This window comes from Macrotis lagotis, chromosome X (assembly GCF_037893015.1).
Source record: "Macrotis lagotis isolate mMagLag1 chromosome X, bilby.v1.9.chrom.fasta, whole genome shotgun sequence".
NCBI lineage: Eukaryota > Metazoa > Chordata > Mammalia > Peramelemorphia > Peramelidae > Macrotis > Macrotis lagotis.
This window is the reverse complement of record NC_133666.1, coordinates 49,611,220-49,755,398: the sequence shown is the minus strand read 5'-3', so window position 1 is coordinate 49,755,398 and position 144,179 is coordinate 49,611,220. Positions and strand designations below refer to the sequence as shown.

General features: G+C 39.4%; 1 protein-coding gene across 10 annotated transcripts; it reads right to left on the bottom strand.

Annotated features, from left to right (window-relative positions):
• Positions 1-30,570: 30,570 nt before the first annotated feature.
• On the bottom strand, positions 30,571-97,713 carry LOC141503366 (putative P2Y purinoceptor 10). Of its 10 annotated transcripts, XM_074208603.1 has the most exons (4): positions 56,571-56,729; positions 40,168-40,382; positions 35,184-35,439; positions 30,571-34,670 (listed from the first exon to the last, which is right to left on the bottom strand). In XM_074208603.1, the coding sequence occupies exons 3-4, from the start codon at positions 35,252-35,254 to the stop codon at positions 33,641-33,643; spliced, it is 1,101 nt and encodes a 366-aa protein (XP_074064704.1). In that variant the 5' UTR covers positions 35,255-35,439; positions 40,168-40,382; positions 56,571-56,729; the 3' UTR covers positions 30,571-33,640. The 10 variants fall into 10 exon arrangements, with proteins under 10 accessions (XP_074064704.1, XP_074064703.1, XP_074064710.1 ...); XM_074208602.1 differs by lacking the exon at positions 40,168-40,382; XM_074208607.1 differs by lacking the exons at positions 35,184-35,439; positions 40,168-40,382 and adding an exon at positions 46,722-46,774 and having other exon boundaries at positions 30,572-34,670.
• Between the last annotated feature and the right edge of the window lie 46,466 nt (positions 97,714-144,179).

The window sequence follows — 144,179 nt, the reverse complement described above, 5'->3', positions numbered from 1 at the left end:
CTGGCTAAATCCTTCACAGTGAACTGCAGTCAATTTTTAGGTCATTGTGAGGTTTCCAGTATAAAACAGGATACACCTGAAGGCTGGAAGACAAACTATGAACTTTTCCAAAGAAAACTTTAGTCTTGTGCTAGGCTACAAATGGGACCTGCTGACGTTTTTTCAGCCTTTGGTCTAGTTATAAAGAGGAAACCTCAGTTTCCTCCTTGACTACACCTCTCCTGATAAGAATGGAACTTACCCAAAGAACTGCCTTAGTGACCCTTGAGATCTCTTGCACTGTTGGTAAATGGTTGTGTTTCATTTTATTTTGTTTTTCAGTTTTCCCTGTGGTAGGGGAGGAAGCAATTGTGACTGTCACTCAGTTGGGGGGAAGGGAGGAAGGAAAAGAAAGGATGTAGGACTTTTTCCAGACTGTTAGATAGAGTCATCTTAATATATAGAGTACTGGACTTGGAATCAGGAAGACTTGTGTTGGAGAATTCCTAGCTAAGTGACCTTGGCTAAATGGCCTAACTTCTATGGGCCTCAATTTCATCATCTATAAAATAAGGCTAATAATAGAACCTACCACACAGAGTTGTTATAAAGATCAGTGGGATAGTATATTTAAAATGCTTTGTTAGCCTAATAATAATGATGATGATGATGATGATAATAATAATAAACTAGTTTGTATTTTATATAAATTTAAACAAATTAAATTTAAATAAATACATTTTATATAAATACAAACTAGTATGGTTTTTATTATTAATAATAATAACAATAATGCTGTGCTTTGGTCTAGTCCTATCCCAAGGAGATTAGTGAAAAGAGAATTGGATTTGAATTCAGAAGACCTGAGTTTGAATATTAGTTTTCTAATTATTTACTATTTCTTCTCTAGTTGAAGTCAATCAATCCCTAGCTGAAGTTCCAACTGAAGAGGAGGTTTTGGATGCCCTTAGGCTTCTTTCAAGTGGCAAAGCACCTGGTACTGATTCTATTCCAGCTGAGATTTACAAAGTGGGGGTCCATGGCTCATACAAAAGCTGGCTGAAATTTTCCAGGTTATATGGTTTGAAGAGGTTATTCCCCAAGAATTCAAGGATGCCTCCATCGTCCATCTCTATAAAGGTAAAGGGAATAGATTGTCCTGTGACAATCAGAGGTGTTTCTCTTTTAGTCATTGTTGGTAGGATTCTTGCCAGAGTTCCCCTCAATAGACTAATCCTCCATCTGAAAGATAATCACCTTCCTGAGAGCCAGTGTGGCTTCGTAACAGGCAATTTGGTATTTGCTGCTCAATAGCACCAGGAACAGAACAGAGATCTGTATACATTTGTAGATCTGACCAAGGCCTTTGATACTATCAGTCATCAGAGTTTATGGAAAATTATGTCAAAATTTGGTTGCCCAAAGAAGTTCATTAGTATTGTACATCAATCTCCTAACGGCATGATGCCCAGGTTCTGGATACTGGATGGTGCTCTCGAGATTTCTTGATCACCAATGGAGTGAAACAAGGATGTGTCCTAGCTCCCATGTTTTTTAGCATGATGTTTTCAGCCTTGTTATCAAATGCCTTCAATGGGGATGAACACAGCCTGAAGGTTAAATACTGCACTGATGGCAAATTCTTCAAATTGTTCAACTTGAAATGGCTATAGGGGCAGCTAGATGGTGCAGTGATTAGAGCAGGAGTACCTGAGTTCAAATGCAGCCTCAGACACATAATAGTTACTTAGCTGTGTGACCCTGGGCCAGTCACTTAACCCCATTGCCTTGTGAAAACCAAAAAAAAAAAAAAAAGACCACAAGCCAAGACCAAAGTGGAAGGTGTGTTGGTGCATGATCTTCTGTTTGCAGATGATTGTGCCTCAATGCAACCTCTGAAGCTGAGATGCAACAAAGGATAGATTGATTCTCTACTGCTTGTGCTCATTTTGGTCTAACAATGAACACCAAGAAAACCCAGGTGCTCCATCAGCTAGCACCACATCATCCATATGGGGAACCATCGGTTACAGCAAATGGAGAAGTTTTGAGTCCTGCAGACAAGTTCACTTACCTTGGCAGTGTCCTTTCCAAGGAGGTACACATTGACAATGAGGTTGACACACACATTGCCAGAGCTAGCTCAGTATTTGGGAGGCTCCAAAAGAAAGTATGAGAGAGAAGAGGTATTAGACTGACTACCAAACTGAAGGTCTACAGAGCCACTGAGTTGACATCCATTGCTCTATGCCTGTGAAAACCTGGACAGTCTACCAGCACCATGTCAGGAAACTGAATTGCTTCTATTTGACTTGTCTTAGGAAGGTTCTGAAAATCATCTGGCAGAAAAAGATACCAGAAAAAGGACCCTGAGGTCCTTTTTCAAGTTAGACTGCCAAGTATTCCAACATGATTTCAGAGAGTGCACCTTGGACGGGTTGAGCACGTTGTTAGAATGCCAGAAGTATGCTTGCCAAAGAGGCTATTTTACGGAGAACTCCCACAGGACAAGTGCTCACAGAGGGGTCAGAAGAAGTAAGAATGCGATACCCTGAAGGTCTTTCTTAAGAACTTTAGAATTGACTGTGCAGAATGGGAGACATTGGCACAGGACCGCTCAGCATGGTGTGCCCTCATCAGAAAGGGTGCTATGCTCTTTGCAGAAGGCAGAATAGAAGCAGTGCAGAGGAAACATGACATATGTAAGTTTAAAGTAAGCATCCCAGGAGTTCACATGAACTATTAGTGCCTGACCTATGGTGGAGCATTCTGAGATCATATTATCTGATTAACTACAGTTGGACACACTATAACTTGTCTCTAATATAGTGATGTCATTTTGATCTACTTTGATAACAAAGGACAAGAAGTAACCAATATGATTTCAGGCAAGTCACTCCTCTCTCTAATAATAATAATAATGCCTAGTTTTTATGAATCACTTTGTCATTTGTACAGTGCCGCATAACTTTGATCTCATTTGAACTTCAGAATACATCTGGGAGGTCGGCGCTGTTACTATTTCAGTTTTACAGATGAAGAAACTGAGGCTAGGAGGTCATCTAGCCATAGAGTAAACGATTCCTTTATCTTTGGGTTAGTCACTTTACTCTTCTAGGTCTCGGCTTTGTCCTCTGTAAAATGAAAGAGTTGGCTTCCAGAACCTCTAGAGTATTGCCTGCCTCTGTGATCCTGTTGAGACTGCGGGACTTTAGTCCATGACATGACCTCCAAAGGAGCAGGTCCCCAGAGTTCAAAGGTTCAAGAGGGCTGGAGAGCATGTAGGCAAAATGCCATACAAATTGCATCGTATACTAGTATACTACCCTATGATCAGGTAGGATTTATACTAGGTAGGCAGGGATGGTTCTAGATTAGGAAAATAACTGATATAATTGACCATTTCAAAAACACAACTGAGAGAAATCATCTGATTACCTCAGGAGATGCTAAAAAAGCCTTTGATGAAACACAGCATCCGTTCCTATTAAAAACACTAGATAGCATAGGAATATAAATGGAGTTTTCTTAAAATGATAAGCAGTATCTATCTAAAACCATCAGCAAACATTATATGTAATGGAAATAAGCTAGAAGCATTCCCAGTAAGATTAGGGATGAAACAAGGATGCCTATTATCACCATTATTTTTTAATATTGTATTAGAAATGCTAGCTTTATCAATAAAAGAAAAACAAGGGGTGGCTAGGTGTCGTAGTAGGTAAAGCACCGGCCCTGGAGTCAGGAGTACCTGGGTTCAAATCCCGTCCCAGACACTTAATAATGACCTAGCTGTGTGGTCTTGGGCAAGCCACTTAACCCTGTTTGCCTTGCAAAAACCTAAAACACAAAAACACAAACAAACAAACAAAAAACAAATTGAAGGAATTAGAATAGGCCACGAGGAAATGTGACTCTCAGTCTTTGTTGATGATATAATAATATATGCTTAGAGAACCCTAGAAAATCAACTAAAAACTATTTGAAACAATTAGCAACTTTAGCAGAGCAGCAGAATATAAAATAAACTTACACAAATCATCAGCATTTCTATATATCCCCAACAAAATCCAACAGCAAAGGATAGAAAGAGGAAATCCACTTAAAGTAACTGCAGACAACATGAAATCATTGGGAACTTATCTCCCAAGACAAATCCAGAAACTATATGAACACAATTACAAAACACTTTTCACACCAATAAAATCATGTCTAAAATTATTAAGAATGTCAGTTGTTTATGGGTAGATCAAGCTAACCTAATAAAAATGACAATTCTACCTAAATTAAATTATTTATTCAGCGCCATATGAATCAAACTACCAAAAATTATTTTACAGTTAGGAAAAATAGTAACAAAAGAACAAAAGGCCAAGAATATCAAGGGAATTAATGAAAAAAAATGCAAAGGGAAGTGGTCTAATGGTACCAGATCTGAAACAATATTATGAAATGGCAGTCATCAAAACTGTCTGGTACTAGCTGAGAAATAGAGAAGTAGATCAGTGGAATAGATTAGGTTCAAAAGAAACAGTAGTAAATGACTATGGTAATTTATTGTTTGATAAATTCAAAGACTCCAGCTTCTGAAATAAGAACTCATTTTCTGACTAAAACTGCTGGGAAACTAGAAAATAGTATGACAGAAACTAGGTATAGCCCAACATCTCATACCCAATACCAAGATAAAGTCTAAATGGATATAGGATTTAGACATAAAGAGTGATACCATAAGCCAGATCTATGGACAAGGACGCAGTTTATGACCAAACAAAGGATAGAGAACATCTTAAATTGCAAAACAGATAATTTTGAATCCATTAAATTTAAAAGATTTTGCACAAATAAAGCCAAGGCAATCAAGATTAGAAGGAACACTAGCAAACAATTTTCACAACTAGTGTTTCTTGATAACAAATTCATTTCTAAAATATATAGAATTGAGTCAAATTTATAACAATACAAATTATTCTCCAAATGATAGTCAAAGAATTTGAACAAGCAGCTTTCAGATGAAGAAAGTAAAGTTATCTATAATCATATGAAAAAATTCTCCCAATCATTATTGATTAGAGAAATGAAAATTAAAACAACTCTGAGGTACTACTTCATACCTATCAGATTGGTGAAAATGACCAATTGGAGAGGATGTGGGAAAACTGGAACACTAGTGCACTGTTGGTGGAGTTGTGAACTGATCCAATCTTTCTGGAGAGCAATTTGGAATTATGCCCAAAGGGCAATAAAAATGTGCATATCCTTTGATCTAGCAATACCACTACTAGGTCTGTATCCCAAAGAGAGCATTAAAAAAGAGAAAAAGACCCACATGTGCAAAAATGTTTATCACAGTGCTTTTTTGTAATGGCAAAGAATTGGAAATTGAGGGTCTATTCATCTATTGGGAAATGGTTGACAAGTTATAGTATATGAATGTTCTATAAGAAATCATGAATGAACAGACTTTAGAAAAGCCTGGAAAGACTTACATAAACTGATGTTAAGTGAAATGAGCAGAACAAGGAAAACGTACACATTAATGGCAACAATGTGAGATGGATCAACTATGATGGATGCAGCTACTCTCAGCAGTTCAATGATCAAGCACAATGCTGAGAGACCCGTTATGGAAAAAGTCATTCACATCCAGAGGAAAAACTTGGGAGTCTGAATGCAGAGTAAAATATAGTTTTCACTTTTTTGAAACTTCTTTTATGTTTTTTATTTCTTTCTCATGTTTTTTTCACCTTAGCTCTAATTCTTCTTTTACAACATGACTAATGTGGAAGTATATTAAATATGATGGTATAATGTGCAACTTTTAATGGATTTCTTGCTGCTAAGGGAGGGAGGATGGAAGGGAGGATGGTAGAAAAATGTGGAACTCAAAAGCTTGCAAAAGGATGAATGTTGAAAACTACCTTTGCATGTATAGAAAATTACTGATCTTGGAAAAGGTTGTCTTTAGACTTGGAATAAGGAGAGGTTTGATTCAAATCTTAACTCCTGCTGTGTGATCATGGGCAGGTAACTTAAAGACTCTGAGTTTCAGTTTCCTCACATGTCAAATATGGATAATGATCTTTGTGCTGCCCATCTGAAGGGCAGCTAGGTGGTACAGTGGGTAGAGCGCTGGATCTGGAGTCAGCAAGACTTGTTCAAATTTGGCCTCAGACACTTACTAGTTTTGTAATTCCAAGCAAGTCAGTTCACTTCTGCCTCAGTTTTCTCATTTGTAAAATGAAGATAATAATTGCAGCCACTTTGCATGGTTGTAGTAAGGATCAAATGAGATAATATTTGCAAAAAGTTTAGTACAGGGTCAGGCACACAGTTGGCACTTAATAAATACTTCTTACCTCTTGGAGTTCTTATGCAGTGAGGTCCTTAGTGGCATTCACCCCTTCAGCAGAAAGGGTGAATGAGAACAGTTTGTTCCAACATCTATGAAGGTGACTGAAGCAAGTGCTGTAGAGTACTTAGAGCTTGGTAAGACATGGAAGATGCCAAGGTCATCCATCACATCCTGGGCCATCACTAGTCCTGATGTTTTGTCCTGCCACTGGACTCTGATGACTCTTAGAGAGTGAAGCTGATGACTGTGCAATTTGGCCTCATTTTAATCCAATTCATGAACAAGTCAAGCCATCACCCCATGATGTCACTGGTCCTCCTTGAAAATGAAGAACAACAAAAACAATAGATATGTGAACCATTATATCAGTCCAGGGCTTTGATTACTCTTCAAATGACTCTCTAAAATATTACAATATCTTCCTAGAGGGGCAGTGAGTATCGTTCAGGGGAAGAAGCATTGGCCTTGGAGTTAGCAACAACATGGCTATAAATTCTGACTCATTCCCCTCCTAGTCCTGTTTATGACTTTCCAGACTTCAGACTTATGCCTCAGCTGCTTTCAAATGCCAGAACTTCCTTCAGTGCTTTGGGTCTCCTCACCCTGGAATATCTATTAATTGACATCTTCTTACTCTGCAATAGCCTTCTGCAAGGCCCATATTTTTCTTTCACTGGTGAGTTCCTCCTTGGGCTTTTATTTTGTTGAGGGGTCTAGGACAGTTACCCTTCATTTTTCTCCCGACCTTGTTACTGACTTTTAGGATTTCTAAACTATGCTTTGGCTCCAGGTGCCTTCATTTCCCTACCTCTCTTTCAGTTTCCTTTTGTGTACTATCTTCACCTCTTAGAATGTAAACCCCTTGAGGGGACGGCTTGTCTTTTTTTAAGGCTTATATTTTTATCCCTCCCACTTAGTTCAGGGTTTGGCACAGAGTTCATGCTGAATAAATGATTTTCATCTTTCCTCCTTCCCTCCCTCCTGCGTTCCTTCCTTTCTTCTTTTTTCTTCTAGTACTTACCGGTTAGTGACCATGGGATTGTCACTAAAGCACCCTTTGTGCCAGATTTCTCATCTATAAAATGGGGGAAGGAGGTAAACTCTGAGGTACCTTCCCAGGTCTAGATAAATGATTCTATGTGTGACCTTGGGAAAGAAAATTCACCTCTTTGAGTCTCAGTATCCTCCTCTATAAAACAAGGGGATTTGACTTGATGACCTCTAGGTTTACTTTCAGCTCTATGATTCTGTGACTACTGAAAAATGTACCACATTCTGGTAACTGGTAAGTTCATCAGAGCCCAGTCTATCATCTGTACTTAGTCAATACCCGCCCCCCCCAGGGAAAATAAAGAGAACTAAAAAAGGGGGGGAAAACCCTCATCCTTCCTGATGGATTCAGATGAGAACTCTATCAAACTTTAAAATAATTTATTTTAGTAAATAGAATTTTGTTTCTTTCCAATTATAAGTAAAAAAAGGTGTTTTTAAATTTTTATAAATTTATTCTACAATTTTATAAAATTATATTTTATAATTTGTTATTTTTATAAGATTACTTTAAATATATATAAATATAAATATAATAATATATAAATATATATTATTATATATTAGATTATATAAATGTATGTTATTTATTATTTTATAAGATTATAATTATATTTTATAATTTTTAATAAGATTTTGAGTTATATTTTTTTGTCCTTCCCTTGCTTCCTCCCTGCCTCCCTCAAAACAGCAAGCAATCTGCATTGGTTATACATGAGCAATTATGTTGTTACAGATAGAATTTTAAGGGTCACCAAATAAGCATAGGGGGGCTACTGAAAAGCAAAAGAATTTGTATGCTCTCTGGGATGTTAAAATTGCTCAGGATTTTATTATAGCAAATTATTAAAAATATACAGGTTAAAACTCCTAGAAAAGCAGTGACCACTTTAAGAATAGGCTAGGTGAAGTTTCAAGTGAGAGTGAGAGAGAAAAGAAAGAGGGAAAGAGAGCGAGCCCTGGCCACATGGCATGGCGGTCCATGGTGAACCATCGGGGCCTAGCATGGGAACACATGACCTAGGGAGGAAGACATAAAGATATCCTGCAGGATCAGAAGACAGAATCAAGACGATCAGAAGGGGTGGTGCTTCTTGCTAAATACTCTTCCGTGGTAGGTTGGGCAAGGGGTGGCGCTTGGGGAGTGGTCCTACACCTTGGGCCAGGTATCTTTTGATAGCAAGCTACATACAGGTCCCTTCTTATCCCAAGGTGTATGACCCCTAAGCTCAACATGTCATTTCCCAGCATGCCAGCGTTATACCAAGGTTAAGTGGAGGAGAAAACAACGGGGGACAAGATACAAAACAACAGAGTCAAGGGGAGACAGGATATAATCAGCAGGGGGCCAGTTTACATCTCTGGAGCAAACAGCCCTTCACAATTAACAAGATTTTAACAGCATTAAAGCTATATTTATAATTCTCTGTAACAATGTTAAACATAATTTCAACATTAATCATGCTGTGAAAGAAGAGAAAGAAGAAATGGAACATAACACACAAAAAAATAAAAAAATAAAAAGTGGAAAATAATATATGCTTCTATCTCCATTCAGACTCTGTAATTCTTTCTCTATCAAATTTTTAAAGAGCAACTAATACCCATGCTGCCCAAATTATTCTCAGCAACTGAGAAAAGAAAGCATTCAGCCAGATATTTTATGTAAGGTAACTATAATACTGATAATTCATATAAACTTTCTCATTTATTAGGCAGAAGTATATATAGAGAGGGCAGAGGTAGGAGTTGAATATGAAAGGATAGTGTTCATTTGTTGAATTTCTATTTCTCAAATGCACATTTGCTTTATTAATCTTCTCTTCTTTTTTGTTCATGCATGTTTGAAAAGATATGACTTCCCCCTCTAGGGATTGCCTTAGCTATACCCTTGAAATGGTATGTTGTTTCATCATTATAATTTTTTACATAGTTATTGATTCTGTGTGATTTGCTTTTGATCCACTCATTATTTAGGATTTCATTGGTAAGTCTTCATTTGGATCAGTAGCTTTTTTGAGGTCTCTGAATTTATTTCTATCTATCACATTATAGTCTACAAAGGATGTATTAACTATTTCTGCCTTTTTATATTGCTTGCAATTGTGGAATTAGTTTATGCATACCTTTGTCTTTTAAATGTGTTTTTTACAAGCAACAGATTGCAAGGTTTTATTTTCTTATCCAATGTGTCACCCTTTCATTTTATTGGATTGTTTAATTCATTCAAAATTTAGGTTAAAAGAATTAGGATTTTCTTCCTTTATCTAATTTTTTTCTAATATTTTTTGAAGTTATGAGTTTTCCCTTCTGTAAACACAGTGTCATGCTCCTTAAGTTACTTTACTTTAAACTTTTTTTAAAGTTACTCTCTTCCCTTCACTTCTGATCTCTTATTTTTTTTACCCCTTTCCCTTTGGGGTTTTGTTTGGGGAGTGGTCCTAAACCTTGGGCCAGGTATCTTTTGATGGCAAGCTACATACAGGTCCCTTCTTATCCCAAGGTGTGAGACCCCTAAGCTCAACATTTTTAATCCATTGCCTATTTCTAGTTATATAATTCTTCTCCTCTCCCTTTTTCCCCTTTAGTCAAATAGATTCCCCTATCTTATTCTCCTCCCTTTCAACTAGGACTATTCATTAGTTGTTTTTTTATTTTATTTTTATATTGCTTTCCAAAAAGGATTTCTATCATTCTCTTCATTCTCTATCTGTTCTTTCTGTCTATTCTAGACTTTCATTTTCTGATTTATGACCCACCCCCATAATTATTCGGTCTCTCTCTTTTCCCTGTTTTCCACATATAATCAAAGGTCCAACATATTCATTCCAAGGCTCTCCCCTCTAGGCAGTTTCTTCAATTGCCTGGGGTAGCTAAGTGGTCCTGTGGATAGAGCACTGGCCTGAAGAGTCAGGAGGATGGGAGTTCAAATCCAGTCTCAGACACTTGACACTAGTGAGACCTTGGGTGAGTCACTTAACTTGGATTGCCTTGCACCCAGGACCATCTCTAGCTGTCCTGGCTCCTATCTGGTCACTGGGCCCAGATAGCTCTGGAGGGGAAACTGAGGCTGGTGATTTAGCCCAACACACCCTCACTCAAATATAATTCATGTGCTTGTCATGGCATCACTTGCCTGATATCATGATCTTCTTTGAGAATGAAGGACAAACATCATCATCATCATCAGCCTCTGCCTTATAGAGCCTGCCTGCTGGATTACCCCTTTCCATGGAGCCTCTCTTTCAGAACAAAGTCAACCACTGCAGACATCAGAGAGGAGACTGTCATGGGAGGGTCCCTCTTCTTCCCTGGTTATACAGCTCACCACTAATCTGGTTAACTTTCCCCCCACATTTGCCTCAAAAGCCCCTCCCTGAAGGGACAGCAGTGAATACAGCACTGACCCTGGAGTCAGTTCAAATCCATAATAATCACCTAGTTTGACCTTGGGCAAATGACTTAATCCAATTGCCTTGCAAAAAAAAAAAAAGTTCCTCCCTGGGTTCATGCTCTCGCTGTCCCCCAGGTGTCAGTTGCCCTTAAGTGGCCCAACATATCCCCTCCTGATGAAGGATGGGCAGACTTTTCAAGCACCCCATCCCTCAAGTCATATTCAGGATATGGGCCCCATCTCCTTCACAGCTGATTTCTCTTCTTCAATAATCCCAGCTTCTGGCCCTCTCTGTTCTCCTACTTCCCCACACCTCTTCCTTCCACAGTGTAATGGATAGTTTCACAAAACCAAGAAAGAAAAAGCAGATTGAACTCCAGGTGTTCCTGCCCACTTGTTCACTACGAGCTCCACCAGATTTCCACCTTCAGCCCGGCATCCATGTGTGCATTTAGAAAGGAGTCTCTTACTGGGTGTTTTCTTGCTGGTGCTGCCCTTGTCCTCCACTAGCATTTCTACTGTTTGGGTGGCTCGAGAAGCATGCCATGTCTTCAGGTCCATTTTGTTTGTCCAACGTCCATCTTGAAGCTCAGATTTGCTGGGTGGGGGTGGGCTTGGGGCCTCTGGGCTGCCTCCTCAGCACCACTGCTCTAGAGAACAAATTATTCTGGGGTGCAGCCTGGAAAGGCGGGGACAACATCACCCCACCCAGTTTTCCCCCAAACCCCTTCCAATAATGGATTTCATCAAATTCCTGCGCGGCAGAACCCACAAAAAGAAGGAGGGAAACAAGACAATTTAGAAAATGTGGGGGAGGGCGCGGAGAAGTTGCAGGCCCTGGGGTGAGAGAGGAGCCGCAGGGAAGCCCAGGCTGCGCAGGCCACACAGCCGCAGATGCCCCTGCCCCAGTTGCAGGCTCAGATAGTTGGAAAGCACAGCTGGCCTCCCTCGGCCCAGATAGTCCCCTCTTCCCCAGCAGGCCGCAGGAGGCCTGAGGCAGTGGGGAGGCCATGCAGGCCTCTCCACCCGAACACCTCCGAGGACTCGTCTGAGAGTCACTGGGAAAGCCCTGCTGCACTGGGAGGAGAGGAGCCCCGTCCAGGGCAGGCCTCTACAGAGCACACCAGGCCCCTTGCGGGAGGGGCAGTCTTTGGAAGCCATTAAATTAGGGGAGGCAGCAGCTGCTTCAGGGGCTCTCAGCCCAGGATGGTAAGGGGATCAGAAAGACCTTACAGGAGACTCTTTGATATCACTGAGGCAGTTTTCTTTCTTCTTTCCTTTGCCCATATTCAGACCTGGGTTCCAGTCCAGAAAGAGGAGAAGGAGCACAGCAAAGCTTGTTGCCTCAGTGGAGCAGAGACACCCTTCACAGTTCCAGGACAGAAAAGACAATTTGTGGTCACACTAGAGCACAGGCCAGGGGAGTTGGCAAAATCTCTCCTTAGATTGTGCCACCTTGGAAAAACTGAAAACTTGCAGATACCTAGAAGCATCTCTGAAAACAGCTGCAAAAAAGCCCAAAAGGTTGGGACAGTGTGACACCCCACACACACACACTCCCTGGAAGCAGAGCCCTACTTTAACAAAGAATTAAAAGCAAATCACAGGCTGGAAAAATGAGAAACAAAAAAATCTAACCGTAGAAAGTTTCTGTGATAATAGGAAAGATCAAAACATACATACAGAAGATAACAAAGTCTAAACTTCTACAATCAAAGCCTCCAAGAAAAATATGAGCTGGTCTCAGGCCATGATAGAAATCAAACATGATTTTGAAAATCAAGTAACAAAGGTAAAGGAAAATTGGAAAAGAAAAATGAAAATGATGTGGGAAAATCATGAAAAACAAGGCAGCATCTTGGTAAAGAAGGCACAAAAATAATTTTTTTTGTTTTTTTGTATGAAAGTGAGGTTAAGTGACTTGGCCAAAGTCACACAGCTAGGCAATTTTTTTGCGTGTCTGAGGTCACATTTGAACACAGGTCCTCCTGACTCCAGGGCCAGTGCTCTTCCAATGTGCCACCTAGCTGCCCCCCCCACACACACAAAATACACTGAAGAAAATAAAATCTTAAAAACCAGATTAGGCCAAATGGAAAAAGAAGTACAAAAACTCAATGAGGAAAAGAAAACCTTATATGACAGAAAAAGGAGGCACAAAAGCTCAATGAAGGAAATAACTTCTTAGAATATAGAATTAAACAAAGGAAGTTGATAACTTTGTGGGAAGCCAAGAAACAATAACACAAAACCAAAAGATTGAAAAACTAGAAAAAAATGTGAAATAACTCATTGGAAAGACAACTGACCTGGAAAATAGATACAGAAGAGATAATTTAAAAATTATTGGACTACCCTAAAGGACATTTAAAAAAAGACTATAGTCATCATCTGTCAAGAAATTTTCAAAAAAATAAATTACCCTAATATTCTAAAAGCAGATGGTAAAATAGAAATTGAAAAAATCCCTCAATCACCTCCTGAAAGACATCTCAAAATGTAAATTGCCAGGAATATTAGAGCCAAATTTCAGAGCTCCCAAGTCAAAAAGAAAATATTGCAAGCAGCCAGAAATAATTTAAATATGGTGGAAGACTTAACAGCTTCTATATTAAAGGAGCATTGGGTTTAAAATATGATGTTCCAGAAGACAAAGAAACTTGGATTACAACCAAGAATCAACTACCCAGAAAAACTGAGGGTACTCTTTCAGTGAAAAGATGGACATTCAGTGAAATAAAGGACTTTCAAACTTTCCTGATGAAAAGACTACAGCTGAACAGAAAATTTGATCTTCAGATATGCGAATCAAGTGAAGAATAAAAAGTTAAATAGGAAAAGGAAATCATAAGGGACTTAATGATGTTGAACTATTTTTATTTTTGCATAGGAAGATGATACTGATAACCCATACAAACTTTCTCATTTATTAGGCAGGACTGTTTATATATATATTATACAGGGCACAGGTGGGAGTTGAATATGAAACAACAATATGGAAAAGATGGAGCTAAGATGAGAGAAATTTACTTGGACAAAGGGAAAGATGCATATAGAATAGGGTGGGTTATTTCATATAAAGGAGGCAAGAAAAACCTTTTGCAGTGGAGTGGAAGACAGGGAAGGTGGAGGGAGGGGCACTGAGTGAGCCTTACTCACATCAGAATTGACTCAGAGACAGAATAACATACATACTCAATTGGGTGTAGAAATCTCTTACCCTACAGGAAGGTAGGTGTGCAAGGGGGATGGGAGAAAGAGGGTGCTAAAGGAGAGGTCAGATTGTGGGAGGAGGTAGTCAGAAGCAAAACACTTTTGAGGAGGAACAGGGTGAAAAGAGAGAGAGAATAGAATGAACAGGAGTGAAGGGGAATAGGATGAAGGGAAATACAATTCTCAGTAATAATTGTGAGTTAAAAATGTTGAAACAAGTTTCTCTGATAAAGGCTTCATTTCTCAATCATAGAGATCTGAATAAAATTTATAAAAATAAGGGCCATTTCCACAATAGATAAGTAATCAAAAGAAATAAACAGTTTTTGGATAAAGTTATCAATGCCAAAAATTCTAAGTCACTATTGATTGGAGAAATGAAAATTAGAACAATTCTGAGGTACTATGTTAGACCTATTGGATTGACTAATAAGACAAAAAAAGGAAAATGGCAAACGTTTGAGAGAATGTAAGGAAAATGAGATATTAATGCATTGTTGGAGGAGTTGTGAAATGATTCAACCATACTTTAGAGCAATTTGGAACTAAGCCCAAAGGGCTATAAAACCATGCATACTCTTTGACCTAACCATGCCACTTCTAGGTCTGTATTCTCAAAGAGATGAAAAATGGGATAGAAAAAGCTCTATATAAACAAGGATATTTATAGCATATCTATTTTTGTGACAAAGAATTGGAAATTCAGGGAATACATCAGTTGGAGAAAGGTTGAACAAGTTGGGTTTGTTATTGTGTTAGAATTCAATTATTCTATAAGAAATGATGAGCACAGGGCGGCTGGGTGGCATAGTGTATAAAGCACCGACCCAGGAGTCAGGAATACCTGAGTTCAAATCTGGCATCAGACACTTAATTATCTAGCTGTGTGGCCTTGGGCAAGCCACTTAACCCCATTGCCTTACAAAAAACTAAAAAAAGAAAGAAAGAAAGAAAGAAAGAAAGAAAGAAAGAAAGAAAGAAAGAAAGAAAGAAAGAAAGAAATGATAAGCATGATGCTCTCAGAAAAACCTAGAAAGATTTACATGAGCTGTTGCAATGTAAAACGAACTGTATGAATGCTTATTTTAATCAATAGCAATATTGTAGGATGATCAGTTATGAATGACTTAGCTTTGCTCAGCAACACTGTAAAACCTAAGACAGTTCTGAAGAATTTAGAATAAAGAATGCTAGGGGGCAGCTAGGTGGCACAATGGATAAGAGCACCAGCCCTGGAGTCAAGAGAACCTGAGTTCAAATCTTATCTCAGACACTTATTAATTGCCCAGCTGTGTGACCTTGGGCAAGTCACTTAACCCCATTGCCTTAAATAAATAAAAATTTTTTAAAAAAAGAATACTATCCATCCCCAAGAAAAAAAAGAACATATTATTCCATTACTTCCCACATTTTCTAGTGAGTTCAGAATACTCTTGGATTATTCTTTTTTTTAGGCTTTTGCAAGGCAAATGGGGTTAAGTGGCTTGCCCAAGGCCACACAGCTAGGTTAAGTGTCTGAGGCCAGATTTGAACTCAGGTACTCCTGACTCCAGGGCCTGTGCTCTATCCACTGTACCACCTAGCCACCCCATCTTGTATTATTCTTATTTCCTTTTTTCTTTATATACTAAACTCCTTCCCTTGATGGCTTACAGAATTAGTTATTCCTGAATTGAATTATTAATCACTATGTGTCTTGGATTTGTAGCCTTTTTTCCCTGGAGATGATCTGTGAATTCTTCAGTTGATTTTTCATTTACTATATGTAGAATTTCTGGGCAGTTCTCTTCAATTATGGTGTTAAGTATTTCTGTCCTGTTGTTTTCTTCTGGGAAACCTATTATCCATTGATTGCCTTCACACAGCCTATTTTTGAGGTCAGTATGTTTTACTTTCTTAAGTGAGAATATTTTCTTTTAATGTCATGGTTTCTTCATTCTTTTCTTCTAGATTATTCTTTACTTATTGTCTTTGTTGTGTATTTCATTCCCAATCTACTATTCCCTTTTTTGCTTCTTTGGTGGGGCTTGGCATTGCAGATTCCAGTTTTTCTATTCTTTTCATTATTTTCACTCTGTAGGCCATAAACTCTGTTCTCATAATTCTCATTTTTCTTTTAAATTCTCAGAAGTATATTGGGATTCCATGTTCTCCACAAAATCCTCTGTCTCATCAGGTATTGGATCATTTTCCTTTGTTTTGTAGTTTTTACTCATAGATGCCTAAACTCATTTATTAGATCTTTAGGGCCTAGTTCCTTCTATTTTTACTGGGGTTTTTTTGTTGATTTATCTGTTTATGTTAAAAGTTTTTGATTTTTCTTCCTCCTGAAGTCTTTGCTAATTTCAGTCTATTTTCCCCTCTTATTTCCCTTATCACTACTTTCTGACTCCCTCCCCTCTGCTTCTGGTTTCCTTGTGGGTTGGATCACAAAGTGTCTCAGCCCCCTTCCATTTTGCAATTTATAATTCACCAGTATAAATCTCTCACCTAATAGCTGTCTCTCTCTCTCTCTCTCTCTCTCTCTCTCTCTCTCTCTCTCTCTCTCTCTCCCTCTCTCTCTCTCTCGCTCTCGCTCTCGCTCTCACTCTCGCTCTCTCACTCTCTAGTTCTCGCTCTCTAGATATTTGTCCCTCTCGGGGTAAATTTCTGTAGCCTGGAATTGAGGTCTCCATGACACTGGAAAGGGAAGGGGAAATGAGGATACAGGTGTGGCTATTGTCTTAAGGAGTCTGATAATGTGACTTTGCTGCTGGTGGCATGGAAAGTGGGGGAGGGTGGTAAGTGAGTTCAGAATCAGTAAGAGATAGTTCATGGAATTGTTTTTTCTTTTTTTTGGAGGGTGGGAGATTTGTGGGGCAATGGAATTAAGTGAGTTGCCTAAGCTCAATAGCTAGTAAGTTTCAAGTGTCTGAGGCTGGATTTGAACTCAAGTACTTCTGGACTTCAGGGCCAGTGCTCTGTCCACTGTACCACCTAACTGCTCCCACGGTGCGTTTCTTTTTTAAATCCTTCTTTTGGATTCTGCATGAACTAGATTATAAAGATGATTGAAGCTGCTTTATCTTTGGTGCTTTAGCTTTTGTTTTGGATAGGTCTGAAAGGTTATGAAGATCAGAGAAATGCCTAATCCTCCATCTTATTATTCATGTGACCCCAAAATCTGCATTTGAATAGTCATAAAGATTTGATTGCTCTGAAAACTGGTTAAGTGACTGGCCCAGGATCATAGATGAACCTGAATCCAAGTTTTCCTGCCTGGAAGGCCGACTCTCTGGCTGCCTTTCCATTTTAAGGTCTGAAAGTCATTTTCCATACATATTCAGATTAAGTCAATAAATACTGGAAGAAATTAAGTGACTGGTCCAGGGTTGTACCACTAGAAAATAGCAAAATCAGAACTAGAACCCTGAGGTCCTCCCATTAATTCTGGAACTTTTGTTTTTTGCTGCTCATCACACTTTCTCCTGGCTATACATATAATGATTATACCTCTACAAGATTATTACTTTATCTTAATATTAGCTAAAATTATATGACACTTTCAAGTTTGCAAAAAGTTTTATGTTATCTCATTTAATCCTTATAGCAATCTTATGAAGTAGGTGCTAGTATTAATGTCATTTTACATATGAGAAAGCTAAGATTCAGAAAAGTTAAGTAACTTGCCCAAGGTCACATAGAAGGATGTGAACTCAGGTCTTCCTGACCCTAAGACCAGAACCTACTATGTAGCCATGTCACCTGTGGACTTTTTGGCTCTGTTCATCTTCATCCCTAGACTTTCTTTTAGTCGAAGCATAAGGAAATTGTGTCAGGTGAACCCTAGATGTAAAGTAGCTCTGCCTCCAACATTGGGGCTATGCAGATAGAGCATTACAGTTGGAACCAATACAGCCTTAGTACAGCTTTGGACCCTGTCAAGAGAAACTAAGTATTGCCTTGCTGCAGTCTAGTGCCATGGCCTTACATTCAGGAGACAGGGATTTGAGTCAGGTCAAATGATCTCTCTTGGGAAAAAAATTCACATAGGACATACTTTTAAGTTTAATCTACATTATTAACATATTCTCCATTACTCTTTTAAGTCTCAACAATCACCAAAACAATGAATCAAGCCCTGGTTTGTAACATTTGCTGATTTCCAGTGTAAATTCTAACCATGAAAATTTATCAATTGACTGTCAAGAGCTCTCACAACCAGGCTTGAGCTGGCTCCAACACACTCCTAGTTCTAATGCTGACTCTGATATTCATGACCTGGGTGGCCATGGAAAAGTTATACTGTCCCTTTCTGAGCTTGTTTCTTCTACTGTAAAAAATGAAGGGGCAGGTGAATTTGAAACTCTCTAAACTTTCTTCTAGCTTAAATAGCCTATAGTTTTAGAATAAATTTTTTTGTGGTTTTCTCAGGACTCCCTGTATTGCTGCATCCCTGGAAACAACAAAGCAGCCTAAAAACAGTAGTCAAATGAAGCAGCTGTGACATAGTGAAGAAACATACCTCCTCTGAGGTCATAAGCCCTGGGTTTGAATCCTGACTGACACTTTTAGCTGCACATTCCTGGTCAGTCATTTCCCCACTCTGGGTTTCTGTTGTTCTCTCTTTAAAATGAAAAGTTTGGACTAGGTTTCTGCCTAGCTCCAAATCCTTTTTCCATTCTAAGAACTGGAAGGGACCATTTGAATACAGACCAATCAGAATTTACTTTGAATTCTTCCCTGTCTCTCCAGCTTTTTCTTCATTCTTCTTTCCTCTGGTACAGCATCTTTCTTTTGGTGTGAATGAGACAGAAAGGGGAAAAGAAAGAGAAGCAGAAATGGAGGTTCTCTCTCTCTCTCTCTCTCTCTCTCTCTCTCTCTCTCTGTGTGTGTGTGTGTGTGTGTGTGTGTGTGTGTGTGTGTGTGTGTGTGTTTTCTACTACTTGGAGAGCTTAACTGCCTGAACCTCTTTGAGTTGGGATGGAAAAGCATCGAGGCATCATTAGAAAGGCCACCAATAATCCAAGCCTAACCACATTGACGATCAGGAGTTAGTGACTCATCTCTGTGGTGTGTAAATGATATCTAGGAAGAGGCACAGCATTGCTTGTTTTCAGTAAGCCTTATTTTCCAAAAAAAATACCAAACAAAACTCCTATCCATTCTACACGAAAGTCCTCATTTCAAAGCCAAGAAAAAGGAGATTCTGAGAAATTTCAATTTGTAGTTTTCAGTGGCACTCATGCTAAGTTCTATAAGAATTATAAAACTCCTTACTAAAATTCTTCCATAATATTCAGCTCTTAGGTTTGGATTTACCATGTTTCTGAAAGCATTGGGTTGGCTCACATTTTAGTACCTTTTCTTATTTTTTACTATATCTGGATACATAGTATTGCCATCCAGGGGTACCACTTAGATCGTTGGCACATGATTACTCTGTATTCTCCAAATTCCAATCTAGCAACCACACTTTGCTTATTAGGTTGTGTATCCATTTGATGCTGAAAGATATATCCCAAAGCTCAGATAATCTGTTGCCTCAATGACCAAACCATTCCACTATAGAATTCTAGATTCTGATAAAAATGGTGCTAACCAAATAAAGGCATGTAATGATCATGCATTTAGGACAGTTAATTGGGTCAATCCATTTGGGTCTTGCACAAGTGTCTCTTTGAGCTATTTATAACTAAGGGACAAGGGATTGGTAGATAGAAGTTTATTAACCTGAGGTTTTACAGGGAAATAAGTAATTGTTTTTTTTAAATCAACCTCAAGAAGATTTCTTCACTTTATTTCTTTTGATTTTAAAGTTATTAACAATTATTTCTTTTTACTCCTAATGGAACTATTAATTCCAATGTGACATGTGTATATGGGAGTACCCATACCATGTTTTTTCCTGCCATCTTAGTAGGCATAAAATGAGAGATCCAAACTTCCAGATGATTGACAAATGGGAGAAGCCAGTAGACTATAGTGGACGAAATTTGAAATAAGAGGATCTGAGTTAAACTTCTAAGCCTAATAAGAGCTGTGAGACTTAGGACAAGTTCCTCACTAGGTTTCTATCTCCTCTTAAGCAAAATGAAGAGTTTGGATGAGATCAATAGTTCTTAACCTTTTGGGGTCATGAACACTTTTGGTAGTTGGTGAATCTCATGGACTCCTTTTAAATAATGTTTTTAAAAACATAGTTGAAGGAAATATTAAATTTTACTAAAGAGGTCAGTAAAAATAAAGGTGCACTTTTTTCTTATTCAAATTCAAAGACTCCACGAAATCTCTTCATGGATTTCTAAAGTCCCCATAAGAATGCCTAGACTAGAGGAGCACTAAAACCTCTTCCAACCCTAAATCCCCTGTCTCTTCAATGACATAGAATTGAGAGTTGGGGGAAATTGGGGAATTAAGGAGAGAAGACAAGACACAACCATTTGGGCTAAGTTGGCAACTTTGTGCAAGGGGGAATAATTCCTACAAACTTGAACATACCCTATGAACAAAGTATATTCTAGTACAGATGAGATGAAAATTAAAATTGAGGTTTGTTAAGGGCAGTGCTATACAGTAGAAAGAGCACTGAACTTGGAAGTAGGACACATTAAATTTTTTTTGGAAGGCAATGGCTTTTAGTGACTTGCCTGAGATCACATAACCAGTAAGTAGTATTTGAGGCCAGATTTGAACTTACGTCCTCCTGTCTCTCAGTGCTCTGTCCATTGTACCATCTAGTTTCCCCCATTGTGTTGTTTGTTTGTGGGGCCATGGGGTTAAGTGACTTGGCCAAGGTCACACAGCTAGCAAGTATCAGGTATCTGAAGCTGCATTTGAACTCAGATCCTCTATACTTCAGGGTCGGGGGCACCTTAAATTAAATGTCAACTCTACTACCCACCTAGTTGTCAGATTGTGGAAGAGATCACTTCATTTTTCTGGACCTTGGTCTCTCCGTAAAATAAGGGAACTCAGAATCAATAACTAAGAAGTTCCTACTATATGAAAGACAGTGTTAGGTGCCACAGATTCAATGGAAAAATGAAAAATAATCTTCATCTTCAAGGAGCTTGAATTCTAGAGGATGCAATATATACACAGAAAAATAAACACAAGATCATGAAAGGAGAAAAAAAGAGATCAAAATGGAATGAGCTCTCCCATAAAACATAAATGAATAGCAAAGTAGATTAAAAACCAGAATCCTACAATATGCTTCTTACAAGAAACTCATTTGAAGCAGAGAGATACATACAGAGTAAAGGTAAAAGGTTGGAGCAAAATATATTTTGCTTCAGCTGAAGTGAAAAAAAGCAGAGATAGCAATCCTTATCTCAGACAAAGCAGTTGCAAAAGTAGATCTCATTAAAAGAGATAAGGGAGGAGACTATATCCTCCTAAAAGGTATCATAGACAATGAAGCAATTTCAATATTAAATATGTATGCACCAAATGGTATAGCATCCAAATTCTTAGAGTAGAAATTAAATGAGTTATAGGAAGATAAAGATAGCAAAACTCTATTGGTGGGAGACTTCAACCTCCCACACTCAGATTGTGATAAATCTAACCATAAAATAAACAAAAAGGAAGTGAAGGAGGTAAATAGAATGTCAGAAAACCTAGACATGCTAGACCTTTGGAGAAATTTGAATGGGAATAGAAAGGAATATACTGTTTCCCCCACAGTACATGGCACTTACATAAAAATTGACCATGTACTAGGGCATAAAAACCTAATAATCAAATGCAGAAAGGCAGAAATAGTGAACACATCCTTCTCAGATCATAATGCAATAAAAATTACATGCAATAATGGACCAGTGAGAGATAGACCTAAAACTAATTAGAAATTAAATAACTTCATTTTAAAGAATGAGTGGATCAAACAATAGAAAGAATTAATGATTGCATCCTAGATAATGACAATAATGAGACAACATACCAAAACTTACAGGATACAGCCAAGGCAGTTTTCAGGGGATACATTATATCATTAAATGCATACATGAATAAAAGAGGAAATCAATGAACTAAACATGCAACTAAAAAATTAGAGTAAGAACAAATTAAATATCTCCAATTAAATACCAAATTAGAAATTCTAAAAATTAAAGTAGAAATTAATAAAAATTTAAAGCAAGAAAACTATTGAACTAATAAATAAAACCAAGAGTTGGTTTTTATGAAAAAACCAATAAGAATGACAAACCTCTGGTTAATTTGATTTTAAAAAAGAAAGTAGAATATCCAAATTGCCAGTATGATAAATGAAAAAGTTGAACTCACCACCAATGAAGAAGAAATTAAAGTAACAATTTGGAATTATTTTGCCCAACTTTATGCTAATATATTTGATAATCTAAGTGAAATGGATGAATGTTTGCAAAAATACATAAGTTGCCCAAGTTAAATGAAGAGGAAATTAAATACCTAAATAACCCTATCTCAGAAAAGTAAATTCAACAAGCCATTATTGAACTCCCTAAGAAAAAATCTCCAGGGCCAGACAGATTCACAAGGGAATTCTATCAAATATTTAAGGAACAATTGGTTCCAATTCTATATAAACTCTTTGGCAAAGTCGGTGAGGATGGAACTCTACCTAACTCTATGACACCAATATGGTTCTGATACCTAAACGAGGAAGAGTCAAAACAGAGAAAGAAAATTGTAGACCTATCTCCCTAAAGAATACAGATGCAAAATTCCTAAGTAAAATCTTAGCAAAGCAATTACAGTAAGTTATCAATGGGATAATATACTATGACCAAGCAGTATTTATCCGAGGATTGCAGGGTTGGTTCAATATTAGGAAAATTGTTAGTTTAATTAACTATATCAATAACAATACTATCAGAAATCATGATTATATCAATAGAATCTGAAAAAGCTTTTGACAAAATACAGCACCCATTCCTACTAAAAACACTAGAGAGTGTAGGAATAAATGAATTGTTCCTTAGAATAATGAGCAGACTCTATCTGAAACCATCACCAAGCATTTTATGCAATGGGGATAAGCTAGAGGCATTCCTAATAAGATCAGAGGTAAATCAAGGATGCCCATTATCACCACTACTATTCGATGTTGTGTTAGAAATGTTAACTTCAGCAATAAGAGAAGAAAAAGAAGTTGAAGTAATTAGAATTGGGAAGGAAGAAACAAAACTTTCACTCTTTGCAGATGACATGATGGTATACCTAGAGAATCCTAAAAAAAATCATCTAAAAACTACTAGAAACAATTAGCAACTTTAACAAAGTCACAAGACATAAAATAAACCCTTACAAACCTTCAGCATTTCTATATATTACTAGCAAGATACAGCAGCAAGAGCTAAAAAGAGAAATCCCATTCAAAGTAACTTTAGATAATATAAAATACTAGGGAGTCTACCCGCCAAGGCAGATTCAGAAACTATGAAAACAACTATAAAACACTTCTCACACAAATAAAATCAGATTTAAATATCTGGGCAAATGTCAACTGTTCATAGATAGGCCAAGCTAATATAATAAAAATGACAATTCTACCAAAACTAAACTAAACTACCTGTTTAGTGCCCTACCAATCAAAATTCAAAAAAATTACTTTAATAAGTTAGAAAAAGTTGTATGTAAAATCATATGGAGAAATAAAAAGTCAAGAATTTCCAGGGATTTAATGAAAAAAAGTGCAAAAGAAGGGGCCTTAGCCCTACCTGATCTAAAATTATATTATAAAGCATCAGTCATCAAAACTATTTGGTATTGGCTAAGAAATTAATCTACTATTTGCTAAACCCAAAGAGTCCAACTTCTGGGATAAAACTCTCTCTTTGATAAAAACTGTTGGGAAAATTGGAAGTTACTATGGAAGAAACTTGGATTAGACCAACATCTCACACTGTATACCAAGATAAGATCAAAATGGGTACAGGATCTAGACATAAAAGACAATTTTACAAAGCAAACTAGGAGATCAAGGAATAGTTTACCTGTCAGATCTATTGAAAGGGAAGCAGTTTATAACCAAGGAAGAGATGGAGAACATCATTAAAAACAATCTATATAATTTTGCTTTCACTAAATTAAAAAACTTTTGCACAAACAGAACCACTCTAACCAAGATCAAAAGAAAAGTGGTAAATTGGGAAACAATTTTTATAACTAGTGTTTCTGACAAAGGACTCATTTCTGAAATATATAGAGAACTTAGTCAAAATTATCAAAATCAAACCATTCCCCAATTAACAAATGGACCAAGGATATGCAGAGGCAATTTGCAAATGAGGAACTCAAAGCAATCCATAGTCAGATGAAAAATTGCTCTAAATCGTTACTGATTAGAGATATGCAACTTAAAGCACCTCTGAGGTACCACCTCACACCTCTCAGACTGACCAATATGACTAGGAAGGAAAATGATCAATGTTGGAAGGGATGTGGGAAATCTGGGAAACTAATGCATTGTTGGTGGAGCTGTGAACTCATCCAATCTTCTGGAGAGCAATTTTGAATTACGCCCATTTGATCCAGCAATACCACTACTGGGTCTATACCCTGAAGAGATTATGAAAAAAGGGTAAAAAGATCACTTGTACAAAAATATTCATAGCAGCCATGTTTGTGGTGGCAAAGAACTGGAAATTGAGCGAATATCCATCAATTGGGGAATGACTGAACAAATTGTGGTATATGTATGTTATGGAACACTGTTGTTCTATTAGAACCCAGGAGGGATGGAAATTCAGAGAAGCCTGGAAGGATTTGCATGAACTGATGCTGAGTGAGATGAGCAGAACCAAAAGAACACTGTCCACCCTAAAAACAACATGGAGGTGATAATGAACCTTGATGGACTTGCTCATTTCATCAGTGCCACAATCAGGGACAATTTTAGGAGATCTGCAATGGAGAATACCATCTGTATCCAAAGAAAGAATTGTGGAGTTTAAACAATGACCAAAGACTATTACTTTTAATTTTTTTTTAAATTATGTAATTTTGCTATCTCTTATATTTTATTTTTTCCTTAAGGATATGATTTCTCTCTCAATACATTCAATTAAGATCAATGTGGAAACAATGTAAAGACTATCAGACTGCCTTCTGTGGGGAGTGTGGGGGGGAAGCAAAATTGGGGGAAACTGTAAAATTCCAAAAAAAATCTTATAAAGAATAAACAGAACTACACAAGAAAGATGTTAGCATCACCAATAACCATGATGGTGTGGTTACTGATCTAGAGTCACACATTCTTGAGAATGAATTTGAGTGGGCCTTACTTAGGAAGCAGTACTAATAATAAGGCTGATAGACGTGAAGGAATTCCAGCTGAGCTATTTAAAACCTGCAAAGACTCAACAGTAGTCACTGGATTGGAAAATATCAGTTTATGTCTGAATACTAAAGAAGGACAATGCCATGGAATGTTCAAAATACCTAACAATTACAATAATTTCACATGACAGCATGGTTTTGCTTAAGTTGTTACAACCTGTGAACCAAGAATTGTCAGAAATACAGGCTGGTTTTTGAAGAGGAAGAGGAACTAAAGATCAAAATGCCAACAATCACTGGATAATGGAGAAAGCAAGAGAGTTCCATAAAAACATCTACTCCTGCATCACTGTCCACATTAAAGCCTTTAACTGTAGATCACAATGAAATGTGGCAAGTTCCCAATGAGATTGGAGTACTATATCATCTTACTTGTTGTCTCTGAAGGAACCTATATGGAGACCAAGAAGAAATAGTTAAAACCAAATATGGAATAACAGATTGACTTAAAATTGGAAAAGAAATATGACAAGGCTATATGTGTAGATGTATAGATATAGATATAGATATAGATATAGATATAGATATAGATATAGATATAGATATAGATATAGATATAGATATAGATATAGATATAGATATAGATATAGATAAGGATATAGATAAGGATAAGGATATAGATATAGATAAGGATATAGATATAGATATAGATATAGATATAGATATAGATATAGATATAGATAGATTTATTGTCATCTTATTTATTTAATTGATATGTAGAATACATCATGTACTGTGTCTCATGTACTAGGTTGGGTGAATCAAAAACTGGGTTACTAGGAGAAACATCAATAATCTCAGATATGCACTCCAATGGCATAAAGTGAAGAGGAATTGAAAAACCTCTTGATGTGGGTAAAAGAGAAGAGAAGCTTAAACATCAGAAAAACTAATATCTTGCAAAGTGATACCATCGCTTCCTGGTTCACAGAAGGAGAACAAATGGAAGTAGTGTTACATTTCATATTCTTGGGCTCAAAAATCCCTGCAGATGATGACTGCAGTCATGAAACTAAAAGATGCTGACTCTTTGGAAGGAAATCTGTGGCAAATCTGGACAGTAGAGTAAAAAGCAGAAACATCACTTTGCTGACAAAGGTCTGTAGAGTCAAAACTATGTTTTTTCCAGTAGCAATGTATGGCTATGAGAGTTGGGTTATAAGGAAAGCTGAGTGTCACAGTATCAAATTATGGTGCTGGAGAAAACTTTTGAGAATTCCTTGGATAGCAAGATCAAATTAATCAATACTTAAAGATGTTAATTCAGGCTATTTACTAAAAGGTTGAAAAACTGAAGCTGAAACTTAACTATGGCCACATAATGAAAAGATTGTAGTCATTGAAAAAGCTCCTGATGTTGGGGAAGATAGAAGGCAAAAGTAAAAGGGGATGAAAGAGGATGAGCTAGACTCATGGAATCAATGGACATGAACTTGGACAGTCTTTGAGAGATAGTAGAGGATAGAAGGACCTGATGTGCTGTGATCTATGGGTGTCACAAAGAGTTGCGACATGACTGAACAACTGAATACCAATAATACTCATGAGCAATTACTATTTCTCTAAATATTTAAATCTGACTTTATCTGTGTGAAAAGTGTTTTGCAATTGTTTTCATTTAGTTCCTGAATTTATCTTGGCAGGTAGATTCCCAAGTATTTTATATTGTCAGCAGTTATTTTAAATGATATTTTTTTCTATCTCTTACTACTGGACTTTGTTGGTAATATATAGAAATGCTGATGATTTATATTGGCTTATTTTATATCCTGTAACTTTATTGAAGTTGTAAATTATTTCAACTAATTTTTTGTTGATTCTCTAAGTATACTGTCATATCATCTGCAAAGCATGATAGTTTTGTTTCCTATTGCCTATTCTAATTTATTCAATTTCTTTGTCTTCTCTTATTTCTATAGCTAACATTTCTAGTACAGTATTGAATAATAGTGGTGATAATGGGCATCCTTGCTTCACCTATGGCCATACTGGACAGGCTTCTAACTTATCCCCATTAAAGATAATGCTTGGAATGGTTTTAGATAGACATTGCTAATCATGTTAAGGAAAGTTCCATTTATTCCTATGCTTTCCAGTGTTTCTAATAGGCATGAGTGTTGCATTTTATCTAAAGCTTTTTCTGCATTGAGATCATCATATGATTTTTTGTTGTTTTATTATTTAATGATATGATAAATTATGTGGATAGTTTTCCTAATACTGAACCAGCTCTGCATTCCTAGTATAAATCCCACCTGGTCATAACGTATGATCTTTGTAATATATTGCTGCAATCTCCTTGCAAGTATTTTATTTACAATTTTTATATCAATATTCAATAGAGAAATTGGTTTGTAGTCTTCTCTGTTTTTGCTCTTCCTGGTTTAAGGTATTAGCATGATATTTACATCATAAAAGGAATTTTTATAGGACTTCTTTGCCTATTTTTCCAAATAATTTATATAGTATTCAAAGTAATTATTCTTTAAATATTTGGTATAATTCTCTTGTGAATCCTTCTTCTTATGAATTTTTTTCCTTGGGGAGTTCATTGATCACTTATTCAATTTATTTTTCTAAGATAGGGTAATTTAAGTATTTTATTTCCTCTTCTGCTAATCTGGGCAGTTTATATTTTTGTAAATATCCATCCATTTAACTTAGATTTATTGGCATAGCCCCTAATAATGGTTTAATTTCATCTTTATCGGGAGTGAATTCATCCTTTTCATTTTTCATACTGCTAATTTGGTTTCTCTTTTCTTTTTCTAAATCAAATCAACCAATGATATATCTTTTTTATATAAAAATAGCTCCGAGTTTTATTAGTTCAATGATTTTCTTACTTTTAATGTTATTAATCTCTCCTTTGATTTTTCAATATTTCCAATTTGTTTTTGTTTTCTGTCTTAGTCTATGGTTTTCTAGTAGAATGCCAAATTCATTGATCTGCTCTTTCTCTATTTTATTAATATAAGTTTTTAGAAATATAGAATTTCCCATAAGTACGTACTCTGGCTGCATTCCATAAATTTTGGTATGTTGTCTCATTTATTGTCATTCTTTTAGATGAAATTACTGGTTAATGCAATGATTTATTCTTTGATCCACTTGTTATTTACATTTAGGTTATCTATTTTCCACTTAATTTTCAATCTATTTTTCCAAAGGTTTTTATTAAATATAGTTTTATTGCATTATGATCTGAAAAAGGATGCATTTAATATTTCTGTTTTTCTGCATTTGGTTGTGAGGTTTTTATGCCCTAATACATGGTCGATTTTTGTGAAGAAGTCATATACTACTGCAAATATATACATATATATATATATATATATATATATATATATATATATATATTCCTTTCTATTCCCATTCAGTTTTTTTCCAGAGTTCTATCTTTCTAACATTTCTAAAATTCTATTTATCTCCTTAACATCTTTCTTATTTTGGGTTTATGTAGTCCTGAGAGGGGAAAGTTGAAGTCTCTAACTAGTATAGTTTTACTATTTCCTCCTGTAATTTATTGAAATTTTCCTTTAAGAATTTGGGGCATATATATTTAGTATTGATACTACTTTGCTGTCTATGGAAACTAGAAGCAAAATGTAATTTCCCTACTTATCTCTTCTAATTAGACCTATTTTTTTTCTTTTGCTTTGTTTGAGATTGTGATTACTACCCCTGCCTTTTTTATGTTAGATGAAGCATAATAGATTCTGCTCCAGTTCCTTACCTTTATTCTGGCTGTATCTCTCTGCTTCGAGTGCTTTTCTTGTAAACAACATATTGTTGGATTCTTATTTTTAATCCACCGTGCTATCTGCTTCTGTTTTCTTGGATGAGTTCATCCCATTCACATTCAGAGTTATGCTTATTAATTTTGTATGCATCTCTTTGGGGCACAGTGAATAGAGTGCCAGGTCTGAAATCAGGAAGACTCTGCCAAGAAAACTCCAAATGGGGTCAAGTTGGTCGTGAATGAAAAATGACTGAACAACAAGTAATCAACAAATGAAGGTGCTAGCATGAAGGGAGATTGGGAAAGGCTTGTGGAAAGTGATATTTTAATTAATACATATATTTATTTATTTATTTATTTATTTATGTATTTATGTATTTGGTTGGTTGGTTGGTTTTTTGCAAGGCAAGGGGGTTAAATGACTTGACAGGTCACACAGCTAGGCAATTATTAAGTGTCTGAGGCCAAATTTGAACTCAGGTACTCCTGACTCCAGGGCCAGTGCTCTATCTACTGTGCCACCTAGCCTCCCCCTGGAAAGTGATATTTTACCTGGGACTTTACCTGAGACTTGAAGAAAGTCAGAGAAGTCAGGAGGGAAAGATGACAGTATTTTTACTGGTTGTCTCTCATGCCTATAAGTCTCTCCTTGTCTCTGGTTCTTAGTTTCATTCAAGTCTTAGCTAAACTTGAATTTTCTGCAAGAAACTTTTTCTGATCCCTCTTCTTGTTAAAGTTACCTCCAAGTTACCCTGTTTATATATTTATTGTACAAAGTTGTTTTCATGTTGTCTTCCCCATTAGACAGTGAAATCTGAAAGCAAGGACTGTCTTTTGTGATCTTCCTTACTTAGCTCATTTAAAGGGGGTTGCTTTGGATGATGATCCAACAAAGTAAGACTAAGAATGAGGAGTCAGTTGGATGGGAGAACTAGGAGAAAGCAGGATCACCAAAGTGGAGGGTAGAAGAAATCAGTGTCCAAAGCATCAGAGAGGTCAAGAGGGAATTTGAGGCCTGTGAGTCTACAAATTGATATATTTCTGTTTGTGTGTGTGTGTGTGTGTGTGTAAAAGCACTTGCATAAAAAAGGAACTATTGTACATTTACACATGCTTTCTTTTACCTAACCCATGCCTCTAGTGACTAGTGATGACTAGTTTGGGGGGAACCACACCACCCTTTTGTGAAATGATTTGCATGATCTCTGTCCTAATTCCTGATTCCTTCAAAGGACTATGTGGCTAAAGGTAAACACTGTTGAAATCATATTAACACTAATGAGAATGATGATAATACTAATAGTGATAATAATGTCCCTTGTATTTAACAATGTATGTTGAATGCAATTGACTTGACTTAAAAAATAAGTGTATTGAGGAAGTATTTTGGCATTCTTGTGAGTGAATTTAGCAGGATTCTGAGGGGTTACACCAAACTGTTTAGTCATAGAAATAGTATTTTAAAAGGGAGATTATGCTCCTGACCAAAAGCTGGCTTTATGCCCAACATTTACAAGCATGACTACAAACACTATGTTTAAGCAACTGTTTAATGAAATAGATATCATGTTATAACTTGACACTAAACATTAAAAAACTTTATAAAATGTGTATAAACCAAACAAAACAAATTGAATATAATACACCATAGCACAAAATTCTTATTATACTTCTTCACAACTTCTGCCTTGTTATTCTGACCAGTCGAAAGGTATGAACATCACAACAGGGAATTCTGGAAGAGCTTCTTAGGGGTGATGTTGACAGGCATCTTTGAGAAGACATTTGGGATGACTTCTGGAGAAACGATTTCAGGAATGATTGTCTTGTTGTCCTCACTTTTTATTACAACTTTTCTTTTACACTCACAGGCCTCAGACACCTAGTCGTTCATTTTACTGCCCTGAAACACATAGTATTCCTGTTTTCTTGAGTTGTTATTTTAGTCTTTCTAGCATAGTCATTATGTTATGCAAGGTACACATCTCTAAAATGTACGTATTCATTTCTTTATGTACTGCATTATGTCACAGAGTTTAAAAAACCCCTAAAAACTTTGCCTTGATTTATGGGCAAACTCAAAGGCTGTAACCACAAAATCTAAAGTGTTTTCATTATAATCATAAGTCCTCCATGTTGTTCTTTGCAATTTCAAAGGAGTTTCAAAATGGATTAAGATATCAGGCCTGTAGAATCATAGATTTACAAATGGAAACAACCTTAGAAATCATCTAGTCCAAAAAATAAAAGTCATCTATTCCTCCAACAGCTTCACTTTATTTGAGGAAGCTGAGACCCAGAGAGGCTGTGACCAGCCCAAGGTCCCATGATATATTTATAAACCTATTAGAACTTATAAATCAAAATGATAACCACCTTACAAAGCAGTTGCTTTGTTAAGTCACTTCTGAAGCTTCTTTATAGGAATTCACCAGTCACACCATAAAATCAATCCCTCCTTCTAGAGGCAGGTAAATTATAAATGAGAAATGTTGCATATTCTGATATACATGATCAATGGCTTTGCCTTTTTCTTCTTAACAAGAAGAATACTACCAGGGGAAGGATAGTATACAAATGAATGCATGAAGAAACATTTATTAAGTGTGCATTATATACAACATAGAGGCAGCTGGGTGGTTCAGTGGATAAAATAGCGAGTCTAGAGTTAGAAAGATCTGAGTTCAGACATTCAGTAGCTATGTGAACCTGGGCAAGTCATTTAATTTGCCTTAATCCCCTAGAGAAGGAAATGGTAAACAATTCCATATCCTTGCCAGGAACATTCATTACATGGACAGAATTGGCATACCATAGTCTACAGCAGCGCTGTCCAACCTTACTTTTAAAAGTTTTTATCAAAGCAATAGACAATACATTTTTATTAGCCATTTTTAGTGGTTGCTTGGCTTTGTTTACCAAAGCACTTAGTAACTCACAGGAGGCCGCATAAAATCACACTGTGATCCACATGCAACTTGGACAGTCCTGATCCACATGGTCACGAAGAATCAGACATGACTTGAACGACAATGATATGTACAGTACACTTTACATATTAGGAAATTTTATTTTTTTAAAGAGACATCAATAACATTATTTTGTTTTAGGTTTTTGTAAGGCAAATGGGGTTAAGTGGCTTGCCCAAGGTCATACAGCTAGGTAATTATTAAGTGTCTGAGACTGCATTTGAACCCAGGTACTCCTGACTCCAAGGCCGGTGCTTTATCCACTACACCACCTAGCTACCCCAATAACATTATTTTTAAAAAGTGAAATCACATTTTTATAGTCATATCATTGTTCCCATTGGTCAGAAGCTAGTTTGTCTATACCGCTCTCCTTGGTCTTCTTTTGCTGTTATCAGTATACTTGAGCTAAAAGCTCTTCTGTGTGGGGCCCTTCACTGGTGGGTAATGCAAATAAACAGTCTGCCCATATTGAAATCCTCTTTAATGGTCTTGGAATTGTAGTAACATCTTCCCAGCAATTACCCTTTCTCCCTTTCCCACAGAATGTGATAAAGTTCTAAATTCATTATACTATAGCATGAGTTATTGGACTTAATAGTCATAGAATTTTGGCATCATCAAGTTTCCTCATGCCAAATTTATCTACATCTGAGTCAAATAGCAGGAGTGTCCATCTGAGTACTGGAATTCCAGACATGTAGCAGTAGTACAATAAATCCCCTATAGAAATTTGTTAGTTTGTAAGGATATGTGTGTTTAGGGTGACATGGTTAAGTTTGAAACTTATCTAATTGACTTAAAATTCTCTGTTTATCTTTTTAATTTTTCCTATGACAGCTTAATAGGCTTGACCCCTTGGGCCTTACCTAAATGAGATATCCTTTTTGATGGAATGGATTGTTTGAACCTTTATGATAGAAATCTGTGAGCACTACAGAATGGGACATTATCAAAAAATCCTCTAGGAAACTAAGTACCAAGTCAACCTCATTAGGATGAGTGTGATGACCCCAGGCAAATTAGGCTACCCCACCCTAGTCATGCTTACATATGATGACGCAGTTTGCGTCTATGTCTTCATGGGTAAAGTGAAAAGAAGAACTGGGTCCTCATCTCAGAACTATATCAGCACTGGCAACTAAGAAAAGGAATGAGAGATCAAATTCTATCTATTGTTTTTCCCTTTGCTTTTGCATTCCTCACAGCTAAGAGACTGGCTTTTTTCATCCACATTATATAAAAAAGAAGGGAAAGGAAATTGGTTTCTGAATAGTAATTCAAGATATGCTTTTTGGGTTTTTTTTTCTACAGAAAAAAAATATGTACATTGAAAAAATATTTTAAAAAAGAAATATACACATTGGATGAAATTACCACAATTTGCTGAGAATATTTTTAATGAAATGAAATCTGAAACATCTGTGAGGCTTTAATCTTGTTCTCTTTTGTTTGAGTCCTCAATTTTAGAACAACAAAAATAGTTCAAACAAATTCAACCTCTACCTCCTTCTATTCCCATTGCCCCATACTAAGTGTCCAGTAACTCCATTTATAGTTTGGCAATTTTTCTGGATTTAGAAACAGTCAAAGAATATGAGAGGAAAGCAAGTCTTTGGGGATGGGCTTATTTAGCTGACCATTGAAGAACCACTCTCCCTGCTCATAAGCCGGGATCGGATCACTGAGCTACCATGGCGGGAAAGTTGGTCACGGAACTCAGACGTCGTGAAATAATAAAGGATTGGATCTAAGCAACAACACAGACTTGCAAGGCACAAGGAGAAGGGGTGGAAATAGACTGCACTTTGAATGATGGGGCAGCTAGTGATGAAATTTTCTTTCACCAATACATAAAAAAGGAAATTTATATGGTAGGGTGTGAAGCAGATGAAGAAGACTCCAGCACACATGAGGACCATCCGAAGAGCCTTCTGTTTCTCAGTGTCCCCTTCACAGGCCACATGTGGGTGCCACAAAGAGATCACCATCTTCCAGGTGCACCAGGCAATGGTGACAACAGGAAGCACAAAACCTGTCAGCTCAGCCAAGGTGATCATTGTCACTAAGTTTGCCACACTCATCTTCTTGTATCCCAGGTCAGCAAAGCATTGGAAGTTGTTATTCAAGCTAGCATTTCTCAGAATAGGAAAAAGAGAGCAGGCAGACCCAACAACAACCCAGATGATGGCACTGATGGCCATATCATACCTACGCTTCCAGTTTCGGGCCTTGAAGGGCTTGAGAAGGAAGAAGCACCGTTGCAGACTAATGCATGTCAGGAAACAGATACTCGCATACATGTTGAGATACTTCAGGTAGAAGCAGAGAAGGCACATGAACTTCTGGAAGGGCCAATGGTGGTTAATGTAGTAATATATTCGTAATGGCAGAGAGAGAACATGAGCAAGGTCAGCTACAGCCAGATTGATCATAAAGATAATGGCCTTGTTTTTCTTGCTGATGAAACTGCACAAGACCCATAGAGCTACACTATTGGCCAGAAGGCCAGGGATGAAGATCACAATATATGTGGCTGCATAAAGAGAGTACTGAAATGTTACTTCTGTGTTATCACAGCTGCTGGTTGTATTGATTGTGTCATTGCTGCCCATGTTGACCATTGATGTGTCTTCATTAAGGAGAGGCTGGGTATGATTCCTGCAGAGACCAGAGAAATATATGTGAGGGTATTCATTCCACATCCATTCAAGAAAAACTGCTTAGGTGTCTACTGTGCACAATTACTCGATTAGTACAAAACAAAAAAAAATGACATCCAAGTAAGAAGAGTCTTGCTGACAAGGAAAATGGGGGAAGGTTTCATAGTTTCAAGTTGAGTTTTAAGAGTTAAGTAGGAATCAACAAGCAAAGAAGGGACCCAAGGAAATGGGGTAATCAAGCACATGGAAGTGGAAGAGTACAAAACAAAGTCCATAACCAACACACTGAACTCAACTCTACTCTTGAAACTTAGAATTATTTGCATACGACCTTATAGAGATCATATGATTAACTTAAGGTCAGACACTTATTTGATAGAACATCTGGGATTTAAAGCAGATCTCTTGATTTCTGTTCTAGTACTGTTCCTCTGAGACAGTTGCATCACTCTATCCTCTTTCCAAGTTCAGCAGATCAGGTAACCTGACAGAATTTCTTGCATCAACCCACCTCCAACTCTGGTTCTCAGGAACTACCAGGTATAATGATTTTCTGGGATAAAGTAGCTCTGGTATGTCCATAATCCCCTCCTCCAGTTTCTCATTGTGATGCGACGATGAACCCTAGGTTCTTGGAGGCCATGGAGCTCTGATAGATTCTACCAGATGGGAGAGGCCATGAACATGGTATCAGAAATAGATGGTACCTTCTGTCTGATGATGTGCTTAGCTAAGTCCAGAGAGGTTCATCATTATCATATTGGCACCTGGTAATGAGTCATTTAGTAATGAAACAAATAAAAATACAAAATGAATCTCAGTCCTGTGTGTTCCCCTCCAATTTCCTTAGTCATAATGGCAAGGTGATGGAAAAGGAGTCAAAGGGTACTAGGAATCACATAAGTTTTAAAGCACATATAAATATTAATCATTATTAGTTCTCTAACTATGAAAAGAACAAAGTCACAACAATATTTCTATACTTACTCTCAATGGAACCCGAAGATGCAAGTAAATTGCTAGTTAAATAGAAAGATGACCCACAGGTTCACCTTTCAAAAAATTGAGGCGCTGCTAGATAAGAGTTAATTCCTTCATGAGCAAGCAAGAGGCCCACCTCAAATATAATTCTTTGTAGTGCACGCACCAATATCTCTTGGACAAGATGGAGAAATAAAGAAAACTTTTGGAGCATTTGACAAAAACTCCAAATTAAAGCAACACACTTTGATACTGAATAACTTCAACATGAATCTGAATAGAGGGAGACAGTAACAAATAGACTGAAAAATAACATTCAGGATTAGGAAATAAAAGAAGTCAAAAATTTAAAGATTATATATGTATCTCTCTTCTATGAATACTTTAAGAGAACAAAATAAACCCCAAACAATATCAAAAAAAAAGAATGAAATTAACTACATCTTTCAAAGAGGAAATAATAGGTTTTTGTCACAGGAGTGATTTCTGAATCAGGTGCCTATGTTGATACTGGTTAGAGATAAGGTCTATCTTTATATTAAACTAAAAGAAGGGATAAAGATGAGATGATAATACTTTTAAAAATGCCCCCAACTTAGAAACTTTTGATTGAAAAATATGAAATGGAAAAATAAAGACATTAACTTTGATTATCAGCATTTCCTAGAAAAGGTTTGACTGATATAAAACAATAGCTACAGTGAAGAGAACAGGCATTATAAAGCTGCTCATCTAGAGCAACATTTAATTTCCTTGAGAAACATAAAGTTTCTAAGGATAACACTGATTTAGTTTGCAAACTCATTTGTAAAAATATTACAGAGGAAGTTGGTAAAGATTCAAGCTGTATCAGCTCTCAAATAGTATGAAGTGATAGAGGGAAAGATGGGCTTGCAGAAAGCTTGGTGTAAAACTATTAAATCAAGTCATCCCAGTATCATTTCTGGGTGAAAATGGAGAGATAACAAATAGCTAAAAATGGAGGAATGAAAACTGCCTTCCAGCATTTCTACAGCTCTTACTCAATTAAACTGCATTGAATCAATTCTCATCAACCTTCTGAGTGTCCATTTTACTACATGAGGCAATGAAAACAGCACTTAAGAAGTTAAAACTGGAAAGAGTAGCTAGAACTGAATAAACAAAACTCAGAAGAAATCTGTGGTGAAGGTGTCACATTTTCAGGGCCCTCAGGATTGATTTATTTTTAGAAAGATTTTATTTATTTTAAATTTTACAGGTTTTCCCCTAATCTCACTTCCCTCCCTCTACCCCCACAGAAGGCATTCTGTTAGACTTTACATTGTTTCCATGGTATACATTGATCTTAGTTGAATGTGATGAGAGAAAAATCATATCCTTAAGGAAGAAACATAAAGTATGAGATAGCAAAATTACATAATAAGATAACAGGTTTTTTTTTTTAATTGAAGGTAATAGTCTTTGTTTAAACTCTACACTCCATTCTCTGGATACACATGATATTCTCCATAGCAGATAGCCCAAAATTTTCCCTGGTTGTTGCACTGAAGGAATGAGCCAGTCCATCAAGGTTGATCATTGCCCCCTTGTTGCTGTTAGGGTGTACAATGTTTTTCTGGTTCTGCTCATCTCTCTCAGCATTAGTTCATGCAAATTCCTCCAGGCTTCCCTGAATTCCCATCCCTCCTGGTTTCTAATAGAACAATAGTGTTCCATGACATGCATAGACCACAGTTTGTAAAGCCATTCCCTAATTGAAGTACGTTCACTTAATTTTCAGTTCTTTGCCACCACAAACAGGGCTGCTGTGAATATTTTTGTGCAAGTGATGTTTTTATCCTTTTTCATCATTTCTTCAGGGTATAGACCCAGTAGTGGTATTGCTGGATCAAAGGGTATGCACATTTTGTTGCCCTTTGAGCATAATTACACATTGCTCTCCAGAAAGGTTGGATCAGTTCATAGTTCTACCAACAATGTATATTAATGTCCCAGATTTCCCACATCCCTTCCAACATTGATCATTGTCCTTTCTGGACATATTGGCCAGTCTGAGAGGTGTGAAGTGGTATTTCAGAGATGCTTTAATTTGCATTTCTCTAATAATTAGTGATTTAGAGCAATTTTTCATATGACTATGGATTGCTTTGATCTCCTCATCTGTAAATTGCCTTTGCATATCCTTTGACCATTTGTCAATTAGGGAATGGCTTGTTTTTTAATTATTTTTTTTATATATTTTTAGGATGGTTTGTTTTTTAACAATTTGACTCAGTGCTCTAGCCTTACCAGATCTAAACTTATATTATAAATCATCAGTCATCAAAACTGTCTGGTATTGGCTAAGAAATAGAGTGATGGATCAGTGGAATAGCCTAGGTACAATAGGAGGAATTGATTACAGTAATCTCCTGTTTGATAAACCCAAAGCGTCCAGCTATTTGGATAAAAACTCTCTTTGGTAAAAACCGCTGGGAAAATTGGAAGTTAGTATGGAAGAAACTTAGATTAGACCAACACCTCACACCCTATACCAAGATAAGATCCAAATGGATACAGGACTTAGACATAAAAAACCATATGATAAGCAAACTAGAAGATTAAGGAGTAGTTTAGCTGGAAGATCTATGGAAAGGGAAGCAGTTTATGACCAAGGAAGAGATGGAGAACACCATTAAAAACAAACTAAATAATTTTGATTACATTAAATTAAAAAGCTTTTGCACAGACAAAACCACTGTAACCAATATTAAAAGAAATGTAATAAACTGGGAAACAATTTTTACAACTAGTATTTCTGACAAAGGACTCATTTCTAAAATATACAGAGAACTGGATCAATTTTTCAATGTGCCTTAGAGAGGAAAAGATAACAAGAAAATGGGGAAAACATAGTTATAATTATCACAAAAAAGATAACTGAAAAGACAGTAGAAACTACCAATGTACATTCTCATTTCAATCTGTATAAAATATTTAGGGGAATGGTCTACACCTCCACCAAGGGCATCTTTGATAGAAAAATGAGAAAGGAATAAGCAAGAAGTATAGACAATGTTTCAGCACAGACTGCATCATCTCAATCATACAACTGAATAATGATGGAGAGAATGCAAGTTCTTGCTTTTGTTTATGAGTTTTGGAGAGTAGAATAAAACCATCTGAAAGGATCCCTCTCACAAGGTGTTGCTCACCCACATGTTAATATCCAACAGAATTCTCTGATAGCTTCAATCACAGAAATTACTGTTTAATGAAATTATGATTATATCAAAAGAGGTATAAAACAGGAATTGTCACACAAAGGATGTCCTGAGTAGAGTCCAAATGAAAAACTATGATCTGCAGTATAATGAGCTGTCCAGAGAGCTGGTCCATCTGTGTGTGTGTGTGTGTGTGTGTGTGTGTGTGTGTGTGTGTGTGTGTATTATATAGACTAGAAGTATATATAGATATAGATATAGATATATAAATATATATATATATATGTATATGTATCTATATACATGTATGTGTGTATTTCTATATATATATGTATATGTCTACATACATAAATACACATATACATATTTTTACAGACACCCAAATCCACAATGTCCCAAAACTCTTAGTGCAGCTTTAAGCTTAAATTATATGCATTTATATATAGATATATGTGTATATATGTATATATGTTGAAAAGATACTGTGGATGGAAAATGAAGAAGGAGGAGAGCAGGCTTGATTTCTCCTGGGAAATGGTGCAGTGCTTTCAATGCCCCAAAGTTGCTCCCTGACACAAAATATTTTTCCATGTGCCTTGTCCTTTTAGTTTGTTAAATGGCTGAGGGGGCTTCAAATTCTCCCAAAAAGGAAGTGAAATGAAATCTTGTTGTACTTAAAATTCCATTCCTAAGGGGAAAAAGGGAAGACTAAGCAAGAAGGATAAGAGAGCCAAATTGCTAAAAATAAGAACCATTCCCCATTTGATAAATGGACAAAGGCTATGAACAGGCTGTTTTCATAAGAAGAAATCAAAGGTATCTAAAGTCATATGAAAAAATGTTCCAAATCACTAATAATGCAAATTAAAACAATTCTAAGATATAGTCTCACTTGTGTCACTAGTATGACAGTAAAGAGAGAGAACTGAACTCTTGAGTGCTGACTGACTGAAACATTTTTTCATTTTTTTTTTCTTGTTTATATGTATGTGTTTTCTTCTGCAATATAACTAATACCAAAATACATGACACCACATGTATAATTGATATCATATTGCTTGCCTTCTCAAAGGGTAGGAGAAGGGAGAGGATTTGGAATTCAAGATTTTAAAAACTGAATGTTAAAATTTTTAAAAGTACAATTGAGAAATATTTCACAAAATAAGTAAACAATATTTTTAAAAAGGAATGAGGGGAGTTACCCATTCTTTTGGTGATTCACTTTCATCTCCCATATATTCCATCCTTCCCACCTGGCCCATCATCTGTGATAAGAGTTAAAGGATACCATGTTGTTCATTTGGATCATAGAAACCAAAGCCTACATACCAGAAGCCAGATCAACAGGATCCACAGGTGTTTGGCTGCCATGTGTGGCCGCAGTTGGAGAGAGTCAGTTTACTACCCCTCTCCACCAGCCTCACTGAAGGAATTCAGAGCTATGTGATAGGCAAGGAACTGCTGCCACCCAAAGGGCAGATACCTCCAAGGGTGGCTCTCCCTTCATATCTTCATCTCCAGTGGCTGCACTCAGAATGGAATGACTGTGGGTGATTAAGAGAGTGGTGAACAAGTTGCCCATCTATACCCATCCCTTACCTGGTTCTTTTGACCAGGTCCTTGAAGCAGCAGCATCCATCATAGCTGGTCAAAATTATCTGGCAGATCTCACTATCCATTCTTGCTCAAATGATGTGGCATTTAAGGAATCAATTTCTCTCTGTTTCATGTTAAGTAAACAGCAAGGTTCTTTTGCACTTGAAAACCTAACCTGGTATTGGCACTTGTACCTAATCTGGAAATGACCTTAGAGAGCATCTATCTTTCTTTTCACAAATGAAAAAATAGGGACTCAAAAGTAAAATGACTTATTCAAGGTAACCCTAAACTACATATCATCACTTTTTATTATACCACCATACCTCTGCTCAAGCTGAACACACTTTCAGGTCCCCTTTTGCTGTGAACTCTTATCCTAAACACTTTTAGGCAGGAGGCTTTAACATTTACATGTCTTCTTTCTGAAATCTTTTCCTTAGCTATGTGGCAAAGGAGAGGTTCCTCATACTTAATTTTACCTGTCTCTGCCAAATGTTAAACACTAGGGAAATCTGTATATTGGGTGGGACAGAAAAATGGATTCTGAGAAGAGACAAAGTTAACTTGGGCTGTTTTCATAGCTTGAGCATTTGATTGAGTATATCATAATCCTGGGCAGGTAGGTGGCAGCTGTAGTGAATAGAGCAATCTCCCTTAAAGTCAGGAAGACTCCTCTTTCAGAGTTCAAATCTGGGCTCAGGCACTTACTAGTACACATGTCACTTTATCCTGTTTGCCTCAGTTTTCTCATCTGTAAAATGAGTTGAAAAATGAAAAGGCAAACCACTAGCTTTTCCAAGAAAGCCTCAAAAGGAATTATGAAAAGTTTAATAAAACTGAAACAAGTGAACAACAGCAATGGACATAATAATCAGAGTCATTCCAAATGGGATTAGGCTCCTTCTAAAGGAACTGGTCACATCTTTCCCATTCACCTACTGGAAGTGTTCAAATGGAAAATGAATGATAACTTCTCAGGGACATTTGAATTCATTATCTCATTGCTTCAAATGTTGTCTGGCATAAGTAAATATTAAATAATTGCTTGTTGTTTGGTTGGAATTCCTGTTCATATGTGGGTTGGACCAGATACCCTCTGAATGGAGGGCACCATCGACTGACAGCAGGTCTTGTCACTTTAACTTGACAACCAGCCGCTTCCACATCTCAACAATCACTTTTGCAGAAATCCTTTCTTTTCCAGCTGACTTGGGCTCTTAGCATATAGTCCAATAGCCTAAGAAAACAATGTAGGAGCTTTCTGACCTCCCTCTCCAACTCAAAAGCATCACACTGGGAGAAGACACAAAACAGAATTATAATCAGATCAGAAATCACATGGGGCCAGACATTTCCTACAAATAGAAACCATCATATATCCAAGGCTTCCAAGTACCATTGACACAACTAAATCTCCGGAAGTCCTTAGGCTCTGTTTCCAAAGGTACCTCAGTATCTTGCTTTGGTTGATGAGGGACCTGGATAATTGTCTGACTGGCAGCCAGATGACTTCCTATCCATCTACAATACTCAAGGCCATCACTTTGTCCAAGTAGTGGCACATTCTCATTCACTGTCAGTCTAGCTGCTCAGGGGAAGGGACCCAAAAGAGGCTCTGCTTCCTTCATGAAGTCTTCCCAGGTTTTTCTAGTTCACAGAGCTCTTCCTTTATTAGGCTTTTATGATAAGCTGCCTTGAGGCATGTTATATCAGTGGTATCAAGCTCAAATAAAAACATCAAACTATACTTAGGGAAATCTGTGGGTGGTATATTGACTTAGAAAACCACATATTAATATTACCTGTGTTCTATTGTACTTTCATTTATTTTGTTATTTCACAATTATATTTTATTTATATTAGTTCTGGCTGCACTCTGGAGTATATTGTTATCTTACACTGGAATCACAGGATAAGATGCCAGAGACCCATTGAATTGGAAGAAACCCCAAAGATTACCCCCTTCAATTTACACAGGAGGATAGCAGAATACAGAGAGAAAAAATCACTTTCAATCAATTTATTCAGTGCTTAAGTCCCTGAGTTCACATATCCAATTAATGACAGAGTCATTAGTAGAATTCAGATCTCTGGACTCCACTAGTTATAAGACCAGCATTTTGCACACAGTAGGTTTTTCAATGTCTTTGTTGAATGAATGAAAGAAAATGGTAGAGCTGAGCCCTTCACCCAGACCTTCCAATTCTATTTCTGGTGCTATGTCCATGACCCTACTGTAGGACGTTGTTAAGTCACTTCTTTGAACTTTAAACTCCCAAACTATAAAATAGGGATAATAATTGCCATCCAGTGGGAATTGTTTTAAGGGTTGTTTTGAGGAACTAATGAAATAATATCATGTCTTTTTAAAGTTACTAAGATCTATAGAAATAGGAGCTATGTTTATAATGTAGTAGGTAAAGGGTTCTCTTGAAGCCAAGAAAGCCTGGGCTCAAGTTTCCTCCATAACCCTCTGACTGGGTGGTCCTGGACCAATTGCTTAACCACCCATCATCCCAGGAAGTTCCCTAAAGCTACAAGTTAGAGGCAAGCTGCATCAGGGGAGGGAGCCTCTACACTGGAAGTTCTCTCCTTACACTAATGAAATCCAGGTGACCACAGATAATAACTTAAACACTAATATTGTGACAAATTTATCTCCCTGACTAGATTATGACTTCCTTGAGGAGCAGGACTTTGCTTTTATTTTGGGCTCCCACAGCATCTAACAAAGTTGACTGGATATTGAGTGTTCAACAGATATTTATTGTGGTTAACCAGTTCACATGAAGTCTGAACTTATGACCTACCATCATCAGTGTTGTGTTATAACCCACTGAGCTAAACAGAAATAGCAGTCAGCATACAGAAACAACTGGGGCCAAGACAAATGATAACCCATGCAAATGGCGGCCCTCCAAGTTTTACATTTCAGTCCCTGATGCTGTGGTTAGAAGCTACTGAGGGGAGTTCCTACACAGAGCCAAGATGATGGAATTTTTCTCAGTTTCCCTCTGAAACAACTTTAAATGAAGCCTCTAAACAGACTCTGGAGCAACAGAAACCACAAAGAGTAAAGCAACTTATTGGAAGGACTTCATGGAAGGTCTGCCCCACTTGGGTAAAAGGAGAGAACAGTTCAGCATAGGAGGGGATTGGGGAAACCAGTGGGAGGCTCTAAGTCACAGTATAGATCAGTAACTGAGGCCCCTGTGTCCCAGCTAGGAAGGCCAACAATACAGTAGGTCAACAGTGAGGGTTCTGGTCCCAGCCCCAGGGCAGAAGGCATACTGTGAGCCCCAGAATGCCAGCACAACAGGTTGAACTGGGTTGGGCCACCCTAATGAAAAGAGCAAGCTGCCAGCCCCTAAGGTCCCAGTACGGAGAACTAGTGACCAGACACAAGAAACTTGGGACTGTGTCCCAGGAGCGGAACTTAACTTTTAAAATGAACATAAAAGTAAAAAGAGCCCTAATTATTGAAAGCTACTGTTGCAACAGGGAAGATCAAAATATCATCTCAGAAGAGGAAAACAGTGGCAAATCACCTACATGTGAAGCCTCAAAGAGCATTATGAATTGCTCTCAAGTCCAAAGGGTCCTCTTGGAGGAACTCAAAAAGGATTTTTAAACCAAGTAATAGAGAAGAAAAATTTGGAAAATAAATGAGAGTTATGCAGGAGAAATGTAAAAAATTGACTGAAGAAAACAATACCTTTAAAAGTAGAATTGACCAAAAAGTAAAGGATCTACAAAAGCTAACTGAAGAAAATAAATTCTTAAAAATTAGAATTGGACAAGTGGAAACTATAACCCTTTAAGACACCAAGAACCTATCAAACAAAATCAAAAGCCTGGAAAAATATAAGAAAATGTAAAATAACTCATAGGAAAAACAACCAACCTGAAAAAAAAATTAGGAGAGATCATTTAAAAATAATTGAACTACTTGAAAGTCACGATCAAAAAAAGAGACTAGACAATATCATTCAGAAAACTATTAAGAAAAAACTGCCCCAATTTCCTAGAACAAGAAGTTAATCCAGTCCTTGAAAGAATTCACCTCCTGAAAGAGATCCCAAAATAAAAACTCCAAGGAATATTGTAGCCAAATTCCAGAGTTATCAGATCAAGGAGAAACTATTGCAAGCAGCAAGAAAGAAACAATTCAGATACTATGGAGCCACAGTCAAGATTACCAGGACTTTGCAAACTCAAGATTAAAGGATTGGGGGCAACTAGGTGGTGCAGTAGATAGAGCACCGGCCCTGGAATCAGGAGGACATGAGTTCAAATCTGCCCTCAGACATCTAATAATTGCCTAGCTGTGTGACCTTGGGCAAGTCATTTAACCCTGTTGCCTTAAATAAAAATAAAATTAAAAAAAAACATTAAAGGATTGGAGGGCCTGAAATATAGTATTCTTAAGGGTAAATGAGCTTGGATAGTAACCAATAATTAACTACCCTAAAAATCCAACATATTATTTTATTCAAAAAGATAGTCAATGAAATAGGTAACTTTCAAATTTTCCTGATTAAAAAAACTCCAGAGCTGAACAGAAAATTTGATCTTCAAGTACAAGACTCAAGAGATGCCTAAAAGGGTAAATAAAAAGAAAAAATGTCCACCAATTAATTAGACAATTATTTACATCCCTACATGGGAAGAAAATAATTGTAACTCTTGAGAATTGTATTTCTATTACGACAGTTGAAAGGAGTGTACTTAGTGAGTGTGAGTATAAATTAGTTTTGATGATATTAAAAAAAAATAAGCCATGAAAAAAAAAAGGGTTATATTGGTAGAAGAGTATAAATCACATCACATGATGAGGCTCAGTGGACCTAAAATGATAGAGGGAAAGAAGGGAGTGTGTGAGCATTGACTGAATCTTATTCTCAATTAATTTGACTCAGAGGGAAAACATACACACTCAATTGGGTTTAGAAATTTATCCTACCATATGGGGAAGTAGAAGGGGAAAGGGAAAAGAAAAAGAGGTGGGGATTGATAGAAGGCAGGGCAGATTGGGGGAGATAGTAGTCAAAAGCAATATATTGATGAGCAGGGATAGGATGGAAGGAGAGAACAATGTATAAATGGAGGAAAATGCAGAGATATTAATCATAACTGTGAATGAGAAAAGGATGAATTTTCCTGTAAAACAGAAGTAGATAGCAGAATGAATTAAAAATTTGAATCCTACAATACGTTGTCTACAAGAAACACATTTGAAGCAGAGATATACACAGAGTAAATAAAGGTAACAGATAGAGCAGAATATATTATGTTTCAACTGAAGTAAGAGCAAACTACTTTGGAGTAGCGATCCTGATCTCAGACAAAGCAAAAGCAAAAATAGACCTGATTAAAAGAGATGATAAAGAAGTAAAGTATATCTTGCTAAAAGGCACCATACAAAAGAAATAATAGCAATAATAAACATATATTCACCAAGTGCTATAGGATTCAAATTCTTAGAGAAGTTAAGTGAGTTATAGGAAGAAATAGCAAAATTCTATTAGTAGGGGAATTCAACTTCCCTCTCAGAATTAGATAAATCTTACCACAAAATAAGCAAGAAAGAAGTGAAGGAAGTAAATAGAATTTTAGAAAAGTTAGATGTGATAGAACTCTAGAGAGAATTGAATGGTGATAGAAAGGAATATACCACGGTGGCTAGGTGGCACAGTGAATAGAGCACCAGCCTTGGAGTCAGGAGTACCTGGGTTCAAATCCGACCTCAGACACTTAATAATTACCTAGCCATGTGGCCTTGGGCAAGCCATTTAACCCCATTGCCTTGAAAACAAAATCTAAAAAAAGGAATATACTTTTTCTCAAGGGTATATGGCACCTATACAAAAAGTGACCATGTGTTTGGGCATTAAAAACCTCACAATCAAGGGCAGAAAGGCAGAATTATTAATGCATCTTTCTTAGATCATGATGTAATAAAAATTAAATTTAATAAAGAGCCATAAGTAGTCAAAAAAGTAATTGGAAACTTAACCTAATCTTAAAGAAACTGAGTCAGGGATTGAAAATAAGACTTTTTAGTAAGTGCCTTCAATTACAGCTTTATATTCAATTTAATGATTATTTATTAAGCCCCTACTGTGTGTCATGGCACTGTTCTAGGTAGAACAAAGACAAAAGGAAAAGAATTGTCCCTGACCTAAAGGAGCTTACATTCTAAGTCTGAAGAAAAAAGCAAAGGTGGATAGAACACAGGACTTTGAAAGTCAACGGCTCTGGATTTGAGTCCTGTCACTACTTACCAACTGCTTAACCTTGGTCAAATCCTTTTTCCTCTCTGGATCACAGCATACACCTATGTAAAATGAAGAGCTAGAAGTATAGGATCACTGAGGTCCCTTCCAACTCTGATCTGTGATTCAATAAAATGATAGCTTTGGGACCTCTTGCTTGCAGACCCAGGGCCAGTACCAAGGACAGTGAACAATTCCTGTCTTTCCTCTCCCAGGAAAGGGACTGAAGCAATCATTATAATTCATACTTATTTCTCTATTATTTTAAAGTTTTCAAGCAGTAGCCCTATGAAGTAGGCAATATAAGTGTTATCATTACCTTCACCATTTTACAAATATGATAATTGAGGCTCAGAGATTTAAGAAACTTGCCATGGTCACAGGCAGGAGTGGGTTGGTAAATATTTAGGTGAGGGAGGAGGAAAAAACACTTTCAAGTTAGTCTACATTATTATCATTTTTCATCTTCATTTTCAAAAGTCTACAATCAATGAAAACAATTTCTGAGGTGTACGTGCTCTTAGTGCAAATTTAATTATCAACTCTTGCTAGCTTAGAGCTGGCTCCAGCACACCTGGCTCACATTGTTGTTTGACAGAGTCAAACCTGAGATCTAAGCTGCATGATTCCTAGTGTAGCATTTGAGCCGTATCTGCCTTTGGCCTCAGAAAGCACCATTTAACAGGTTCCTCAGCATTCCTGCAATGTCCTTTGGACAATAAAAGCACCTGAGCCCAGCTCTAGCAAGGAGGGAGTCACCCAAACTTAATCAGCAGCCAGTGTCAACTGGCAACTGTCTCTTTTCAAGCCTTGGGCCCTAAGAGGTGTTTTTGACTACAGATAAGGTTTGATGTCTGATGAGCCACGAAATAATTTGCACCTGCTTTGGGTGACTTGCTCTCCAAACCACCAACAAACTTTTTACTGATGCATATTAACATCCCAGAAATGCCCAGGCCCCTCTGGAGATCAGCAAAAGCCTCATCTAAACCACAAAGGGCCTCAACCAACTCCCTTGCCAACAGTTTATGACACTTATCTAAATCCTGCCTGTCCTTTAGAAAAGCTCTTCCAGCCTTTAGAAAAGCTCTTCCAGCCTTTTCTAATAGTCCCCAGGTAGAATCAGCATTCTAACTTGGTCTTCCTCCTCTCAGGATCTTTCCTCTCCCTAACTTCTTACTTTCAATCACTCACCCAGGCTGGTGGAGTCTCCCTTGCCTTCAATGCCACCATTTTAGCAATAGCCAGCCAACTAAGTGAGCCTCCTGGCTCCAGGGCTTCCTTTCTCTTACTTCTCTAACACATCTGTCTGAGCCTTCTTCCTAAAGTACAGTTCTGACCACATCATTGGTTTCCTCCAAAACCTCTATTTTCACCTGAATAAAGTAGAAATTTCTGAGAGTGATATTCAGGCCCCTCCATAAGTTGACTATCTTCTTTCTATTCAGTCAGATCTCATCCTGTTCTACTTAATGTGTGACTCTGAGATCCAAACTATTTTTCACCTATCTTCTCTAGAGAAGGACTAAACTAGAGAGGTGGACAGAACAACTGTGACTCCATAGGAGCTACAGTAGGAAGGGCACAGGGTCTGAAGGAAAAGGATGTGGGTTTAAAAATCACACCTCTGCTTCTTACTGCCTTTTAGGATAGCTAGGTAGATTGCAGTAGATTGAGTTCTGGGCCTGGAGTCAGGAAGACTTTTCTCCCTGAATTCAAATCTGGTCTGAGAAACTCACTAGCTGTGTGACCCTGGACAAGTCCCTTCACCCTGTTTGCCTCAGTTTTTCTCATCTGTAAAATGCGCTATGGAATAAAATGACAAAAACCACTCTAGTATTTTTGCCAAGAAAATTCCCAAATGGGATCATGAAGAGTTTGGGCATTACTGGAAAACATCTGAACAACAATTAACTTGAACTTTTCTTGGCCTCATTTCCCTCCTCTGTAAAATCAAAGGATTGAACTGGATGACCTTTAAGGTTTAGATTTATGACCTCTCTAAAACTATTACAATAGTCACAATACTTGGATCCTTCCAGCCCTCCCATTCCATTTACTAAATTTTCTCCCTCCCTTATCCTGAAGGGAGAAAAAGCTTAGGGGATACCTCCCTATTTTTGCCTACTGTTCAAACCATCCCCAGGCCCCAACCAGATGAAAGTGATCACTCTCTTCTTAAATTTCTTGGAAAAGTTTAGTTCTCTAACACTTACTGTGGATATTTAGGTACCTCAACCTACAGATTGTGTCTGTCTATCTCCTGTGTATCCACAGCTCTGAGATCAGAGCTTTACTTCCATCTGAGGTTAAGTCAGTGTTTGTTGAATGTATTGCATTGCTTCCAATATGTGAAAATCCTTCAAACTTTCTTTCCATTTTCCTTTTGGCATTTTAGGTTCCGGTTCTGGTTCATTGCTACCTCCCATGGTGCTGCCTCCCCAACCAGGCCATCTCATGCCTCTCTGGAGCAACCCCCCCCAATTCTAGCAGTCTACATATACACACATGGGGAGGAAGGGAGGGGAAGTGGGGTGGCTGCTCAGTGGAGTCTTCCTCCTCTTGATGGCTCCAGCCCTTCCCCTCCACTGGCTTCTACCCCTTTGCTGAGCTGAGCCAGACTTAGAATCAGGGGCCCAACACACCATTGTTTTATGAGGGTTTCCTCTGTGTGTCTCTTTCCTCAACCACCCTGTGAACTCATAAAGAGAATAATGCCCAGGTCTTTGCCTTCTTCTATAGCCCTAGCACCCAGTGCTGGGAATAAGACAACAATAAGGAAATACTTCCTCTTCCCCTGTCCCCACCCCCACCCCATGCCATTTCTGTAGGGCTAATGATTTCTCCCTTCTAGCTTGCTTCTCTTTCAAATGAAGATAATAATACCTGTACTATTTTCCTCATTTTCCTTGTATTGTGTAGAGTACAAAGCACTAAGGATGTGTATTATTTTATCATCACTATTGTTATTAATAACTAACTGTACTAATGATTAATTAAAAGAAATGCAAATGAGGACAATAGTGTAATAGAGCTGTTATTCATCTGTGTTTGGCTCTCCATGACCCCATTTGAGATTTTATTGGAAAAGACCTCTGACTCATCTAAAGATGAGGAAACTGGGGGAAACAGGATGAAGTGACTTACCCAGGTCACATTAGTGGATCTGAGGCTAGATTTGAACTCAGGTATTCCTGATCCCAGGCTTGGCCCACTATACACTGCAGTGTCAACTAACTGACTTTGAGAGAGACAGAAGGGATCTTTTTAAAAGAGGAAACTGAGGCTCAAGTGATGTAGGGAAGATGTGACCTATCTGGGGAATTCTGTTGTTCAAACAGGGTGAAAGGACTTGCCCAGGGTCACAACAGCCTTGGATTGTTTACCTTTCCTACATCTTCTCCCTTTCCCCAGCTTCCGGTTTCCAGCTACTTGACCTTGGCCATTAATGAGTCAAGCTTACAATGGCTTCACAGGAAATGATATGTTAGACTTAGAGGTCATGGACCTTGGGATAGAAAGGACCAGTAAGTAGCTTGCCTATTGGAGAATACCTGAGCCAGGGGCTACACCACTCCCCAAGTTCCATCTTTGTCCAACCCACTACAGAAGCACATTTAAGAAGTGCCACCCCTTCTGTTCTTCTTGACTCTATCTTAACCTTGCAAGGATCTCTCTCTCTCTCTCTCTCTCTCTCTCTCTCTCTCTCTCTCTCTCTCTCTCTCTCTCTCTCTGTCTCTCTCTCTCTCTCTGTCTCCACCTAGCCTGTCCTCCAAGTGCTTACTGCTTTTCTAGAAGGAGAAAAGTTGTTAATCTGTGCAGTTTGTAAACCTTCTAAAATAAATCCTGAGCAGTTTTAAATCCCAAGAATTATGTGAATTCATTCACTTTTTACTAATTATCAGTCTCTCTTTGGAGACACTGAATCTCCCACAACACAAAGAGGTGAGGCAACTTGTTAAGGATTGTAAGTAGGTCCGTTGATATTTGATCCTAGAAAATCTTTTTGATTTTATAGTCTCAGGTCAAAGCTGGGAAGGAAAAAGGGCAACACCGGAGATCTTTCGAGTTAAATGTCATGCATCCTGGTTTTGCTACTTTACTGACTGTAAGTCAAAAATTAAGAAGCTTCAGTAACCCTCTTTGAATTCCTGTTTCTTTATTTCCCAAATGAGAGGGTCAGTTCAGCTGCCCTTCAAGTGACCTTTCATGATCCCATAATCCATAGGAGCTTAAGAATTCAGTCATCAGCTCTTGACTTCTATGAAATCAGCTAGAGCTTATCTAAGGAAAGCAGAAGCTGAACAAATTCTAGAATGGGAGTTATAAAATACTGAGTACTCAGTCTGTAAGGAGAATATGCTGGTTGTCAGATACAGAGGTATAATGGAAGAGAATGTGGTTTGGAAATTAGAGTATTTGAGTTTGAATCATAACTCTCATATATTTCTTTACTATGGGACCCCAGGCTAGAGGTTTCCCCTCTTGAAGCTTCAGTTTGTCAAATGAAAAAAATGATAACCTGCAATCCCTATCTTATAAGGATGTATAAGGACACACTGAAGTTGAACTGTACCCATTTAACTATCTGGTAGCTTTGGTCTCCTAGAGAAGATCTAGACATATTGTGAGACTAAGGAGACTGGTATGAAAATGTGTTTCTATGTATGTGAATACATACACACAGAAACACACACACATACACACACACACACACACACAGCAAACTTCTCAAGCACAGAAGAGAAAGTTTCTAAATCCCAGAGTCTGCACTAAAATCACTAAAGGAATCACTAGTTTTTAGGCATAGAGAAGCCTGGAGTTATCTTTACAAGGAAAGGTCATGTGACCTTTGGAAGAGTGGGTGGGCATCAAGCAGTCTATAAACTTGAAGTTTCAGTAAAGGCTTCACACTTGACTGATGAAATCTTGGCAACACTCTCACTAAGGAGGCTCCAGTTCTGAAACCATTAGTAAAACATCTGAGCCTCAGTTTCCTCATCTTTCAAGAGGAAGGGAACTATTTTCTCTGCACTACCTCCTTGCCAGGGTTGCTGAGAGAGAAATGCTTAGCAAATAATAAATCATTAGAAAAATGAATGCAGAACTAGAATGGGAAAAGGCCCTATGAAGTCATCTAGTCCAACAAACTCATTTTCCATAGGAGGAAACTAAGACCCAACAAAGTTAAATGACTCACCTGAGGTCTCTGAGGGTACATTTGAAACTAGATATTCAGTCCTTAGAGCCACTGTACCAGACTGACATGTAAGCATAAATAACGGACCTATTCTATACTTATGAGTAAGATGCATTTCACCTCAAAGTTCTCTGAATTATGCTTGCAGACAGCTCCAACTGCAGGCAGGCTTTGGAAACCACTGGCCACCAGGGGTCAGAGCTGTGCCAAGACAGAAAGGAGAGCCTTGGGAGGGAGATCATGGAGTCCAAGCCCTCATTTCATGCTCTCCCCAGTGTGGCTCACTTGCCTCCAGAGAGGGGAGTCACTCCAGAAAGGTTAGCCTCAGTTACACCATTCCCTCTTGCTCTCTTCCAGGTGCCTGTGGCTTCAGGTTCTCACCTAGAGATATTGGGTCCAGGACATGTGCCCTCATTGGGATTCATTGTAGCTGGTCCCTATGTGGCATTATAAAGTGCTCCCCTACTGATGCTTGAAATTTTACAAATAGAGCTTCATTCCTTTGTATTAAGCATTACGTTTTCCAGTGCATCCTCTTTTTGATGCCAATGATCCTTGAACAATTAAATCATTGACCAGTCAGTGAGACTGTGTATGGACTGTCTTATATTGTCTTTTGTGACAGGAAAGACACAGGCAGCCCAGAGAGTTAGACCTCCCTGACCTCCCTTCCACTCCCCTTTCTGTGGGAGTGACAGCATTTATCAACTTCATCAGTTTTGGGGTAGAAGGTGGCCCATCAGGAGAATCTCTCCCCTTTCTTTCCAACTTTCCCCACAGCAAGGAAAGGAAGTCTCATCCCCATTTTCTAGGGTGAGGAAAGGGTTATGTAGGGGTGTGACTTGCCAAAAGACCAACGTGCCTCTCATGTTTGATCAATGAAAACCGCTAAAAGGGCACATAAATTCAAATACCCATAGAAGGACTGTGGGTCATGAATGAGCCATCTGCTTGAAGCAGAGGGACCCCCAGTTTGGTCATTAAAAAGCCCCAGGTGTGGCATCCAGAGTTGGGTTTGAAGCCTTTTCTGAGTACTTTTTTGGGGGAAGGGCAGGAATCCTTTCCCTCCCTGCACCTCAATTTCTTCACTTGTAAAATAAGGAGATTGGATCTGATGTTGACTGAGATCCCCTCTGGCTCTTAATTCTCTGCTAGGGCCCAAGTCTAGCAGCTGCACATGGAAAGATCTCCAAAATCATTGGGTGCAACCTCCTCATTGGACAGGAAGGAAATTAAATGACTCAGCTCTGGGCAGCAACTTTGGAGTCAGAGGACCCAAGTGAAACTCCCAGCTCTCCCACTTCTTGCCTCTGTGACCTTAGCTGAGTCCCATTTCCTCCCTGGATCTCAGTTTTCTCATATTCAAAAAGTTTGGATTCAATTCTCTCTGATGTTCTTTCCACCTCCAAATGCATGTTTCCCATTCCCATTTTGCAGGCAGTCACAATTACGGACTATTTGAACAAATCTTCTAAGATTGAACCATTTCGGGATGGGGGTGATATATTAGCAGAAATTTTTTTTTTTTAGTTTTACAATTGATTTAAATCGCTGGCTCACACCTTCCACTCCAAGAAGTTACATGGCCTTATTTAACATTGCGCCTCCTCTGCATCTGGCTAGAAAAAGCCATAGAGAAGGATACTTAGATGCAGGGAAGAAAACTGTCCCTGCATCAACCAAGTCACACACAGCATTAGCAAAAGGGTCTAAACGAAACCTAGGGCTAGCTCTCTTCTACCCCAGTTGGTTCTTTTCCTTAGGGTCAGAATCAACCGGTACCCAAAAGCGAAAAGGGATCCAGTTTCTGGAAAGCACAAAATGTCCTACCTCAAATATGGGGTAACCTAGTCATTCCCGTGCTCAGTAGCTGTGACACCTGTTTTTAATGAGGTGGGTCCAGGAAATCCAGACTAGGGGTTGTTAAACCTCTCAGTTAAAATGCATGTACCTCAATCCCTCCCAACCCCCCCCCCAAGCTTGCAAACCGGATTTCAGAACTTCTGGGTTCCTTTCCTTTGGGGTAACTGATAGTTGTTTTTTTATTAGAAAAAAGAGAAATTACTTACAAAATGTTTGCCTGTGGTCATGAAGCTGACATTCTGTTCTCACGGAGGTGTGGCAGCCCAAAAGAGTTCAATGTTTTCTAAGGAAGGTCTTGAGGGTCTCTACAGGACTCAAGCCCGATTGTCATTCCTATTTCCCTGACCAAGAGACTTCCTTGAAAATAGCTCTGGGAAAAAGATTCTCATCCCCATCCTCATTGTATAGAAAAGGACACTGAGGCCCAGAGAGAGGAAGAGACCTGCAGAAAAGCAAATGATTGCCTCCTAGTGGGCCCTCTGGACCCCTCTTAATTAAATTCTCCAGGTTCTGTTTTCTCTCCTGTTCTAATTCTTCAAATGCACTCAGCTTACCTATGCAAGTATTCTGAAGCATATGATAGCAGGTAAGGGTGGAGAAACATCTCAGAATGAATCTTCCCTCCCAAATGGCCAGATCAGGCACATTGACAGCTCTCTTAGATGACAACCAAGGTGTATAATGGAAAGAACACTGAATCAGAGGGCAGAAAGGCAGGACTCTGCTGTTAACTCAGTACAGGATGGTAAAGAAGTCATTTCCCCTTTCTGACCCTTAGATTCCCCATCTGAAAAATATCTGGATTTTACAGCTAAGATTAAATTGGTCTACATTAGGGATGCATAACCTGGGGTATGCAAACCTATTCTTTAAGGGTTTTTTTTTTTTGCAAGGCAATGGGGTTAAGTGGCTTGCCCAAGGCCACACAGCTAGGTCATTATTAAGTGTCTGAAGCTGAATTTAAACTCAGGTCCTCCTGACTCCAGGGCCAGTGCTCTATCATGGCGCCACCTAGCCACCCCATCTGTAAACCTATTTTAAAAATATTTTGATGACTATATCTAGATATAAAAGGTTTCTTTTATGATCTTACACGTTTTATTGTATGCACTTAAGATTATTCAGAGAAGGAATCCCCAGGCTTCACTGATCTGTCAGAGTGTCCATGATACCAAAAAAGTGAACAACCCCCAGTCCAGCTGGACCAAGTAATCTCTCAGACTCTCTTCAACTCTAGCATTCTATATCCCAGGTTTCTACCTCTCTTCTTGGGAAACTATGCTCTACCACAGACTCATTTTATTCTCTGGTGCCATTGAGTTAAATTCACACTGAGTATCCCTTGGGTCTTCATGAGCTGCTGTTGTGATCCCTCAAAAGTAGCCAGAGAAATCCTGGAAGAAACTTCCCCTTGAATGCCATCTCTCTTACCTGGAAGTCATGCAGCTTGACATTCAAGCCATTGATTCAATGTGAATTGGGCAACCTTCCCAGGTGAGCCCAAAAGGGAACTCCCTGGGGCCCAGAAAGGTGGAGCCATGCTCCACCTGTCTGGACTAGAAATTGTTCCTTACAAAGTCTGCCACTATGAATGCTCTAGTAACATCTCCTAACCCCTGCCCCAATATGCCTGGCTTCCCTTTCTATCATCAACAATTGCACCAATTTCCATCTACTGAAAAGTCAAAACAGTCAGGTAATAGAGGTTGAGATTATTTTTGGTGGGAGTCTTGTCAATGAAAAATAAATGTGACTTATACCTGCTAAAGTAGACAGCTACTCCCAGAGGAAACGCCAAAACCTGTTCTTGTTCTCTCCCAACTGGTCATGGCCCACCCTCAGGGAGAACCTCTTTTTGACTCACCCTGTAAAGTTCCTGGGTAAGGCCCAGAGAGGTGCTACCATTCAAGGATTCAGAGCTCACTGGTAATGAGAGGGGTAACCAGAGAACCCCAAGGAACATCAGAGTTGACTCTGGAGTTCACTGACTCAACTCCATTCCCTAGGAGCTGGGAGTTTGGGCTCCATCTCTAGCAGAAAGCAGAATGGGTCCCTCAATACAAAGCCAGGACTTTAGGCTAGAACTAGAGATCATTTTCTATCCTGGGGTTGGGGTCACCAGCTAGCCCCAAGAGATTTTCCATTCTAATTCAAAGTGCTTCTAGAACAACTAATGCCCATCCCTCCTGTCACACCTCCCTCCTGGTGATGTTATTTGATAGACTCCTACACAGCAAAAGTCTGCAACATGACAGATTTCATTTTTACAAATCTCTAGCGAAGCAGCCCTCATTTCTCTATGGTTTGGCACAGCATAGATTCTTTCCAGTCAATTATCCCAAAATGTGAAAACTGAGCCCCTCTCCTTTTTATTCACAGACAGGTGGAAAAATCAAATCACATCCCCTCTCTGGGACTCATTTTCCTCATCTAGTCAAATGGGAGGATTGAATTTAATGTTCTCTGTCCTTTCCAGCTGGGAAGTCTATGCTCTGAAACCTGCTCCCCTCAGTGAGTACTCAGAGTTGGACTCCATCTGGATCCCTGAAGCCAATGGGTGGGGAAAGGCTACCTGTTGCTTGGTCTCCTGGGCCTGGTCAGCTCCTTTGTTTTTGTGCTCTTCGACAGCTGCTGGGGCCTCAGTTTGCCTACTCCGGGAGGAGAAGAACAGAACCCTGGGGAAAACTTTCAGGTCCTAAGCTTACTAAGGCCCCTCCTCCTCCCTTGGCCAACCTTCATGGCTAGGCTGTTGGGTGAGGTCAAGCCCTGACCAAATCCAACAAGGAGACACTTACCCTGAGGCTCACCCTGGACTGGTGGCTGGGTGACACGGCATGAAGCCTGGGGAGCAGCAGTAGCAAGGTCCGGGTGACAAAGTCGCTTGCTGATAAAATGCACAGTGTGCTGTTTGAAGAGGAAGTTCAATGTGCGTGGTGTCTCACCACAGAAAGGAGCTGAAGGTATATGCCCTAGATAGGTGATGTCATTAACCCTTATTTATTCTTTGTTTCATTGGTGCAAAAGAATTCAAAAGGTCAGAGCTAGGCCTTAGAAAACATGAGGCTCCCATGTAGAACTCTCACTGGAGTCCTTTGGGAGTTTGAGTCAATTTAGGAAGTTGGGGAGACCAACTGGCTCAACTTTCTCATTTTAGGGTAGGGAAATTGAGGCGCAGAAAAAGTACATGAGCCAAAATCACCCACTGAACAATCTCATTTTATAGAAGAAACTGAAGTCCAGAGAAGGCAAGCAACTGGCTCCCAGTCACACAACTAACAATCAGTAGACTTGGGATCTGAACCCAGATCCCCTGACTCCAAATTTCAGGACTCTTTCCATTACTTCTTGTTAGAAACCAGAAATTGGCCAGAGGATAAAAAGTGAATTTTATTTTTGTCATTTAAAGCCCTTCACAGTGGCTCCAACCTGTTCTTCCATACTAATTTCACATTACTTCTCCTTGTATAAAGCTGTTCCCCATAAATGTTGTTCCATCTACTGCCTCAGTGCCTTTGCACAGGCTGTGCCTCCAGGCCTGGCATGCACTTCTTCCTCACATCCACCTCTAGGAATTACTAGCTCCATTCAAATCTCAAATTATGTCCTTTCCAAAATTAGATCTTTCTTATGTTCTCTATCCTAGTTCTCATCATTCTTCCATCTTCCTTTCCTAAATTATTTTTTACTTGGAATATATTTCATATTTACTATAACATGTATTGACTCCATGTTCTTTCCAGGAGAATATCCTAGAACCTTTTTTCCATTTGGGGTCTGCATACTCTTAATCAATCCTTCATGCAATGAGAGTTCCATTCAAAGTTTATAAATCACACAGGCTATAGATTTGCACGAACACCAACTATTCTGCTCTAGAACGAGGTATCTCGCTTGAACTTGAGAGAAATGAATTTGTGATAAAAAGGGATATACTAGGAGACCTCCATCTTAGAGAAGAAAAGATGCTCAGTAGCTCCTGGGTTGAAGGAGGGAGGAGGTCTCCTCTAGGCTTCTCCTCTGGACATAGAAGCACAGATTCCTTGTGTCAACCAAGAAGGCAAAGAGATCCCCAGTTAGAGGCCATCCCCCCATCCTATGGGCTCTGCTAGTATCCTGGAGCTTTCTACACCACTTTTATCCTCTACTCATTTTTCCCTATGTCTCCTTGAGGGCAAGGTCCATGCCTATCTCCAGTGTAGCCCTAGAACACATTGCTCAGAACTCAATCCCCACCAGGTACTTCAAATGCGTTTGCTCCAGGGAAGCCAGTGCTGAGTTCCTATCTACTCCTTTGACCACCCCAACCCCACCCTACCCTACTCCCAGTCATAACTTCTTGGCTTTCCAAAGAAGACATAGGAGGGAGGATGTGGTAGTCTCAGAAAGAGGAACGGAAAGCTCTCCTTTTCTTTGGGCAAAGCTAGGTACTCTCCAGCTAGTGGAGTGTGGCCAGTTGTACTCTGGGCCTCTGTTTCCTCACCTGTAAAATGAATATGAAAGTCTTTTTACAGCCCTAGAAAAATGATAATGATTGTCCCCAAAGGCTGATTTCTCTCTCCTCTGAATGTGGGTGCTGAGTCTGAGCAACCTCCTCCTTTTTGTATGGAATACATTAGACCTATCATTATTATGGAATTGGTTCATGGATGTTGACCACCCCCTTCTCTTGGACGCTCTTTTCTCTTGTCACCTGTAATTCTCATCTCTCCTGATTCCTCTCTTACCTGACTGATGGATCTTTCTTCTTCTCCTTTACTGAATTTTCATCCAGGTCATGTCCATTCACTGTGGGTATCTCCTAAGGCCTATCTTGGGCTCTCTTCTACTCTCCTTCTAATACTATCTCACACAGTGATCTTATCATTTCCCATGGGGTTAGTTAATATCTCTGTGAAAATGATTCCCAGATCTAAACATCCAATCTCAACCTCTCTCCTTGCCTCTAGTCTCACCTGTCCCTTATGACAAACTGGATGTTCCAAAGGCATCTCAAACTTAATATGTCCAAAACAAAATGTATTATCTCACCCCCACCCCAATGCATTCCTCTTCCAAAATTCCCCATTTCTAGTTAGGGCACCATGATCTTTCTAGTCTCTAAGGTTCATAATATCAGAATCATCCCTGATTCTTCACTTGCCCTCCACCTCCATATTCAATCAGTTATCATCTTATTAATTCTACCTCCACAATATTGCTCATATCGCCCCTTCTCTTTACTCAGGTAGCCACCACCTAAGTTTCAGACCTTTATCATTATTGTTATTGTCTTTCATAGTCAAAAAAGACCATGACATCAAATGATGACATGGCATGTACATTATATTGATTATAGTGAGAGAAATGTTGTGTAAAGGCATCCTTTTCACTGCCTTTTCCAGAACCATCTTCTTCCTGTGGCCTGATCTAATAGCAAACTATCTCTGGTGATGGCCTGAATGCTGTGAGAGACCTTGGTCTTTAGGATATGATTCCACCCAATATCATCAAGGCATCACAGCAGCATTTCAGACCTTTATCACTTTTCCCCTAGTCCATTGTAAATCTCCTAATTTATCTCCCTTCTTCTAGTTTCTCCTTTCTCCAAAACATCTTCCACTCAGCTACCAAACTAATATTTAGAAAACCGGTTCATAGGTCAGTTCATAAGAATTTTCTAAGAATACTAAATGCTATGAAGATAGGCAAAGACAATCCCTGCCTTCAAGGAGCCCACTTTCTAAGGGGAAGGCATCAAGCAAATAATTATACCCATTCAAAATATTTGTTATAAGTAAAAGGTTATCACATAGGGAAAGCATTAACATGGGCATAGAAAGTTGGGAAAGGCCTCATGTAGAAGATATAATTTGACTTGAATCTTGAAGAAAGCCAGGGAAGGTAAATGGTTAAGGTGAGAAGAGAGAGCATTCAAGAAATAGGGGACAGTCAGTGAAAAGTCACAGAATCTGGAGATAGAGTGACATGTGTGAGGAATAACAACAAAGCTGGTATCAGTGGATCAGTGGATTGTGGTGTATAAGTCAGAAAATAAAGTAAAAAGTAAAGAAAGTAATAAAAATTAAGAAAGTAAGAAGACTGGAAATGTAGAGAAGGGGCAGATTGTAAGGGATTTAAATGCCAAAAGAATTTATGTTTTGATCTTGAGGGTATTAGGAAGCTACTAGAGTTTATTACTTAGGGGAAGGATGACACATTTAGACTTGAGCTTTAATAAAATCATGTTGGCAGTCAAATACAATAAATTATACTGGAGAGAGACCTGGGGCAGGGAGACTTGCCAGAAGACTGCTGGTATAGTCCAGGTGAAAAGTGGGAAGGACCTACACAGAGTGGTGGCTCTGGGAGTAGTGAGAAGGCAACTTTATGAGACATGTGAAGGCAGATTTGACATTGGAGTGGGGTCAGTGCAGTGGTGAGCCTTAGGAATGGAGAATATAGTAAGAGGAAAGTTGGGAAGAGAAGAGGGTTTAAGGGAAAAGCAATGAATTCTATTTTGGCTATGTTGGGCTAGAAATGTTTATGGGACATTCAATCTGAAACATCCAAGAGACAATTGGTTAATGATATAGGAGAGAAATTAGGGTTAGATTTATAGAGCTGGAGATAATAGAAGATAAAAACTGAGTTCATAGGAACTGAGATCACCAAGAGAGAAAGGATAGAGGGGAAAGAGAAGACTTTCTTCTTCATTTTTTCGAAGAAGACCAATACATTAGGGAGGAAATGCCATGACATGCATATGAATTGGATTTGAGTAAGGGGGATGCTGTGCAAAGTCACCAGCCTCAATTTGTCCTCCAGAGCCATCTGGATCCAGTGGCCAGAAATCAATCAGTTTGATTGGAGATGGCCCTGAAAGTGAGACAATCAAGTTTAAGTGACTTGCCCAAGGTCACACAAATAGTAAGTGTCAAGTATTTGAGGTTGGATTTGAACTCAGGTTCTCCTGATGCCAGAGCTGGTATTCTATCCTCTGCACAACCTATCTGCCCCTAGAGCAGGTGGAAAAAAGAATGAGAAGAGAGCAGTGTCACAAAGACCTAGAGAAGAAAGATTATCCCACAGAAGATGGTGATGGTCACAAAAGTTGCAGAGAGGCAAGAAGGATAACATTTAAGAAAGGGCCATTTGATCTAACCATTAAGAAATAGTTGGTAACTTTGGAGAAAACAGTTTCATCCGAATGATGATATTGATGCCAGACTGCAGAGGGTTTAGAAGTAAATGAAGGGGTGGGGGAGTAGAAATATCATCATATATGGTTTTATCACTTTCTTGAACTAAGAAGGGAAGGAGAGATTGAGAACCACAACTATAGAGGATGGTAGGAGCAAATGAGAGTAGTTTTTTTTAGAGACATGATATATGTTTTTAGACAGCAGGGAAGGAGCTAATAGAGATTTAAGAGTTGAGGGAAGATAGTGAAAGCAAAGTGCTAGAAAAGTTAGGAGAGAATGAGATCAAGGGTGCATCTAAAGGGGTTTGCTTTCACAAAAAGAAGAGCCACCTCTTCATGTAAGACAAGTATGAATGCCATAATGGAGGAAGAAGTCTGAGTGATATGAGATAATCAAGGGGAAAGAGGAAACTCAGAGAACTTTCTGTTTTTTCAGGGTTAGAGAAAAGGTTGCTGTGGGAGATTTGAGGAGGATGAGAAAATCTATAATCACTCTGGTGAGACTCAGTTATCTGATCTTGTCCTTCTTACCTCCACCATAAACATTTTCAATAGCCTTTTATTGTCACAAAAACCTCAGGCAGACATTTCAAACTCTCCAGTCTGGCTCCCACCTACTTGTCCAAATATCATTTTAGATTATTCTCCCTCACAAGCTCTCCAATCCAATAATTGTGCTTATTGTTTAGTTTTGTTGAACTGATTTTTTCCTCCTCTGTTTTTAATTCTTTGTTACGGGGATGGCTCTCTGGTGAGAGACCTCTCCAGAGTCACACAGCTAGTGTGTGCCCAAGAAGGGAGTTGAGACATGGTTGAATTAGAAGAAAATGTAAAAAAATAAAGATATCAGTAAAAAAATGTTAAGTGTTATAAGCAATTCTTTATCTACCAGTGTCTTCCTTGTGTCATTGTTCCCCTAGCAGAATGTAAACTCTGTTAAGGCAGGAACTGTTTTGCTTTTGCCTTGGCATCCCAGCCTCATATCTCTCTGTTGTTAATGAATTATGTTTTGAAAGCCCCGCCTTTGTCTCAGATGGAATAAAAGGAAGAAGGGGTTTGCAACATCAAGGCATCAAGATACCCCAAAGGCAGAGCACAGACAGAGCTGGTGACAACAGCAGGGAGTGAGACTCTGGGAATCAGGACTGTGAGAGCAAGGATACCTAGGGAATGGGAAGGAACCAAGCAGTTCAGGATGGGGTCCCTCCTACCATGTGGTGCCTGTGCGTGTTACCTGTTTCATTTCTGTTTTTACCAAACACAAGCATTTTGAGTTCCACTTGTCCCCATTCATTTTATGATAATCTTCTTATCTTTTTGGAAACTGGTTTTGTTCTTTTTCCATTGGTAGATTCTTCCACTAAACTCCTGCTTCTCTAGTGTGGTGCCAGTAGAGTAGAAGTTCTGTCAGGTCCTATGGGATCAAACTAGGAAGTATGGTAGTGGTGAGGTTGAACAAAGCAATGCAATGGAATGAGGGTTTAGCCAGCCCCAAGTAAAGATAGCACTAAAGCAGGCTAAGACTAGAACTTAGGGCTGCAGGGACTTCTATAGGCACAAGGGTTTCTGGGTGTAGAAACCAAGAGATGAGATTCCTGCCTGACAGAAGTCAGCCCTGGAAGGGCAGATTTAGTTCAGGAGCAAAATAATAATTCCCATTCTAAGCTCTGAAGCTTGCAAAGTACTTTGCTAGACCCTGTGAGGCAAGGACTACAAGGTTGACTATTCCCATTGGACAAATGAAATGTAACTGAGATAAATGCAGGAGTATGACAGAGATAGCTTCCAAGAGAGCTGATGAGAACTGATTATTAAATTTTTAGTGTGCTCAGTTAATTTTTAGATATCAGGAAATACTACAAGTAGGGGGTTGGATCTATTGTTTTATAGTTGATCTAAACTTAAGAAAGTGACTGAGAAAATGTTAATGAAAGTCAAACTTAAAATATATCCTGAGTAGTAGTTGGAAGAGAAGTAGACATGGCAGCAGCTGTAGCAAGTAGCTAGCAGTAGTAGTAGTAGCCAGTATTGGTAGTTGCCAGTAATAGTAATAGGAGTAGTTTTAGCCAACAGGAGGAGGAACAGTAACAGCAGCAGCAGCAGAAGGAGGAGGAGGAGGAGGAGGAGGAGGAGGAGTGATAGTGGTAAGAGGAGAAGGAAGAGGAGGAGGAGCAGGAGCAGGAATAACCAGCAGTAGCCAGCAGCAGCAGTCAGTAATAGTGATAGTGATAATGATAGTGATAGTGATAGTGATAGTGATAGTGATAGTGATAGTGATAATGATAGTGATAGTGATAGTGATAGTGATAGTAGTATTGGTAGTAGTAGTGGTAGTGGTAGTAGTAGTGGTAATAGTAATAGTAATAGTAGTAGTAATGGTAGTAGTAGTAGTAGTAGTAGTAATGGTAGTAGTAGTAGTAATAGTTGTAGTACTAGTGGTAGTGGTAGTAGTAATGGTGGGAGTAGTAGTAGTAGTAGTAGTAGTAGTAGTAGTAGTAATGGTAGTGGTAATAGTGGCAGTAGTGGTAATGGTGATCATCATAGGGGTGGTGGTGGAAAATACAAAATGCAGCCAAAACCCTGCTCCTTGCAATTTGTGGAATAGCTTTCACTCTTTTGCTTTGTGCCCATAGTTAGGCAGCTCAATTATCATTGTATGCTCTGGTTCTTATAGATTTCTAGCTATTTCAATTCTAGAAACACAGGATGGGTGCACAGGAATTTATTACAAAGGCAATGTGTTATCTATCATGCATGTTTGGGCCCTGGGCTCAGCCTAGGAGGAAATGGGTAAAACAGATGCGTCAGAAATGAAAGAAACTGAAAGATGTTGGTTCAGCTCTGAGTCTCCTGCTTGCTGAAATTTGTTTTGCCTGTTTAGACTGAGAACTGGAGCCGTGCTTCACAGATTTGTTTTTGTGGAAAACCACATCTAATGTACAATGAGTACAAAAGTTCATGGGGGACTTTCTTACCTCAAAAGGAGATGCAGGGAAGGAAGAAAGGGGAAGAAGAAGGAGAGGGAGTTATTTGGGGTCTTTGATAAGCTCACAGCCCAGGGGATTTCCCGAAGTTGGAGAAACTAAAGAAAAATTCCAACTGATTGTCATTTCCTAGTATATCTTATTTCAAACTAACCTAAAGTCTGCTCCTCAGCTACTCTTCCCCACTGAAGCTACACAGAAGGAGTCTCTTTGCTCTGTCACAAGATTGTAGCCCTTTAGGTAGTTGAAGGACGATATCTTCTCGAAGGCTTCCCTTTTCAAGGCTAACAAGCCATGGGATGCTTTATGATCCTGAGATGATGGAGCTTCTGAATTCCTAACAAGGCCCTGGTGGGCTTTCCCTTGAACACACTTGACTTTGACAATATCCCAATTAAAATATGGTGCCCAGAACTATGCACCATGCTATTCTCGACCATCTGACTGCTCTGACCATCAGAGAGCATAGTACAAATGGATGTTAGATGTCACCCCATGTGGCCGAATATTGTGTGTTGTCTCTCCCAGGACTTTCCTAGCCTGAGCACAGGGCTTTCTATGTATGGGAACCACATAGCAAAGGTTTGGTCAGGTTAATTCAGCTAACATTTGGGAGGAAATCCTAAGGTCTCCATCGTGAGCCACATGGTTCAAAACAATAACCTGTGCTTATATTCTTCTGATAAATGAAGGTTTACAAAGCTTAAAGACCTAGATTGGGAGCTAGTGGGTCTGACTTTGAATCCTAGCTCTGCTACTTAGTAGCTATCTGACTTTTGATAAGTCATTGGCCTTCCCTGGCCTTCAATTTCCTCATTTGTAAATGGAAATGCTTGCACTGGATGATTCCAGAAGTCACTTTTCATTCTAAGTATTCAAAGGTGTTTTAAGAAGAGAACAAAAAGGTTCATGGGGGCAGAGTGCCTACCTGGCCTAAGGATGCTTTTGAAAGAAGGTAAAAGAGCAATGACACTCAATACTTTCCTGTTTATTACAAGCTCCATGGATTTTATTCTCAGTGGTTTTAGTTTGGTTTGGTTTGGTGTGTTTTCACACATTTTCAGCCTGGAAGAGAATCAGATTAAAAACCACAAACTCTAACTTGTTCTAGAGAGAAGCACAGGTCTTTGGGCCAAGATTTCACACAAAGACAAATCTTTATACTAATAATCTTAGTGAAGAAAGTTCTACAGCACCATTCTGAGGCTCCCTGGTTTTTCTGTTGCCTACCCAACTCAACGTCTCAGCTCAGTGCCTCAGTTTCTCCATCTATTAAACTGAACCCCTCCTTGTAAAAGTGCAGTATTATTTCTGCCTTTTGAACCTTAGTTTCTTTTGTAAAATAGATAAAATATACCTGTTACTTCCCTCAAGCAGTTATGGCAAGTCTAAGTTCTAAACATCACTATTATTAGTTACTGCTCTCTCTCTCTCTCTCTCTTTTTCAACGCACATAGATTGATAGATAGATTATAGGCATAGATGGATGGAGAGAGAGAGGGATTAGTCCTGCTATTCTTTGGTGAATGGAACTCTCGGTTGAAGACTTTCCCTACTGATTCAGGTTGGTATTTTCTCTGCAACTTACCGCCAACAGGCAGCCGATGTGTGTAAGAAAGGGACTTGAGCATACATGTGCCTGGCTTTGAGGTCAGCTTTCTACTCACCACACTACCTCTAAACAACCTCTTATATTGATGCATATACTACTAATAACTGGGAAATTTTTGGCTTCTCCTTCCCCATCACAGAGTCACAAGATTTAGAGACTCAAGGGATTTTGTGGTCTATACACTCAAGAGTTCAGAGGGACCTCAGATATCATCTAGTCCAAATACCTCATTTTAAAGAAGAAATTGAGATCTAGGGAGGGGAAATGACTTGCCCAAGTTTATACAGATCATAAATATCAGAACCAGGAGTCAAACCTCGAACTACAGATTCAGTAGGGAGGAGGTCAATGTCAGTTTTCTCTGCATTCTTATTAATAATTCACATTAATGCAGGGCTGAAAGTTTGGAAAGTGAGATATATAAATAAAGATCAATATGCATCAATCTATATCTAAATCAATGATGTCCCCAAAGCCTTATTGTTGTTTCAAGCTTTAATAGCTTGAACTAGACTTTTGGGCTACTCTGTATATACCGTATCTCCTTTATACCTTACAGTCATTTCCCTGAGGTGGATACTATAAGTATTATCCTTGTATTACAGATAAAGAAACTGAGACAATATTGCCTAATGGTTAGAATATGGGACTTGGAGACAGGAAGAATGGGGGTTAAATTCCACCTTCTAGTTGTGACATCATGGTCAAAACACTTAACATCTGAACCTTGATTTACTCTCTAATAATATCTAAAATTACCTATATTCCCCCAGCTAACAGCAATCCTCACCAAAAGGATTTGAGATCAGATCTGTTTGATTGCCAGTCAAATACTCTATTCATTATGCCACCCTGAAGAAGGAAGGGCCCACTTCCATTTAATTAAAAGTCAGTGTTCCCAAAGTCTTTGTGCAAGCTATGAAAGTTTAAACCTGCATTAGGACTTTTGGGACACCTTCTATCCAATGAACTGTGCTTAGCAACCAAAGAGGGCAGTATTCTGGGATCTGGCTTATGGTATTCCAGTAATTTGAAGTTTGGCACATCTTGCCCTGAGCACTATGCAAAAAGCTCCTGGTGAATCTCATAATGCTGTATAAATATGGGGTCTTCTTGCTATTCACTCCTTTAGCTCCCCCACCCTCCCCTCATTCTAATTATTTCATATAAGTTTCTCCAATTTGGTGATAAGTTCTGCTCCAGAAATGTAGGCTAACAGCTTCTCATAACACTTAGGGCAGCTCACCATGCTTCCTCACCCTTTCTGACCCCACCCTTCCAGGCAAGCAGAATGAAAGATACCTTTTGATCAGTTGTTTAAAATAAATTTACTGTAGCACCTCAGGACACTTGACCTGGAGAGACCCCAGGCCAGGGTAAAAGAGATAATGGACCCTATGTGTGGAGACCCTGGGACACCTGGGCCTGCCACTTAGTAGAATGCTGTCCAGAGGAAACAGGATCAGGGTGTCATTTGTGATGTGTAGCTTGGGAAAAGGGGCAGAGGAAATGCATCATCTGTAGTTTCCAAGTTTAACAAATTGCTCTAACTAGATACCAACAGCTAGCTCTGTTATATCTCCCTGGTGCAGAGGGTGCATAGCTAAGACCTGCCCTAGATGGGTTCTGCCAGGTCCAGTTTGAACTGAAATCTCTCAGGGTCCACTTTCAGCTCCAGGATACATAGAAATGCCCCCCTCACATTTCTCCAGCTCTTCCTACTGCTCAGAGCCACTGTCTTCCAATTGACTCTGATCAAGGTAGGACACTGTCTATTCCCTAACTTTTGTGGCACCATCGCTCAAAGGGAGACTCTGAGACATAGTGTGACCAGTTTAAGGTCACTCTGTCTGGCAGATGCCAAGCTGGGCCTCCCAATTCCAAACCTGGAATTCCTTTCATTGCACCTGCTCAGCTCCTTAGGCTCAAGCACTAGGCCATGGAAAAAAAAGCTCTTAGGTGACAACTGAAGGGTTCTGAGAGGGGCCTGTTCAGGGAGTTCTGTCGCCCTTCTTTCCTTTACCAAAGAAACAGCCTGTGAAGAATTCACTAAGGCTAATTTGTATTTTTGTCCTTTGTAGACTTTAGTAGGTGAGACTTGAGTAGCAGTAGGTAGGCCTTAGTTCCTCTTTTGGCTGAGGTCTTCTATCATCAGTGAATGGTGTTGACTTGGCCACCCAGGGCAGATATCCTGCTGAGTTCCTAGAAAGTTTTGTGTAAACCTCAGTTCTTATCTTGCTGGCAGCAAAGTTGTGTTAAATAAATATTGATCTTTGCAAAGCAGCCTCTAGGCCTTGGCTAGCTCCCCATTAATTCCCCTACCTGATCCAGTGGAAAGTGTACCAGCCTGAGTCAGAAGACCTAATGGGTCTGGCCATGACAATGATTAGACACCAGGGTGGCCTGGTGGATAGTGCCTTGGGCCAGGAAGAACTGAATTCAGATCCAACCTCAGATACTTACTAGATGTGTAACCCTGCCTCTGTTTTGCCTCGGTTCCTGCAACTATAAAATGGGTCTAATAATAGTACCTCCCTCCCAGGATTGTCAGGATCAAATGACATATTTGTAAAGTGCTTAGCAGAGAGGACAGTTAAGTGGATAGAGCACTAGCCTTGGATTCAGAAAGACCTGAGTTCAAATTCAGCCTCAAACACTTAACATTTACTTAGCTCTGTGACCTTGGGTAAGTCACTAAACCCCATTGCCTTGCAAAAAACCAAAAAAAAAATGTACTCAGCAGAGGGTCTGACAGCTAGCTATGATAATTATTATTTTTAATGACTGCTTGTCAGGGTGATTTTGGGCAAGCTGCCAATAGCTAGTGAGAGTGTTTCCTCATTTATGAACTAGGATAATCTGAAATGGGGAAATTGCAAGACTACCAAATGGTATTTCGTAAGATTATCTTGTCCAACCCCATCATTTTGGCCACAACATGAAAAGTAAAGGACCTGGCCAAGAACAATTAAATAGGAGAGGAGTTTGAACCCAGTGAAAAGCAAATCAGCTGTGGAGGCAAAGGAGCCGGGCTCACTTATTATCTGTGTGCTCTGTGCCAACTAATTTGCCCTTATTACATTCTAGCTTCCTCATTTGCAGGAGCAGAGGTTTGAGCTAAATCTCTAAAGGTCTTCCTAGTTGCAAACCTTCCATTTAATGACTAGAACCATTGTTCTTTGGGTTAAGCCAAAGTTGAAGGTGCTTGAAGGTTATTCAGCAACATGTAAATGCAAGATAGAATCAGAGCAATTAAATAGTGGTCACTGAACAATTTCAGATAATTCAGTTTTTATGATTAGATCATTTTCCCACAAAATCAATTAATGATCATATTTATTTAATTGGTGCCACCCTATGCCTCAGTTTGCTCATCTGTAAAGTGAAGATGAGTAAATTATGGTATTAGAGCTGAAAAGGCCCTTAGAGATTAATTCTTATTCAACCCCTCTTTCTCCAGAGAAGGAAACTGAATCTGAGAGAGGTGGTAAAAGTCATATAGTATATGGCAGAGAGGGTTGAAATCCAGGGCTTCTGTCGCACAGGTGCCTATTTGTCATTTATTTCAGGTTTTAATTCCCAAATACTTATCATTCTTTTATTCAAAGATGGAAGATTAATCTTAAAATTTTGAGTGTTCTCCATTTTCATTCATTGCAATTAAGGATTCATTTTTATTCATTCAAGGGAATTTTCATTTAAAAAAATCAATTAGGATTTTCCTCTTTCCCTTTAATATTCTTATTGGCCTGCCTTTACATTTAAAGTTTTCTTTTTTATTTTGTCTAATTCCATGAAACTGATGGTTAGGCATTGCATTGAGCTTATAAATTAATTTGAGAAATACAGACATTTTTGCTATCTTTCCTAACCATTGCAGTCAAGAAACCTTTACTAAGTGCCTACTAGGTGCGGGCAATTCCTTTATTTTAGGGGAATGGTTTTCCAATTACTATATCATTAATATAAATGTACTTTTCTTCTTTGACTATGGTTAGTGATCTGTAAGCATTTAAATGATTTTTGAGGATTTATCCCATTTATAGCATTAGATATTTGAAAATGCCAGGAGCCATAGAAGTCATCTAGTTCAAGCCCTTCAATTTACAGATGAGGAAACTGAGGCCCAGAGATGTTAGGTATTTTACCCAAGGTCACACTATTGGGAATCAAACTCAGATCCTCTAACTCCAGATATAGCTCTCCTTCATCTGAAACACTCTTTGGGATCTGACTTGTCTTTATAAATTCTTGAGGGCAAGGACTGGGTTATAAAGCACAGGAAATTGGTGTTCAATAAATTGTATATTGTAGTGATACACAGAATAAATGTCTAAGAGATGTGGGCAGAAAGTTGGGGAGATAGCAGTACAATGATCAAAGACAATTCTAAAGGATTTGAGATGGAAAATACCATTCATATCCAGAGAAGGAACTATGGAGTCTGAATGTAAAGCAAAGTAGGCTATTTTCAGTTTTTAAAATTTGTTTTATACTTTATAATTTCTTCCCTCTCAGGTTTTTTGCTCACTTTTGGTCTGATTCTTCTTTTACAACATAACTAACATGAAAATATGTTTAACATAGTAATGCATATATAACCTATATTAGATTATTCGCTGTTGGGTGGCAGAACCAAAAATTCCAAAAGCCATCAAATTATGACTCTAGCCAAAATTTAGAGGGGCAGAACCCATAGAAAGACTGAGTGATACAATTTCCCAGTCCAAGACAACTTAGAAGATCCACAGAAAATGTCTGTTCCACCTGGCCTGGAGGTTGGAAAAAACCACAGTGCAACTGCAGCCGCAGCACAGCCTGCCGGACGCCTAGGTCTATGGCAGAGGGGGTAGTTTCCAGACCTCTTGGCCCAGGGATCATCGGGGACAGATGGAAAGGGTGATGAGAGAACTCTGCGGCACCAGAGTGAGTGCAGAGCAGAACTCTGACCTCAGAGCAGTCCTGCAGTGAGAACCTGCAGCGGAAGTTGGCAAAGTCACCCAGCATATCCAGAGCTCTCAGCCCACAGACAGTAAGGGTGTCAGGGAGACTGCAGAGATCTGTCTGCTCTCCCTGGCACAGGACTCAGCTGTTTACCCACACTCAGATCCAGGTTGCAGTCTGGGCCCCCACAACACCACCATAGCGGAGCAGGGACCATTCTCACAGCCCCAGGGCAGAGGGAAGGGCCTGAACATAGGCAAGAGAGCAGTCAGAGCCTCTCATAAGACCTTGGAGGAATTAAAGTCCCTGTGGGTTGTCCCCAAAAAACCCCAAAGCCTTGGAAGTGTGATAAATCAGCCATAGGCTGAGGAAATGAGCAAACAACAGAAAAAGAAGAATCTGACCTTAGAAAATAACTTTGGTCCCATGGAGGACCAAAATACAAACTGAGATGATCACAAAATTGAAGCTTCTATATCCAAAACCTCCAAGAAAAATAGTAAATGTCTCAGGCTATGGATGAGCTCAAAAAAGACTTTGAAAAGCAATTAAGTGGCGTAGAGGAAAAGTTGGGAGGAGAAAAGAGAGTGATGCAGATAAATCATGAAAAACAAGTCAGCAATTTGGTGAAAAAAATACAAAAAATACTGAAGAAAATAATATTTTAAAAACAAGTTTAGGCCAAATGGAAAAAGCAACACAAAAAAAGGCAAATGAGGAGAAGAATGCCTTAAAAACCAGAATTGACCAGCTGGAAAAGGAGATATAAAAGCTCTTCAAATGCAGAATGGAACTAAAAGAAGTTGATGACTTTGTGAGAACTCAGGAAGAAATAAAACTATATCCAAAAATGCAAAATTAGAAGAAAATGTGAAATATCTCATTGGAAAAACAGATCCCAAAGAGATAATTTAAAAACTATTGCGCTACCTGAAAGTCATGACCAGGAAAAGAGCCTAGACTTCATTTTTCAAGAAATAATACAGCAAAATTGCCCTTGAGATCTTAGAAGCAGAGGATAAAATAGAAATTGAGGGAATTCACTGATCAACTTCTGAAAGAGATCTCAAAAGAAAAACTTCCAGGAAAATTATAGCCAAACTCCAAAACTCCCAAGTCAAAGAGAAAATACGAAAAGCTGCTGGAAACAAGCAGTTCAACTATCATGGCTCTATAGTCAGGATTACACAGGATCTGGTAGCATATACATTAAGAACTTGTAGGGCTTCGAATATGATATTCCAGAAGGCAAACGATCTTAGTTTACAACTGAGAATCAACTACACAGAGTATTTGCTGTCAAGGGAAGGTGGGAGGGAGGGAGAAAAATGTGGAACTCAAAATCTTACCCAAAAAGTGAATGTTGAAAACTATCTTTGCATGCAATTGGAAAAATAAATAAATTTATTTTTTAAAAAGAAAGAAGTTAAAAGGAAGAACTCCTTGGCCAGGAGTCAGGTCATCTGCTTGTTAATTTGCCACTGTGAGCTTCTATTTTCTCCAGGTTTTATTTTGACAAGGAGACTGTTGGAAGAGTCTGAAGAGTAAAAAGATAGTAATAGTAATGCCCCCCCAAAAGAAGATAATAGAAAATAATGACAATTAAAAAACACAGAATAGAGCAGAAGGAAGTTAAGAAGATATAAAGATGACAATGCTACATTTAATAGATGTTTTAAAAAGATAGGTTATATAATAGAAAGCCATGGTTTCACGCACAATCCAGTTTTCCTTTTCTTATTTTCATATGGAAATATTCAAGGTAATAATAAAAAAAGAAAAAAAATTGAAAAAGATAAAAATCTAAGGGATGGGGGGTGCAGAAGTGAAGAAGAGAGGGGAAAGAAGTCATATATCAAATGTTTACTTTTGAAGAAAGGGCTAACTGTGGGGTTTTTTTTATTAAAATACCAAGGAAACATGACTAAAAGAAGATAACTTTAACTGAGTTTGCTACTTTTAGAAATACTTGTCCCACAATACTAAAACCTCCCCCAAAATCCTATGCCAGTACCTCCTTTGGTATGTGATCATCGTTTCTTTGCCACACATGATCTGTATTTTCAGTTCTCATTTGACACTGGCAATCATCCCATGTACTTGGATAGTCTCTCCCCTAAAGTTTCTCTCTCCCTTCCTTCCTTCCTTCCTTCCTTCCTTCCTTCCTTCCTTCCTTCCTTCCTTCCTTCCTTCCTTCCTTCCTTCCTTCCTTCCTTCCTTCCCTCCTTTTCCCCTATCTTATCCAGGCTGGCATTGCAGGCATTAATGGGTCTGACACCACTGCTGACTTGCAGGGAAGTTTCTGACCTCTGTTTAGGCAACCTTGGTGAAGTCTCCCTTCTCCTCTTCTCCCTGACCAAGGACAGATTGGGGCCAACTTGACCCAGAGATCCAATCAGCTTTAGCTCTCTGATAGATTTAGAACTCCTACTTCTACTGATCCAGTAGTCTCAGGCTTCTCAGAAGAAGGGACAACAGGTACCCCACCCCACACTTGTTCTTTAGGGAGTTTCATCCACTACCTACTCTTGTTTTTTCTCCTTTTTAGTCTCTTTTACTCGTTCATCATCCATAATCATACCCTTTCACCGTGGGTGTTCCCTCAATCTTGGTATTAGATCCCCTTCTCTTTTCTCTCTATATTATTTTTCTTGGTGCCCTCATCAACTCCCATGGGCTCCTAAACAGTGTGATATCACCAACTGCCTACCGAACATTTAAAACTGACTTTCCTGAAGGTATCTCAACTTTACTATGTCCCAAAGAGATCACCAAGAGCAATGTGTGGTGTACAGTAGGCACTTAATAAATGCCTATGGATTGATACAAAAGTAAGATAGTATACTATGAACATAAGACATGTGGCTAGATAACTAAAACCGGGCTGATGATGATGCTTGTCCTTCATTCTTGAAGACCATGACATCAGGGAGATGATGCCATGACAAACCCATGAATTGGATTGGAGTGAGGAGGGTTGTGCTAAGTCATCTACTTCACATTCTCCTCTGGAATCATCTGGTCCAGGAGCCAGATAGGAATCAGGATGACTGGAGATGACCCTGAATGCAAGGCAATTGGGATTAAGGGTTTTGCCCAAGGTCATATTGCTAGTAAGAGTTAAGTGTCTGAGGGCAGATTTGAACTCAGGTCTTCCTAACTCCAAGTTCAGTGCTCTATCCACTGCACCACCTAGCTATCCATATGGGCTATATACAAAATAAAAGCAGCTGATTGAGAAATGATCCAGAGCATGGATCACCAGGATATCAAATCTTGAATCCTGGAATTGGGTCTAGCTGGGTCCTTAGAGACCATCTAACCTAAGCCCTTCATTTTACACTGGAGGAAACAGAAGCCCACAGAGGCAAAGTGACTTAACTCAGGTCAAATAGGCAGATGACCTGATTCTTGGTCAAGGAATTCGTTCTGTCCTATTTCTTGCCCACATTCCTTTCTATTACGTAGACCAAGCCTTAACACGCACATAAACACTATCAATTCCATAGAGAAAAATGGAAATACTAAGAATTCCAAATGGAGTCAAATTTAATATTTTAACTTTGCTTTAGAAACTTCAGGAAAAAATGAAGCCTTCTTTATTCAAATGCTCTCTTCTTTCCCCCTTTGAAAAGAAGTAAAGAAAATGAGCATTATTGACTTTCAATTTGATCAGAAAGACAGAACTGTTGGTTTAACTGCTTCACAGTGGGCTATGTCTGATAAAACCTGTGGACTTCAAAGAAATTCCAAATTTATAAGAAACAGTTAGGTGTGGTTTTGTCAACCTGCTAACTAGGGCAGATTAAAAACCCAAATAGCTCCTTCCTTTGCCTTGATCTCAGTGGAGCCTTGACAAGTGCCTTTTGGCAATTCTTCTCTTAATTTATCCTAGCCACAATGGCCCCACCTCTCTCTCCCCTGCTCCCTTTTCATACCAAATCTTCCAGAAAAGCTGTCCCATCCTAGGGCAGTCATGAACCCTTCAAGAATCTAAAGAGAGTTCTAGTTGGTTGGTGTCTTTACCAAAAACTTCTCCCCATTCCACTCAGCTGCCAAAATGATCTTTCTAAACTGCAAGTTTGACAATATTGCTCCCTACTCTAAAAACTCTGAAGGAGTCAGGGGAACCTGAGTTCAAATCTCACCTCAGATACTTGATTCTTACTAGCTGTGTGACTTTGGGCAAGTCACTTCACCCTGATTGCCTCACATCCAGGACCATTTCCAATGTTCCTGGTTCCTATCTGGCCACTGGACCCAAATGGCTCTGCAGGAGAAAGTGAGCCTGGTGACTTAGTATAACACCTCCCTCATGAAAATCTAGTTCACTTGCTTATAATGGCATCACCTCTGTGATGTTGATGCGGGACACAGGAAATGACAGGTTGAACCCTTTGGGATCAGTTCTTAGACTGTCACACATGCACAATAAATATTGTCTTGGCCACTGCTTGGAAGGTCGCTACTGTGACAAATGTATTGGAGAGTAACTGAAGTCAGGTGCTACCCTTGTCCAGTCTACTGGTTAATTTTTTTATTTATGTTTTTGCAAGGCAATGGGCTTAAATGACTTGCCCAAGATCACACAACTAGGTAATTATTAAGTGTCTGAGGCTGGATTTGAACTCAGGTCCTCCTGACTCACTGGCCAGTACTCTATCCACTGTGCCACCTAGCGGCTCTACACTATGGAAATGCATTTAAGTAAGGTCTCCCAGAAGAGAAGGCCTTTTCTCCCTTCTCTCCCCTTTGCAGGATGACAACTTTCTCTCTTGAAGCCTAGGTTGCTAGAACACTATGGCCTCTATTCTTTTATGGCTGTTTTTTCTTTCTTTCTTACCCACAGGCAGTCTTGCCTAAAATTTTGTTATTCACCTTATCCTCAAGTCACTTACTCTCTCCAGGAAAAAAAAAAGGTTTTAATCTGTGAATGTTACAGGCTTCTGAAATAAAACTCCTGAGCTATTTCAACTGCAAGGCTAGTCATGATTCTTCACTTTTACATAAACTCTCAATCTTTATTGGTTACACCAATTTCGCCAGCAACATTTTGGTGAACCAAGAAAGGACTTGAATCTGACCCTAGACTTGGTCAGACTTCTAAGAAGTGAGAGACGCCTAACTATGACATCTTTCCCAGATCAGCCCAGATTGGACCTTTAGCCAAAAACTTCTTACTTTGTTTACCCTATCTCACTCCTGGAAATTGCAGGAGATGCAGTGTATTTGTCTGAGTTTGTGGGGGGGGGGGGGGGCTAAAGCTAATATCAGGATGCTGTATTGCAGCAGCCCCTAGTTTTGGGCATGGCTTTTGAGTCCACTGTATGGTCGTGGCTCGTGAGGAGATTTTACCCAGTTAAAATGTCAATTGGTGTCCTAGGGAGGCTGGCAGACTTTATACAGTAAGCTAGGGAGGCCTTTTATAGATCTTGCTTCTTACTCTTTCTGATACGCTTAAACTATTCTGTCTGCTCCTTCCCACCCTGTCATAGAAGGGGCTTTTTGGAACTCTCTCTCTCTCTCTCTCTCTCTCTCTCTCTCTCTCTCTCTCTCTCTCTCTCTCTCTCTCTCTCCTCTCTCCTCTCTCTCCTTGGGAAGGGGAGGAGTGCCCTTAGCTGCAGTGATCTCCTGGTTGCATTCCTAAATTAAGTCAGATAAGATCCTCAAACCTTCTCTAGTCCCATGGCTGTCTGAGGGAATGCCCCTTATCTTCTCCCTAGGTTGGGGGCAGTACAGGTTCTTCCCAAGCCTACACGTGGTTGCTCAATTCTAATTCCCATCTGTTAGGATTTTACAGTAAGCCTGCCCACATGTCCAGGAGTTCAAACTGGAGGAGAGAGCTACTCTGGGTGGGTGGGTGGGCAGCCAGTCTGGCCTAAACCTGTAAATGCCTGAAAGAATTTCTATGGGTTAATGACTTGACATTGAATAAAAGAGTAAGTCCTGGTTTGGAAAGTTCCCAACTTTATTTTTAAGATAAATGGGAAAACTATATGGGAACTGATAATCCAAAAGCTAGCCTATGAACTCTTTCTGGGACTGGGGAAAATCAAAATTTGAGCTCAATGAAGTTCTGTGCTAATAAGAAATGGAGTTAAAGCCAAATACTAATACCAAATGTTTTAAAATGTGAAGCACGGAAGTATTTGCTATAATGAGATTTGATCTGCACAAGGTCACTTAAGAATGCATTCAACTACATCAAGGAATTGTAAATTATTAACTATCTAAAACCTTAATAAGACACATTGCAGGAGAAATTTGTGTCACCAATAGAGACTGAGAGCTCTTGTGAAAGTGAAGAATCACAACTAGCCCTGGAGATGAAATAGATCAGTATTTTTATTTCACAAATCTGCAAATTTCACAAATTAAAACCTTTTTTCCTGGAGAGAATGTAAGTGGATTGAGGGTGGGGTGAGTAACAAAGTTTTAGGAGAGATTGCCTGAGGATAAGGGAGAAAGGAAAAACAGGGAGCATGAGGTTCTAGCTTAGAGAAAGTGGCCATTCTGCAAAGGGGAGGAAAGAAGGAAGAAAAGGCCTTCTTTTCTGGGAGCCCCCTACTTAAATTCATTTCTATAGTGAATTGGACAAGGGTGGTACTTGGGGAGTAGTTTAGCACCTGGCTCCAAATATTTTCTAACACATATGTCACAGGGGCAGCTCTTCAAGGAGTGGTCCAGACAGTATTCATTGTGCATGGGTGGTGGTCTATGCACTAGACTTTCCTGTCCCAAAGGGCATGCATGACCTTTAAGTCCAAAATGCCATTTCCTGTGTCCCACATCAATGTCAAGGTTTTCTTTGAGAGATGAAGGACCAACATCGTCATCATCGAGCTCTGATTTCTCCCTAGAACCTGTAGGATAAAATATAAAATCCTTTGAAGACCCCTCATACCTCAATCACTTTCTCGACTTTCTGCACATCCTTTCAGAATCAGATACATTGGCCTCTTTTGTGGTTCCTCCCATCTGATACCCCATCTTCCAATTTTATTTTCACCTGTAGTCCTCCATGTCTAGAACTCTCCCTTTCTCCTCCCCTCCACATTCTGGTTTCTTTCCCTGGTCTGCTTTAAGACTCAGTTTAAATCTCACCTTCTAGAAGAAGCTTTCCTGGTCCCTTGTAATGCTGGAGTTTTCATTCAGAGATGACTCCCTTTTATTCTACATATACATTGTAGGCACAGTATTGTTTGTGTGTTGTCTTCTCCAGTTGAATGTGAGCTCCTAGAGGGCAGGGATGGTCTGGCCTTTTTGGTTTTGGTTTTGGTTTTTTGTATCATTTGGATTTAGCAAGTGGTAAGCACTTCAATGTTTTTGACTGACTAATGAAAGTTTCCTTTGTTTTTCTTCCCTGTGGATTCTTTTCCCTTGGGCAGTATTTTCTGTACACTCTTAGACAGCCCTTCATGGGCGGAAATGGGAGACATTTTCATGGGTCTTACTGAAATAAAAGATGATAGATGGTGGGAAACAAATAGCACTTCCATGTAACTGACTACAGGCTGAACCAGACAACCACACAGGTTCCTTCCAGCTTTGAATCTGTGTCCTGTGACATAGGACCAGGAGCTCTCACATGAGGAAAATGTTCTAGTAGGAAGAGATGAAGAACCACAACTAGAGTCCAATTATCTCCCTAACAGATATAAAATGTATTAGAGCACTCGTCACCACCCTGGGTCTCTAGTGGGTACTCAGATTTTCCCAGCTAAATCGTCCTAAATGAATGGTAACCACATTTCCAAATTTTATTCTGATAATTGGCAAGGCCTCATTAATAATGCACTTTCTATTCTTCAAGTTGAAACTGCCGGAAAACCCAGGATGCATGATCGTTGTACTAAATTTCGTCCTTCCTTAGTCCCTAGACAAAGCTGGGACTTCATGGATCTAGAGGTTGAAAGTATCTCAGGGGGCATCCATTCCCACTATTTTACAGGCAAGAAAACTAAGGTTCAGATAGGTGAAGTGGTAAGCATCAGAGACAGGATTTGAACCCTCTAACTTAAGTGCATTTTCATAGTGGACTGGACAAGGGTAGCACTTAGGGAGTGCTGGCTACTACAGCATTCTAAAAAGGAACAACAGTTGCAACAGTAACAACAAAAATAAAAATAAAAATCTGCCCACACTAGTTTCAGGAGCTCTAAACTCTAATGCTAAACAAAATTAAAATCTAGCCCAGGATTGGCTTTGATTGCTGTGGCTCCAGTGTTAACCAGACTCAAGGACACACCTCATCCAGGGCTAGTGAAACTGTTAGAGAAAGTTTCTCCTTGAATCTTCCATTCTGCTCTTGCCTTTCAAGTCACCTTTTTAACACTTTCTAGGGGTTTCTGTGACTCCTGCCTTGGGCAAGCCCATTCTTGTCTCTAACTCCATTTCTCTTCAGGGTGATTAGTTTATTCCCTAGCCAGCTTTTAAAATGAGTCCTACCCTTAGATGAAGCTTGGCTCCTTCTCCTGTTGTTCCAGGCCTAGTCCCATTAGAGGCTGTGTGGCCTTTTCCCTGGAATCTTCCCAAATGACATCAGTTTTCTCCGGCATCTAGAAGCCTCCTCTAGGGATGAAGGCATGAGTGGGTCAGGCCTGGCAGGGGGTGGGGGAGTCTCAGTGGCATAGTGGAAAGAGAACTGAACTCAGTAAAGAGAACCTCGCTTCTGACACCAGATCTGCCACTAACTTGAAGGTATATTACTTAGTTTCTTCATCTTAAAAGGAGAGATAATGATAACAGCCCAATTTTTAGACAGGGTGGCATAACTCCTGTCCTTCCAATATTTTAAGTTTTCCAACACCTTTTCCTTCTCATTACCCTGGGAGGAAGGTGACATGACCTTGACATGTCACAACTTTTCTGGATCTCCTTCTAAAATGGAGGGGTGGATTATATTCACTATAAGAGGCCCTTTCCAGGGGTGGTTAGGTGTCACAGTGGATAGAGCACTAGCCCTGGAGTCGGGAGAACCTGAGTTCAAATTGGGCCTCAGACACTTGATAATTTACCTAGCTGTGTGGCCTTGGGCAAGTCACTTAACTCCATTACCTTGCAAAATCCTTAAAAAAAGAGGCCCTTTCCAGATCTAGATCTCTGAAGTGATAAAGTATAATTTTGATTTTACAGATGAGAAAACTGGGACTAAGAAGACATTGAGTGACTTGTCTTCTATCTGGCAGATATCAGAGCCACAATTCAAACCTGACTCTCTCGACTCTTGCAATCCAAGCAAATGTAAGGGAAGTAAAAGGTCATTGACAAAAGCAACATTTTTTTTGTAGTAGCAAAGAACTGGAAGCAAAGGAAGTGCTCAGCACCAATCCAAGTCTAGCCTTGCATTCCACCCTAGCATTACACTGCAAAGACTGATGGAGGTTATGGGTGATGTAGCCTCATCCTTTCATTGGCACAGAGACATATATTCTGTTGTTTTCCCCTTGTAATCCTTTTGTTGCCTAGGATATTGTTGGAAGCATTGCATAATTAGGCAGAAGCTCTGGGGGCTTTCCAAGCCATAAATAAAATGGGTAGGGTGGGGTGGGGGGTGGGGAGCTAGAAAGGGAAATCCCCCCTGGGGGATCTGAGCATCACTGGTTACCTCAGCAAAAGGAAGGGACTAGGCTTGGGTTAGTCCTAAAGTACAATCAAGGGCAAGGTCAAGTGGTCTATTCAAAGTTAAAACAATGGAGGTCAATGGCAGGGTTTCAGGCAAGGCTCTAGGGAGAGAAATTTAGGCCCCACAATTACAGTACTGCTAGATCCACACAGAATTCACTGCAAGACCTTCAAATATCCAGGGTTAACTCTCCTCTTTCTTAACCTTTGACTGCCTAGGACAAAAACAAAAGCAAACAAACAAGCAAAACCCAAATTGCTTGGAGCACTATCCTTCACTTGGCCTAATCTTTTGGCAGTGTGTCAATCTTTAGGCTTTTAGCAATGTGCCAATGTAGACAGCATAGTGTAGACCAGATTTAGAGTCAGAGGAACTGGGTTCAAATCCCACCTCTGCTACTTTCTATTTGTATGTGATGTTGACCAGTCACTATCCCTCATAGATTTCAGTTTCTTGGTATATAAAGTGGGGTTGATATGGTTGGAAAGAGTGCTAGATTTGAAGGTAGGTGATCTTGGTTTCCAAGAAACACTGGACGAGTTGTTTCCTCTCTAGGGACTGTTTCCTCATCTGGAAATGAGGGGAATTAGACTAGATGACCTTTTGGATCTCTTCTAGCTTTAAGGTCATCTACACCATAATGAATCAGACACTTCTAGTTCTACCGAAACCCTTCTTTCTTCCCAACTTTTCTATTACTGTTCAGGGTACCACTATCCTCCCAAACACCTAGTCTTGAACCTTGGTGTCATCCTTGACTTTTCACTTTCATCTCGTCATTTTTAACCTTCAAGAAATTTTGCATCATTTGTTTCCATACCTGGAATGTTCTCTCTCCCTCCTCACTATGGCCTTCAAAGTTCTCTAGCTTCCTCTAAGACTCAATTTCATGCAAAAAACTATGAATGTAGAAAATTTATATTTAGAAACAAATTCTCTAACATTTTTTGCTGTTAAATTTCGTTAATTGTGGAAGACTGTTTGCTCCTGAGATTTTACCCTTGACCCCTGTTGTTTACATCCTGTCTCCCCATTCCTCCTTCACCCAACTTCTGGTTCCCAGTTACTTGATCTTTCCCATTGATGCTAGTGTGACAGAAAATCCCATGTTGAACTTAGAAGTAACTTACCTCGGAATAGGAAGGATCAATATGTAGCTTGCCCATTGGAGAATACCTGGCCCAGGTGCTAAACCACTCCCCAAGCGCCACCCCTTGTCCAACCTACTACAGAAGTATATTTAAGAAGAAGCGTCGCCCCTTCTCCCTTTTCCTTGACTCTATCTTCCAACCTTGAAGGATGTCTGCATCGCTCTTTCCTTCTATGTGCTCCCATGCTAGACCCTGGTGGTTCATGGAATGAGTCTCTCTCTCTCTCTCTCTCTCTCTCTCTCTCTCTCTCTCTCTCTCTCTCTCTCTCTCTCTGTCTACCAAGCAACTGCACCTAGCCTTTTTCCAGCCTGACCTAAAGTGTTTGAGTGTTTGTTGATTCTCTGGGAGGAAAAGTTTTAATCCGTTTACTATTTAATAATTTGTAATAAAATCCTGAGCAGTTTTAAAATCCCAGAGAATGTGCTAATTCCTTCATCTTTCAGTAACCCTTGATTTCTATCTTTAATTTATGACCCCCAAAATCACAGCTGCAACAAGTTCAAATTCCATCTTTTGTAGGAGACCTTTCCTGGTGCCCCATTCTCCCTCTCCCTCTCCATCTTACCCCTCGACCCCAATTGTTAGTACCTTCCTTGAGATTACTTTTCACTTACACTATATATCTTATATGAATGTTGTTATTAGTGTATTATTAGCATATTGTCTCCACCATTAGAATGGGGTCCCAGAGGGCAGAGCCCATCTTTTTGCCCTATATCCACCCCATTTAGCGTAGTGTATGATACATTGAAACTACTTAATGCTTGTTGAGTGACTAATCACATATCTCAAAAGCCCATCCAGCTCAAAATCACACGAGCCTATGACATGAACTGTTTAAATTCCTAGTCCTAGCAAATCTTGGTACCAACATTGACTCCATCCTAATCTCTGAGCAAAACTTTTTTAGAGTAGCCCTGGGAGGCTTTGATTTCACTTCACCAATCTTGGCCTGCCTGGCCCACAAAGCTGGTCCTTACTTCTACTAAGAATAAAATGGACACTGTGTTTTTCTGATCTTTACTGGAGGGAAAAAATAATCCCATATGCTTTGAATATTTACATCACACATTTTCAAAAGCCCCTAAACAGTCCATACAAATGTCACTGAGACTTAGCGACTACTAGATATACTTCCTTTTTTTAAAAAAAAATTCCCCCCTTTGTTGGACCAAAACACAGAGTCATGGCTCATGATGATGCTGGGTAATTCCCTTTGCCTTTGCTGGAGCAGGGATGTTTAGTATGCATGTTTGTGGTGATGGGGAGGGGGATAGAGGGGAAGGATATATAACGTCAAAAAGTCCTTTACCTTCAATAGACTTCAACTTTATCTTAGCAAGGGTTAAGGCTCTGAAAAGCCTAGTGAGGACTCAAAGGGCCTAGCTCTTTGTATTCTGAGGCATGACTAAAACATCTATGGTTTTCAATAACATATAACAGAAAAGGGAAGGCAAGGCTGTCCATGCTCATGAGAACAATATTAGGGATAGGCTTTTGAAGTATTTATGGTTGGTTAAAATGATAGGGGGTGGGAAAGGGGAGATAGAGAGAAAGAAGAGAAGCTCTCTGGGCTAGAGATCCATTAATGAAGTCATGTAAGTGCTCCATGGTAGGGGCAAGGGGGTAGAAATAGAAAGGAGAGGGGATCTCTCCTTTGGTGGTTAGAGATCCACCAAAGGTCTTTTCAATACACTTTGGGGGATGGAGATGGGTAGGAGTACAACATAGAAGAGAGAGGGGATCACTTGGGATACTGATCCACCAAAGGTCTTCTCAATACCCTATGGGGGAGGATGTAATGGGTTGGGGAGGGAATACAACATAGAAAAGAGAGGGAATCTCTTGTTTGGCTAGTAGAGATCCATCAAAGGTCCTTTCAATACCCTATAAGGGGGTAGGGATGGATAGGAGTACAACATAGAAGAGAGTGGGGATCTCTTAGGTTAGAGATCCATCAGAGGTCTTCTCAATACCCCATGGGAGGGCGGGGGAAGGGGATGTAACGGAGTAGGGAGGCAGTGCAACATAGATAAGAGATGGAATCTCTCCTTTGGTGATTAGAGATCCAACAAAGGTCCTCCCCAAGGCCTTATGGGGTTTAGAGGGAGGATATAGAAAGGAAAGACTTGGGGATGAGTGACATTAGGAAAGCAGATAAAGATGCCTCTGGTGCCTGATTAGCTGATTCTTCCTGAGTGCAGTCAGAAAGATTGATGGAACCTATTGCCTACGGCTGCTAGATAGGTCACTAGTGCTCAGAAACCATACACACAGCTCTGGGAAGGAAGGGCCCCTCTTGACCATTAACTGTTAAAACTAACTGGAGAAAGTTGGAAACCACCTAATTTCCTGAGGGCTTTTGTGAGACTCTGTGAGCAAGAGACAAGGTTGTTAAAACAATCAGTCTGACTGATTAAACAGGGATTGTGGCCTTCAGTTTTTAGTACCTTGTTTTGGTTAAGAAGAAATAGCTTGAGTCTCTCTACCCTTTCCTTGTGTGGAAGTGAAGTCCATCCTTCTCAAAGCTCCCAGATTGGAAGGCCCAACCACCCCCAAACAGACTGGACCTGGGAAACAGATGGAGCAGGCACAGGTCAGTGGAAACTGTGTGATGAGATTGGGCTGGGAGCAAAGGCTTTTGGAAGCCAAGGCCCTTAATGTTAAAAAAAAAAAACCCAAGAGGCTGGATGAGCAGTAACTGGGATGCTTTGGTCCATTACAAAGCCATCTGTTACTTAGAGCCCTTGGACCAGTTCACATATTTCTGGAGAGTAGGAACCTGCCAGCCACCAACTAGTAATGACTTGTCTCTGCTGAATCCTACACTTCCCACGGTCTCCTGCCAATTCTTTATAGCCATTCAGGCCCTTTCCATTCTTCAATCACGCAAGGATTTGAGAAGCCAGCCATTCTGGTTCCAGCTTCAAGCATTACTAGAGAGGGAAACTGTTAGAGTTAACACGTGTAGCTTAAATAGCCCTTGTCCAGTGGACAGGCTGAAGAATTCCAGAACAGAGATGGGATATCTCAGAGTTGGACTGAGCAGAGGATGTGGATTGAGAATTGGGCAGGCCCTCAGAGATAATTAAGTTCATTGCCCTTATTTTATAACAGAGTCAAGTGAGGAGTACAGTGTTACTTATCTAACTGGGAAGCCCTTTCTATAATCTTGCCAACAGTCATTTCAGCTATGTTATAACTACCTGTGTGACCTTAAACAAGTCACTTTCCCTCTCCAGGCCTTAGCTTGCTTCTCTACATAATTATGGGGGTTATACCAGGGGACCTCTAAAGTACCTTTTAGCTCTAAAGCCCCAAATATGAGAATCTGCTTTCCCAGGGCTGTGATGGCAAATGTTTAACCACCATCTCTCCAGGAAAACCATGTACACAGGCTTCACTTTTAATCTGCCTTATTAACATGTTCTCCATCCCATTCTCATGTCTAGACAATCAACAAAACAATAAATCCAGTCCAGTTTTGTAGCATTTGCTGATTTTGAGATGGAAATGTGGCTCTCCTAGTTCAAGTGGACTCCAGCATACCTGTCAGCCAAAGACGTTAGAGACCTGAGGAGTTAGAGCCAGAAAGGACCCAAAGAGGAGACTCGACACAGAGAAGAGGGATTTGTATTTGGAGGATCTGAATTCTAATCTAACTTTATGGATCTGATGGCCTGAGTTTTAACCTTATTTCAGACATTTATTGTGTTAACTCTGAACAAGTCAATCTCTCAGAGACTCAGTTTCCTTATCTGTAAAACTGGAATAATAAGAGCAATAATCTCCCAGGGTTGTCACAAAGATAAAAATACTATAAGGTGCATATAGCACTTTCTCAGCTTTGGCACACCATACACATGGTAGTCATTATCTGGTGCTTGGCCATACTAAAGGAGTTCCAGGGTCTCCTCCAGCACTAAATCCCATGAGAATTTGTAGGTAGGCCTGACCAACAACTAAGACACACAGGCATTTGCCTGTAGGAGGTGATGAAGAAGAGCAGGAAGCTCTTCTCCCCAGCTTGAAAAAAGCAGGTATCACTGTGCCTGAAATACCACCATTAGTCACTCCTTTGAAATCATTTCAGACTTCTTATAGTAAGGTAATACTTCTGGGATGGGTAAAGCCTAAACTTGATTCCCAATAAGGTTTTAGTAAATTATTTGAAAATGAGAGCTAACATTTATATAGCACAATATAATACCTTATTTGAGCCATGTATCAACCCTGGAAGGTATCATCCCCATTTTATAGATGAGAAAACTGAGGCACAGCAAAGTTAAGTGACCTGACAAGGCTCATACAGCTAATGCCTATGGCAGGATTCAAACTTGAGACTTCTCGACTTCAAGACCAGCTCTCTAGACCACATCCCCTGAATGGCTAGCATTTCTACAGCACTTGTGCAATGCACTTTCCATAGATTCTTTGTTTGATCATTGACAGGAATGGAGAGAGTAGGGCTATTTGGGGAGTTCCCCCTCCAATAGAATGTCCATCTTCCACAACCTTGAATATATAAGAGAAGCTTTTGAGAGGGAGATGAGAATTCTTAATCCTGAATTGCACACTGGGCAACCTGGCAGACTTGGAAACAGAAAGCCTGGATTGGAAGCTTGCCTCAGATATTCACCAGCTGTGATGAATACAGAAAGTCACTGCACCCCACCCCCACCCCATTTCATCTGTAAAACATAGAAGCCAATAGTAGCTTGAGTGTCTACCTCTCAAGTTTGTCATGAAGCTTAGATAATGGCATGCAAGTGCCCCCCAGTGCCCCATAGACATCAACTATTAGTCATGAAAGAGGACTCTGACTGGCTCTGCCATATGACATGGACAGCCCACCTCTCCCCACTCCATGCCCACCACGTTTTTCCTTTCCTGGGGATAAGGGAAGGAGGAAAAAGAGGGAAGATATGGTGAAAAAGACTGAAAGATGGGGAGGAGAAATTGTTCCAAAATCCTTTTTTGATGGTATGATTTCAAGCTGGAAGAAACTTTAGAGACCAACCCAATCATTTTTGTAGAATAAACTGAGACCCATGAAAATGATCTGACCAAGGTCTAACTTCTACCTCTCCGTATGATCAAACCCAAGATAACTCCAAATTCAGTTCAAGACACACTACTGTACCTTAAGATTGGGATTAACTCCTTAACTTTCCCTCTTCACAAAATATCATTTCAAAGTCTGGTAGAGTTGAAATTTAGGTTCCAGATCACTCCATTTTACAGATGAACAAACTGATTCCAGGGCTATTAGAAATCAAAGAACCTTCATAATTTTACAATCAGGCATGGATTAGGATGTTTCTGCTGTTTCCTTCCCACAACAGGGGGTATTTCTTTATATATCTTCTAAATAGAAATACTATTCCTTTTCATCTTCCTTCTCTGAGCCTCTCTGGCTAGTACATATTCCACCATTTGCTGTTATTAATTCAGTCCTGTTCAACTCTTCCTGATCCCATTTGAGGTTTTCTTGGCAAAGATACTGGAGAGGTCTGTCATTTACTTCTCCAGCTCTTTTTACAGATGAAGAAACTGAGGCAAGTGGGGTGAAGTGACTTGCCCATGGTTACACAGATAGTGTCTGAATCTGGATTTGAACTCAGTTCTTCCTGACTCCAAGCCTAGAGCTCTATCTACCATACCACTAAGTGGCTTTGCTCACCCTTATCTCCATCTGTTTCTCTTTGACTTTATCTTTCTTTCAACATTTAGATATAGTCTGTCCTTATTCACATTCTGCTTTGTAAACTTACTAGCTTATGCTACTAGGCAAATAAATCTCTCTCTCTCTCTCTCTCTCTCTCTCTCTCTCTCAGTTTCCTCATTTCTAAAATGAGAGGCTTGAACTATATCAAGGTTTCTCAACCTTTTTTGTGTCATAGACTCCTTTAACAAACTGGCAGAAAACTATGGACTCTCTCAGAATAATGTTTTTACAATAAGTAAAGGAAATGCTAAATTTCAGTTAGAAATGAGTGTGAAAATAAAGATGAAAGTTTTTTTCCCATCCAAGTTCATGGAATCCCTGAAATCTATCCATGGATCCCTTGAGGATCCGGATTAAGAAATTGAAATGAACAATCTCTAAATTCCCTCCTAGATCTCAATTCTAGGCTCCTCAGACCCTAGAATTATATGATTCCTTTGTAATTCTACCACCCCATAGTACCTAGCAAAATGTTGGCCATAATCATAAATTCTCAGTATTTGTTAGGGGAGATGAGACACACAAACACCGATGGTGAGGTGGGAGAAAGTAGTGGTATATTGGTGAATGGTTACTCTGCAATTTCCAAAGCTCTTATGGTGCATTTGTGTTTTCTGAATTTTAGTTGATCTTTCCTGTAAGGCATTTGAAGGTAATAAAAATTCTTTAACAGGGTTAATTATTTAAAACAGGACCTCACAGGAAATTAATGTTAGCTAATCTCTTTACCAAAACAGAATAACACACATACATATTGATTGTATGACCTAGGAGACTTGGCAAAGGACCATCTAGCACAGTGTGCCCTCACCAAAGAAAGTGCTGTGCTCTATGAGCAAAGCAGAATAGAAGTAACTCAAAAGAAACTTGAGATGCACCAATTTAGAGAATCTACTCCAAATGTTCCCCATGAACTGTTTGTATCCAACCTATGGTAAAGCATTCTGAACTTGGCTTGGTCTGATCAGTCACAGGTGGATACCCTGTAACTTGACTCTAAGGTAGTGATGTCACTTTGGTCCTTTTCCAGAATGAAGACAACAACCAGAACCACATACATGAATGCATGCTCGAGCACACAATTTACAAATAATAAAAATATACAATACTCTTTTTTTGTAAATTACTAGCCAATTGACTTTTTACAGAATGCTTCCATTGATTTTTGCTGATCTCTTCTATCTATAACCATCTATGTAGTAATTCAGCCACGATTTGACAAATTGCATCTCAATATACTAACTCCTTTACCTCTGTATCTGTTGTCATTAGATATGATATATGATTTACTGTTAAACTATTTCTTACCCTCATAAAAATTATATTAATTTAACCTCTTTCAGCTTTAGCACTACTAAGACGTGCTAACTATCTTTTTAGCTTTATCTATAGTTGCAGGAACTGGAATAATATGGAATTCTATATAATTCAATTTTTTTCACCAGTCATCCATTATGAAGCTAGTTCTTTATAAAGCCAAGACTTGATAAATTAAAGTAATTTAAAATGCTTTATGATTGTTTCTGTCCAATGAGACATACGAATTCATGTGTCAAATTATATTTTCTATAACACATTCCTAGGAAGAGCAATACATTTATTATTTTTTATTAAATAGAATGTCTTTAAACTTATCTATGGTAATCAAATCTTCATTCTGAGATTCATGATATATAGTACCAATCTTTAAAATGTCCAAAGCTCATATGGTACATTTGGTTAATTTTTGTGTTTTCTGAATTTTAGTTGACCTTTCCTGTGAGGCATTTGAAGGTAATAAAAATTCTTTAACAATGTTAATTATTCAAAACAAGGCTTTGCAGGAAGTTAATGTTAGCTGATCTCTTTACCAAACCAGAATAAGAAGAATGCATGCCATACATTGAGGATAAATAGAATAAATTTTGCACAGAAATATTTTTAAATAATTTACTTATTTTACTTTCAAATGTTAAATTATCTAGTGATAAACGAAAACTATGTTTTAAATAGTTCCAAGAGATGATTTTAGGAAAAATTTCTAGCAAATTCTTAGTTACTTCCCAGCACTGAATTAGCACCATCTGAGCAAGATGCAATTTGATCAGTTTACAAATATTCATTATTAAAACCATAATCATTTAAAGTAGACAATAATGAACTGAGCCACTCTGCTGTGGTTAATACCAATTCTTTTAAAAGAAATAAATAACTTGGGGTGGCTAGGTGGCGCAGTGAATAGAGCACCAGCGTTGGAGTCATGAGTACCTGGGTTCAAATCTGACCTCAGACACTTAATAATTACCTAGCCCTGTGGCCTTGGGCAAGCCGCTTAACCCCATTGCCTTGAAAAATCTAAAAAAAAAAAAGGAAATAAATAACTTTACCTCTGTAGGCGCTGAGTGAACCGCCCATTAGCTATATTAACAACTGGCTTGGAAAATTTCTGAAAATGTTTCTGAAAAAAGTTTCTGAAAAACACGCCACTGGTGGAATAATATTATATATTTGAATGATTTTTAGGAGGATTCATCTGATCGGGTATGCAGGATGGACCAAGAAAAGCAAATACCAGAAGAAGGGAGAACAGTTAGGAGACTATTACAAATAGTTCAGGTCAAAGACAATACGTAATGATTGAAGTTGACCGGGAAAGGCTGATAAAGGAAAATAGGAATGCAAGAGAAATAAAGAAAGAATTTAGGATTTAAGTTGTGTTTGGACAGAGGGATGAAAGAGGAGTTTAAGATAATAGGATTGGAACTGAAATGGAACTAAGAGTCAGGTGAATAATCAGTTATTAAGGCCTTGTACTGTGAATTCAAAGGAAGCATCCCCCCACAATAAACAAACAAACAAACAAACAAAAGCAACCATCAATCCTTGCCTTCAAGGACCTTAATTCCTAATGGAAAAGAGGCAACATGCAAACAACTATGTAGATACAATATGTTTTGGTTTTTGTTTGTTTGTTATTCAATCAAATCTGACCTTTCCTGACCCTGTTTGGGGTTTTCTTGGCAAAGAAACCACTGGAGTGGTTTGCCATTTCCTTCTCCAAATTGTTTTACAGATGAAGAAACTGAGACAAATAGGATCGGGGGTTGGTATCCTTTGTTCTCAAAGCAGACCACAACATCAGGGAGGTGATGCCATGCAAGCACATGAATTGGATATGAGTGAGAGGGGGCTGTTCTAAGTCACCAACCTTAAGTTTCTCCTCTAGAGCCATCTGGGTCCAGTGGCCAGATAGGAATCAGGATGACTGGAGATGGCCCTGGATGCTGTGAGAGACTTTGGCCTTTTTAAGCTAAGGTCTTTCCCAGGGTCTCAGTTTCAGGCAACATCCATTCAGTGACCTTGGCATACAGTTGGTAAATATTTGTCTGAGACCAGATTTGGACTCACAATGAGTCTTCCTGATTCCCAGTCTAAGTGTTCTATCCACTGTGACACCCAGCTTCCCTCTATATAATACATGACATTTAAACATATGTCATAGGGAAGGCATAAGTATTGAGGTAGACACTTTGCAGAAGTTAAGATTTTAGTTAAGACTTGAAGCCATGAAAACCAGGAAGTGAAGATAAGGGAGCATGTTCCCTGCATGGAGGGCCACCAGTGCAAAGTCATAGTTGGAGAAAGAGACTCTTGTTTGAAAAATAGTAAGAAAATAAAGGTTACTGGATAGAAGAGTGAGAAGGAAACTACACTGCATCATCCATTCCAGGAATGCAAAGATGTACGCATTTGGTCAGAGCATCATGGGATATTGTGCTGAAGAGAACATTTGAGATCACAGAATCCAAACTCCTCATTTGACAGAGTAGGAATTTGAGGCCCAGAAATACTAGACTATCTCAAATTCACTTAGCTGGTAATGGACAGACTCATGATTCCAACCCAGGTCTCCCAACTCCAAAGCTAACACTGTCAAGATAGCGTGGACTCAACTAAATGGAAAGGGGGGACATGTTGTAAGCAACATACATTTTTCAGAGATTTAGACAAGTCAGAGCTGAGAAGTAAAGCAGTTACTTAGTGGCATATTCAGGACCAGTGTGGTAAAAAAGCAACCGAAACCCAGGGTAGCAGCAGGTGGGGGAAGCTAAGCCCAGTATGAAGGGTGAGTGAGTAGATGGGGGCAGGGATCTGAAAATCAAAGGGATACCTGGGTAGTTCCAAATACCAGTGAACTCAACCTCCCAAAGGCCTAGACTAGGACCAGGAGAGAAAATGAAGGAGATGCAAAGGGGAGGCTTAAATTCATACTCAAGGGACTTCTGGGGCTAATGGCTTCAGATCTGCCATTCCAGGTTAATTTCTAGCAATCGTAGCACTTGGATATCTGCATATCAGCTCCAGCTCCAGCTCCACTTGTCTCCAGTCAAAATTATTAGCTTTCTCACCTCTTTCTGATTTCTGTTGATCAGATGATTGCTTTCTCTTCCTCAAGCTTGAAACTGATCCTGTGATCCTATGGTTGGAGGGCCGTATGCAAATTACACTGACTGGAGTCAGAAGACTTGGGTCTGACCCCTAGCTTGACTGTTACTGTGTCTGTGATGACCAGATTCCTTCCCTTCTCCATCCTCAGTTGGACATGATCCCCTCCCAGTCCTATCTAACACTCCTTAAGGCATCTACAAATTAGAACCTCCACTTCCTTTCCTCCTTACTCTTTTCTTAACTCTTTGCAATCTGGCTTCTGACCTTATCATTCAACTGAAACTGCTCTCTCCAGTGTCACTAATGATTCTTCGTAGCTAAATCTAATGACCATCATCATCCCTTTGACTTCTCTGCAATCATTGATCCTATAGCTCAAACATTTAGCATTGCGGCTGTAATACTTTTGAGTGCTCCTGAACCAGATTACAATATAATCAGGAAATATTTAACAAAATAAATAAAAAATATGATCAAACACAGATAATGGTAATCTGTGAGTTTTCAAGTTAAGGTGCAGGAGCAAAGACCCTGTTTCTCTCTAAGCTAACCCAGTAGGAACAGTTGTCTTACTCTCCCCCACCCCCCCCCCCCCCCCCCGCAGTGTGGCAGCTGGGCAGGCAGGCTCAAGAGAGGAAGGTGTATGTATGGCTGTGGTTACTCCCCTGGGCCCATCAACACAGGCTGTAGCAAAAGTCTTTGTGTCAAAAAGCTGTCAAACCTCACCTGCTCACACAAGTCAACTTCATCTGTGGAAGTCACCTTCTCTCCCCTTTCTGAGCTGAGCAATGTGGGGCCCATTATTAGCCTTATCCTGAGTAGCTCAAGCTGGTCCCTCTGGGAGGGCGAGGGTCCCTCCAGACTCTTGGTCTGGCCTATGTAACCTCAGGCAGCTCCTGATGGAGGTTTGCCAGCTGACAGAAGTGGAGATAGTACAGCCCTCCCTGTGGCAGGCCAACTTCCCTGAATCACATAGATGACATTTCCTCTCTGGGTGCTCCCACCTTTCTTCAGGTCTGGTACACCTCAGCTCACCAGTGAACCACAGCTCTTGGGCCCCACTTCTTCTGACATTTTAAAGAGCTGGGGTGCACATGAGGGTGGAGGAAGCATGCCTTTGCAATGCTGTGGAGTTAGGAAGGGCTGTGAGTGTGGTCACCTCTGTGCTAATCCCAGCTCAGACATCATCAGCCTGCTGTGTGACCTCAGGTTACTTCCCATTTCTGGGCCTCAGTTCTCTGCTCTATAAAATGAAAGAGTTATACTAGATTAAGGGTCTTTAATCTGGGGCCACAGACATCAAGGTGTCTGAGACCTTGGAGGGTGGAAAAAAGAAGCTTTATTCCCATATAATTGATTTCCTTTGTAATGCTTTAAATTTTATTTTTTGTGTTTAAAAAAATGTGAATCCAAGAAAGGGTCTATAAAGGTTTTACCAGCTGGCCAAAAGGAATCAAGGCACAAAAAGACTAAAAGACCCTGAACTGAGTGATCTCAAAGCTTTCTTCCAAGCTCTCATAGGCTATAATTGCAAATATAACTGGTGTTTGTGGAGACAACACGTGCAAATTTAGAGAACCCACCCCAGGTGTTCACATGGCCTATTTGTGCCAACCTGTGGTAGAGTACTCCAAGTCTTATTGGTCTGATCAGTCACAGTCGGACACACAGTTACTTGTCTCTAACATAGTGATGCCATTTTGGTCTTTTTCGATAACGAAGAACAAGAACCAACCAACCAACTGTCTCTATGAAAAGAAAACTGTGGGAAAGGGAAGATGTCTCTTGTTCCTCCCCAAACTCAAATAAACATACTTTTTGGTAAAGGAAAAACCAGGCCCTAAAATGTCAATCTTTTCATATGTGGGCAAGTATCTTTATTTCTTTTCTTGGGAGCACACCTAAAGCCATGTCCCAAAAGCACAGAATTCGAGAGTTTGGGCAGGGTCTCAAGATTTGGAAAGGAGTCCTCCCTGAAGCACAGAAGACATCTAATGTCCATTAGCCTTTGCCTAGAAACCTCAGGGAAGGCATTCTGCTTTTTGGACAGCTCTGATTGTTAGCAAGTTGGGTTTGGGTTTACTTCACTTTGGGTTTTTTCCTATCAAGTTCCCATTTTCCCCTTTACCATTTCCACTCATTGCTTCTAGTTCTGCAAAAAGCCACATCAACCAGCTGAAAAATGAACACTTTGGTTGTATCAGTCAGTCCCTTATCTTCTGAAAATCAATGATTTTTTTTAACCAACTGCCTGGTAGACATGGGTAGCTTTTAAAGCAGCCAGTCCTCCTGTGGGCTCTTTCCAGAAACTTCTTGCAAAGGCAGATGGCTACCTGGGGGAAGTGGAGGAATAAGGATCAGACCCCCAGGCTCCAAGCACCTGAAATTCTATGATTAAAGCTTCATTCCTTTGGTTTAAGACACTTCCACATCAAAGAAGCTTCTGTTAAAATGCAAATCCTGCTCCCCCCACTGTACCCTATACTAAGTCCTTATCCAACACAACACTTTCTTTCCAACTTCTCTAATCCCCAACTCTTCATGGCCTGTTTCTACCTTCAAACAGAACCTAGACTCTCTGGACTTCAAAACTAAACAATTACACTGGTCCTTACTCTACCTTTCTTGTTCCTATCCAATGTCTCCCCTTCCTTTCACTGTCAAACCCCTTGAACTCTAGACCCAGGGCCTCCCCAGCCCCTCCAGTATGCTTTCTCTCCTTCCTTGGCATCTGTAATTCTTTATGTTCCCAAATGAAATAATTTTCTTTCCTCCTAAAACTGGCTCACCTTCCCATCAACCCCCTCATCAAATGTAAAGTCCTGGGCTGGGATACAGAATGGGGTGAGGTGGGGGGGGGCTGTTTCTGTTTTTGTCTTCATGTTCCCAGGGCCTAGAACAGAGCAAGAAGAGCACAAGGAGAGCCCCATTGCATCAGTGTTGGCCAAACTGAATCCTCTGTCCTCTGATCTCATCTTACACTGAGAGCATCCAAGTGTTCCAGGTTAGCCTCATGACAGTCATCTGTCTAGATCAGATCTCTCTCTGGTCCCTGTTGTTGCGTCCGTTGAATATCTCTTAGAATTATTTGAATCTTTTGGCGCTTGTGGTCACTGCTCTAGTTCAGTCCCTCATCACCCAATATTACCACAACGACCTCCCCAACTTCCTGGGCTCTCTCCTCCAAGCCAGAATGACTACCACTAACAGATGAATTGGCCTAAAACCCTGCTGTCATTGAACTATAGATTTACCCCGCCATCTTCTGTAGCCACTTCTAACTCTCCTGTCAGACTTTCCTGCTTCAATTCCCATCTAACCAATGTCCTTTTATTCTTCAATATATCACACACATTCATTCCAGCTTCCAAGCCTTCCTTTCTATTTTTCTCCTTTTCTTCCCTCCATCTCATCCCTAATGACTTCTCTGACTCCTCCAAACTAAGCTGAATTCCCTCTTCTTGGAACTCTGGTATACTCCCAGTTGGCACCACTGACGATGCTGCCTCATTGTGCTGGGACTGTTCCTTGTTGATTGCCACTTCCTCAGCTGAACTATGTGGTCCTTGAGGGTCAGATTGTGACTGATAATTAACTTTATAGCTCCCCAGAAATGACCACCAGGTTAGATCTATCACAAATGAGAGACAGGAGAGTCTTCAGAAGATATAGCAAGGATGGGAAGGAGGAATGAATGAGTTGGGTTATGGAAACTTGAGGCCAGAGACTGTGGAATTAATAAAGAACAGTAGGAGGTAGGAAGAAGATCAGCAATAAAGGATTTAGAGATGGAAGAGACTCACAGGAATCACCTAGTTCAATGACTTAATTCTGTAGATGAGGAAACTGAGGTAATGAAAACAATAATGGCTTATCTAAGCTTACACAGAGAGTAGAAGAGCTAGGATCATATCCCAGGTCCTCCTATTCCAAATCTATTGTTCTCTTCATTACATTATTGTTGAGAGAAGGGACACCATTAGATAGGAGGTCCTCTAGGAGGTGGGTTATGGAGGAGATCAGGAAGCAGGTCACCAAGGAAACTACAGTCTTCCTGATGAGTTACTTCTTTGTATCCAAAAGTCAGCTGCCTGGTCTTTATGGAGAAGTGGTGCTATTCTTATGTAAGGGAGAAAAGGCCTTCTTTTAGGCTGCCATACCAGTTGGTCCACAACCACTGGGCAGCTCCCAAGGAAATCACTTCACATTCTATCTTGTCTAAGGCAAGATTGGGGGAAGTCCCATGTCTGCTGCCACTGCTAAATCAATAGTGGCCCTAAATAGATTGTTATAGGGCTCAGGATACCCCAATCTGCTCTTCAGACAACGTCTTCTGAAGCATTGGCACAAGGTGGGGTGGTGGTGGTGGAGGAATGGAGCTGATAATAATGGAGAGGAAAATAAATGTATACGTATGATTTAAAGTTCTTCCCTTATTTTAGCTTTGATTTATTTTTAGGTTTTTGCAAGGCAATGGGGTTAAGTGGCTTGCCCAAGGCCACACAGCTAGGTAATTATAAAGTGTCTGAGGCCAGATTTGAACTCAGGTACTCCTGACTCCAGGGCCGGTGCTCTATCCACTGCGCCACCTAGCTGCCTCATAACTTTGATTTTTTTAAAATATTTTTTAATTTATTATTTATTTCTAACATTCTTTTAAAAATTTGAATTTCAAATGTACTCCCTCCCTTCCACCCCTCCCCTTCCCCATCCACTGAAAAGGCACACAATACATCAATTATCGATGTGAAATCATGCAAAACATATTTCCATATTAGCCATATTTCAAAAAAGGCAAGAACAATAAAGAAAGTGAGAAAGTTAGATTTCAGTTTGTACTCAGAACTCATCAGTTCTCTCTCTGGAGGTGGATGACATTTTTTCATTAGGAGTCCTTTGGAATTGTCTAAGATTATTGTATTGATCAGAGTAGCCAAGTCTTTCCCAGTTGATCATCAGTATAACATTGCTATTATGATCTCCCATTTCTCACTTCACATTGCAGAAGTTCCCTGATTTTTCTGAAATTATTCTACTCATCACTTCTTATAGAATAGTCTTCCATCATAATCATATGCCACAACTCATTCAGCCATTGCCCAATGGATGAGCATCCCCTCAGTTTCCAATTGTTTACCACTACAAAAATTTAGCTCTGACTCTTCAAACTCACCAAATATCAAAATCCAAAGCCACAAAGTCCTACCCATACTTGGCTAAAGATCCTCAGCCTCTGCTGAAAAATTTCTTGCAAAAGAAATCCCTTCCACTTTGGGATAGTTCTAATCACCCCACCCAAGAATCACCCTAGACATTCTTGTGCCCTGCTGGGGATCAGGGTGATCCTATAGTCCCAATCCAGCCTCTCCCAGTGAAGCCCTGCCTACCCCAGGTGGATGATTTTTTTACACACGTATTGAAAGATTGATTTTTGCCTTCTCCCAGCATAGGCTTGGCCTGAAGTCTGCAAGCTAAGGTGAGCAGCCCATCTGGCAGAATTCCAGTGTCACTCCCATCCAAGGGATGTTGACATGGAAACAGGTAGTTTGAATCCAGATGGTCCCACCTTGCCCAAGGCAGAGTAGGTGGGGATCTCTGAAAGGGGGTAATTTTCGGGGCTGGTAAGCCTGGCTCAAAAACATTTCCCCAACACTCCCTGAAATTCCACCTATTAAAAAGTTTGTCTGGGCCTTTTCAAAGGTAAAATGTCCCTGGAGGGTTTAGCTTATTAACTTTAGATGAATTAGTTCCTAACACCTAGGATGGATGGGGGATAGGGAGGAAGAGAAGGTAAAAGGAAGAGGATTTTTTTGCAAGACAGGGGCACTTTGGTGAATGGAAGGCCATAGTGAGGGATCCTATAGGGGAAAGCAATGGAAGCAGGACAGCAAAGACAGACTTGGAGGTTTCCAGTTTTTCTGAAGGACTAGCCCTGGAAAGGATGTATGAAGTCTTCCTGGGACAACAATGTGGCACACCTATCCTATAAGAACGTGGCCACTGTATCTATTAAAAGAGGGGCACTCACTATTGTACTGTTTGCCTCAGGAGGTTATTTTAAGAAAAACAAAAGTGCTATAGAAATGTGAGCTATTAATATCACTTCTTCTTATTGGAAACATCTACTCACATTTAGATAGTATTTTCAGAGTATAGAAGCATGAATTATTGTAGAATGTCAGAGTCAGAAGAATCCTTAGCCATCAGCATCTAGAAGAAGGAAGGTGACTTGTTCAAGGTCCCACAGCTGGTCTGGAACAGGGACAGCACTAGAACATGCATCCCCTGGGGCAGACCTCTTTACACTACCCAAAGCTACATCAGCAAAGCCTTTTCCTCACAGCAACCCTAAGAGGAAGAGAGTTCTTGTAGCTTACAGATAAGCATCTTACAAAGGAGGGAGGGAAGGTTCAGAGAGGTTAGTTCACTTGCTAAGGGCTAACTAGTCAGTAAGTTTGAGAGGCAGGATTCAAACTCGGGGGTCCCTCACATGCCAAGTCAAGGCTTCTTTCTACCACATCACAATGCCTCCAACCTAATTGACCTTTCATCACCTCTTTCTCCTCGCCTGAAATGGTAATGTCTGCTTGCCTAAATAAAGCTCATTCCTGCTTCCCCTTTGAAAGCATCAGTTGGCAGATAGACCTTGACTTCCTGTTTTGAAGAGACATGATTTATTGGCTTAGAGATCTCAGTGGAGCCACAAGAACATAGCCATGGGGTGACAGTCCTCCCCCTAACCTAGCAACATTCCACACCTGCTCCCAAGCTTCTCTGAGGCTAAGTGAGCTGAGAAAGGGTGGGAGCTGGGGAGGTGGGGGGAGGTAGGGATGGGGGCAGGGAGGAAAGAACTGAGATGGCTGGGAAGGAAAGAATAAGTAAATCTCATGGGCTGGATGTTTGGTTCCCTGGTCTCATTGTTCCCCAGCTGGGAGCTATCCCCTCCCTCTTCCTCCCTGACTTCCCTCCGTCATGCCAATCCCAGTCTTCTCCAAAAAGATGGATCAGATCTGAAAGCCTTGGAGCTTTTTCTCCATTTTGGATGCATGTTGTTCTCTCCCTTCCTACTGCCATCAGTGTCTCTCACTCCTATTGCTAAGAGCCCCTCATATTTCTGAGGCACTTGGTTGCTCACTTCCTCCTACTTCACTACTTCCACACCCATGCCAAAGCAGCATATCGTGTAATGGAAAGAAAAACAAAAAAGGTAACTCCTCTTTCTTTCCTATGCATTGTGGGCAAATCACTTCCCCTCTCAGAGTCTCAATTTCCTCCTCTGGGTTTCCTCTTCTGTAAAACTGGGATCATAAGATTTGTGTTACTTTACAGAGTTGTTGGGAGGGAAAAGCTTTGGGGACTTAGGACAAAGCTTGGAGATATGAGTGGGATTTGATGGGGTTTGAAGTTTATCAGGGAGAACCGGCCTCCTCTTTGCCCTGGGAATGCACCCTGCTTATAGACAGAATAGATAACTGAATGCATGGTGTGATTTCAGTGGTGTAGGCCTGGTACCCTAGACCAATTATCTTCTCTATAATCTCTCCTGTTGCTTGACCCAACGATACCTGTTTTGGGTGATAATAGGCTTTTTCATTAGCTACAAGGTAACCTTAAAGTGTGTATGTTTGGGGGTGTTGCTGTTGATCAGGTTTGGGGAATAAAGGTAATAATATAAGTCAGATGGGTAAAAGACAACACCCTAGACTCCTTTCCAGTTAGTTAAGTCAAATAACTGTGTAAGATTCAGCCCCAGATACTAAAAGCTAAAGAAGATTTTATCTTAGCTCAGAGGCACCCCAATGACATTTGCTCAGTTGCTTCCTTAGCTAGGTGTGGTAGCCTATGCCAACCTATCTTTATTAGGGAGAGTTTCATCGAGTTATTGAACCCTAGAAAATGGGACGTGAAATGGCCCATAGATGGTTCTGAAGGGATAAAATCCCAGAGCTGGTAGCAGAAAGAAACTTGAACATGTACTGGACTGAGCTGCCCAACGGTGATTAGCAGAGCAATTCCTAGCAGAGACAATGCTTGCACCAGGAAATAAACATGAGACTAATAGCAACCACAAGACAGTGTTGAGCAGCACGATTATATCACTGGAAGGCATCAGTATCCCTGAAGAGTACGAGTCATGGTTTACCCCTCTTATGTTCTCTGGCCACATTTGTTTCCTATTTATGTGTCTCAATGTGTGATTGCTAGACATATTTTCTCTTCCTACTGATGATAAATGTCTTTTGGGAAGAATACAACCCAGGTTTATAAAGGAACGGTTCTATTGCTATTTTTCTTACTCTACTATTACATTAAATGTCTTTGCTTTAAGCTAACAGTATCTTTTGGCTGATTAGAAGAGATAAACACATTGGTAGGGGCTCATGAGCAACAGTTTTGAGTGGCTGCCAACCAACAGACTTGGGTATCTGTCTAATATGGAACTCACATGACAAAGGGGGTTCTAGGGCTATGATCACCTTTCTTTAGATCTTGAAGGTTTATATGGCTTCTAGAGTCCTCAGTTAAAATTAAGGTTCTTCCTGAGGAAGGAGAGTAACCGACTTGAGGACAAGAGTTGGTTGACTGCAGAGAGCAAAATGGAAAGCTTGGGATCTAGATTTAGGAAAGGTTAGAACAATAATACTGGCAGCTCATATTTATATAGTGCTTTAAAACTTTCCAAGTGTGAGATACATTTATATATACATATGTAAATTATATATGTAAATATATTCTCAGTTAATTTTCATAAGCCCCATGAGGTAAGTGTTACTGTTATTTTAGTAGTACAAGAAACAGAGGCTGAGAGAGGTTAAGTGACTTGACCATGGTTGCGAAGGTTGAAAATGGCAGAGGTAGAATTTGAACTCAGGTCCCTCTGTCTTCAAATCTAATGCTCTTAGAATCTGGATTCATATCCCAGATTGGCTACTTACTAGCTAGGTTACCTTGGCTAAGTCACTTCCCCTTCTCCATGAAAAGGATCCACAAATTCGATGTATGTGGAGTCCAGATTAAGGGGCTCAGAGATCCCTTTTAGCTCTACTGCTCTGTGACCTAATCTTATATTCTCCATTCTACACCAGAACAACTGAGCAGAATCAGAGTAAGATTACCCAAGATTTGTTGAGAGAACAATCCTTAAATCCTATTCCTGAGGTTCATCCATCCCTTTAGACACCCTCACACCCTACCCCCTCCCCACACAGCCCCCACCAACCTCTTATATCTCACGCTTTGGCTCTGCGTTCTTCCTTTCTTCCACAAGGTGGCAATGCAACTGCACTGCCATACCTTTAGGTCGGTGGCTCAATTGGGAAATGAATAAATACACTATTGACACTTCTCAAAATAACACATACTCATATGATACTTTCCCATAAGCCTCAATAAAATCATCACCAAGGATGAAAACAATGCCAACTACTACCATTTCTCTAGCAGGTTGGAAAGTTCACAAAGTGTTTGCCCTTTGGCAACACTGTCAGGTAGAGAGAGAGGGAGTATTATCCCTATTTGCAGCTGAGGAAACTGAGGCTTTGAGAGAGGAAGGGGATGGAGCTTGGATTCAAATTGATCTGGATTATAGCCAATATTGCTAATACTTGAGTATTTAATCACTGTGTGCCATATAGGCTAAGAATAAAAAGATACAGTCCTTACTCACCAGATTTTTTTTTTCACTAGATTGGGGACAAAAGAAACATGCCTGGCAAAGATAATCACAGATTACTTATAATATTCTACATGCCAAATGAGTGCTTATAAGTGGGATCAGAGTTCAGAGGAGAGTGATGGAGAAGCAAAGGCAGGATTCACATGAGCAATGGAGGCGATAAGAATAACTCTAGCTTAGAATTCAGAACCTGAAAGGGATTTCACATCTGATCCATTTATCTCATTTTTAGATGGGGAAACTGAGACCCAGAGAGGGAAAGTGACTTGCCCCCACCAAAGTCATTGAGCTAATAAGTAGCTGAAGTGGAATGTAAAAACCAAGGTCTACTCGCTTCAAATGCCGCTTTCTTTCCACTGTTGCTTATTTATTGTCTTTGACTACAAGGCTTTTGGACGTATTATAGGGGATAAAATAGGAATGTTCGGTGGAAGCCCGGTTGTGGAAGGTCTCAAATACTTACATGAAGGTGAAAAACACCCCCCTTCCCAATCACTCTTAACTAACTGCAACTTGAATTAAATCTAAATATTTCCCACCATCAGTAAGGATTTTGTTGTGCACTCTATACTTGCTACTGTTCTAGGCTACAGGCTGATGGTATCACTATCTGAATGCAGGAAGCTTGAAGGCTAATTATGGGGAGAAAAACCAGATAAACAAAATATATACTGCAGTACATGATAAGCCTTAAGCTATAGGGTACTGACAGTGTGATACAGTAGTCACAAAAAGTCAAGTTTAGTGAAGCGTTGAGTAGTCAAGGAGAATTTCATATAAAAATATATGTGTGTGTATGTATATATATATATACATATATATATATATATATATATATATATATATATTCTATATAAGTAAAAAGGACAAATCTCTGATGCATGGATAATTCTCCAAGCCTTAGAAGAAAAATTCCCAGTTCAAGTCAACATTTACCAAGTTATTGCAATTGGAAGTCATTGTACAAGATACCAGGAACACAAGGATGGAAAATGGTACAATCCCTATCCTCATAGAGCTTGTAGTTTAATACCAGATTTGGGCTCTCTCCTAATCACCTTGGACAAACCTCTCATTAGATGGGCATTCATCTCTTCATGGTGTATTTCTTCAGGGACCTTCCAACTCTAGATCCTCCAGACCCACGATTGTGTTGGATTTATGATGTATGGTGCATTATTCAGGATCTACAATGTATGCCAAAATGAACATAGTACAAAGTAGACTGCATTAAGGGTAAATGAGAGATCCTCGGGAAATGTGAAGGAGGGACAACTCTCAATTGGGAAGAGCAAGGAAGGTTTCATGGAAGACATTCCAAGAGCACTTTTATTAATGTGAACTCTTTCACTTCTTCTGCTATATACTTTTCCTTTATCTTCCCAATTTGCCCTCACCTGAATGGCCTTGAAGTATATACTACTAATCCCAAACCCCTAGGGAAAGAGGAAGCAAACCATGGTGCTGATGGACAATAGCCCACAGAAAAACTGTAAAAGATACTGACCTTGACCTACCAAGCCCCCAAATTCACTTTCTGTGCATACAATATCCCTACCACATTCTCCTAGGGAGGAAGACACTACTTTCTGATACTGTAGAAGGAGCCCTAAATTGAGAACCAAGACCTGAGCTTGAATCCTGGTTCTGCCACTTACTATCCATGGGACTTTGGGCAAGCCTTTCTCGGTGACTTCTGGGGAAGTCACTGGATTAAATGAGCTCTAGGGTTCCTTGTACTTTCAAACCTATGATCAATGTTTTAGGAGATCCATAATGTCATCTGTATGGATGCTTCCTCTCACATCACGAGCCTTCTCAGCCTCCTCATCCTGTCCCACAGTCTTCTGAAAGGAAATACTGTCTCTTTCTATTGGCCTTTCAAATCTCAGAGGGATTGGGGGACTCGGGACCTTGCTAAGATCTCCATGGGCAGTCTTGGAAGAAAGTGCCACTCTGGGATGCCCCTAAAGAGTGGCTGGGAACCCTCTGTCATGGTGGAGAATGTGTCTTGTCCTATTCCCTACCCTGAGTTCTTTCTCATCCTTTGCCTATACCTTTAGTTGTCGTTTTTTGTTTTTGCTAGGCAGCGGGGGTTAAGTGGCTTGCCCAAGGTCCCATAGCTAGGTGATTATGAAGTGTCTGAGGCTGGATTTGAACTCAGGTCCTCCTGACTCCAGGGCTGGTGCTCTATCTACTGTGCCACCTAGTTGGTCCTTGCCTATACCTGATTTAGATTGCCACTGCCCGCCATGGGTATAGCTCACCCATGGAGGCCGTCAGTACTAGGAAGGTTATTGATACCTATCCTTGTGAGATCTTGCAGGATTTGGATGACTAGCACTCACTACTTAGCTTACTGTCCTCCACATAAGTAATGAAGACTTCAGGGCCCAGTCATCCAGGACTTCTCTGGACACCTACAGTGGCCCCACTCAAGAATCACTAGTTTAGCCTGTGTAGTCATGGTTGACAAAACAGTTTCCATAGTTCACTAGAGCTACCCAGACTTCATGGGCTTACCCCCCACCCCCAACCATCTGTGCCATTCAACACAAGGGTCTGAAAACTGGCCTCAAAGCCTCTGCCAGACTCAGCTCACATTTCTGAGAATTTCCTGCACTAGGCGCAAATCTATGAACAAAACTCTGTCTCTGTTTCTAAGGAAGATCTTGGATCCATTGAAAATCAGGGCTGGGTTTCAAGTCCATAAGGAAACCCAGATGGCTTTTTACTCCAAACAGTTCTCCCAGCCACATTCTCTCTGCCTGTAATTTGGCTCTTCATTGTCAGAGGCACGACCTCCAACTGACAGGAGTGGAGGTGTTTAAGTGATTTTGCTGGCCTGTCACTGAGATGGCTGTCCCTGTAAAGTTCTCTCCAATAGTCAGGAGAGTTTCCTTTCAAAATCCAAGGAATCTGGATTTGAATCCTGGCTCCAACCATTACTGTCCGAGTGACCTTGGATTAATTGCATGACCTTGGCTCTCCAGCCTCGGTTTCCTCCTCTGTGACACTGGACCAACACTTGCACTTCCTAGCTCCCTGGAGTTGTGGTGTCCTCTGTAGGGATTGAAACTTGGTTTCATTAATACTTATGCTGAAACCCAGTGATGTTCTACTTCTTTGGCCCATGGATTGCTTTAGTTTTTCAAATTTAATATCAGTTTTTTAAAAGTTTTTAAAAAATATTTCCCAGTTGCATTTTATCAGTTTGGGCCCCAGTTGGGAGTGTTGTGGGCCATAGGTTTTTGACAAATCTGCTCTAACCAACCGAGCCAGCCAGACAAATATTGGTCAGCAACATTGAGAGTATACTATAGGAGTTGGGAGGAGAGGGAAAGGGGAAGGGAATAAGCATCTATGATGTGCAGATACTGTGAGCTACACACTACAAAGATAATCTCATTAGGTCCTCACAACCCTTTGGATGGAGGTGCTATTATTATTATTCCCATTTTATGAATGAGGAAACTGAGGCACTGAGTGGTTATATTGCCCAGCATTGCACAATTTGTGTCTGAGACTGGTTTTGAACTCAGGTCCTCCTGACTGCAGGCCTAGTGCTTTTTCTGCTGTATCATGTAGCTAGCAGCCTCAACTGTTAAAATATTTTTAAAAATCCACCCTCCAGTCTAAACTTCATGTGCTTTTATTACTCTGGATGGCTGATGGACAATGATACAAAGATAGGATAGGAGCACTATTCTTGCTTCTATGATGAATGGCTCTTTTCCCTCCAGCTACTGAAAGTGATTTTAGAATGGGTTTTAAGCTTCTCGGTGCCTTAATGGGAAGACGAGCTGTATCCCAGACTCACGGGGATGGAAGGGCCTTCAGAAACCAGCTAGTCTCCTCTGCACCTCAACAGGAAGTCCCTCTGCTTTAGACAAACAACCCTCTGATTCCTTGTGAAGGAAATCCAGGATCTCCCTTGGCAGCCCACTCCATTCTCGAGCAGCAATAATGCTTAGGAAGATTTCCTTCTGTTGAGTGAGAATTTGATTCTCTAAGGACGTATTTAATCTCTCTTGCAATGTGACAACCCTTCAAATACTTGAAGACCATGCTCATGGCTTTTCCCCTGCCCCGATTCTGTAAAACATGGCTCTTCTCCAGCAGAAATGTCCTCACATGACATGGTCTGGAGTCCTACCACTGGCCTAGTCACCCTGCTTTGGCTGCTCTTCAGTTTATCAACGACCTCCCAGAACTGAGTATACAAACCCCCAGATGTGGGCTGAGCAAGGCAAAATATTCTTCAGACAGGGGAAGCAACACCTCCTTCCTGTAGCCCAAGAGCCCCCTGGCTTTTTGGCTGCTATAGCTCATGACTGGCACATATGGAGTTTCTGTCTCAGAGGAACCTAAATTGAGCAAGTGGTCCAAAGGTGAATCATGCTTCATGGTCATGCCCTCATTTCTGAGCAAAGCCTAAGGCTGTATCTATTCATTGACAAAAATTGGAGATCAAAATTCAACTTCGGTTAAGCTCCATTATGTGGTGTCAGGCAGAGGAGTTGAAGGAGTTTTATTTTCTTTTTAATGAATTCTCCCAGACTTTAAAGCACTTTCCTAGATGTGAGAGCAATTAAGGGGAGCCAATGGGAATAAAAAAAAATTCCCTATAAATATTAGCTTCAATCAAGAAGATGAGGACACACTCACTGGGTCCTCACAACCCTTTGGAGGTCAGTGCTATTATTATTCTCATTTTAATAGATGAGGACATAGAGGCACTGAGTGGCTAAATTACCCAGCATTCCACAGTTAATAAATGACTGAGGCTGATTTTGAAGTCAGGTCCTCCTGACTCCAGGTCTACTGTGGGGTACAGTATAGTCATCCCAGTTGCATCTGATGTCAATAGGGCAAGACTGCTGTAGATACCGCAAAGACTACACCGAATGGTCTAGAGAACCATAGCTTAGAGTCAGAAGGCCTGGGTTCAAATCCGACTCTCTTACTTTCTGAATAGCTTTGAGAAGTCAGTTAACTCCTCTGGGTCTGTCTTTTCTTTTGTAAGAGAAAGGGATTCCACCAAACAATTACCAAGTTCCCCTTTAGCCCTGTATCTATGATTCTATGGTCTCTGTTTTGGTATGCCTTAGCCCAGAGTCAAACATGACCAAAAGTGACTCCCAGTCCTCAGGTCCACAATACTGCCAAGTGCTACTGAGTTAGATTAAAGTATAATTGGGAAATTATAACATGATAACAAGAGAAATAAAAATACAATAAAATATTGTTAATATTTCATTTTAAAACTAAGTCAATATGCAGTCCTCAAGGATCTTTTTTATACCATTTGGATGCCCCATTTCTATTTGAGTTTGGCAGTACTGCCATACACTATGACTCACTATTGCCTAAATTGCTTTTACCTTGGGAGTAAGTCTTTTTATTCCACAAATAGAAACAAGGGTAAAATACAAATAGCCCAGAGAGTGGTAGCATCTTGTCACTATTTCAGTACCATGCAAATAACTGGTACTAGCTATCTCATCATTTGCTTAGAATAGGTATTGAGGGTAACACTGAAGGCAGATTGACCAACAGGAAAAAAGGCTCAGAAAGGGAAAACTGGGTCATGAAGACAAACTTCTCAGATTTGTTCAGGTCCTGTCCTGATCATCAGTATCCTCATCTTAGAAGAGTATTTAGAGAGATACTATGGAGTATCAGCTCTCAAGGGCCAACATCACACAGTGAGCAGGCCTCCAAAAATTCCAAAGTGAACATGATTGCTGGTATGTTCCTTCTCTAGAGCCTGATGCTCAACAAACAATACAGACAAGGCAACCTGTCGCATATTCCTGTTCCTTATGGGTAGCACAGGTTCAATCTGTGACAAATTAGTAGTCATCATTTCTTTTATTTAATATTTATTCTCATTTTATACAAATAATGTTTTTATACATTAATAAAATATTCTTGTTTAAGAGTAAACGAAATACCCCCTCCCCCCATAAATATAGACTCGCTTGAGCAATAAAGTAAAGGGGAGAGAAAAAAATTAAAATTAAAAAAATAATAATAGTAATAATTGTAGGTATGGCCAGGTGTCATCATTTCAGAGCCTTCACTGAATCTTAGACTTCTCAAATCTTAGTGTTTAAAGGGGCTTCAGAAGCTTTCAAGTCCAGTGTAAATATCCAAAAGGCTAAGGAGAAGAGGCTTGTTTTGTTTGGCCCACGAGGGCAGAATTGGGCAAAATGGACAGGTGTGGCAGTCTCAGAATTCCTTCTATAGGTGGAGGTCACTCAGCCTTTGAGCCAAGGGAAGCCCACTGCCTTCTGAGTTAGGCCATTCCACTACACTGTCAAGAAGAAAGTGGAAATCTGTGTCTCAGTGACTTCCACCAATGTCACCTTGTTCTGCCCACTCTTAGGCCAAGCAAAATAAATCCCTCTGGCACAAGATTCCCCTTCAGATATTTAAATACATCCTTCCTGGAAGAAGCAGTGTGATCCAGTGGAATTAACCATAAATTGGCAGTCAGAGGGCCTGAGTTCAAATCTCACCTCTGTCATATTCTGCAAGTGATAATAGGCAAGTGATTAACCTCTCTCTGGAGTCCAGTTTCCTCATTGATTCAAATGAAGGAATTGAATTAGATGATCTATAAGACTGTCTCTTCCAGCTCGGAATCAATGATCCCACAATATTATGATAGTCTTCTTCTAAATGACCTAAATATTCCCAATTCCTTCACCATATTCTCTTCTGGTACAAATCTACTGCCCTTCCCGATCCTGGCCGCCATCCTCTGAATCCTCTTTGGCTCACCAACATACTTTCTATGATGCAGAATATTATTCCTAAATAGTCTGACCAGGGCAGAGTTCAAGACTCTAACTTCCTTATTACTAGATGGAAATTACTTCTCTTAATGCAGCCTAAGATTTGATTACCTTTTTGATGTCATATCAGATGGATGACTCACATGATGCTAAGCAGTTCACTACCCACCTCCCATACTTTTTTACACTGCTTATTGTGGAGTCCCATCTCCCCCATTTTAACTTATGAGGTCGCCACCATCTTGGCATGGGAAACCTTGGCCCTCTGTGGTACCCACTGTTTTCATGCAGGAGGTTTGCCACCAGGACAATTCTACAGATATTCTCTGCTGCTCTCATCAAATTTGACCTTTTACTCAGCTGCAAAATTGGAAAGCAATTTGATGGGGTCATTGCCAAGATGTTAATGATTAAAACAGCATTCGAATGAGCTTAGAAAGTGATTGGGAATGCCTAGGCTCATAGATTGAGGGCTGGAAGGGATCTGCAAGATCATCTTGTCTAATCTGATCACTTTAGAGATGAAGAAGCAGAGGCCCAGAGAGATGAAGTCACTTGCCCGAGATCCCACAGAATATATACAGAATATACAGAGGCAGAATTCAAATCCAGGTCTTCTGACTCTAAAGCAGATGCTCTTCCTACTGTATTACATGGCCAATCAGACATGTTCATATGGATAGTGGAAATGCCAAAATGGTTAATGAGTCTATGACAAATGTAATAATATGAGTGGCACTATAAAATAAGACTGATTTAAAAAAATAAGAGGAGAAAAAATTCAATTCAAGAAACATTTATTAAGAGCCAGCTAGATACTAGGCAGGCTTTGAGGATACAAAGATGAAAGAAAACAACCTCTAAACAGCCCTCAGGTAAGGAAATCAAGAACAGATCCAAAGTACAAAATCATTTTGGCAGGGGAGCAACCAATCAAGTCTTCTTGGAGGAGGTGATACTGAAGCAGGGCCTTGAATGAAGACTGATTCTATGCAAAGATTCTGAGGTGGGAGATGGAATGTAGGCCGATTTGGTTGGAATGTTGAGTACGTGAGGGGGAGTAACATGTCATCAGCCTGGAATGAGTGATCTGTGAACATCTTCCCAAACCCCAGGGTCGCACTCCTACTGGGGGAAGGGAATTGGCTCAGCTCCAGTTACAGGCCTGCCTCCTTCAAGATTTCTGCTCCAGGGCCTGGAGAGACTCCTCGAAGACCAATTGAGTTTTGAAACCCAAATACAATCCACTGCCATGATGGCCTATGATGCTGAACTTGTGCCTGTCATATCAATACCCTCCTTCAAAGTAATCTTGTGAAATTATTTATTTAGATAGCCACTGTGAATTGGGTAGGGGAAAGATTCAGGAGGGGGTGGAAATCACATGTTCAAAGCTATGTAAAATATATTTGAGGGGGAAGGGAGGTCAGAAGATCTACTAAGAAGTTGTCACAATATGCCAGGCAAAGATGGTATAACTTGAAACCACCTAGTAAGAGTGGAGCAACAGGAAATGTATAGGAAGACACTAATGGAAGAGATATTACGAAGGAAGACCAAACAGGACCTGGTAATGGTAGAGAGGAAAGTCAAAGGTGATTGAAGTCTGAATGATGACAGAACTAGGGGAAGCAAGGAGGGAAAGTGAGTTATGTGGAAAGATGAGGAATTTCATGTTTTGAATGTAGAGTCAGAGGAAAGGAAGTCCCTATGAAGAAATATCCAGAAAGTATCTAAGATGTTGGATTGGAGTTTAGAAGAGTAGTCAGTGGGAAAGGGAGACCTGGAAATCATCTCATGGATAAAAAGATATAGGGAGAAAATATAGAAAATAGAAGGATAAAAAGCAAAAGACTGAGGCTAGAACTTTGTGTGTGTGTGTGTGGGGGGGAGAATGGCCATATTTGAAGGTGTGGAAGGAAGAAGACCCAGGAAAGGAATTATAGACCAATCCTCTGACTAGCAAAAGGAAACTTAGGAACATGCAGTGTCACAAACATTTCCAGAGAGACTTAAGGGGCGGCTAGGTGGCGCAGTGGATAAGAGCACCAGCCCTGGAGTCAAGAGTACCTGAGTTCAAATCTGACCTCAGACATTTAATAATTACCTAGCTGTGTGGCCTTGGGCAAGTCACTTAACCCCATTGTCTTGCAAAAAAAAAACTAAAAAAAAAAAAAAAGGAGAGAGACTTAAGGAAGAGCTGGGTGGTCAGTGAAAGAAAATGGAGCCTAAGAACAGTTCCTGGATTTGGCATTTGTGAAATAATGGGTGTAAACACATCTTCTACAGAGCAAAGGTAACAGAAGCCAGATTGTGAATAGGTAAAGCAGGGAGGTCAAAATATAGATTGTGCTCAAGAAGCTGAAAAGGGATAGATCAGACATTTAGAAGAGACACCATGGAAGATGTACTAGGGAAGTAAGAGAGACTTTCTTTGACAATGTAAACCATTACCTATTCCATGTGTGAATAAACTAGGCCCTGGGTTAGCATACCTAGAAGAGGGAGAAGTTATTCAGATGCCAGGGATCAAAATAACTGGGGCCTCTTTAGAACATTGCTCTGGGCAGTAATTCATTGCATATGTCCGAGAGAATCCAAAGCCAGGCCAAGAAGACTCAATTAAAAGTGTATGGCTAGTTCCGTAGGAAACACTTGGCACATGTTCTAAGTAAAATGCAGGTGTGTTAATTGCTCTCCTAGGAACCTAGCCAGTGTGGGCAGTTCCTGGAGGGACACTTGGGAAAACGTTTAGAAAGCTCACTGTTTGAAAAAAGGCAGGTTGGTTTTCCATTTCCTGAGCTCTGTTTGGTTGTTGCCATTCTCTCTCATTTCCTAAATCAGTTTTTCCACCTGAGCCATCTCCTTCCAACCAACCCTGAAGAAAATGCACAACAAAGAAGAATTTCCATGGCAACCAATTTCTAGACATTACTATCATGACATGTTTGGTTAAGAATTGGTGGTAGAAGTCAATGGCGCGATGAATAAGCTGCTTTTTCTTCAGATGCCATTCCACTGGAAGACAGTAACATACAGTGCCAGGAGTGCATAACGTACTGGGTCACAGAAGGATAGAGCCAGGAGACCAAGATTCAAGTACGGGTCTTCTGATCCCAGGTCTAAAAGTCATCTTCCATCTAAATGAAACAAGATCATGTTTTTAGGATACAAAGGCTAGTGCTTGGAGGAAAATTATAGTAGAAAGAATCAGGAATCTGGGATTCAAATCCTAATTCTGCTACTTTCTATATAGCTAGGCAACTTTGTTTCTGGGCTAAAAAAAACAAAACAAAAAACAAAGAGTTTGGACTAGACAATCCCTAAGACTCCTGGGAATTCTAAATCCCATTAATCAATGACTTTTACTTCCCTAAGTAGAAGGCAACCTTCTCAGTCACAAAGACTGGACCTTAAAGGCAACTTAGAGGTCATCTAGTCCTCCCATTACATTTTGCAGATGAAGAAACTGAGGCTGGGAGATAGCGATGACTTGTACAAATGTCCCTTACTAATCCAAGCCAGAACTGAAGCCAAGTCTCCTGACTCCAAGGGCAGTGGCCTTTTTTACCATCATGAAAAGGAGAATGAGGCTGGCTAAAGAAGGGAAGTCATGGGGAAAAGGGCAAAATCTCCCCAGTGTGGTCCTCATTAAGCTCATTCTCCAATGTTAGCAACCCATCTCTTTGGTATGCGCTGCTCTGGAGATGCATAGTGAACAAGCTTAGAATATCCATTAGTATGCTGTGTAAAGAGAGCCTGGCCCACACAAAGGGCAGCCAGACAATGAGCAGACCCCACAAGTCCTGGAAAGGTGAAAAGCAAGTTTCTGGCCAAGAGCCACTCAAAGTAAAAAGGAAAAAAAAATTCAGAAAAGGGTCTTTCACAAAGTCCCTAGGAAAAAAAAAGAGGGGGGGAGCAAATAAAGAAGGGGTCTCAAGGCTATGGGAGAGTGAATAAAGATTTGTCCTTTGAAAATTCTTCTATTAATGTGCATTGTTTTGCATACTACAATCACTTCCTAATAACAGCTTCCCCACCCCCGAAGTATCCTCCCTTAGGAAAAAACAGTTAAATAAAAGCAGCCCAAATAGCCATACTCTGTGACAGAGTATGCAGCAGCCATACCCAGTCTGTCACAGTTCAACAGAGAAGAAGGAATGGCCCCACATCTGTCATCTAGAACCAACATTAGTTACAGAATGACAAGAATCTAGTTCAAGCCATCCAACAAAGGAAGTCCCACTCTAACAAGTTCACTGGATCCAGTCACTGCTTGAGGACCTCCAAGGAAAGGAACATATCACGTCTCAGGGGAGTCAATTCCACTTTGGGGGGGGGAGTCTTTATTTTAATTTTTTTGTTCTGAACTTTAACACCCCCCCAAAAGCATTAACATATCACAACCAAAAAAACTGCGGATTTTATAGGAAATTGTGAATCTCCATTTTTATACCACTTGATTTTTAGAAGTACATTAGAGCAGGCAGGTGGCGCAGGAGGACCTGAGTTCAAATTTGACCTCAGACATTTAATAATTACCTAGCTGTGTGACCTTGGGTAAGTCACTTACCTCCATTGCCTTAAGTAAATTAAATATTTTTAAAGTATATAATAAATTCTATACCTCAAAACTGTTCAGCTCATCAGTGTAAAAATCATTGTAAACACTTGTTCTGAATGTATAAAAACTGTTACAATGAATCTTGTTTCTTTGGCATCATTATTATTAGCTCTTTCCCACCACCCAAGACTACTGCACCCAATTAAAATCCAAGACAAAGGAAGAAAAAAAAATAACCTTGAAACAAATAAGCATAGACAAGCAAAATAAATTCACACAGTGGCCATGTCCAAAGAATGGCTCTCTTTTTGTACCTCTGAGTCCATCTCTTCTCTGTTCGGAGGTGGGTGACATTTTTCATAATTGGTCTTCTCAAGATAGGGTTAGTCATTGCTCTGAATTCTTAAGTGTGGGGTAAATGGGGTGTTCAGGAGGATCAGCACCTCTGATGTGAGGGCTATGACTGCTGAGTCCTTTTCAGGACTTCTCATCCACCTTAGTGTCCACCTTCCCTAAACTCTCACCTATCGCTCCAAGAAGCATGATAAAATCATCTCAGGAGATACTCGAAGTCAGATTGAGGGCAACCAACAGGTTTCATAACTGTCAATGCGTTAGGGGGTATCTACCTCAAGCATATGAAGACTTTTCCAGGTGGAATGGGTGGATGAGAACAATTCATTCCAATGACCACAAAAGCAGCTGAGGCAGGTGTTGTGGAGCCCTTAAGAGCTTGGTCAGACATCAAAGACACCAAGTCATCCATTGTATTGTGGGCCATCACCAGTTATCCTGATTTTTATCTCACCAGTGGAAGTTTCTGACTGGAGGAGAGAGTGAGGCTGACACTTTGTGCAGCTCTGCCTCACTTAAATCCAATTCACAAGCAAGTCAACACCCCATGATGCCATTGGTCCTCCTCAAAAAGGACAAACACAAGTCATCGATTAGAATTCTTAAGAAATTTTAAGTCATTTTTCTTTGCAGTGTTACTGTCTTTGTATAAACTGTTTTCTTGGTTCTAATCACTTCACTCTGTGGCATTTCATATTATACAGGATTCTCTGACATTGTCTCTTTCGTAATTTCTTACACTATGGTTTTCTATTACGTTCACATACTATAATTTGTTCAGCTACTTCCCTTTTGCCTAAGAGGTAATTTAAGGCACACCCTCAGATTCCAGTTATTTGCTTTTATCCCCACCTCCTCTACTTTTAATCCCCTCTTCAGGATCAAAGTTTGTTTTATTTGTAATTATTTCCTCCCTGGTATTACCCTCCCTTTATACCAACTCTTCCCCTCCCCACTTGTTTCCCTGTTCTTTTTGTTGTATTTCTATACCAAACTCTGTGTTCAACCCTCCTTTGTTCCTTTTAACAAGAGTGAAGCTTAATTGATGCCCACTCCTCAACAGTCTTCTCTCTCTCTCTCTCTCTCTCTCTCTCTCTCTCTCTCTCTCTCCTTCTCTGTCTCTCTCTACTTCTCTGTCTCTCTCTGTCTCCCTGTCTCTCTCTCTGTCTCTGTCTCTCTCAACTTCTCTGTCTCTCTCTGTCTCTGTCTCTTGCCTCTCTCTTTATATATACACAAATTTATATATAAATATCTATATCAAAATTATATATGATAGCTGCACATACATATACACACATACCTATGTATATATTTTATATAAATATATATATATATATACTTTTCTCATGTACCCAATTATGAGAAATAGTAAACTCAACTCTAACCCCTTCTTCCTTTACAAATTTAGCTTTTTCCTTAATTTTCCCTTTTCTTCTCTTCAAAATATAACCGAACCAACCCACTCCTATTTTTTAACTCCCTCAATATTCTTTTAAGATATTAAATTTCTGAAGGACACTTGTTTCTCCTCTCTTTGCCACCTTTAGAATGCTACCACTATATTCTTATATAACTCCTTTAAATTACTCAAATTATCACTTAAAGTTTCTTCTGAACTCTTACTTTGTATTTCAGAGTGGCAAATCATTATCTCTGGTTTTTTCATCAGAAATGTTTGTAAGTACTCTATTCAAGATTTATTTTTTTTTTCAGGGTGGCTAGGTGGTGCAGTGGATAGAGTACCTGGCCCTGCAGTCAGGGTATGTGAGTTCAAATCCAGTCGCAGACACTTACTAATTGCCTAGCTGGGTGGTCTTGGGCAAGTTACTTAACCCCATTTGCCTTGCAAAAAAAAAAAGATTTATTTTTTTCCCCTGTAGAAATATTCTTAGTTTTGCAGAGTTAGTTTTGATTATAAATAATACCCTTTGTCTTTTGAAGTAATAACAATGATAATAAAATAAATACATTAGTAGCATTTGTTTAGTGTTTAATATGTGCAAGATACTGTGCTTTATAATTATATATTATATATCATATATCATATATTATACAATTATATTAGATAAATATAATAAAATGTAATTCATAATTATAGTTTATATATACATATAACTATAATTTCATTTGACCCTCACAACAATTTTGTGATGTAGATGCCATTATTGTTCCCATTTTATAGATGAGGAAACTGAGGCAAATAGAAGATTGGTGACTTATCTGGGTATAGTTCCTTACACAGCTAGTAAGAATCTGAGACCAGGGTGGCTAGGTGGCGCAGTGGATAAATCACCGGCCCTGAAGTCAGGAGTACCTGGGTTCAAGTCTGGTCTCAGACACTTAATAATTACCTAGCTGTGTGGCCTTGGGCAAGCCACTTAACCCCATTTGCCTTGCAAAAAAAACCTAAAAAAAAAAAACAGCAAACAAACAAAAAAAAGAATCTGAGACCAGATTTGAACTCAATCCAAGATCTCTTCTTATTTATAATGAAGCTATCAGTTCTTGTATAATCCTGATTAGTTGCTTGGTACTTGAACTGCTTCTTTAGGAGACTTACAGTATTTTTTCTTTAACGTGGGAGTTTTAGATTTTTCACTATGACATAACTGGAACTTTTCCTTTTGGAGTTTTTTCAGGAAGTAATTGTTGGTATTTATTTTCATTTTTTCTCTAGTTCTAAGCCATATGGGAAATTTCCATTTATGATTTCTTGAAATATAGTGCCAATGCTTTTGTCTCCTCCCATTTTAAAAAAATGATGATTTTTTTCACGGTCTTGATTGATTCTTTTTTTGTTTTTTTAGGGTTTTTTTGCAAGGCAAATAGGGTTAAGTGGCTTGCCCCAGGCCACACAGCCAGGTGATTAAGTGTCTGAGGTCGGATTTGAACTCAGGTACTCCTGACTCCAGAGCCAGTGCTCTATCCACTGCGACACCTAGCTGCCCTGTCTTGATTGATTCTTGATCTAATTCTTGATTGATCTAATCTTTCCTTTATCTGCTTTTCATGGCAATTGCTTTTATATTAAGTATCTTATAGTTTCATCTTTTGATCTTTTAATTTTGTTCTAATATTTGGTGTGGTTTCATGGAGTCATTGATTTTTGTTTGAGCTATTCCAGGTTTAAGAGAACCTACTTCTGTATTTAGCACTTTCCATTCTAAGCTGTATATTCTCCTTCCTGTTCTTTCCTCCAAGCTTTTATTTCATTTTTCATCTCTTGCTTCACTTCTTCTGATATCATTTGCAGAAAATTCATTTTTCCTTTGAATTGTTACAAAGTTATTTGATCCCTTTTAAAAATTGTATATTATTGAAACCATTTCTTTTTCTCTTATTAATACCAATAGCTAAAACTTAAGTACCACTTTAAGGTTTGTGGAGCACTTTACATGTTATCTCATTTGATCCTCACAACAATCCTAGGAGGTAAGTGCTATTATTATACTCATTTTATAGAAGAAGAAACTGAGGCACAGAGAAGTTAAGTGACTTGCCCAGGACTGAATAGCTCAGAAGCAGCTGAGTTGGATTTGAACTCAGCTTTTCTGACTCCAAGGAGAATACTCTATGGATCAAGCCACCTAGATGGCTACCTTTTATGTTCTTTTATGATCACCTTTATTCCTTATCTCATTATAAATTTTCCCCTTAACTGTAATTGTTACTTTTTTCAATTTTCTTCAAATTTTTAAATGATGTAACCTTTTTATATTTAGGTTGTGCATTTATCTGGAAGTTATTGCAGCATATGATGAAAGAGGATATTCTAAAACTAATTTTTACCCAACTGTTTTCCAGTTTTCCCTACAATTCCCGTCGAACAGGTATTCCTTCCTTTTGTAGTTAGGTTTACTTGAGTTTACTGAACACCGAGCTATTGTTTGCTTGCTTTTTTCTTTTCTACTTGTTGTACTATTCCATTTTTTAACCAATACAAAATAGTCTCGATAATTACTCTTTTAAAATATAATTTGCAAAATGTAGCGCTAGATCCTCTCTATTTCTTTTTCCATCTCACATTATTTCCTTTGAGATTTTAAACCTTCTGTCCTTCTGAATCTCACCATTATTTTGTGTGTTGATTATTTCATCTTCTACTTGGTCATTTGATTGATATAACCAAAAAATGATTTAGGAAGAATCATTATTTTTTATTATATTGGTATGGTCTAGCTAGGAACATTTACTGTCTCCACAATTATTTAGTTCTTCCTTTGAAGGGTGTTTTATAGTTATATTTCTGTAAGTCCTAGGCCGGTCTTGGTAGGTTAACTCTCAAATATTTTATGCATTTTGTAGTAATTTTGACAGGAATGTCTCTATCATTTCCTCCTGTTTTTGTTAGCAATATTCAGAAATACTTATGATTTTTGTGGTTTTCATTTGTATCCTGCTACCCTCCTGAAGCTATTAATCTTCTCAATTAATTTCTTCACTGAGTCTTTAAGTTTTTTCATATCATCTGCAAACAAGGATACTTTTCCCTCCTCTTTTCCAATGTTTATTCTTTCTAATCAATTTTTCTTGTCTTATTGGTAGAGCTAATATTTCTAGTTCTATGTCAAATAATAGTAAGAAAAGGTGACATCATTTACTTTCCCCTGAAATTGTTGGGAAAGCTTTGCAATTCCATTGCAAAGAATATAAGCTTTTGTTCTTGGATGTATGTTTTTGATTATACTGAAGAAGGGCCCTTCCACAGCGATGTTTCTAGTTTTGAAAATAAATGAGTTCTATATTTTGTTGAAGGATTTTTTTGCATCTCTTGATGAAATCATGTAGCTTTTGAGTTGTAGGGGCATTTCTATGATTGTTTTGATTCAGTCTTTGGTCCATGCATGACTCTTCATGACCTATGAAGCAGAGCATGCCAGTACTATCCATGGGATTTTCTTGGCAAAGATACTGGAGTGAATTTCAAGCCAATACTGTACAGGGGGTTTTCTTGCTAAAGATACTGGAGTAATTTGCCATTTCCTTCTCCAGTGGATTGAGGCAAACAGAAGTTAAATGACTTGCCCAGGGTCACAGGTCCAGTGATCTATCCACTGAACCACCCAGCTGCCTCCATTTATGTGCTCACTGACACTAATTGTTTTCCTAATATTAAATAAAATGACAGGCAAAAGTCTAGCAGGATCATAATGAACAAATTATTTTGTCATATTGCTATAGACTTATCTAAAATTTTATATAAAAGTGTTGTATTAATATTTATTAGTGATATTCTATAGCTCTCCTTTTTTTCTGCATTACTGATTTGATTATCAGAATCATAGGAATAGGAATAGGGAGTAGATTTGAAATTTCATTGGTATAAGAAACTTCTTCCTTCACTGCTGATTAGTACTTTCTTTGAAACAGAAAGTATTAGAGAATTGCCCAGGGTTCTGACAGGTCAAGTAACTTGCCCAGGGTCTCACAGCCGAGATGGGTCAGAGTTGAGAATTGATCCCAGGTCTTTTGGACTCCAGAGCCAGTTCTTCATCTACTATGACATGCTGCATCTCATATCGGTGTCATATCTGTCTTTAAAAATGTATCTGAGAGAGTGTCTATTTTATTGAGAACAATTCACATAGCACAGGCATTCTTTTGATGTGTAATAGAATTAACTTTTAAATTCTTCTGTGATTTTCTCTCTCCTTTTATAAGTTATCATATATTAGTTCCTTAATTGCTCTTTTTCAATTACATTGTCATAATTGGCAAAGAAGATAGACTGAGAGGAAGTAGTATAGTCCAACTCTTTCACACATCTATAAGAACAAACACTAAGGAAGATGACTACTTTTATCAGGTCAACATGGGAAAGTAGTCAGAGACCTGAAATCACTGAAGATGGGGTCCATCAAGAAAGTCCCATGAAGAATCTTCCAGCTTTGGTATCAGGGTTGAAGCCTGTAGTTATGTACCCAAGACGTGGAGTTCTGATCAGAGGCAAGCTTTTAGATCTGTCATGCTGACCTAGCAGAGTCTTCAAGGCAACAATCAGACTACACACTCAATCAGACTCTTAGGGTTCTTAAAGTTTGTAGCTAGCAGACCTGAGTTGGTCTGAGTGGCCCTTGAGGTCCTTGAAGAATAGGACCTTCAGTTCTTGGAGGAAGCAGGGGCAAGACACCAGCATAACACAGATTATGACTAAACAAAGCTTCACAACTCTCCAAAAGCTCCCCGATCCTAACCCTGAAACAAAGTTCCAATTCATGAAGTAAGGCAATACCAATGCTAAAGAAATATTATGGATCCAGAAATGTTCAAAATACAAACTTAGAAGAGGAGAATAGTTCTATAACTCCCAACATTTAATTCTATAATATACAACATCTATAATAAAAGCTTCAAACAAAAAAACATAGCTTGGCCACAAGGTCAACTGGAATTCCTAGAAAAAAATGAAGCAAGGGGTAAAAAAGTTGAGAACTCCAGAGGAAAGAATTAGAAGGAAAATGAATAAATATCTTAGGAAAAGAGGAATACATTTTTACTTGAGTGACAGACTCCTGAAAATTAGAATGAACCAAGTAGAAATCAATGATCCTATGATGCAAGGAGAAATATTGGAACAAAATCAAAAGAATTTTAAAATAGAGGAAATACATTCTTTATCAAAAATTACTGACCTGGAATACAGGTCAAAGAGAGAAAAATCTAAGAATCATTAAACTATCTCAAAACCACAAGCACAAAAAAAGTTCCTGGATACCATATTTCAAGAAATCATGAATGAAAACTGCCCAGGTCTAATATAACCAGATTAAACGAAGAATAGAAAAAAGTCATTGGTCACCTCAGGAAAGAGTCACAAAGATAAAAAAAAAAACGAACTAAAGGGGGAGAAGGAAGGTGGAACTTATTATCTCATATACACAAAGTTCACAAGGAGATGACTATGTAAACATGGAGAAAAGGGGGAATAGGTTTCAACTGAACCTCATTTTCATCACAGCTAGACAAAAGAGGGTAAAACACACACAGAGTTTGGTGCATAAATACATTCAAGTCAACAGAGAACAAAAGAAGGAACTGGGAGAGGGGAAAAGGATAAAGGGGGAATAAAAGAGAGGGGAGATTCATGGGGGGATTAGTCATGTGCAAAACAAACTCCAACTTTGAAGGGTGGATTTAAAAGGGGAAAGAAGAAAGAGTAAGATTGGAGTCTGAGTGCAAAGAAGAGAAGGGAAGGGGAATGGACGGAGACTGCATCATGTAGAAATCACGAGTGATAATCATACTCCTCTCTAATCTTCCTCTTCTTTGTAAAAAGCAGGGTGGGGGTCAAAGAGAGGAAAGAGGATAAAAATAAGGAATGAAGGAAAATACACAATTAGCAATCACAACAATGGATATGAATGATCTCAATAAAAATTGAATAGAAATGGACTAGAAAGCAAAATCTAACAATATTGTTTTCACAAGAAGCACATTTGAAATATAAAGATTCACACAGAGTAAAAATAAAGTGATGGAACAAAATCTTTTACGCTCTAAGTGAATTCAGTAAAGTAGGGGTAGCTACCAAGATATCAGACATTACAATGGTAAAAATGGCCTTAACTGAAAGAGATAAAAAGGTAAAGTATATTATGATAAATGGCAGTATAATTAATATCTTCAATAAATATGTACTAGATATCATAGTCTCTAAATACTTAATGGAAAGAATAAAAAATTTACTGGGATAAATAAAACATGAAATTATAATACTTTGAGGACTCAAGGTACCCCTTTCAGACCTAGATAAATCTGCTCAAAAGACAAATAAGAAAAAAGTAAAGGATATTATAGCATTTTAGAAAAGTTAGGACAGATTTCTGGTGATTACTGAATGAGAATAAAAAAAAATGTATACGTTATTTTCAGCAGCACTTAACATCCTTACAAAGAATGATCATGCATCTTAACATTAAAAACCTTACAAACAAAAGCAGAAAAAAGAAATATTAAATATATCCTTTATTGAATAAATGTAATAAAATTATATTCAAATATTTGATAATTAACTGGAAACAATAACTTAGTACTCAAGAATTGGTGAGTCAATGAACAAGTCATAGAAAAACGAATAATTTCATTAAATATGACAACAATGAGACAATTCTGAAATTTTTGGTATGCAGCTAAATTCATATCTCTATAAACTTTCATTAATAAAAAGAGAGGAAGAAAAGATCAATGATTGAACATAAATAAAATAATTAAATAAGTAACACTTTACAAAACAGTAAATAAACACCAAATAATAGAAATTCTAAAAATATAATTTTAATTAATAAAATTAGAAACTAGCTTTTTTGGGGAGAGAACCAATATAGTAGATAGAACTCTGATAAATGGCATAACCCAAATTAAATAATAAAAAAGAAAAATGTATAATTAATGAAGAAGATATAAAGAAAATTATTAGAAACAATTCTGTATAATTATATTACAATGAAATTACAATGTTTTATGTCACTAAAACTTATAAATTAAATGAATAAATATTTACAACATATAAAATGTCAATCTTAATAGAATAATAAATGATAATTTTTAATAGCCCAATTTCAGAAAAAGAAATTGAACAAGTAAGCTGTCAAATAAAAAAAAACACTAGAATCAGATGGATTCAGAACTTAATTCTTTTTTTTTTTGCAAGGCAGTGGAGTTAAGTGACTTGCCCAAGGTCACACAGCTAGGCAATTAATAAATGTCTAGGGTTGCATTTGTTTGTTTGATTTTTGGTTTTTGCAAGGTGATAGGGTTAAGTGACTTGCTCAAGGTCATACAGCTAGGTAACTACTAAGTGTCTGAGGCCGTATTTGAACTCAGGTCCTCCTGACTCCAAGGCCAGTACTCTTATCCACTGCGCCACCTAGCTGCCCGAAAGTAAGATTTGTGAAGGTAGAAACAGAAATCTTTGGCAATGATTGGCTATGTGATGTGAAGGAGAGAACAAATAGGAGAGAACAAGTCCAGGTTAATGGTGAAGTTATAAAGCTGAGAATGGCTCCTTTGATAGAAAAAGGGAAGATTAGAAGAAGGGAGAGTATAGTGAGTAAGAGGAGTTGTCAACACAAATATATGGAATTTTCTTTAATATAATCAGCAAAATCTATTTATAATGAAGATACAGCATTATATATAATGGGAATGAACTGTTTTAATAAGATCAAAGGTGAAGCAAAGATCTGCATTATTGTTTGCTTTACTGTTTTAAATGCTACTTGTGTGAGTGAGATTAAAAAAAGAAATTCAGGTAATAAGCATAGGTGAGGGAGAAATAAGAGTATCACTTTTTGCAGACAATATGATGGAATGCTTAGAGAACTCTAGGGAGTCAAATTAATGGAAGCAATTACTAACTTCAATAAAGTAGGATATAAAATAAATCCTCACAAATCATCAGCCTCCCTGTGTATTACCAACAAAATCCATCGGGGGGCAGCTAGGTGGTGGCTAGGTAGCGTAGTGGATAGAATGACAGCTCTGGAGTCAGGAGTACCTGGGCTCAGAGCCGATCTCAGACACTTAATAATGACCTAGCTGTGTGGCCTTGGGTAAGCCACTTAACCCCATTGCCTTGCAAAAACTAAAAAAAAATCAGGAAGAAATAGAGAAATTCCATTGGAAATAATCACAGAATGTATAATGTATTTGGGAGTCTATCTTCTAAGGCACACACAGGGACTGTATAAATACAACTACCGGGGCAGCTAGGTGGCTCAGTGGATAGAGCACTGGCCCTGGAGACAGGAGGACCTGAGTTCAAATCCAGCCTCAGACACTTAATAATTAACTAGCTGTGTGGCCTTGGGCTAGCCACTTAACCCCATTGCCATAAATAAAAACAAAAACGAAAAAAAAATAAATATAACTACCACTTTAGAAATAAAAGCAGATTCAAAGAACTAGAGAAATATAAATTGCTCATAGGTAGACTGAGACAATATAATAAAAATGACAATATTATCTAAATTAATTTGCTCATTTAATGCCATACCAAACTACCAAAATACTTTTTCAAAAATCTGAAAAATAATAATAAAATTCATCTGGAGGAACAGAGGAACAGAGCTCTCAAGGGATATAACTGTACTGTAAGAACTTATGGGGGGTAGCTAGGTGGTGCAGTGAATAGAGCACCGGCCCTGGAGTCAGGAGTACCTAAGTTCAAATCTGGCCTCAGACACTTAATAATTACCTAGCTGTGTGGCCTTAAAAAAACTTATGAGAGGGACCGTTTCAGAGAAACCTGAGGAGATTTTTAGGACAAGATTCTCCTCCAGAGGACCAATGGTAAAGCCTGCTATCCACCCCTGACAGTGGGGTGATGGACTCAAGATGAAGAATGAGACATATATTTTTGGTCATAACAGCACGGAAATTTTTTTTTTGCTTGATTTTGCTTGATTTTTGCTTGATTTAATTTCAAGAGTTTTCTTTTTGCTTTTGTCTAGGTTTTTTTTTTCATTTTGGAAAGAATGTAAATGTTGAGGATAGGATTCTGTCTGACCCCGTACCCAAAAAATAAAAAAAGAACAGAAGAAAAGTTAGAAGTTAGGCAGGCAAGGTCAAGTTTGAAAGTTACTTGCTAAAGTAAGATCTATAGAGTCAAGATTCACAGTTTTAAATACAGACACTTCTTTCTGCTGTGAAAATGTTCATTTTATTTAGTGTTAAGTTGTTAAGTTCAGAAGAAAAAGACAATACAACAGAAAAAGAACTTATAAAGAAAAATAAAGACAGTCCTGAATAGTTGGAGACATTAATTGCTCATGGTTAGGTCATTCTGATATAATAAAAATGACAATACTAGCCAAATAATTTACTTATTAAATACCACAACAATCAAATTGCTAAAGGATTAATTTATAGAGCTAGAAAAATAACCAGATTCATCTAGTTGAAAAAAAAATGTTTCAAATCACTAATAATTAGAACCAGCAGTGGGGAACCTTTTTCTGCTTAGGGCCACTTAGTCATTTATAACATCATTTGCAGGCCATACAAAATTATCAGCTTAAAAATTAGCCCACTATATTTGGCCAAATACTTAATTCCTTCCTAATAATCTCCTAGATTTATTGAATTTCGAGTCCCACCTGTGATTGCCATGGCAGCTCCAGACCAAATGATTTCATGGGCCTGTTAAACCTGCGGCCTGTATTTCCCTGCCCCTGAATTAGAGAAATGAAAATTAAAGCAACTCAGAGGTTCTATTTCACACCCATCAGATTGAAGAAAATGACAATTTTAGAGGGACTGTGAGAAAACAGACAGTAGTGCTTTGTGGGTGAAACTGTAAATTACTTTGGCTCTTCTGAAAAGCAATTTGGAATGATGCCTCAAAGGTCATTTAAACTCCATATTCTTTGATCCACAGATAACAGTATGAGGCTTATACCACAAAGAGATCAAAGAAGGAGCAAAAGGATCCATATATACAACCATATTTACAGCATTTCTGTTTGTAGTGTAGGTAAAGCAGTAGAAGTTAAAGAAGCTGCCTACCAACTGGGGAATGGCCCAACAAATTATAGTATGTGAATTCCAGCCTCTGCTTCCAAATCTAGTGTTCAGGCCACTGTGTTACATAGGTAGGGGACACCACAATACACAGAGCACCAGGCTTAGAGTCAAGAAGACTAGAGTTGGAATTTGATCTCAGACACGTCCTGTGTGACACTGATAAACTGTCTGACTCAGTTTCTTCATCTGTAAAATAGATGGCAGCTATTATCATTTGACCATCTCTGCAAAATACACAGTAACTGATCCATCATAATGGATGGCTTATAGTAAACCTCTAATTTCTGTTTGTTTATTGACTTACCAATTTGTCCACAGAGTGTGATCCATTTATTTGAGTCAGCTTAACAACTAAATCACAATTGCTGAACATATGTTTTTTGCTCACCATTAACTAAATCAACGCTATTTGAAATTTTAGTCCACCATTTTGACTTTATATTAATAAGGATAATAGTTTAAGAAAATGGATTCAAAATGACTTGAGGTCTCCCTCTTGCCTGTCACATCCTATTCTAGGGCTTTAAATTCCACCATTAAAGGTTCATTCCTTTGAATTAAGATGGCTTTTCAATGTTAAGGACATTCTTGTAGTCCTACAAGGGTAAACATCTTAAACCTGTGTTGGCTAACATTTTAACAAAGATCAACCTCTGTAGGCCCTGGAGAAAACTCCTTCAAAGCAGGGACCTTATACAATGTTCATTGCTCATAATAGAGATTCAAATGTTTACTCTAACATTTCCAGAGCCATCTCCAGTCATCCTGATTCCTATTTGGCCACTGAACCCAGATGACTCTGGAGGAGAAAGTGAGACTGATGACTTAGCACAGGCCCCTCTCTCTCCAATCCAATTCATATACTTATCATGGAATCACTTCCCTGATGTCATGGTCTTCTTCAAGGATGAAGGACAAACAGCATCATCATCAACCAGCATTTCAAGGATCTATGATTTCATAATGCATTGTATATAATTCCTCCATGACTAAGTTGCTGAGAGTTGCATCAGTGAAGAAGTCATCATCCTGTGGTCAGTCCAGTGATAACCCTTTCTGAACTGGTCCTTGGACAAAATATAGTGAATCACAACTAACAAAAAAATGTAGAGTTTTTAGACTCCAAATTAAACACTGGTGCTATAGAATAAGTACAGGATTGTTAATAATATCCCCCAAAGAAGAAGAACCTCATGAGAGAGCTTGTCAAATGCTATGCTCAAATCTAGGGATAGCTATATGGTGCAGTGGATAGAGCAATGGCCTTGGAGTCAGGAGGATGGGAGTTCAAATCTGGACTCAGACAGTTGACACTACTAGTGGACCAGTCACTTCACCCTGATTGCCTCCATCTACACTTGTCCTGATCTATATCTGGTTACTGGACTCAGATGGCTCTGGAGGAGAAAGTGAGGTTGGTGGTTTAGCACAGTACCCCTTCACTCATCTAACTCATTTGCTTGTCATCATCACCTCCCTGTTGTCGTGGTCTTTGTTGAAAATGAAGGACATATACCTGGGTTCAAATCTGGTCTCAGACACATAGTAATTACCTATCTGTGTGGCCTTGGGAAAGCCACTTAACCCCATTTGCCTTGCCAAAAAACAAAACAAAACCCTAAAAAAAAAGGACATAACTGGATTCACAGGGGGCAGAGCCAAGATGGTGACAAGAATGAATCATGTCTTAGGCGCTCTCTTATAAATCTTTGAAACTAAGGACTCAAACTAAATTTTTGAGAGACAGAACCCACAGAGGGACCCAGTGAGGCAGTTCTCCTACTCAAGGTAACCTGGAAAAGAGCAGAAAGGCTCTGCTCCCTGTGGTTGGAGGGATGCCAGTCAGAGGAGTGGCCCACCAGAGCAAAAGAACTTCAGCCTTCCAGAGGCAGCCCCAGGGCACTGGGAGCCACAGCTCACAGCAGCAGGGGAGTTTCCTGAGCTATGCCCCGGGGAGCACCGGGCCCAAATTGGGGGAACAGGCGGGGACCTCTGCCAGAGTGAGCATGTGAAGCCCAGCCCACAGGGCACACAGCCCAGATCCAGGAAACAGAAGCAAGCAGAGCCTGTAAGTAGGAGCCCCCAGGACATGAGCCCATTGAACCTAGGGAGGGGAGTGGAGAGAGAGAGACTGCTGAGCTCTGTCCTCTGCCCCTGGAACAGGACTCTGGGGCTTTGAACACATTCAGATCCTGATTGCAGTAGAGGCCTCCCCATAGAACAGTAGCCCCCCCACCTCAACCCCATGCAGAGCGGGGGGCATATGGTCATTCACAGACTAGGAGGGAGTACAGAGCCTCACACACTGAGACCCTTTTGGGAGTGTCACAAAAGCTCAGGAAGCACCCCAAAACCAGGCTCATACTGGGAAAATTAGCAAGTAGAGAAAAAGGAGGAACACCATTGAGAAATATTTTGCATATGAGCCCAAGAAGGATCAAAACACTCAATCTGAAGATGAAGAAGCACAAGCTCCTGCATGCAGGAAAAACATGAAAATGGAGTCAGCAGCTTAGTCAAGGAAATCCAAAAAAATGCTGAAGAAAATAGCATGCTAAAAACCTGCTTAGGTCAAATGGATAAAACAGTTCAAAAAGTTATTGAGGAGAAGAATGCTTTAAAAAGCAGAACTGGCCAGATGGAAAAAGAGATAAGAAAACTCTCTGAGGAAAATAAATCCTTCAAACAAAGAATAGAACTCAGGGAGATTGATGAATTTACGAGAAATCAGGACTCAATACTTCAAAACCCAAAAAATTAGAAGAAAATGTGAAACATCTCATTGAAAAAACAACTGATATGGAAAACAGATTTAGAAAAGATAATTTAAAAATTATTAGAATACCTGAAAGTCATGATCAGTAAAAGAGCCTTGACATCATTTTTTTAGGGTTTTTTTTTTTTGTAAGGCAAACGGGGTTAAGTGGCTTGCCCAAGATCACACAGCTAGGTAATTATTAAGTGTCTGAGACCGGATTTGAACCCAGGTACTCCTGACTCCAGGGCCGGTGCTTTATCTGCTATGCCACCTAGCCACCCCCTTGACATCATTTTTAAAGAATTACTACAGGAAAATTGCCCTGATATTCTAGAAGCAGAGGGCAAAATAGAAATGGAGAGAATCCACTGATTCCCCCTGAGAAAAAAATCCCAAAAAACCAACCCCTAGGAATATTATAGCCAAGTTCCAGAAATCCCAAGTCAAAGAGAAAATATTACAAGCAGCCAGAAGGACACAATTCAAATACCATGGAGCTGCAGTCAGGATCACACAGGACTTAGCAGCAACTACATTAAAAGCTCGTAAGGCTTGGAATAAAATATACTGGAAGGCAAAAGAGCTTAGAATACAACCGAGAATCAACTACCCAGCCAAACTGAATTTCCTCTTCCAGGGAAAAAGATGGACTTTCAATGAACCAGGGGAATTTCAAATGTTCCTGTTAGAATGGCCAGAGCTGAACAGAAGGTTTGATCTTCAAATGCAGGACTCAGGTAAAGCATAGAGATTGGAGGAGAGGGGGAAAATATGAGGGACTTAATGATGATGAGCTGCATGCATTCCTGCATATAAAAATGACACTGATAATACTCATATGAACCTTCTCAATTAACAGAGCAGGTAGAAGGAGCTTTTATAGTTGAAGCACAGGAGAAAGCTGAATTTGAAGATAAAATATGGTGTAAAAATGGAGTCAATAGAAAAAAAGGGAAATGTAAAGGGAGAAAGGAAAAGGAGAAGGGGAATAGGCCAAGATATCTCATATAAGAAGATTTTTCTTTATTACAATGAGCTATTGCAATGATATGGAAGGGGGAAGGCAAGGGGGAATGAGGGAATGTTCGTTCTCATCAGAGGTGGCTAGGAGAGGAAACAGCATATATACTCAATGGGGTATAAGCATCTGGAGTAAGAAGGGGCAGGGACGGGGGAAGGGTGGTGATATGAGTGATGGAGGAAAGGATGGGCCATGGGGGGAGAGTGGTCAAATATAACACATTTTCTTTTTTACTTCTTGCAAGGGGCTGGGATTGGAAGGCCTGTCTGGGACCATAGGGCCAGGTGGATGCTGGGCCTAAAGGGTGGTAGGGGGGTTTGGAGCCTCTTGGCCCCAGGACCAGGGATCTGTCTGCTGCACCACTCAGCTACCCTACAGCAGAGTCAGAGTGAAAGGAGAGAGAATATATAGTACATGGTAGTGGAGAAATACAAAAGGAAGGAGTTGCGTTCAGCAATGACAATGGTGGAAAAATATGGAAGTAACTTTTGTGATGGACTTATCATAAAGAATGTGATCCACCCACAACAGAGTTGTTGATGTTGGAACAAAGACTGAAGCACATTTTTATTATTATTATTTTGGGGGGGGTTCAGGGCAAATGGGGCTGGGTGGCCTGCCTGGGGCTGCATAGCAGGGTGATCGTTGGGTGTCTGAGGCCGGATTTGGACCTGGGTGCTCCTGGCTCAAGGGCCAATGCTCTGTCCACCACCCAGTCACCCCTACTATTATTACTATTTTATTTTATTTTGGGTCTTATTTTTCTTTTTTCGGTTTTTGCAGGGCAGTGGGGTTGGGGTGCCTTGCATGTCACACGGCTGGGTGATTGTTGGGTGTATGGGGCCGGATGTGGGCTTGGGTGCATGGCTCCAGGGTTGGTGCTCCATCCATTGCGCCACCTGGCCATACCTACAATTATTACTATTATTTTTTTAATTTTAATTTTTTTCTCTCCTCTTTACTTTATTGCTCAAGCGAGTCTATATTTTTTGGGAGGAGAGGGTATTTTGTTTACTCTTAAACAAGAATATTTTATTAATGTATAAAAACATTATTTGTACAAAATGAGAATAAATAAATATTAAATGTTAAAAAAGAAAATGAAGGACATAAAAACCCCAAAACATTGTGCTCAAATCCAAGCATGCTATTATAATAGTATTCTGATTGGCTGCCCTACTTCCAGACTCTCCTTTTTGACCCATTCTCCACACAGTTGCCAAAATCATCTTCCAAAGACACAGGTGTAGGATTTTTCACTCCTTTTCAAAACCTTCAGTAGCACCCTGAATCCATGACACAGATTCTTAACCATTTTTGTGCTGTGGACCCTTTCTTGCCATAAGGTTACTGAAGGAAATGCTCCATTTCAGTTAGAGGTATGGGAAAATAAAGGTGTGCTTTGTTCTTACCCATTCAAATTCTTAAACTCCCTGACATCCACCTAGAGTCCCTTTGGGATTATGAACCTTGCTCTTACATGAAATAGACACTAATTCTCCCCAGGCTGACTCCAGGCTACCTCTGATCTTGGTGCATGTGGTCCCTTTCACAAAATCCACGTTCTGAGCAGAGCAGTCTACAGGATGCTCTATCCCCTGCATCTTTGTAGAAGTCACCTCTTGTGCCTTGTTCCTTTCTCATTTCTATAGTCAGAATTCTCATGTTCCTTCAAAAATCAGATCACATTCTACTCCCTACACATAGCTGCTGAATTAAATGGAATCCAACCTGCCCCATAACAGCCATATCACCATGAGCAAGGCACTACACTCTGTTATTTGTCAAAATAGACCCACTCTTCCTTGCCCTCCCTGCTTCACTTGACCATTATGGGGCTCATGGAAATGCAAGACATTGGTATTCAATCCACTGTTCCAATAGCCATAAATCATGGGTTTGGACTCAGATCTTCATTAATCCTTATTAGCATTTCAGCTCATCTCTAGATCTTATATTCATGAAGAAAATTTTCTAGAACAGTTTGACTTATGTAAGGTCCCTCTTCCCATAACTGGGTCACTTTAGACTTCCAGGCCAAATGGCTCTCCATTTTTAAGACTTCTTCTTGGACATTCTCAAAGAGCACCAAGTCTAGAGATCAGTTGACTTTTTAAGAGTTTAATTTTGCCCTAGTCTAAAGAGAGTATATATAATGGTGTTGTCTGGTTCCTTCTAATATTGCCCATTGTGTCAAATTCAAAGTCTACTGCTTGACTTTTCAGGCCAGCCATAAAGAGGCCACAATCACAATCACTCCCAACACTCTTCCCTCCTATTCAACAACAGCTCTAGGAAAGCCAATCTTTTTGTCCCACACATATCCTTGTTCACCTCTCTAGTACTACCCAGCCTCAAATGCTTCCCCCCCTCTTGTTCTACCCATTTTTGAAGGCCTCTAAGTCCTACTTCCTCTACAAAGCCTTCCGTATCTATTCTCATTCTCATTCATTCTTCCTTTCCCCGAAGACCTCTTATATTTAGAGTCAAGGCCAAAAGTTCAGTTTTTGAGCTCTGCTAAACTTCCATCCTGGGAAGACAGCAAAACAGACACACTAGGTCCTGCACTGCTTCTTTTAGTCATGCCCCTTAGTAACTAGCGCCGGGCCGGCCACATGATAGGAACACGATGAATATTTGTTGAATGATTTTTCGTCTCTCCTTCCTGCAGCTCTAAACACCTCCCCATCACATCTGTGGTTGGCATTCTCCTCCTGCTCCATGTTTGTTACACTCTAGTCTGTTTTAAAGTTGTTTCCAGTCCCTGCCAAGTCCCCAGGCTCTGGCTGCTTCTGGCAGGGCTCCCCATTGCCATGCACCTCTGTAAGGAGACCTCATTTGTTTTGTCCTCCTTTGTCTGTCTAATGCAGAGCTTTCCAGTGCAAAGCTCTAACAGATGTTTCTTTATTTAAACTGTATTCATGAAGAGGAAGGAAAGAGAGGCAGACACACACAAGGAGGAAAGAGGTCTGGGTCAGAGAACCACATTTCTTTGGATGCTGAGGCTGCCGGGCCAGGAAAAAGGTGCACAGCAATTGTAATTTGTTTTTTCCGTTTTATTTGATTTTTTTTTCAAACAGGAATTCCTTGTTTCCTTAGATACTAATTAAATCTCAGTTTCTGAGAAGCAGCCAAGGGGCTTTCAATGCTGGGGGAGAACACCAAGAGCTGAATTCTGTGGAGCTCCTTAGTAGGAAATTTGAGAAGGAATTGGGTTTTCAATATAATATGTAAGAAGAACAGATCTGACAGGTTGTATTTTGTGAGGCTTCAAGGGGACCTTTAATTTGAGGACTTGACACACATATACACACATGTGTGCACACACATACTTTCCTATCTACCAAACTAACATACTTGTAGAAGCTAAAGGACTAACACACTGTAGATCACGCCCAGCTAACCATCTGTTTGAGCCTGTATTCCTTCTTGGGAGAATGTATGCTTCTTTAAAGGAAGTGTGATGGAGTAGACCAACTGGAGCTGAATCCTGGCCCTGGGCTCTGCCAGGAGACCTGGGCCAAGTCACTTCCCTTTTGGGGCCCTATGTTTTCATCTTTAAAATGAGGAATTTGAACATTCATTTTTGATCAATATATAGAATGGGAACAATGTAAAGATTATTAGATTGCCTTCTATGGGGAAGAGGGGAGAGGCAATGGGGGGAGGGAGAAAAATTATAAAATTCAAAACCTTACAAAAATGATAGGTAAACACTATTATTGTATATAATTGGAAAAAAATAAAATAGGAATAAAAAATGAGGGAGTTGTACTGGATTCTCTATGATTCTATCTTTGGGGGGAAGTGAGGGAGAAGAAAGCAGTATTTGAACCTATGATTTCATCAATATGAGGATTTCCTGATGTGAAAACTCACTGCTCTGCAACCCATCTGTAATATATATTTGTAAAAAGTTGCCTGGAATAACCAAAGATGAAAAGATTTGCCCCTGGTGATATGACTAGTAAATGTCAGAAGCAAAATTGAACTGTCCTGACCCCCTTATATCCATTAGACCACACTGTCTCTTGTTAGTCTATTATTTTGGGCCTAAGTTTGAGTTGAAGACTTATGTCAACACAACATCAGAACACAAGAGAGTGAAATGTGAACAAAATCTGTCAAATGTGAACAAAATCTACCAAATGATTGGTATCATTCTTGCTTCACTACTATGTATATGCAATAAATCAAAAGAAGCCCACATAAGAGGTATTGTTATACAATGGAAAGAGCATTGGTTTGGAGTTGAAGGACCTGGGTTTGAATTCTTGCTCTCCCACATCCTACATACCTGACCATAGACAAACCTCTCCTCTTCTCTGGAGCTCAGCTTCCTCATGCAGCAAATGAAGAGGTAGTACTTAATGACTTCTAATATTCAATGTGAAAGTCCTATGACTCAGAGACTTGTTTGACTTAATTCAACATTAAAATGCTTTTAGTGATTAGAATAAAATTCATTTTCTGAGTTGGCATACTCAGCTTGAAACTGCTATAAAGTGCAAGATCCCAAAGGATTAGAGAGCTGAAGGGATTTGGCAGGACCTTGAAAGGGCTAACCAGCCTTTAGCCTGGGTTGGGCTCAATGTCACAACTGTTTCTTTCACTTAAGCCAACTATATCAACTTTACAGATTGGAGAAATTATTCAAATATCTTTGGCCAAAGTTTGTCATCTTTTTTTCAGACCTGTTATACTACAAGAATTTCTTAGAGGAAATAGAGAGAATGAGACAGTTCTAAGATCACACAATCGTGAAATTTGAAGGGACTTACACATTCTCCTACAAATGCCTCTACAGCCATTATGCAAAGACCTTCAGTGAAGGGGAAGCCATTTCTGCCCAAGGCACATCGTTGAACTTTGGAACATGAAAATTATCCAGAAAACCTTTTTTATATTGAACTGAAATCTCCCTCTCAACAATCCTCCCAATTATGGTTCCAGTTCTATGTTATGGACCAATCAAAATGCTCGAGAGCCCTTCAGATACTAGAAGACACATTTATCCTACTTGAGTTTTCTCTCCTTCCCTTCATCCATCAGTTCCAAATCATACTCATCTTTACAAGCCCCACTCAAGACTCCCCAAACCCAACCCAGAGTTCTCTTACTGTACTTTACATAAACTACATCATGAAGTTATTTGCATATTCTCTTGTAGCTTTTCTTGGATTGGTTCATACATGTATTCTTCACCTCCCTCAATTAGATAATAGCCTACCTGATGGCAGTGACTATATCTAATGTTTGGTCCTTACCCCACCATACTCAGAACTGGGATTTTAAAAGCTCATTTATTTCAAGTCCCTCATTTTATTCTTGAAGAAACAGAGGCATAGGGAAGTTAAGTGATATATCCAAGTTCACACAGTAGCAAGAAATTAAAAGTCGTATTATTAGATAGCAATCTAGAAAAATATCTAGTGAGGTTAATAGACTGGAGCTCAAAAGGAGTCAGTTTTGTGATTTGGTAACCAAATGAGACAATATGAGCTTAGATTGCACAAAGAAGGACTACAGTCCTAAACTCTCCCCTCTCCAATCTTTCTTCCACACAACTGACAAAATAATCTTCCTAAGGCACAAGTCTGATTGTGTCCTTCTTTTGCTCAAGAAAATTCAGTAGCTCCTTATTGTCTCCAGGATAAAATACAAAGTCATTAGCTTTCACGACTATTATTTAATATAGTAATAGAAATACTACCTATAGCAATAAGAGAAGAAAAGGAAATTGAAGAAATTAGAATAGGCAATGAGGAAACAAATCTATCACTCTTTGCAAATGATATGATGTTATAGTTGGAGAATCCTAGAGAATCAACTAAAAAAAACTAATTGAAATAACTAACAAGTTTAACAGAGTTAAATATATTAAATAAACCCACATAAATGATCAGCATTTCTATATATTACCAACAAGGTCAAGCAACAAGAGATAGAAAGATAAATTCTATTTAGAATAACTGTTGACAATATGAAACACTTGAGAGTCTATCTGCCAAGGCAAACCCAGGAACTATGTGAACACAATTGCAAAACACTTTTCACAGTGGGGCTAAGATAGCAGAATAAAGACAGGTACTCACCTGATGTTTTCCAAATTTCTCTCCACTTAACATTAAAATAATAACTCAAAACAAATTCTGGCATGGCAGAACCAACAAAAGAACAGGATGAAACAATTTTCCAGTCCAATACAACTTCAAGTTCAACAGGAGACTCTGTCTCACTGACATGAGCCTAAAGCAGAACAAGCACAGGTGGCACCCCAGCAAGACAGCACAGGCCTTGGGTGCAAATGAACTGGTGGCAGCAACTTCCGGAGTTCTCAGCCCACAAGTAGTAAAGGGACCAGACTACTGGTCAAAAGGAGATTATAGGGAACCCGTTTCAGACACTGGATACAGAACTTTGTTGCTTTGCTCATTTTTAAATTGCAGACCCCAGGGCTTGGAGGTAGAAAATCATGCTTGTGGTCACTCACAGATCAGAGTACATGGTTAGAAAACAGTGACCACACATCTTAAATTTTGCCACCTTGGAAGAACTGAAAACAAATCCTCAGAACTAGCTCTGAAAAGTGCAGCACAAAACACCTGAAGCTTGTGAACATATTCCCTGCAGCCCAGGCACAGAGCCCAACTTTAACATCAAGAAATAGACTGAAAAAATGATCAAACAACAAACCTGACCATAGTAAGTTACTATGGTGACAGTGATGGTGAAAACACAAATCAAAAGAGAACAACAATGGCAAAATAATTACATGTAAAACCTCAGAGAAGAATGTGTATTTTTCTCAGGTCCAAAATGATTTCCTGGAAGAGTTCAAAAAGGATTTTAGAAATAAAATGAGATAGAGGAAAAATTGGGAAAAGAAATGAGTGTCAGGGTGGCTAGGTGACTCAGTGGATAGAACACAGGCCCTGGAGTCAGGAGTACCTGAGTTCAAATCTGGCCTCAGACACTTAATAATTACCTAGCTGTGTGGCCTTGGGCAAATCACTTAACCCTTGCAAAAACTAAAAAAAAATAAATGAATGTGATTAAAGAGAATTATGGTGACTTCTTTTTTTAAAATCTTATTTAAGGCAATGGGGTTAAGTGACTTGCCCAAGGTCACACAGCTAAGCAATTATTAAATGTCTGAGGTCAGATTTGCGCTTAGGTCCTCCTGACTCCAGGGCCAATGCTCTATCCACTCACTGTACCACCTAGCTGCTCCAATTCAAGAGAATTATGAAAAAAAGAGTTAACATCTTGATAAAGGAGGCACAAAATGGTGGGGAAGATATAGAAAAATTCACTAGAAGAAAACAATTCCTTAAATAGAAATAGAACTTCAAAATCTAACTGGAGAAGGGCAAGTGGAAGTTAATGACTACATTAGACATCAAGAAACAATAGAACAAAATAAAAAGAGTGAAAAAAAAAGAAGAAACTGTGAAATATCTCATTGGAAAAACAACTGACTGGGAAAATAGATCCATAAGAGATAATTTTAAAATTATTGAACTACCTAAAAGTCATTATTAAAAAGAAAAAGCACTCAGACATCACATTTCTTTCTTTTTTTGCATGGCAATGGGGTTAAGTGACTACCCATAGTCATACAACTAGGTAATTATTAAGCTTCTGAGGCCGGATTTGAATTCAGGTCCTCCTGACTCCAGGACTGGTACTCTATCCACTGCAACACCTAGCTGCCCCTTAGACATCACATTTCAAAAAACTATCAAGGAAAACTGTCCTGATATCCTAGAACCAGAGGGTAAAATCTAGCAATCACTTCCTGAAAGAGATTCCAAAGTGAAAACTCCCAAGAATATTACAAATTACAGAGCACTTAGGTCAAAAAGAAAATACTGCAAGCAAACATAAAGAAACAATTCGAATATCATAGAGCCACTGTCAGGATGACATAGTATTTAGCAGTTTGTACACTGAAGAATCAGAGGGCTTGGAATATGATATTTTGGAGGGCAAAGAAGTTAGTATTGCAACCAAGGCTCATCTACCCAGCAAAACAGAGACTAACTCTTCATAGGAAAAAATGGATTGTCAGTTAAATAGAGACCTTTCAAGTAATCCTGATAAAATGACTAGAGCTAAACAGAAAATTTTATTTTCACATGCAAGATTCAAGAAAAGTATGAAAAGGTAAAAAGGAAAGACAAAGCACTAGGGATTCGGCTAAGTTAAACTATTTTCATTCCTTAATGGGAAGATGATACTTGTAACTCCTGACAATTTTCTCATTATTAGGGAAGTTAGGAGCATATCCATAGACAGAGGACATGAGTATGAGTGGATCATGATGAGATTATATCTAAAAAAACAAACAAAATTAAGGGATGAGAAAGAAGAATATATTGGGAGAAGGGTGAAGTAGAATGGAATAAACTTTCACTTAAAAATAGTGTGAAAGAGCTTTCTCAGTAGAGAAGATAGTGGTGTGGTAGACAATTCTTGACTCATTCTTATCAGAAGTGGTGGAAAGAGTAAATTATATGACCATTCAATTGGACAGTGAAATCTAAGAGAGCCTAAAAGGGGATAAGAAAAAGTTGATGGAAAGGAAGGGAGTGGGGAGAGACAGAGCGAGAGAGAGGGAGAGAGAGGGGGAGAGAGAGAGAGAGAGAGACAGAGATAGAGACAGAGAGAGAGAGACAGAGAGACAGAGAGAAATAAGGATAAGGGTAAAAATAAGATGGAGGGAAATATATAGTTAACTCCAAATTTTATAAGGCCAAGGATAGTTTCTCATCTGAACTTTTTGTCTTTTCCAGTACCTTAGCATACTATTCTGTACTCAGTAGGCCAAGGGTAGGGAACCTTTTTTTCTGACAAGAGCCATTTGGACATTTATAACATCATTTTTGAGCTATATTTGGTCAAACATGTAATTAATTCAATCCAAAAAAGCACCTAGATTTATTGAATTTTGATTCATGCCTATGGTTACTTTGGCAAAGCTAGACCAGTATCCAAGGGCTAAAGGTTCCCCACCCCTGCAGTAGGTACTTAATAATGTTTCTTGTTGTTCTACAGTGGAAATGAATAATAAATTATTTATTAAACCTTATAATGTACCAAACATCTGAGGACACAAAGACAAACAAGCAAGATAATTTCTGCCCACAAAAACCTTACATTCTAAAGGGAAGACATCACATAAAAGGGGAGCTAGATGGAGAGGATTATTTCAAGTTTGGCTTCATTTGGAAATTCCTGGGAAGCAAAGTGTGGAAACTAGGTTCAGGCAACGTAAGGCAAAATTGTTTATGGATTATTAGAACCCATAGTCTCAGGGGCAGAGGGTACCACAGTCCAGTGCAAGAAGTATGAGGAGGAAAAAGAGGCTAGTCAGTGAGTAAATGGCATGTTTTCAAAACACTCCATTTGCAGTTAGAGGATTGCCTGGGTCTCTATTTTCCTAGCTGTGAAATGAAGGATTTAGATTAGATGATTTCCAAGGTCTTTTCCAGTTCCCCATTCTATTATCCCCTCTGCCATTTTTTAAATGAAGGCAGGTTTAGATAGAAGAAAGGGGAGAGAATAAGAAGGAATGTTGGAAAGGATTGAAATGGGAGACTAAAGGGTAGGTAAGTCATGGCCATCTTTCCAATTTGATGATTTTTGCCTACGTAGTAACTCCAAATTATGGGTAAGAGATACAGAAAGGAATATCATATATACGGTGTGGTCTTTCACGTAGAGGTAAGGGCTCTACAGTACAAAGGAAGAAAGCAAGAAAGCCACCAGCCAGGTTGCTAGGCCCTTCAAGATCATTATGTCCCAGACTCCACCTATGTAGACTGCCTCTGAACAACAACTGATAGATTGCTGTTTTGTGCCCGACCCCCTACCTGGACAAGATCTGTACTGGGGAGACCTGATCTCCACCAGGGAGCCCAGGACTTTCTTTCCCTCACAAAGCATTGTATCTGGAGCAGAATTGAAGGTCATCTCACTCTGCCAGTGACCCTTTAAGTAATATTTTCTGAAGCTCCCCTCTAGGCAGGGTGACTTTAAGAGAGTCCAAGTCTACTGAGCCACCTGTTGTCCTGGGCCTATCTTGATCATTTCATTTTCCTTAAGAAGCGATATGACTTAACAGGGCTGTGTTTCCATGACAACATAACATTCAACTTGTAACTTTGGCTGCGTTTCCAATTACACAAGATACTTTTTGATTTGTTGTGTGCTTTAAAAAAGTATCTAAACTCAGGGTCTAGTTAAGAACTAAAGAAAAATATGGGTTTTCAGGCCTTTCTTAAACTTCAGGAAGGAATAACTTTGCTTTTTCTTCAAAGAATAACACAGATTTTGGACCTTATCACTCAATGAGTCCAAGCTCATATTTTTAAAAGAAGGAAAATGAACCTAGGGATAAAAAGGACTTGCCCAATGTTGTATAGTCAATGCGGGTCTTCTTATCGAAGCCCAGTGGCCTCTCATGGTAGAGCCCTCCTGTGTTCAGATAAGCACTTAAAGAGAAGAGGCATGATCTGATTTATGCTATTTCTCTGGATTTGATCATTACATTGCAAATGAGGAGTTTTTAATCAATGTCTTCATCATCTACATCATTGGAATATAAAATCACAAACTATATTTGGTTGTGGGGGTTTTAGGGAAGAAGAAATGGGGTAGCAAGCATATTGTAGAATCTGTCATTATCTTGCAAACCCAGCAAACTCTTGTGGAAATGGAGAACTCTGCCAAGTTTTCCGTGTGGTCCCCTTCCACAACAGCCTCCTTCTTCCCTCACCAAAGTACACTCTCTCAGGGCCCATCTCCCCAGACTCTTCCTTATTCAGACCACAGGATCACAGATTTGAACTGATAAGAGACCTTAGGGTATATGGAGTCTGAGATCCAGATAGAGGGAGGCCTTTGTAAAAAGTCACTGCGGTGGTAAGTGGCCCTTCTACCTCAAAACATGGTTCTATTCTCCCAAAGGACTTTAGCTTTGACCCAAAAGAATGCTGATAACAAAGGCATTTAAGGTCCCCTAAATTGCCAAGGAGGAAAATATTTGGGGTCAGATGGGCTTCTTATAACTCAAAAAACTATGACAGGCCCCTACTCTTTTTCTGCTGATACTTAGTTCCCCATCCTATGTTGCCTCTGAAAGGTCAACAAAGTATGTGACCTATGAATCCAAAGCCTAAATGAGAATCTTCATACTATGATTATGATGGGAAGGCTTTTTGGGTAATGGATAGCCCATTGGAAGGGTTGGTTGGGCTTTTCCTTGCCTGCAGTCAGGGGCCTGGATTCAATAAATTCTGGAGGTTCCTTCCAGCTTTTGCATTCTATGAATATTAGCTTTCATTAAGACCAAGAGTTTACAAATGTATCATTTCTTGGCTGAACTCTTAGTAGCCCTTAGCACATTCTGCTTTGTATTATGGTTTATTATCTTTGTCTCATCGCCCTTCCTAGACTGGAAGAGTTTGTTCTTACTCATCTTTAGGTTTTCCCTGCTGCTGCCTAGGGCCCAGCCCTTAGCCTTAGACCACAGAAACAAACAATCAAAAAGTATTTCTGAAGCCCCTAACATAAGATAGCTAGGTGGTACAGTAGATAGAACCAGCCCCGAAGTCAGGAGGACCTGAGTTCAAATCCAAGCTCAGACACTTGACACTAGCTATGTGACCTTGGGCAAATCACTTCACCCTGATTGCCTTGCATCCAGGGCCATCTCCAGTTGTCCTGCTCCATATCTGGCCCCTGGACCCAGATGGTTCTGGAGGAGAAAGTGAGGCTGGGGACTTAGTACAGCGCCCCCCCCCCCAACTCCAATCCAATTCATGAACTTGTCATGACATCATCTCCCTGATGTCCTGGTCATCTTTGATATCAAAGGATAAATATCATCATCATTGACATAAGACAGACACCATTTCGGGTGTTGTTGAGAATAAAGAATGAAACAATCTCAAGTAACAAAGATCCTACATTCTGAATATAGAGACAACAAATCCATTTTTACACCCTAACAGTAAAATGAATAAATACAAATACATAGGTGATTAAATCTAAGGTAATTTGACAGGGAGGGCTTTAGCAGGTAGGGGGGAAATCAGGAAAAATTTCATGTAGAGGGTGCTGTCTGAGCTACATCTTCAAAGGAGAGAGACTCGATGAGGCAAAGTTAAGGAGGAGTGCATTCCAGGTTGGGGAAGGGGGTAGTAGTGCAAAGGCAAGGAGATGGGAGATGGACCATAGAGTGGGGGAGATGAGTTTACCTGGCATGTCCAAGGCCTCACAGGTAAATACAGAACCGAGATTCAAACCTAACCTGAATTAAAAGAATAATAAAGTTGACATATAACTTGTTGTCACACCAAGGCCCGACCACAAACTCATGAGGTCAGTTCTATAGGGAGGATGCGGTTGTATTAATGACACCAGACCCTACACTGCCCTGCTTACCTAATGTCCTGGACACACATACTTGCTCAGTGATTCACTCAGTAACTAAATATTCTTATTGAAATCATCAATAATAACAACACATTAAAAAAAGAGAAGAAACTCAGAACAGAGAAAGGCAACTGTGTAGGTAACGGGGGTCTCCCCAACTGTGACTGCTATAGAAGCTTCCCCAAGAACCCCTTACCAACATCAGTTGGCAATGAGAGCCCTGTCTTCTCACCCAAAACTGCCCACATGGCAGGGGCCCTCAAACTTTTCCCAGTGAAAGATTCCTTTAGTTAAAACAAAAGTCTAGGAGAACACTGGTAGTAAAATACTTTAAAATGCTCATTTGTTCCTGCCCAAAATCAAATCATAGATGTCTCATTCAAAAATAAACTACCTTGGAGCGGCCAGGTGGCACAGTAGATGGAGCACCGGCCTTGGAGTCAGTAGTCGCTGAGTTCAAATCCGGTCTCAGACACTTAATAATTACCTAGCTGTGTGGCCTTAGTCAAGCCACTTAACCCTATTGCCTTGCAAAAAAAAAAAAAAAAAAACCTAAAAAATAAATAAATAAACTACCTTGAGGGACTTTCCGGTTCCATAAGAAACTCAACAGGTAATGCCTCACCTGCCATGCCATCCTCTGGCTGCTGAAGTTGGGAATTAGCTGTTCTTTTCCTAAGAGCAAATGCATTTCTAGGAACAAAGTAAAAAGGCACTGAACAGAAACTGGGGTGGGGGGTGAGAAGGGGAACAAGAGATGTGAATTCTAGTCTTCCATGGACTACTTATACAGAATTGGAAAAGCAAATCTTCTGAAATCTCCCCAGAATAAAATTTTGCCTTGGTTATCATCAGGACTTAGCATATATTACTCTTGTCCCTAGGCCAATCAGGTCAGGTCTCTAGACCTCGGTTTCCTCTTCTGTAAAAAGACTTTTAAGTGCCTTCCTATTGAAAATCTTGTAATCCTCCTCCTAAATTCTATTGAATTCTACTAGGTCTTCTTTTTTTACATTTAAAATAGGAAAGCTGTTGTCTTTAGACTTGAATCATTTTGAGAAAATGTCAATAATGCAGATGAAACTGAAAAGCATCTTGCCTTTTTTTGAGAGCTTAGTTGTTCTACATTTACTAGCACACTCCTGCTTCTACTCTCTCCAGATATAGCCTGTTCCACTTATGGTTGGCTCTAAGTCAAGCAGAAAAGTCTAATGCTCTTCCCCATCATGGCCAAACTTTCAGATGTCTGAAGGCACAGATTAAATAATACGAATAATAACTCATAGTTACATAGCACTTTACATACTTCATGTGAGCATCAGAACAACCTTGTCAGGGGAGTACTATGAGTATTATTCTTCCATTTTACAGACAAGGAAACCAAGTCTCATAGAGGTGAACTTCTTAGAAGTGGCCCCTACTTGCCCAGGTCACATAGCTAATATGAATTGGAGGAAAGATTTGAAAAACTTCTAACTCCCAATCCAATACTACTGTGCCACATGCTCTTTCGTTATCTTTAATTCCTTCCCACCTCTTGGATGGGAGGCAATCAGGATGAAGGGACTTGCCCAAAGTCACACACAGCTAGTGTCGAGTGTCTGAGGCTGGATTTGAACTCAGGTCCTCCTGACTTCAGGGCTGGTTCTATCTACTGCTCTACCTAGTTGTCTTTTGTAAGTGGCTTCAGAAATATTTTTTGATTGCTTGATTCTGTGGTCTGAGGCTAAGGGATGGGCACTAGGCAGCAGCAGATTTCTTATTGTCTTCCTAGAATCTCTCTGATAGAGATTAGAGAGGATTTGGCTAAAGCACACCATAAAAAAGGCAAGGGTACAATGATTTTGTATTTCAGGCAATTAAATCTGTTTTGGTCCAAATTATTCAAATAACAGAGAAATTAGGGTTTGAATATTTAATTACCTAGATTAGCAAATGATACTGTCTCTAATTCAATGAGCAATTACTGTATTTGATTTATATTCTTCATTGCCCTCATTCATATTTTTATTTTAAACTGGGTGAGAGGCATGAACGATACAGACATGTGGACGGACACTGCTCTACCAGAACCTTCAGCAATCTTGGTGGGAGGGAGATCTCAGAAAAAGCTATCCAAGAGTCATAAGATGCCCCATAATTAGGTGGACTGTATGGAGACATTGCAGAACTATGGGTTGGTCAGGAAGTAATGGAGGAGGGGCAGCCAGATGGCGCAGTGAATAGAGCACCGGCCTTGGAGTCAGGAGGACTTGGGTTCAAATCCAACCTCAGACACTTGATAATTACCTAGCCGTGTGGCCTTGGGCAAGCCACTTAACTCAATTGCCTTGAAAAATCTAAAAAAAGAAAAGAGAAGAAGTAATGAAGGTCCCCTCCACCCCTAAGTTTCAGTGATTTGGAGATGTTGAGATGATTATTAGAATTCTTAGTGGAGAACTGTGATCATATCAAGTGGTGACCCAGATGTTGCAATCTAGAGCTCTAAAAATGTCTCCCTCCTAGTGTTGCTTTAAGGGAAAGATTGAAGAGATGTTTTATGGCTATCACCATGTACTGGAAGAATAGGATTTAGGATTTCCTTTCACCTCACATTTCATCTGCACAGTCTTTAGTTTCTCAAACTAAAATTGAAAGTACTTTGGGAGGGAGAACATTCTGGTCCCTTGTTCCCAGAAGGATACAGATGCTCATGTAGGAAGACCTAACTCTAGAGTCAAAATAACTGACCTTGACTACAGTCTCTGCTATTTCGAATTTGTGTTATCCTTCTCTAGTCCTTCTACCTCTCTGGGCCTCAATCTCTTCATCTGTAAAACCAGTACAGTTGAGTAGATGTTCCCTAAATCCTATTAATGAGAAGCAGCTGGGCTGGGAATGAAAGAATGAGTTTTGGTCAGCCCTCTTTCCTTCTATTCCCTCTTCCATTTGTCCTGCCTCAGCTGCCAGGCCAGTTTTCTTAGATACCTCTCCTCGACTGAAGAGCCTTCAGTTTCCAGCTACATCTTGTCCTGCCACTACTGACATCCTTCTTCCATAGTTAATCAAGGTCAGCAGAGAACTTTTCTCCAAATATATGCGAACACAGCCCAAGTCCCAGCAGGTCCTGCCAAGGCAGAAAGGCTCCAGTGTCACACTCTGATAGACTGAGTATGGATGGACTGAATGTCATTTGAAGCCAGGTGTATGCATTCAACCCTTTGTAACCAGAGTTGAGACTCAACTCTGACTCACCTGCCGCCCGCATTACTGGATGTCCCTGCATAAAAGTCAAACCCAAACTACTCGGATTCATTTTGAGGAACTTCCAGAAATCTGTCCCCATCTGCCTCTCCAGTTTCAGCTCTCCCTGTTCCCATTAAACAACCTTAAGTCCCTGACTCATTGACCCTCTCTGTCCCGTGAACATTTTTTTCTTTTTAAATACTTTATTTATTAGTTTTTCCAACAACTTTCAACAATAATTTTCACCAATCACTTTTGGCAAGGTTTTGAGTTTTACATTTTCTTCCTTCCTCCCTTCTCTTCCCCTCTCCCTGAGAGAAAGCAATCTAATATAGGCTCTACATGTTTAATTCTGCTAAACATAGATTCATATTCGTCTTGTTG

What these genes read in the sequence shown, in the direction of transcription:
- LOC141503366 (XM_074208600.1), bottom strand. Translation starts at nt 40,517, where the DNA reads ATGGATAGTGAGATCTGCCAGATAATTTTGACCAGCTATGATGGATGC. An exon ending in GACCTGGTCAAAAGAACCAG is followed by an intron (nt 34,671 to 40,437) that starts GTAAGGGATGGG and finishes TGGTCTCTGCAG; the next exon opens with GAATCATACCCAGCCTCTCC.